The 143,730-nt window shown below is 47.7% G+C and overlaps 5 protein-coding genes and 1 pseudogene across 5 annotated transcripts; 4 read left to right on the top strand and 2 right to left on the bottom strand.

Moving 5' to 3' along the window:
• Positions 1–15,228: 15,228 nt before the first annotated feature.
• LOC149325245 (uncharacterized) lies at positions 15,229–16,345 on the top strand. The gene has a single exon (XM_089563572.1). The coding sequence runs from the start codon at positions 15,461–15,463 to the stop codon at positions 16,343–16,345; it is 885 nt and encodes a 294-aa protein (XP_089419698.1). The 5' UTR covers positions 15,229–15,460.
• Positions 16,346–44,687: 28,342 nt separating this feature from the next.
• On the top strand, positions 44,688–52,740 carry LOC149325244 (solute carrier family 41 member 1-like). Its single transcript, XM_089564212.1, has 3 exons — positions 44,688–44,717; positions 46,537–46,602; positions 51,979–52,740. The coding sequence occupies exons 1-3, from the start codon at positions 44,688–44,690 to the stop codon at positions 52,192–52,194; spliced, it is 312 nt and encodes a 103-aa protein (XP_089420338.1). The 3' UTR covers positions 52,195–52,740.
• A 9,507-nt stretch (positions 52,741–62,247) lies between these two features.
• LOC149325243 (uncharacterized) lies at positions 62,248–64,856 on the bottom strand (annotated as a pseudogene).
• Positions 64,857–66,698: 1,842 nt separating this feature from the next.
• Positions 66,699–69,492, bottom strand: LOC149325242 (uncharacterized). Its single transcript, XM_089564211.1, has 2 exons — positions 68,673–69,492; positions 66,699–66,862 (listed from the first exon to the last, which is right to left on the bottom strand). Exons 1-2 carry the CDS (start codon positions 69,490–69,492, stop codon positions 66,699–66,701), a joined length of 984 nt encoding a protein of 327 aa, XP_089420337.1.
• Positions 69,493–72,836: 3,344 nt separating this feature from the next.
• LOC149325241 (uncharacterized) lies at positions 72,837–80,193 on the top strand. Its single transcript, XM_089564210.1, has 2 exons — positions 72,837–74,986; positions 80,157–80,193. The coding sequence occupies exons 1-2, from the start codon at positions 72,906–72,908 to the stop codon at positions 80,191–80,193; spliced, it is 2,118 nt and encodes a 705-aa protein (XP_089420336.1). The 5' UTR covers positions 72,837–72,905.
• A 980-nt stretch (positions 80,194–81,173) lies between these two features.
• Positions 81,174–127,598, top strand: LOC149325240 (histone-lysine N-methyltransferase PRDM9-like). The gene is made up of 10 exons (XM_089564209.1): positions 81,174–81,303; positions 91,085–91,162; positions 91,739–91,870; positions 101,541–101,642; positions 103,531–103,632; positions 109,574–109,650; positions 112,587–112,739; positions 113,329–113,331; positions 119,612–119,801; positions 127,210–127,598. Exons 1-10 carry the CDS (start codon positions 81,174–81,176, stop codon positions 127,596–127,598), a joined length of 1,356 nt encoding a protein of 451 aa, XP_089420335.1.
• Positions 127,599–143,730: the final 16,132 nt, after the last annotated feature.

The raw sequence follows: 143,730 nt of genomic DNA, 5'->3' as shown, positions 1-143,730 counted from the left end.
TGAAAGCATTGGACTCGACAGCACGGACGCCATTTACATTAATGAGCACCTCTGCCCAACTCTGAAGCGGCTTCTTGGACAGGCAATCAAACGTAAAAAGGAGCAACGCTGGAAGTCTGTTTGGACGCAAAACGGGAAGATTTTCGCTCGCCAAAGTGACTCATCACAAAGTATTCAGATCATCAGTGAGAAAGACCTTGTTAAGATAGTCTCGCCGCCGACCCCCGACAGTTCAGCCCACTAGGCTTACATCTTTGCCTTCCCTGAAATGAATTACCTCGAGCTTGTTTTTCCCCACAGTGTTCGATCTCCTCTCCCATCAGAAAACTCAGTATTTCATTTCAATGCGCGCTCCGCTATAAACAAAGAAGATGATATTGTCGATCTACTGAGCAAGTTTTCATTTAAATATAACGTTATAATGATTACCGAAACTTGGTACTATGATGGCGGCGATAGGGTTCACCTTGATGGTTACAAAAGCTTCGTCATTAATCGTGATGGCCGCCGTGGAGGAGGCGTAGCCATCTATATTGATGATTCCTGGGATTATGAGCCTGTACCTGCGTACTGCCTGATTACGAATGACTATGAAATTTTAACACTTAAGCATAACCTTGAAATCTTCGCCGTTGTTTACCGTCCCCCCAATGGCAGGTATGGACAGTTTATTGATTTTTTTCAGAGCTTTTTGGAATATTCGTGCGCGAATAATTGTCAGCTAATTTGTGGCGGTGATTTTAATTTGAACATGCTAGACGCTAGCGCCAGTACCTATGATTTTGTGACAAGTTTCACTTCAACTGGTTTCACAAATTTGATCACGACGCCAACCCGTGTCACAGTGTCCACATCCTCTGCTCTTGATCTGTTAATCACAAATATTGAAACAGCTGTGCACCTCGCTGGTACGGTCACTGCAGATATAAGTGACCATTGCCCTGTTTTCATGTTTTATCGTTCACCCAAAATGTCGAAGAAAAAGCGCCCCGACGCTTTTACTTTCCAACACATTTCAGACGAAGCACTTAAATCTTTCGAGCAAGACATTAGAGCACAAGACTGGTCATTTATACTTGGGAAGCGAAATTCGAATGATGCATACACAGGTTTCATTGAAACGTTTATAAAAATATATTGTGCGCACTTTCCCTTCAGAACATTTCACCAATCAAAAAAGATAAAGAAGCCATGGGTGACTCCTGTTCATTTAGCAATGATAAGAAAGAAAAACAATCTGTATCATGCATTTTTAACTGCGCGCACACTGAATGCGTTCAAAGAATTCAAAGCTGCTCGAAATAAGCTAAACAGTGAACTTCGGCGTGCAAAGACTGCCTACTTTGAGCACCTGTTTCTTGACGTAACAAAGAAAAAACCAGAAGCCGCCTGGAAAGCGATCAACAGAGTCTTAGGCCGTCAGACTAAAAATTCCGCGCCTGATAAGATAATATTCAATAGCCGTGAACTTTCTGGCCAAGAACTGACTGATCACTTCAGTAAAGAATTTGTCGATAGCATAACGCCAGATGACAGTCTGCTCTCTGCAGCACCTTTAGTCAATAGCCCAGTTAATAGTTTTGTTTGTCACCCAGTTACCGAGGAAGAAGTATCTAGAACATTTATGCAACTTAAGAATAGCAAAGCTCTTGACATTAATAATTTACAAATAAAACCCATAAAGCATGTTTTGCAGTTAATTGTTCCTGTTCTCACGTACATTTTTAATTTGATCATTAAGGATGGTGAGTTTCCTATGGAAATGAAAAAATCAAGGGTAACAGTCATACACAAAGGTGGCGACCGAAATGATGTTAAGAATTACAGGCCAATATCAGTAATACCGGTGTTTTCGAAAGGGCTAGAAAAAATACTGTCATCTAGATTAACACATTTTTTTGATAAGATGAAGCTTTTTTCTGACGCGCAGTATGGATTTAGAAAGGGGAGATCTACTGAAAATGCTTTGTTAACATTGAAAGAAAAAATCCTGGAAAACGTAGAAGATAAGCTTTTCACCCTCGGCCTATTCATCGACTTTTCTAAAGCGTTTGACTCCCTCAGCCATGACATTCTTTTACACAAATTACATCTACACGGAGTACGAGGAACACCCCTTAACCTCATCGGATCTTATTTACGCAACAGAAGCCAGTCTGTGCATGTTAGTAATAAGCAGTCCTCTTTTCTACCCATTAAAGCCGGAGTGCCACAGGGCAGTATTTTAGGACCCTTTCTCTTTAATGTATACATTAATGACATTGTAACCATTGATTCAAAAGCTCAATTTATTATTTATGCCGATGACAGTAACATACTGTTATCTGGCCCTGATGAAAATAAACTTGTAATATGGTGTAATGACCTGCTCGAAAAATTGGTTTTCTGGTCACAGTCTAATGGACTAAAGATTAATCCGAGAAAAACAAAAGTAATTATTTTTCGGCCACGAAACAAAATGGTGAATCTACAACAAGTTGTTCAGTGCGAAGGGGAAGAAATTGCTATTGTTAAGGAACATAAAATTCTAGGAGTCACCTTTTCAGAAACATTAACGTGGGATTCACACATTGACAACATGTGCACAAAACTTTCTAGAACAGCCGGCGCCTTATCGCGATGCCGTTCTTTTCTCCCAGTTCATATTAAACTTCAAATATACCACGCCTTGTTCTCGTCATATATTAATTATTGCAATTTAGTATGGCTAACAACTACTAAAGGGAACATTAAAAAGATCCACATGTTACAAAAAAAGATTGTGCGCAACATAGCTAACATTGACTACTTTTCTTCTACTCAACAGTATTTCCGTCAGTACAATATCATCCCGATACAAAATATGTATGAATTTCGCATGTTGCGCTCATTTTATGTTTCATCACGCCCTTTCAGACAATTTATTTCTACAATCGCATCCCTTCAACATAACAGCAATAATGCATTTACACGTAGCACTGATTTGTGGCAAATTCCCCGTTTCCGCACCAATTACAAACTACAGTCCCTTAAGCACAACCTCCCGTTAATTTTAAATAAACACTCGCAATTTACGAAACCCAGCCTTAACCAGTTGCGACAGTACTTTTTATCCGTATAGATGTTCTGGTGAATAACTGTTTTCCATTGTCCCAAATATCTTTCTTTATATTTTTGTTCCACATCATACAATCATTGTAACCACATTATATAACTGTTTGTTATTTTCTTGTGCTCTGTTTTTCTCTCTTGTGTTCGACTGATGTTATTTATTTTGATTTTGAATGTGTTGAAATCATTCATATGTATGTTTTTTCCAGTTTTTACATTACTTCAAAACTGTACACACGTTTCTACTTGTTACCACATTTTACACGTCTTTCTGTGCTGTGTGTTTAAGTATTGATATTTTTTATGTTCCTTTATTTTGTGTTTTTCAATGTCTGTATAACTTGCCCTGCCTTGTATGCTGGGCCCTGGGCCTCGTCAAGCTGACAAAAGCAGCTTTTAGCCCAGGTGTCCCACCAGAATTTTTTTTCTGGAAATAAACTGAAACTGAAGTCCCCGTACGATGGACGACGAGGAGGACTGGCGGGAAACGTCGGGCGGTAAGCAGGTGACGAGTACGTAGCTCCGTTGCGAAAGTCTGGGTACCACTCACGGTCGTCGCGCTGACGCCGACGGCATACACGGGCAACATGTCCGCGAATTCCGCAGTAGTGACACCCCGGCCGACGTGCAGGCGGACTCCAAACAGGACACATTGCGGGGCTTGGAGACACAGAGACCGGAATTTGCTGGACGGGCTGTGGATGGGACGGATAAAAAGCAGCTGGAGGTGTCGCAGCAACCTGGGCAAGGGTACGCCCAAAACGCGGTACAGGTGATTCCGCAGCCGAGGGACGAGTGACCGAAGCGAGCTCGTCTTTGATGAGCTCACGCAAAGGCGAGGACGACGGGGCTGGGTGCGGGTGGTAGTCGGCTGGCGGTAAGGTGGAGTCGTGCAGTTCCTCCCGGATAATGGAGCGAATGAGGGAGCGTAAGTCCACGTCGGGTGAAATTGGGGTGTCCCAGGTGTCTTTTAAGCAAAAGGACTGAAGGTCGTCAAGACGATGGCAAGTTGTTCGGATGTCTTGGACTGTCGTTGGATTCTGAGCAGCAAGCGTATTGAAAGCAAATGACCCAAGCCCTTTCAGAAGATGACGTACCCGATCGTACTCTGACATAGCGCTCTTGACACGTCGACACAGGGCAAGCACGTCTTCAATGTAGGATGTGTAGGACGAACCGGGTAGCTGAACACGCGTATCTAGCTTTATTTTGTAGACAGCGGGGCTTGCACCAGATGTGCCAAAAATTTGTCGTATCTGTGCCGAGAAGTGAGCCCAGTCCGGGATGGCATCTTTGTGGTTGACGAACCAAGTCTTGGCCACGGCAGTGAGGTAGAACGACAGGTTGACAAGTTTCATCACTGAGTCCCAACGATTATAGGCGCTGACCTGGCTATATTGGTCGAGCCAGTCCTCGACATCGTCCCCACGAAGACCAGCAAAAATAGGAGGCTCGCGCTGGAGTGTGGTGATGGTCCAAGTGGGGTGTACAGAAGATTGGGAAGGACTGGATTGGGTCATCATTGCTAGCTCCAGACGGTTCGAATCGAGAGGAAGAAGAACGGGGGGCCCATCGGCAGTACAAGTGGTGTTGTCGCTGACGGTATCCATCGGTGCGGATGGTACGAGCAGGTGGCGACCGGAACGTAGCTGCACTCTGGCGGCGGAGAGGACGCAGGGATCGAGAGCACACTCCACCACTTGTTGGACGGGAGGCAGAGCGCAGGATGGAGCGACCTTTAATGGCACCCGCAAATATGGCGACCAACCCGACGAAGGAGAAGATGAGCGATGATGATGGATATGTACCGATGAAGACGAAGGTTGCATATCGTGCTTACAAAATAAATAAATAAATAAATAATACTCTCTTTCTGAGGAAATAAATGGACTGCACGGAAAAGGGTCATGTGGAGAGTTAATCGTGCCCAGCGCAAAACTGCTTTGAGAGGGCGATTTTCTTAATTTTCGGTGTACTCAAGTAAAATCGATACATATGATCTATCACTTTGGCATTTAAGGCCCAGTGTAGCAGATTTGGGGTAGAAGATCAAGATTTCCGCTTCAGTATACTGCAGTAGCTTTTTACAGTTGCAATATATCGTAACATCAGGCATCGCAAACTTAGTTCGCTCTCAAATTAGAGAAAGCAGTGGAAGTGTTCTAATGAATACAAGAGCTGGATAAAAGCTTGCCTTTAGTAGTCGTCGAGCGACGGCCAAAATCACAAAAATTCCATTACAGGAAATGTAATTGGGAAAATGGAGAGGTTGTTTAAACCGGAACATGCCAATCTACCAGGATATGGAAAATTTGAAATAGAAAGAAGCCACGGCACAAAAACTAGTCCTTGCCCGGATAGAATAATTGGGGTTAGAGTCGAATCTACTTGAGAGGTACATTGCAAATGGTAGAAAAAGTTATGATGCCGATTAATTTTTTGATGCCATAAAAGAAGTGCACAGTCAAAACGCAATCAACAAAAAATTAACCATGCCAAAGTCAATTAACTCCACCCGGCGCCAATCACTGCACGCTTATCTCCAGGTCCCTGAGGAAATTACAGCATTCCAATGATTTCGTCCTTGTCTAAGCGGTGGCGGACATTTTAAGGACGCGAAAGAAAGCACCACCGCCTGCTGTCTTATAGACAAGTTGCATATGAGGGCAATAGTATTGGAGACAGCAGTTCACAAATGAACTCTTAACTTTCATCCACCCTCACTCAAGGTGACCTTACATTTAACCGATGTTCTAGATTTGGACTTCCATGCTTACTCATTCCAGATGCTTTTCAACAGCGGTAGTGGTATGCCGCGCTTAGATCAGGTGGCCGACATTATAGCATGCATCATCCCAGTTCATTCTTCCCCATCTAAGCCCACTCTTACCAGCATATGCCATGGATGCCTTGATTAGATTAGTAGTTCGAGTGGGCTCTGATGTCCCTCGCTTTAGCGGCTAATCGATCATCTCGATGATATGTTTACATCATTTCCATTCTTCGAATATTGATGGAGGCGAAATTCAAGAGGCTTGTTTACTGTGCGATGTCAGTGCGCGTTAAAGAACCCCAGGTGGGCGAAACTTCCGGCGCCCTTCACTACGGCGTCGATAATAGCCTGAGTCGCTTTTGTACGGTAAACCAGTATAAAGAAAGCCAAACCATTCTGATAATTACCAGTTAAGATAGCTGCGACTTTTAGCCTGTCTACCCTTTTTCGAGCTTTGATACTTTAGCACCTCATGACCTCGTCGTTCTTGTAATGAAATAGTTTGCCAGGATTTCATTTCCTTCTGTGAACGCCACCCACTTCTTTTGTGCATAGCGGAATGAATTTGAGGTCAGCAAATTAGGAAGCTCATGTCGCAAAAGTTCTGCGCCGCTCCTTGGTGCGGGAGCAAAAAATATCCACAAACACCCCCAGACAAGCAACCTAAAAGTCAGATAGGCCGCCTTGATCGCACAAAAGTGTGGCGCATAGATGTTAGACACATGACGGTGACCGCGTCGCCCACTGTACACGGTTAAATTCATGACACTTCGCAGGAGGCTGCTTGGCAAGGGCAACCTGGGTCACAAGGGATACCTTACGGCAGCGCCTGCCACCGCAGGTCAGTGGCGCACCGATTAACCGCTGCACCATAGCGCCAGGAGTTGTACGAGGACATCTAGAGCTTCTGAAAGTAAAGCAAAGATTGACTAAACCCATTAAACGTCAGCATCATACAGTTAATGTGTAGCGTAAGTGCGCTCTGAAAATTTGGAAGAATAATAATAATCTCTTAACCATACCAATATTCGGCCTTCCCATATGATCGTCTTATATGTACTTGACAGGAATCACCGTCTGCATAAGCAGCATTATTTGGACGCCGTCCTATTACATGTCGTCGCACACTGAGCCTAGTTATCGCACCGAGTAGTGCAAACTGAGGAGCTCCTGAAAAAGGTACCCACCTTCTAACTCTAGTTTTAAAGGACTGCTTTTTTTGCGCGAGCATTCTGTTTACTTATGTCGCCTTGAAGTATTTACGCCATGAGTAGTAAATATCAGGCCAAATTTCGTGTTTTCTTTATCTAACACCAAGCCAACTTGCAGGTATATTTAGCTGTAAACATGTGCTAAAGCAACCATGACATATCAGAGTTGCTAAGAGCAGCTCGAAGCGAATGGCAGGCAGCATACTCAAGAGAGTGCTGCCGTTGTCTGTGGAAGCCCAGGTTGGCCACCGGCTGACGAAATGCGCCAGCTGTGTACAGCGCCCATATTTAGGGAGCTGGAGGGCAGGGCGCAGGTTTCTCTTGAGACGTGCATTGGCCGCGTATGAAATCTGATGGCTTAGCATTCAACTGCTACGTCACTCGGATATCCGTCTGATAGGAAACTGTTGGCTTCGTATGTAAATTCCGAAAGAATTACGCATAATAAACGACGTCCCAATGCACGTTCTCAGGCTCAGGTGTATAAGGTTACGCTTTCAGCAATTAGAGAATCCCTGAGAACCACGGCAACTATTTTTCAACAGTGAAGTTTTGGAAGAGATGCCTTCCTCGCAATTTTTCAACAAGGCAAGATTGGTAAATAAAATTCCTGGCATAAAAGTGTGGCTCTCCATGGTCATATTGATACAGCTTAGAAGTGGACGGTGAAGCGCTCCGCCATCTCGCTTGTGACGAGGAAGAGGAAGTGTTTCGCCTGCTTGCTGCTGACCGCTCGGCAGACTGGAACAGTTCTTGTGTATCTAACGGTGTGCCGTGTAATATTCGTGACAAATCTGGTGGAGGTGCGGGGTACGCTTCTAGACCCACGTAGGCTACCGACCAATACGGATCTCACCCCAGTTCACCAGCGCCGCGGCCGCCGCCTCCGTGGAGCGTACCCTGAATTTGGACTCCTTCCGGCTGCAACCAGGGCGTCGCAACCCCGGCCTTCGGAGGCACCAGCTGCCATGGCAACTGAGACCACGCTCCCGGCGCACATCCTCTGTCATGAGCCACGAACACCACCGTCGTTTCATGGCGACGTGTTCGAGGACGCCGAGGATTGGCTCGAGATCTTCGAACGGGTTGCCCGTTACAACGGCTGGAGTGACAACCGTAAGCTCCACAATGTCTATTTTGCACTTGAAGAGTCGGCTCGGACATGGTTCGAAAACCATGAAGCTTCGTTCACGTCCTGGGAAGCTTTTTGCCGCAATCTTAAAGCCACTTTTCCGAATGCAGACCGTCAAGAGCGAGCAGAAGCTGCGTTACACTCGCGCAACCAGCGCCACAACGAGAGTGTACGCGTGCACTGCGAGGACATGACTCGCCTTTTTAAGCGCGCGGATCCCAACATGACAGAATACAAGAAGCTTCGCCACCTCATGCGGGGTGTCAAGCAAGAGCTCTTCGCAGGACTCGTGCGCAGCCCACCAAGCACTGTGGCAGAGTTCCTCACCGAGGCGGCAACTATGGAGAAGACGCTGGAACAGCGAGCCCACGAATACAATCGCGACGTCAACACCTTCGGGCCTGATCCCATCTCCATGTCTCCCGGTATCGACGCGGCCTTTCTACGCGAGCTGGTCCGATCTGTCGTCAGATAGGAACTGCAGGCCTTCCGTACGCCGTCCGAGACGCCATCTTTCACGCCACTGAGCGAAGTCATCCGGGACGAGGTGCGCCTGGCAGCACAACAGCACCAGATTTCCGAGGTTCCTCGCCAGCCTGATGCAAGGCCCACGTATGCGTCCGTCCTGCGCCAGGCCCCTGGGTACGACGTCACTTCCGCGACTCCAGCAGTGCTCTCGTCGAGCTCCCCTCGTGGTGACGCTCCGCCAGCCTATCAGCGACCGCGAAAGAGTGAAGTGTGGCGTGCCCCGGATCGTCGGCCCCTCTGCTATCACTGTGGTGAGGCGGGTCACCTCTACAGGGCGTGCCCATACCGCCACGTGGGCCTGCGTGGTTTCGCGCCGGACGACCCGTGCCCTCAGAACGGGGAACGACCGTAGGAGATAGCATTCCATCTGTCGTCGCGCCAGATCCACATCACGTCAGGCCACCAGGAGGCTCGATCACCGTCGCCGAGACGCTACCGTTCTCCAAGCCCCCGTCAAGCCGCAGGCTACTCCGGACGCCGTTCTCCCAGTCCACGCCGGCAAAACTGATTCCAGCGGCCTCTGGAGGCAAGGCCGCTGATGCCGGGACTTGTGAAGATCCTCCTGCGCCACTACCGCGCGACGATGTTTCTCCGGGAGCGAATAGCGACAGCATCCGACGCGCTACCTCCGATTTGTGCGTCAAAATTGACGGAACCGACGTGACCGCTTTGCTGGATACTGGTGCCGACTGTCCTGTCATGTGCCTGGCCCTTGCCTTACAACTGAAGAAAGCATTGACGGGGTGGTCGGGGCCTCGCATTCGCCCTGCTGGGGGTCACCTGATTATCCCCGCCGGCAGGTGCACAGCTCGTGTCGATATTCGTGGTTTTGTGCACGCCGGCGAATTTGTAGTCCTCCGTGAGTGTTCGAGGGACTTGATCCTCGGTCTCAACTTTCTCCACACGAACGGTGCTGTCATTGACCTGCACGAAGCACGGGTCACGTTCTCGACTAAACGGGCCGTGGCGCGCACTGACACAGACGACTCACGCTTCACTGCTCTGCGACTTGTTGACGACGACATAATGGTACCACCCCTATCCAGTGTGCTAGTTCTCGTAAGGAACGATTGATTCCACGACTACGAAGGTGTCGCTGATAGCCACGTACCCCTGCTGCTCGAGAAGGGAGTAGCCGTCGCTCGCGGGCTCGTCCAACTACAAGACGGTTGTGCTAGTGTGCTCCTTACAAATTTTGCCAACGAGTTGCAGCACCTCGCCAAGGGCACGGCTGTCGCCTTCCTGCATGACTTCGACGTGGTGCCTCAAGTGTGCGCCCTGGAGACAAGCCCTGATCAAGACCAGGCTCCACCATGTCCTGTCCTTCCGTCCGTCAGAATCAATCCGGATTTGGCGCCTGAGCTGAAGGCTCTCCTCTCGGCGCTTATAACCGACTTCGCGGATTGTTTTGCCACAAGCTCCAGGGTCGGTCGTACGCCTGTCGCAAAGCATATGCATCATCACCGACGAGACTACACCACCCGTATGCCAGCGCCCATACCGCGTTTCTTCGACGGAACGCGAAGCCATTAAAAGGCAAGTGGACGAAATGCTCGCCGACGATGTCATTCAACCGTCGACAAGCCCATGGGCATCACCGGTGGTCCTCGTGAAAAAGAAAGGCAACACCTTGAGATTTTGTGTTGATTACCGCAAACTGAACAACGTGACAAAAAAGGACGTTTACCCGCTCCCCAGGATTGATGATGCACTCGACAGACTACGTGATGCCAGGTTCTTTTCCTCTTTAGATCTCAAAAGCGGCTACCGGCAGATAGAGGTGGACGAGCGAGACCGCGAGAAAACTGCTTTTGTGACGCCTGATGGTCTATACGAATTTAAGGTGCTCCCGTTCGGACTGTGCTCAGCGCCGGCCACTTTCCAGCGCATGATGGACACTGTCTTATCTGGGCTCAAGTGGCAGACGTGCCTCGTATACCTGGACGATGTCGTCATTTTTTCGCCCACCTTCGAGCAACAGTTGGAGTGGCTGCGCACAGTGCTCCGGGCGCTCCAATGTGCGCAACTTACGATCAAGCCTGAGAAATGCTATTTCGGTTTTGAGGAGCTTCGTTTCCTCGGCCATGTTGTCAGCGCGCGCGGTGTTCTCCCAGATCCGACAAGACCGCTGCTGTCTCCAGTTTCCCGCGTCCCACTGACAAAAAGACTCTTCGACGTTTTTTGGGACTGTGCTCTTACTATCGACGATTCGTCCAAGATTTTTCCAAAATAGCTGAACCCTTAACAGCGCTGACCAGAGAAGACACAAACCTTCTTGTGGGGAAGCGACCAAGAGGATGCTTTCGTGGAGCTCCGACAACGCCTGCAACGTCCACCGATACTCTCCCATTTCGATGACGCCGCAGCAACCGACATACACACAGATGCTAGCAACGTAGGCCTTGGGGCGGTCCTGGTACAGTGGCAGGATGGCGCCGAACGAGTCATCGCTTACGCAAGCCGTACACTTTCGCGCTCGGAATGCAACTATTCAACGACTGAGAAAGAATGTCTTGCGGTAGTCTGGGCCATCAGTAAGTTCCGCCCATACCTATACGGAAGACCCTTTCGCGTTGTCAGCGATGACCACTCGTTATGGTGGCTGGCCAGCCTAAAAGATCCATCTGGGCGGTTGGCGAGGTGGAGCCTCCGTTTGCAGGAGTACGACGTAACGGTCGTGTACAAGTCGGGGCGGAAGCACCAAGCTGCGGATTGTTTATCACGCGCGCCAGTGCACCTGGCTTCCCCGGAATTCACTGAAGACTTCTCTTTCCTTGGTGCTGTTAGCGCAACCGATATGGCGCAGCTTCAAAGGGAGGACCCAGAGTTAGCGCCGCTCATCGCGTACCTGGAAGGCTGCGATGGTCCCCGCGTCCCTCGTGTTTTTCTTCGTGGGCTCAAATCTTTCACTCTGCAGAACGGCGTCCTCTACAAGCGCAACTTTGAGAGCAACACCGCAACATTTCTGCTCGTAGTCCCGTCCCAGTTGCGACCTGATATCTTGAGCGCTTGCCACGTACGACGAACCATATGCCGGCCACCTGGGGGTCAGTCGTACCTTAGCGAGGATTCGGCAGAGGTACTAGTGGCCCAGATTACTTCCATCAGTGCGGACATACGTCAAAACCTGTCGCGACTGCCAGCGCCGTAAGTCTCCTCCCTTAAAACCCGCAGGATTTCTTTATCCCATAGCGCCTCCGAAGACGCCTTTCCAACAAGTGGGAATGGAGCTACTCGGCCCTTTCCCGAAGTCATCCACTGGAAAACGTTGGATTGCTGTCGCGACGGATTATTTGACGCGGTACGCTGAGACAACGGCGCTTGCAAACGGAACTGCTGTCGAAGTAGCTACGTTTCTTGTACACAACATCGTTCTGCGTCATGGGGCTCCGGCGGTTATCATTACTGACCGTGGAGCTGCTTTCACGGTCCGCTTGTCTCAGGCAGTCCTAGATCTGACCCACACCAGCCATAGGCGTACAACAGCGTACCACCTACAGACAAATGGTTTGGTGGAGCGCCTTAACAGAATCCTGGCCGACATGCTCTCCATGTATGTGGATGTGGAGCATAAAACGTGGGACCAAATTCTCCCATACGTAACGTTCGCTTACAATACGGCCCTGCAGGAGACAACGCGGCTCACGCCCTTCCAGCTTGTCTTCGGTCGTCCAGTTGTTACTTCTTTGGATGCCATGTTGCCCGTCGACCCTCAGTGTGGCCTAGAGCCAGATCTTGACGTCGCCACTTTCGTTCAGCGGGCTGAAGAAGCACGTCAACTGGCCAGGCAGCGAATACACCGTCAACAGCACGTCGACGCTGACCGCTACAATCTCGGACGGCGATTTGTTACGTACGAACCAGGCGACCATGTGTGGGTTTGGACACCAGTCCGTCGCCGTGGGTTGTCTGAAAAATTACTGCGCCGATACTTCGGACCTTGCCGAGTTCTCCGCCGCATTAGCGACGTGACGTACGAAGTTTCACCGACAACCCCAGGCCGCCTATCGCGCAGACCACCACATCCGGATGTTGTGCACGTCGTTCCAATGAAGACGTACTACGACCGTCCTGCTGATTCTACTTTGAGTGCCACCGGTTCTGTGTCGTGATAGCTGTGTTTAACTTTCCGTGTCCAACCCATTTTCCCCTCTATGAAAGCGGCCCGCATCGAGGCGATGCTGCAGAGGAGGGAGCAATGATACAGCTTAGAAGTGGACGAAGAAGAAGTGCTCCGCCATCTCGCTTGTGACGAGGAAGAAGAAGTGTTTCGCCTGCTTGCTGGTGACCGCTCGGCAGACTGGAACAGTTCTTGTGTATCTAACGGTGTGCCGTGTAATATTCGTGGCAATATTTTCCCCCAATTGAAAAAGGTGACATGGAACGTCGATTTGGTGCGTACTGTCTAATATTTAATGTGCCATACTGATTATATTCGTGAATTTTTGTCTCAAATTTGTTAAGATAAAGGTAATAGAATATAAATGAAATCAACAAATTGTAGGTCGGCAGCAACATAATGCACGCGGCCTCGATCATGGTGCTAAATAAAGAATCGCCTTGCTGAACTCATCTCGAGAGTATTTTATCGCAATTACCGATACCCTCATCCTGAGGAAATAAATGGGCTGCACGGAAAAGGGCCATGTGGACAGTTATTCGTGCCCAGCGCAAAACTGCTTTGAGAGGGCGATCTTCTTAATTTTCGGTGTACTCAAGTAAAATCGATACATATGAGCTATCACTTTGGCATTTAAGGCACGGCGTAGCAGATTTGCGATAGAAGATCAAGATTTCCGCTTCAGTATACCGCAGTAGCTTTTTCCAGTTGCAATATATGGTAACATCAGGCATCGCAAACGTAGTTCGCTCTGAAATTAGACAAACCAGTGGAAGTGTTCTAATGAATACAAAAGCTTGATAAGAGCTTGCCTTTGGTAGTCGTCGAGCGACGGCCAAAATCACAAAAATTCCATTACAGGAAATGTAATTGGGAAAATGCACAGGTTGTTTAAACCGGAACATGCCGATCTACCAGGATATAGAAAATTTGAAATAGAAAGAAGCCACTGCACAAAAACTAGTCCTTGACCAGATAGAATAATTGGGGTTACAGTCGAATCTACTTGAGAGGTACATTCCAAATGGTAGGAAAAGTTATGATGACGATTAATTTTTTGATGCCATAAAAGAAGTGCACATCTAAACGTAATCAACAAAAAATTAACCATGCCAAAGTCAATTAACTCCACACGGCGCCGATCACTGCACCCTTACTTCCAGGTCGCTGAGGAAATTACAGCATTCCAATGATTTCGTCCTTGTCTAAGCGGTGGCGGACATTTTAGGGGCGAGAAAGAAAGCACCACTGCCTGCTGTCTTATAGACAAATTGCATATGAGGGCAATAGTATTGGAGAGAGCAGTTCACAAATGAACACTTAACTTTCATCCACCCTCACTCAAGGTGACCTTATATTTAACCGATGTTGTAGATTTGGACTTCCATGCTTACTCATTCCAGATGCTTTTCAACAGCGGTAGTGGTATGCCGCGCTTAGATCAAGTGGCCGACATTATAGCATGCATCATCCCAGTTCATTCTTCCCCATCTAAGCCCACTCTTACCAGCATATGCCATGGATGCCTTGATTAGATTAGTAGTTCGAGTGGCCTCTGATGTCCCTCGCTTCAGAGGCTAATCGATCATCTCGATGATATGTTTACATCATTTCCATTCTTAGAAATTTCATGGAGGCTAAATTCAAGAGGCTTGTTAACTGTGCGTTTAAAGAACCCCAGGTGGTCGAAACTTCCGGCGCCCTTCGCTACGGCGTCGATAATAGCCTGAGTCGCTTTGGTAAGGTAAACCAATAAAAACCATACCAAACCATTCTTATCATTACCAGTTCAGGTAGTTGCGACTTTTAAACGGTCAACCCTTTTTCGAGCTTTCATACTTTAGCACCTCATGACCTCGTCGTTCTTGTAATGAAATAGTTTGCCAGGATTCTATTTCCTTCTGTGAACGCCACCCACTTCTTTTGTGCATAGCGCAATGGATTTGAGGTCAGGAAATTAGGAAGCTCATGTCGCAAAAGTACTGTGCCAGCTACTTGGTGCGGGAGCAAGAAATATCCACAAACACCCCTGACAGGCAACCTAAAAGTCAGATAGGCCGCCTCGATCGCAGAAAAGTGTGGCGCATAAATGTTAGACACATGACGCTGACCGCGTCGCCCACTGTACACGGTTAAATTCATGACACTTCGCAGGAGGCTGCTCGGCAAGGGCAACCTGGGTCACAAAGGCATACCTTACGGCAGCGCCTGCCACCGCAGGTCAGTAGCGCCCCGATTAACCGCTGCACCATAGTGCCAGGAGTTGTACGAGGACATCCAGAGCTGGGAGTGGGCATGTCAGCAGCAGACACGGCAACATGCTAAGCAATCCCTTTTGCTTTGCACTTCAGGTCTTTCTCGGAACCCTGCTAGCGCCGCGTGAGTGGTATCAAGCGACACGTGCGAACCATGTTCAAGGATTCGATGCCGTATCAGCAGTACTGCTTTCCGACGGAGTCATCACTGAACCAGACCAACCTTGGCTATCAGCTTCCACACCTTTGACGACATCGGGGACGTCATGTCACGTGGCTCATCCATCGACTATAAATCTACCACCGGAGCTTTTCTTCGCCAGTGGGCATGTCAGCAGCAGACACGGCAACATGCTAAGCAATCCCTTTTGCTTTGCACTTCAGGTTGGTAATCTCAAATATGAACATTGTTATCGAAGTGACGATCGTTTTTTAGTGCTGCTGCCCTGCCCACTGAGCGTTGAGTGCTTTCTGTCTTGTGTTATTACATTATCGAAAGATCTGTTGTCTTGTGGCGATATTGAAGCAAATCCTGGTCCAACTGAAAAAGAGATGCTATCGGAGTTACTAGCAGGCCAGGGTAAGATTACTTCAACAATGGAGGGCCTACAGGCATCACAGAACAAGATAGAAGACAAGCTTTCCTCTTTAACTGAGCGGATTGACGGTATTGAGAGACAGTTATCCGGCCTAAATGTCTTAGCCACGAAGGTGCAAGATATGGAATCTACCATATCAGAACTTCAGGGGCAGCTTACTTTAGTTAGAAACCAGATGGATGACCTAGAAAACAGAGGTAGAAGAAATAACCTTATCATTTACGGTATAGAGGAGGACAGCATTGAGTCTAACCATGAACTGGAAGAGAAAGTAACAAACGGCGTTTTTCAGGAAAAGCTGGGTTTAACGGTAAGTGGCGTCGAAAGATGCCATAGAATGGGTAAAAAGGAAGCAAGCAAGGTGCGACCTGTCATTTTAAAACTCCTCGATTTCCGTGAAAAAATGTCCATATTACAATCATGTCATAAGCTCAAAGACTCCGGCATATCAATAGCTGAGGATTATTCAAAACGAGTTCGAGAAATACGTAAACAATTATGGAAAAGCTGTAAAGAAGAGAGAGACGAAGGAGCCAAAGCAAAGTTATTATTCGATAAACTAAGCGTTGATAACGTCCTATTTGGTTGGGACGAAGCGAAAGGTTCTCGCTTCAGGCTTAAAAAGAAATCAAACTGACTTCTCACCAATAAACCTCGGACCCTGAAAATATTAAATGTTAATTGCAGGAGCGTTCTAAACAAGACTGCTGAGTTGGAGGCTCTTCTGCTTTTGCACGATCCAGAAATTGCGGTTTTGACTGAGACTTGGCTTAAAGACACAGTATTTGACAGTGAGTTTGTACCCATTGGCTACAGTTCGTACAGAAAAGACCGTGATGGTAGAGGTGGAGGCGTTAGCATACTCTTTAAGTCAACCTTGCGAATTTTCCCAATGTCTGATATACCCAATGTAGAGTGTATCTTTTGTAAAGCATACTATGGAAATGTTAGATATGTTATTGCAGCAATGTATAGGCCCCCTAGTTCTACCGTTTCCGTTCTAGACGATCTCAAACAATATTTGTACACGAATGTCAAACTTGGTGATCGTATTATATTGTCAGGTGATTTTAATTTACCTAATATAGACTGGTCGACGTTCTCACTTGAAAAACATGACGCTTTAGGTGAAGCAATGTTGGACATTTCTTTTTCCTTTGATTTATTGCAAATTGTGGAACAAAGCACAAGAATTCAGGGCAGTTCTCAGTCAGTCCTTGACCTATTTTTTGTCAGCGGATCAATAGGCACAGATACAAATTACGAAATAGTACCTGGAATTTCGGACCACGAAGCTGTCCTACTCACCATTGCTGATGCCGTCTTGGATAGCAAGCCTAAATATCCATCTTACCCAAACTTTTCTCGAGCCGATGATGTATCAATCATTGACATACTTTCGCTTAACTTCGATGCCTTTTCAGGTTGCACGGATGATGTGCATTCGCTTTGGTGCAGGTTTAAAAAATTAGTAAAAGAGTGCATTGACCGTTTTGTCCCGCTGATAACTAAAAAGAAAAACGGCAGGAACCCCTGGATCTCCCGTGAGACGTTACGACTCCAAAGGCAATTGAAGCGTCTTAAGAAAAGATTAAAAATCCATGCTGCACAGGCGGTCAAAAAAAAGATTGACGAAATTTCCTCCCGCCTTAAAAATCACGTATATGCCGATAAACAACGCTACTATGGTGAATCACTGCCCAGTTTCATAACTACAGCTCCAGAAAAGTTTTGGCGTTCTATTTCTCCGACTTCCAAGGAATGTGATGTATTTCATGTTGATGGTAAAGATGTGTGCGATGGCAAGGAAATAGCAAATGCATTTAATAAACATTTTAAGTCCGTCTTTACTAAAGATAATGGCGTAATGCCGTCTTTCGAATTACCTACGTCACCTATACCCGATGTTAAAATAAGTGATACTAAAGATAATGGCGTAATGCCGTCTTTCGAATTACCTACGTCACCTATACCCGATGTTAAAATAAGTGATACTAAAGATAATGGCGTAATGCCGTCTTTCGAATTACCTACGTCACCTATACCCGATGTTAAAATAAGTGATACTAAAGATAATGGCGTAATGCCGTCTTTCGAATTACCTACGTCACCTATACCCGATGTTAAAATAAGTGATACTAAAGATAATGGCGTAATGCCGTCTTTCGAATTACCTACGTCACCTATACCCGATGTTAAAATAAGTGATACTAAAGATAATGGCGTAATGCCGTCTTTCGAATTACCTACGTCACCTATACCCGATGTTAAAATAAGTGATACTAAAGATAATGGCGTAATGCCGTCTTTCGAATTACCTACGTCACCTATACCCGATGTTAAAATAAGTGATACTAAAGATAATGGCGTAATGCCGTCTTTCGAATTACCTACGTCACCTATACCCGATGTTAAAATAAGTGATACTAAAGATAATGGCGTAATGCCGTCTTTCGAATTACCTACGTCACCTATACCCGATGTTAAAATAAGTGATACTAAAGATAATGGCGTAATGCCGTCTTTCGAATTACCTACGTCACCTATACCCGATGTTAAAATAAGTGATACTAAAGATAATGGCGTAATGCCGTCTTTCGAATTACCTACGTCACCTATACCCGATGTTAAAATAAGTGATACTAAAGATAATGGCGTAATGCCGTCTTTCGAATTACCTACGTCACCTATACCCGATGTTAAAATAAGTGAAACAGGAATACTAAACACGCTTTTAAATTTGGACATTAAAAAGTCTTGCGGTCCGGACAACATTCCAAACACATTTTTAAAGCGGTATGCTGAATGGACCTCAAAATACCTGCACGTTCTGTTCACGAGATCATTGTGCGAGGGACAAGTGCCGAGCGACTGGAGGACTGCCAGAGTTAAGCCACTACATAAGGCAGGAAAAAAGCAGTGCATTCAAAATTACCGCCCAATTTCTTTAACATCTACGGTATGTAAACTTTTGGAACACATAATTCAAAATCATATCTCAGAATTCTTGGAGAAATATAATATACTTACGAAGCATCAACATGGTTTCCGAAAAGGCTACTCTACAAATACCCAATTGATTCTAACAGTGCATGACTTTGCTAAAGCAATTAACAATGGGAAACAAATAGACGCTGTTTTTATGGATTTTTCAAAGGCTTTCGACAAGGTGTCTCATAAAAAGTTACTTCACAAATTAGGCGCAATACTGAAAAATTCTCAACTAATTAACTGGCTTGCGGCTTATCTTGAGAACAGAGAACAATTTGTTGTTTTTAATGACCACCATTCAGAACGACTTTCAGTTGGCACTGGCGTCCCGCAGGGCTCGGTGCTTGGGCCTCTTTTGTTTCTTTTGTTTATTAATGATGTACTGCATGGTATTCCCGTTAAGGTTAAACTTTATGCTGACGACTGTGTATTGTACTCGGAAATAGAGAACGCCGCTGACCAGGAACTGCTGAACAATGCCTTAGGACAAGTTGTTGCCTGGTGCAAAGCTTGGCAAATGTCAATTAATTTTCAAAAAACTGTTTTTATGACCATTACACGCAAGAAGCACAAGCTTAAATATCCATATGCTACTAACGACATATTTCTCTCCGAAGTAACACACTACAAGTATCTAGGACTCTGGATCACTAATGATCTCACTTGGACTAAGCACCTTGAATATGTAGTAGCTAATGCTAACCGCAAATTATTCTTCTTGAGGAGGGCTTTGAGACTTTCCACCCCTTCTGTCCGTCTGCTCGCATACAAAAGTGTAATTCTGCCGATACTAGACTATGCATGTGTAATTTGGGACCCTTTCACCAAGGCTAACATCACCAAGATGGAAATGGTGCAAAGAAAAGCAGTTCGCTTCATATATAATAGCTTTGGACGTACATCAGTAACCGAACTACTAATGAAAGCAAACCTGCCACCATTAACGCAAAGAAACCGTGTATCACGACTAAAATTCCTCTTTCAACTTATTAACGGTCATTATAAAACCGACCTCACGGGAATAATTAGTTTTTCATCTGGGTATTCTACAAGGCAGAGACACAGTCGCACAATAACCGCCTTTAGCACCCATAATAACTGTTTTAAGTATTCTTTCTTTCCCCGAACAGTAACTGAATGGAATCTACTAACCAATGATCAAATTTCAAAATCATCACTGTCGGCATTTGTTTTAGGTATTGTTTAGAAACGTGTTGTATTTAACTGTTTATACGCTCCATGGATCTAATTTGTATTATATGCTTTGTCTGTGTTATTGTTTTCATTATGTATTTATTGTATCCCACCCTGCTAAAATCCCCAGAGGGGATTGCAGTATTGATAAATAAAATAGATAAATAAATAATGAAAGTAAATCTGGGATTGACTAAACCCATTAAACGTCAGCATCATACACTTAAGGTGTAGCGTAAGTGCGCTCTGAAAATTTGTAAGAATAATAATAATCTCTTAACCATACCAATCTTCGGCCTTCCCATATGATCGTCTTATATATACTTGACAGGAATCACCGTCAGCATAAGCAACACTATTTGGCCGCCGTCCTATTACATGTCGTCGCACACCGAGGCTAGTGATCGCACCGAGTAGTGCAAACTGTGGGGCTCCTGAAAAAGTACCCACATTCTAACTCTAGTTTCAAAGAACTGCATTTTTTGCGTGAGCATTCTATTTACTTATGTCGCGTTGAAGTATTTACGCCATGAGTAGTAAATATCAGGCTAAATTTTGTCTTTTCTTTATCTAATACCAAGCCAACTTGCACGTATATTTAGCTGTAAACATGTGCTAAAGCAACCATGACATACCAGACTTGTTAAGTGCAGCTCGAAGCGAATGGCAGGCAGCATACTCAAAAGAGTGCAGCCGTTGTCTGTGGAAGCCTAGGTTGGCCACCGGCTGAGGAAATGCGCCAGCTGTGTACAGCTCCCATTTTAGGCAGCTGGAGGGCAGGGCACAGGGGTCTCTTGAGACGTGCAGTGGCCGCGTATGAAATCTGATGGCTTAGCATTCAACTGCTACGTCACTCGGATATCCGTCTGATAGGAATATATTGGCTTCGTATGTAAATTCCGAAAGAATTACGCATAATAAACGACGTCCCAATGCATGTTCTCAGTGTGAGGTGTATAAGGTTACGCTTTCAGCAATCAGAGAATCCCTGAGAACCACGGCCTTTATTTTTCAACAGTGAAGTTTTGGAAGAGATGCCTTCCTCGCAATATTTCAACATGGCAAGATCGGTAAATAAAATTCCTCGCATAAAAGTGCGGTCCTCCATGTTTATATTTTACCCCAAATGAAAAAGGTGACATGGAACGTCGATTTGGTGCGTACTGTCTGATAATTAATGTGCCATACTGAATATATTCCTGAATTTTTTGTCTCGAATTTGTTAAGATAAAGATAATAGAATATGAATGAAATCATCATATTGTAGGTGGGCAGCAACATGATGCACGCGCCTTCGATCATGATGCTAAATAAAGAATCGCCTTGCTGAACTCATCTCGAGAGTATTTTGTCGCAATTACCGAGTGGGCTAGGCTGCAGCGGCACCGGCATCATGTTTAATCGCTGCTTGCTCTTCATGCAGTTCATCGCTTGTTTTGCTGACTACGGCCCTTGCGGAATCGTCTCGTCTGGCTTGGCTTCTTCGCTTCTGGATGGGCACGTGGATACCACCGTGTGCTTACCCTTGGACTTGGCAGCTGATACCCTGTGTGATGGCTTCGGGTTTCCCGCTTTCTTCAAATATCTGCAAGCCAGATATCTCGCCAACTTCTCGTTAGATCAGCCAATCTCGCTGCACTGCTGGTCTATGACGTCACCTGCCAAGGACATAAAGGCCATGTGCGCGGATCGACTCTTCAGTGGGCTAGGCTGCAGCGGCACCGGCATCATGTTTAATCGCTGCTTGCTCTTCATGCAGGTATGCGACTATTCTGACGCTGAATGCGTCCAGTCTGATGATCGATACTTGCTGCTGTACCCTTGCCCAAGTACTCTTGTGTCCTGCTGGGTACACGCGTGTTATTGCGCAAGTCATCTCCTCCTGTGTGGTGACGTGGAACTCAATCCTGGTCCCTCATCAAAGTCAGCGAACTCCAGTAAATGCAGTACATCTGGTACCAGACCGTTAACCCGATTTGTGAGTGGTTCCAGTCTCACTCTCGGGGAGGCTGATGATGCGAATTCTTCCGCTGTGAATCTTGACAGGGAAATCTCTTCAAATCCTTCGGTGTCTGACATGTTTTCTAGAATACTAGCAGGGCAGAATCAGTTGGCCCGTGACATCGCGGACATTAAGCGATCTTTTGCTTGTCGCTTTGATGCTTTGGAGTGATGTGTGGCTGCATTAGAGTCTTTACCCACGCCCTAAAATCCCAATCTAATTTCTGATTTACACGCTGAAATTAACTCTTTAAATTCTAAAGTAACACAGCTGGTGCAAAAAAATGATGACCTTGAAAATCGCTCTCGAAGAAATAACATTATAATACAAGGCGTTACAGAAGACCCGAACGAAACCGCTGACACATTGTTGGCTAGCATCTCATCTGTATTTACTGATAAATTGAAAATTGGCTGTCCCAGTATTGAGCGCTTCCACAGGCTCGGTGCAGCTCGCAGAGGTTATACTCGTCCAGTTATCCTAAATGTTTCTAGCTTCAACGACAGAAGTGTGGTTTTTAAAAACGTCTCTAAACTCAAGGGCTCTGCCTTCTTCATTACAGAAGATTTTTCTGCAAGGGTTACGTCCATTCGGAAAAAAATATTGGACGCATCAGTGTCTTTTCGTGACAACGGTTCTATCGTGAGGTTAAGTTTCGATCATGCCTTCATTGACAAGGTTCGTTACAATTGGGATGAAAGTTCTAACTCATTGGTAAAAGCATACAACGATCCTGCTTGTTCTGCGCCAGTGTCCTTGACTGCCGCATCATGGACTCCGTGACTTAGCTCTGGCCGTCCTGATAAGCTAGTTGTTCTAAATATTAACGCTCGCAGCATTGTTAAAAAATTTCCAGACTTTCTGTCCCTTATTTCTGTTCACTCCCCCCATACTATTGGCATAACGGAGACTTGGCTGCATAGTGGAATTTACGACTGCGAATTCACTCCACCAGGGTTTGTTACCGTGCGCTTAGACAGAAGTTGCAGTACTGGTGGCGGTATGGCATTGCTTATCAGATCGGATTTACGATTCTCAGTTTTGCCTTCTCCCCCTGATACAGGATCCTTGTGGTGCAAAGTTTATCTAAACAATTATAGTAATCTAATCAGTGTTATTTATCGTCCACCTGGTTCTTCCATTGATGTCCTTCACGCTGTCGCAAATTTCATGACCAAGATCAACATTACTTCATAGAGATTTATCTCTTTCGGAGACTACAACACTCCGGCATCCACTGGCCATCGTTGTCTGCATTTGGTCGTGACATTACAATTTGTAAAGAACTAATAAACATTTCCTTATTGCTTGGACTATCTCAGGTTGTTTCTAGCGCTACTAGGCTGAATTCCATCCTCGACTTAGTTTTTCTAAGCTCTACTTTGGCCCAAAATGACTTCTCTTGTGAAGTAACTGATGGGCTCTCAGACCATAAAGGAGTGTTAGTTTCACTCTCTTGTCCAGTATTCAAATCACCCTATTTGTTTACTACTTTTCCTGACTTCACTCGTGCTGACGACAATTCCATTATTTATGTTTTAGCTGATCCTTTCGGTATATTCTCTGCTTTCTCAGCAAGCCACGACGTAAATTTTCTTGCTAATTACTTTGAATGTCTTGTCAAGGAATGCGTCCAACGCTTTGTTCCTATTAACACTAAGAAAAGAAATACTAATGTCCCTTGGATGACTCGAGACGTTTTGCATTTATCTCGTCGCGTTCGTAGGCTAAGGCGTTCTAGAAGAAGCAACGATCCCATAACCTTAGGCAGATTTTACAAGGCAAAAAACGAGCAGACCCTTAAGTTTCGCATGGCCAAGTATTTTTTTTTCGTGTCCACCTGCGCGATCTGTTAAGAGCTAGCCCCCGAAAATTTTGGTCATCCATCTTACCTCGCGATACTTCATCCACTTCGTTCAGATTAGATATTGACGTCATCAGTGAGCCGGCAGTAATATCGGATGCTTTCAACAAATATTTTCACTCGGTGTTCGTTCCGGATAACAACGTCAATCCGCCACTCACTAATATAATTTCTTCTCCAGCAATCAGTGATGTTGTCGTAAACACGGGTGGCATCCTAAATCTTGTATTAAACCTCGACGTTAAGAAATGTACCGGCCCAGACGGAATACACAATGCGTTCCTGGTTCGTTACTCCATGTGGTCTTCGAAATATCTGACCATCACATTCAACAAGTCCTTTTTTTATTTATTTATTTCTCCTTCGGGCAACATACAGGTATTGCCCACGAGGCAAGACAAAAGGAGATGCTAAACCTCCTGACTGGGTCTTGTCCTCGCCTGGGTACAGCAGCAGGAGCGGTATTGCATTGTACAACAACAAAAGGCTGTCTTTGCCATCGCTTACAAAACAGACGCATCATAAACAGTTCTTGTAAATATATACAGATAATAAAATAATAATACACACTAAATCATATACAAAAATGGTACAGTAAAGCAATACATTACGGTTGTTCGAACCGATACAGCATTCCCTGCTGAAAAAAAAAGCTCTACGACGCAACAACCCCACAGACCATCCACCACAGAACACCACACAATCTGCACGACACACCACTCCATCCGCACGACATATCATACGAATTGTATGGCATATCATACAGACCGCACGATATGCCACACAGACCGCACGACATCCTACTATGAACAATCTATGAGGCCACCGCACCACAGAACTCCCCCTCAGCAGGGTTACATCAAACGGAACCAGAAGTAAGCATTTTGTTAGGACACAACGTTAGACAAAAAGAAAGACGAACAGATGCGTTTAAAACCCCTGTGCGTGGAACTATTTTTAGCTGCATCTATTACAAACGGATGAGAATTACACATCAACATGATCTGATGCTCAATTGATTGTGTTCCGTAGTTAGTACGAGGCCTATTTACCACAACAGAAGTTTGACGCAAGCTGTAACCAGTAGATCTGTTTAGGTACGTGTTAAAAAAATTAATGTAATTTGTTTTTATTTCGTTATAAATAAACACACATATTTTGAGTTCATACATGATTTTCACAGGGATCATTCGAGACTGTGTATTTGCCGAGCAACTATTTGTGTTGTTTCCTGCAGGTAAAAGTAACCGAGCTGCACGCGACTGCAGGGCTGATATTTTTTCCAAGTCAGTTTTGTTACAAGTACCCCATATAAGAAGACAATAACTGATGCGAGAATGGATAAGAGAGAAATACAACTGTCTTTTCAGCGAGCAAGGTATAAGATCTCGAAGCCGGGAAAGCATACCAATAGCTCTCGCTATCTTGACACGGGTGTGGTCTATGTGGTCGCTCCAGCCTAGGTTGGGATGGAATTTAACTCCTAGAAAGGAATGGGAGCTGACACGTTCAAGGCAGCAAGAGCCGTAGCGAAGCTTAAAATCGTAATCTATTGGTTTGTTTTTTGCACAAAAAAGCATAAATTTAGTTTTTTTCTCGTTGAGTTCAAGACTATTTAAGTTTAGCCATACACTAAGATTTAATAGCCACGTGTTAGCAGTGTTTTCAAGTTCATTAAGATTTGTTCCAGAGAAGAATACATTCGTATCATCTGCATATAATACTATGTCATCAGTTTGAGGAATGTTAACTATATCGTTTATATAGATCAAGAAGAGCAAAGGGCCTAATATAGATCCTTGCGGTACACCATATTTTACAGTCCTTGGGTTTGATTTGTAGCCATACGAACTGAAAACGCGACTCAAGGTAACTGCGCATGAGCTGAAGTGCTATGCCCCTAATTCCACATATTTCCAGTTTTCTTAGCAAAATATGATGTTTGATGGAATCGAAGGCTTTGCGAAAATCTAGAAATATTCCAACGGTGTACAGCTTATCCTCAATATTTTTAATTATTTTATTTTTTATTTGTACGAGAGCCATTTCAGTTGATCTTCCTTTCTGGAACCCGTACTGCTTTGTTGATATGATGTTTTTTGCAACAAAAAAGTTGTTGAGGCGTTTGTGTATGACACGTTCAATCACTTTCGAAAAAAGAGGCAAAACTGAAATCGGCCTATAGTTGTTCAGGTCACTGTATTTTCCTCCCTTGTGAATGACGACGACACGAGCTATCTTCATTTTCTCAGGAAAGATTCCCGAAGCGAGTATGCGGTTGCAGATGTAAGCGAGCGGTTTTGAGATTAAGTGGGCAGTTTCTTTTATAGGTGCGGCTTTAATGTCGTCGTGGCCAGCTGCCGATCGGTTATCGAACGAGTTTATTATAAGGTTTATCTCATCCTCAGAAGTGGGCGTTAAAAATGCACTTTCAAGCAGCGCCTGCCCTATATATCTCTCCAGAATGCTGTGAGGCAATGAAAGAGATGAAAAGTTTCCAGCACCTGCGTTAGCTAGATGATCATTGATAAGGTTAACTAAGTTTTGCTCCGAATAAGTGGCTCCATTTATAACTAATTCAAATGGTATACCAGAAACGTGCGTGGCGTTTAGTTCATTGAATTGTTTCCATGTTTTTCGGGGGTTATCTGCGCACTTTTCGAACTTATGTTGATAGAATCTACACTTGGCTTTCTTTAAGTCAGAGCTAAGTTTGTTTCTGAACCGCTTGAATTCTTGCAGCTTTGCAATATCACGCGTCCGCAGAAACTGTTCGAACAGCTTATCCTTGTGTTTTATGCGCTTAAAAAGGTCATTCGTAATCCATTCTTTTCTTGCTTTCTTGTGCCGAACAATTGTTGTGAGGGGGAATGCAACATCGTAACAAATTTGTAATTCGGACATAAAAATATCGTAGGATACAGATGGATCGGGTTCCTTATATACGTTCGCCCAGTTCAAGTTTTCAACAAGTGAATGAAAGGTCTTTTTTCTGCCGTCATTGATGATACGGATAGTATTATTTGTGCATTGTGTACGTGTGGCGATCGGTAATGCTACAAAAATTGGTAGATGATCGCTCAGTCCTGAACAAAATACACCGGAGCAACTAGCAGACTTAGAAAAATCTGTGAAACATAAGTCGATCAGAGTACTTGTATTCGATGTGACTCTCGTAGGCTGTTCAATGACGTTCTCACAACCATTTTGAAGCATAATTTCAAGAAGTTGAACTTTAGCAGGGTTATTAGAGTTAAGATCGATATTAAAGTCCCCTATGATCACTACATGCCTCTTCCGGGAATTGACAAAATCCATGAGTGATTCAATGTAGTTTAAAAAAATTGACAGCGTGCCCTGGGGCGGTCGGTAGACGCATACGATGGCAATGTTTTTGCACATGATGGCAACAGTTTCAAGGTCGTCACACATGCAGGTAAAGTCGTCTATGGTATCATAGTGAAAACAGTCGCGGATAAATAGGGACACACCTCCACCCCGTTTTTGCACACGATAAACAGAAACGTGACTGTACCCGGAAAAATTCGTAACATCAGTGACACTTGAGAACCATGTTTCTGAAAAAGCCAAGAAATCAAAGGAACACTGTAGTTGTGAGAGGTATGTACTAACGTCATCTTGTTTGTTCCTCAGACTCTGTGTATTTAAATGAAAAAAAGAAAGCCCCTTTTCACGAAAACACTTGTTACTTTTCACCAGATCATTGAACGAAGTTGTCGTGTGGTACGCCATCTTGATTTTTTGAAATCAAAATAGCCGTCGTCACTGACCTAAAGAATTTTGCTCAGGTCATTTTCGGTTGCAATCCTGATAGCACTTGCTTTTGCTTGTTTTCTTACAAACACTTTACCCTCAGAAGTCCACACGAATTTGTAGTCATTTTCCTTTGCCCTTATCTTCGCCAGCCACAGCAATCGCCTGTTCATTGCTGTCAAGTTTTCATAGAAGCTGATGTTGGTCAACTTTTCTTGGGCGCACTTGCGTGCTTCAAACCATTTGCGCCTGAGGGCTCGGTTGGAAAACCTTACAATCACCACAGGCCTTCTGTCCTTTTTGGGGGGCAAACGATGCACATGTTCAACGTTGCTATCGGATAAATCAGGGAGCTCCAATTTTCGGGCAATCTTGTTAATTTCAGCCATGAGGTCTTCATTTTCACTCAGCTCAAGCCCATGGATTTCAATGTTCTGGTGGCGGCTATACTGTTCGAGTTCATTTAATTCTTGTTTTAGTGTTTGGACAGTACTTTCACCGCTTCCACTCTCAACAGCCTCCACTCGACGCCGCAAGTCGCCTATTTCTTTGTCCTGTCGTTGTAGGTTCACTTTTATGTCATCATAAGTGTCAGACAGAAGCTGTACTGACTTCTCGATGTTCAACACAGTTTCCTGCATGTTCATTAGCTTGTCTAATTTGGTCTCCAGTACGAGCATGCCAGACAATTTTCTGTTTATTTCCGCTAGTTCTGCTTGGAAATTTTCCAAGACATTCGCTGAATCGGTCTGTCCAGCTGCTTGCTTGCAAGCTGGGCATTTCAGCGCTTTCCTAGTGGTTTCTTTCATCATCCTGAACGATCGTTCGGTCACGCCGCTGCATTTTCCAATGTGGAAATTACAAGTGCAGTCGACGCACGTCATGAACGTGTCACCATCGGCAAAATTTGCGTTGCAAGAGGAGCATGCGTCCTTCATGGTAAACAAGAGCAGAAACCAGCATTCAATAGGCAATAACAGAAAAATGCAAAACAGCTAGATCAGCAGCAGGGGCGGTCGCGAAAAAAAGAAGTGCTTAATAAATTGTCTACTACCAACCTGCAAGAATTCGATGACAGGTTTAGGCAGAGAACATGGAACTGCGCCACCGCCACTGCTGCTGCATCGCTGAATGAAGACGGGGGTCGCTTGTCGCCGCTTTTATAGGAAGGTCCCGGCGCTTGGGTCCCCACGTGACGGCCAGAGTTGATATCAGCAGTGTGCTGATATGATCATCTGCTACCGTTCCTTCTTCTTGGAATTTAGCCAAAGTGCTCCCTCTATTTAAATCCGGTGATAGACAGTGATTGTCGAACTACAGACTGATTTAATTGAACAGGATAGTTAAGCGGGCGAGTTGGTGATACATTATGTAAAAAAACAGCGCGAACAAACGGGGACAAGACGAAGAATACACAGGAACAAGCGCTGACATTATGTAAAAAAACAGCGCGAACAAACGGGGACAAGACGAAGAAAACACAGGAACAAGCGCTGACATTATGTAAAAAAACAGCGCGAACAAACGGGGACAAGACGAAGAACAGCGCTTGTTCCTGTGTATTCTTCGTCTTGTCCCCGTTTGTTCGCGCTGTTTTTTTACATGATTTAATTGACATCACAGTCATGCAAAATGTTGGAACACGTCATTCATAAACACATCATGCTTTTTCTTGAATCCAATAATTTGCTATCTAACATTCAGCATCGGTTTAGGCGCGGTTTTAGTACGGTAACACAATTAACAGAATTCGCTCATGATATATTACATAACCTCGATGTCGGTAACCAAGTTGATGCCATTTTTATAGACTTCTCAAAAGCATTCGATACTGTTCTACATTCCAAGCTTCTTGCGAAACTAAATGCTATACTAAACAATCCTCAGTTGGTTGATTGGATTTCTAGCTTTCTCTCATCTCGTTCCCAGTTCGTATCCTATAATTCTTCTCATTCTGCTGCTGTTGATGTAACGTCAGGAGTGCCTCAAAGCTCCGTCCTTTGACCACTACTCTTTTTAATACATATAAATGACTTGCCACATAACATTTATTCTAACATTCGTCTTTACGCTGATGACTGCGTTTTATACCAAGTAATTAATGGCCCTAATGATCATCGTCACCTCCAAGAGTCATTTGCTATGTTTTGTAGTTGGCGTAGTACCTGGCAAATGAGAATTAATTTCGACAAAACTGTCCTCGTCTTTTTGTAACAAATCTCCTGTTTCCCATTTTAGTTGCTCTTTCAATGGCCGTGTGGTAGATAGGGTCTCTCAGTACAAATATATTGGTGTCCTATTCACGCTTAACATGTCTTGGTCTAAAAACATTGATTACATATGTAATAAAGCACTAAAAAAACTAGGTTATCTACGACCCACGCTACCCAATTCACCAAAAGACAGAAAGCTACTGCTGTATAAATCTCTAACCCGCCCTGTTCTTGATTACGCAGCTGTAGTGTGGAACCCGTACAAGCAATTCAAAATTAACATGTTAGAAACAGTCCAGAAGAAAGCTGTGCGTTTTATATGTCATCGTTATGATCGCGATTTCTCACCCTCTTCTACACTTCACTCATTGAATTTAACCATGCTGTCTGCCCGTCGCCACACTGAATCATTAAAATTCTTACATCGTATCGTCAATTCCTCAGTAAGGCTCTCAGCTAACCACAACATTAACTTTACACCGTTATGATCTACAAGAAGTCATCACCAGCTTAATTTGATACCGTATTTTGCAAATGCTAATTTGTTCAAATTCAGTTTTTTTCCCCGTTCAATAGAAGCCTGGATTTCTCTACCTGGGTCCATTCGGTCTTGTCCATTTCAAAACTTTGTAACTGCCGTTGAAGACGCATAATAGCTGTGTATTCTTACCCTGTCGTTAACAATTCCTTTCTTGTTTGATATTTCGTTCGTGATTCTAACTTTTTGTAGTGCTCACTTTGTACATTTTGCTGCATTTTGTTACCTTGCATTTTGTGTTTTTTCCCACTCCTGCCATAGCGCATATAATTGTGGTGCAGTATGTATAAATAAATAAATAAATAAATAAATAAATAAATAAATAAATAAATAAATAAATAAATAGTAGTAGTATTAGTAGTAGTATTAGTAGTAGAAGACGTTTATTCGGCCAAAATTTACAGGCCGAGCATATCGACCGCCTGGGCGACCAGAAGTCGCTGTTCTTCCTCCCCTTCAGCGCCAAGCCAGTCGAGCCAGGTGGTGATGGATAAAGAACGTGGGGGGTAGGAACCCGACTGCTGAGCAGCCGGGCAATAGAAGAGGCAATGGGCAAGGTCCCCATAGATACAGGGGCAGTTGGGACAGGAAGGGTCCGATCGATAGCGATAGAGAAAGAGGCGAGACGGGGTGATGATTGCATTCATTTGAACGTGCCAAAGAACGCGAGCCTCCGGCACTGTGAGTGATGGATGAGGGGGAGGGTAAAGGCGTTTGTCGAGGCGGAGCTCGAGGTAGACCTCTTTTATGGTGCGGCGAAGGGTGAGTCTCCCACCGTCCTCCGAGGGCTTGGGCCAGGGGATCAACGGTGCCCGGAAAAGTGTGTCACGGGCGAGCTGATGAGCCAGCTCATTGCCGTCAATCCCTGAATGCCCAGGGACCCAGCGGAGGAAAACGATGGAAGGCTGCAAAGCGGAGACCGCTCGTTCCATCTCCTGTTGAAGAGAAGGGGTTAGGGTGCGTTTCTGTATGTGGTGTATAGCGGCTTGTGAGTCTGAATAGACTGTGTACTCTTGAAGAGAGGGAAGGAGGGCAAATGACTGGAGGGCATGCGCAATGGCGAGGACCTCGAGGGACAATGCATCCGGAGGGCGTAGAAACGGCCCGCTGGTGTGAGTTTCAGAAGCGGGGAGGTGGGGGTGGTACAGGCCGTAGCCGCAGGAACCTCGAGGAGCCACGAAGGAGGCATCCGTGTAAGCTACACCCTGGGTATCAAAGAGAGGGGAATGGTGCTGTGCGGCCGCATGATGACGGCCGGCGTGCAGAACGGGGGACATGTTGGACGGAAGGGGGAGGATCCGAAGATTGGGAGCCGGGGTGGGAATAGGAGAGGTAAACGGGGCGCAGGGAATGGGCGAGATACCCGCTTGAGTCAGTAACCACTGACCCTGACGGGTAAGGGAAAGCCGGGCAATCTGCGAGTCATGATGGAGAGAGAGCAGAGAACGGAGAGGATGAAAGAGGCCTGTTGCAAAGATCTTTGCAGTAGAGGTAGTGATAGGGAGGTTGAGAGCTGCCTTGTAGAGGCCCACAAGGGCAGTCTCAAGAGCGTTAAGTTGAGTCTGATTGAAGGAAACGTAGGGTGCAAAGTACAAGACCTTGTTGAGGGCCAGCGCGTGGGCAACTCGGCACGCATGAGCCTCGTGGAGACCTGAGCGCCGAGTGACCACGCGCCGCAGGAGGTGAGTTACGGAGTGGCAGGTGGTGACAGCACGGTGAAGGGCTGGCACGTTCTTCGCTGCATGCAAAGGAAAGCCAAGAACTTTGCACTGCGTGACGACAGGAATGGGAGAGCCAGAAAGGTGGAGAGAGACGAATTGGTTGTGTGAGCGCTGGTATGAGGAATGGTTGAGGAGAAGGAGCTCGGATTTTTCAGGAGCAGGAGAGAGGCCAGCAGTGGTGAGAAAGGAGTCGATGAGATCTAGGTCACGTTGCAGGGTGTCCTGTACGTGACCGGGAGAGCCAGACGAACACCAGAGAGTGATGTCATCGGCGTAAAATATATGATGCAGGTCTGGAATTTCAGCTAGCTGGGAGGCGAGAGGGGCCATAGCAAGATTGAAAAGGGTAGGAGAGAGAACAGCGCCTTGAGGAGTGTCTCGGGTGAGGTTGGGGGGGTCGGACAGATAGGTGTCGACTCGAAAGCGAGCGACACGTTTAGAGAGGAATGAGCGGATATAACAGTACATGCGGGAGCCACAGTCTAGGGAGGAGAGTTGGGAAAGGATGTGGTCGTGGCAAACACCGTCGAAGGCCTTGCGAACATCTACGGTCACAAGTGCGTGAATTTGAGTGGGGGTAGGTGACAGAAACGTGTGCTGGAGAACTAGAAACATGTCCTGTGCACAGACGTGGCGTCGGAAGCCGATGAGAGAATGAGGGAAGAACTCCCTCGTCTCGAGAAAATTAGAGAGGCGAGTCAGGGCCATTCGCTCAAAGGTCTTACCAACACATGATGTCAGGGAGATTGGGCGGAGGTTAGAGAGAGAGGGAGGCTTGCCCGGCTTTGGAATCATAGAAATGAGGGAGGAGGTCCAGGAGCTGGGCAGGCAGCTGCTGTCCCATGCATCATTGTAGGTTTTAAGGAGGAATTCTTTGGCGCAGTCAGGAAGGTTGCGAAGTGTGGTGTATGTAATGGCATCCTCACCGGTAGCCGAGCGTGTAGCATTAGCAGCCAGAGCCGATTCGAGCTCCCGGAGAGTGAAGGATTGGTCCAGATCGGGGTTAGGTCCACCGCAGTACACCGGGTAGGAGGGTGCCAGAGGGGGCGGGAGATAGAGAGAGGCGAGCTGATCAAAAACATCGGAGGGAGTTCTTTGAGTGAGGGCTTTAGCTAGAGTGGGAGCAAGGGCAGGCTTAGTGCCAAGGAGGGATTTGAACAGAGACCATGTGGATCGCGAGTGCAATGCAGAGTCAAGACGGTCACAAAGAGCACTCCAACGAGAGTGCTCGAGTGAGGCGCAGTGGGCGACGATCTCGGCCCGCAGAGCAGTGATCCGGGAAGAAAGTTGGGCATTGTGGGGTTGGCAGCGGAAGGAGCGTTGAAGACGTTTACGGCGACGCCATAAACGGAGTAGGTGAGGATCTGGGTCTGGGACTGGGTGACAAGAGCGAACGCGACGGCTACTGGACGTGAGCGCTGCAGTGATGCGCGACGTCCAGTCGTCGTAGGATTGAAAGGAGTCAGAGGAGAGATTAGCGCGGAAGGCGTGCCAGTCAGTATGAGTGACCGGATGGCTTGGAGGGATGTGGGAAAGAGAGGTGGAAATGTGGACAAGATAGTGGTCACTGAGAAGAGTTTCGGCTGTCACTTGCCAGTGAAATGAAAGTGAACCCCGAGAGAAAGTGAGATCGGGTGTCGTGGGACGCTGTGAGGCAGTGCCCGCTCGAGTAGGGGAGCCAGGAGTATTGAGAAGGGTGAGGTGGCGTTCCTGGGAAAGACAGTGGAGGAGGCGGCCGGGTTTGAGGGTTTGAGGGTAGCCCCAGAGTGTGTGAGGGGCATTAAAGTCACCACCAAAGAGGAGATGGGAGTTAGAAGGAAGAGAGTGAAGGAACTTGCCCAGGGCGGAAAATAAAGAGGAGGTAACAGGGGGGTTGTAGAAAGACAAAAGGGCGAGTGAGACGCGGGAAGAAGGGTGGTAATAGACCACACCAACTAAATATTTAAGAAGGACGGAGGGGATATCAAGTGGCTCCGCGAGCACCTCGCTACGTACATAAATAGACGCAAGTGGTGTGGCCGTAGCGGCATGGTAGGCGCGGTAGCCTGGGACAGTGCGGGCCGTCCGGGTCTCCTGGAGAAGGAGAAAATGGGGCAGGGAGGTGCGGGCGAGTAGATACTGGTGGAGGGGGGTCTTATTATGGCACAGATTTCGGCAGTTCCACTACACAATCTCAAGGTCCTCGCCAAAAGCCATTATGATAGTGTAGAGGTAGAACTTCGTGAGGGTACGCGTTCCTTCTTTTTGGCCGGGGGCAGTGACTCATGCAGGGATTGGAGCGTAGAAGTGAAGGATTCTAATTGTTTGGATTGTGCTTGGAGGGTGGTAAGAATCTGCAGAACCGATGTCTCTAGCTGAACCAAGCGAATGTGGTGTGCCTGTGTGGTGGTTACGAGAAGATCAGCCAAAGGGGCGACCTGGGCGGTGGAGGAGGGAGTGGTGAGTGTGGCAAGGTGCTCATTTAGCTTGGTAAGCTGGGAGGTAAGAGAGGAGGTGGTTGTCTGGAGGGTTTGGGTCAAGGCGTGGATCTGTTGTTGTAGGTCGTGGGAAATTCGCTGTTGCTCTCGCTGCTGGCGTTCCAGCATAGCGAGCCGGAGGTCGAAGGAGCGGCTCTCGTCAGTCAGGGATGGAGAGGGTGGTGCAGTGGAAGAGACGCTGGAAAGGGACGCTGGAACCGAGGAGCCTTTAACTTTGGCGGCGTAGGAGCCTGGTGGTGACGTGACCGGAGCTGACGGAGGTTCATGATTAGAGGAGGAGGAGGGGGTGGGTTGCGTGGCCCGGCGCAAAGCTAGGCGTCGTAGGTACGCAGCTTTGGCACGCTCGCGTTGTTTACCGAGGAGAAAGGGGCAAGTGGGGTCGAGGGAGGAGTGGGTGTTTACCTGGCAATGAACGCACCAGGGCTGGGCACATACATGAGCGGAAGGGTCGGCGGGTAGAGGAGCAGCACAGCGACGGCACTTTGCCGGAACGCTGTGCTGTGGACACTGGTGGGCGCGGTGCCCAAGAGCGAGACAACGGGTGCAGGTGGGAGGCTTAGGCTTATGGCGACGGCACCGGAAGGCAACGCGTTTGAAATACACAAAGTGGGGGATTACGGTTCCAGCGAAAGTTATGAGCACCGACTGAGTGGTGCCCATCATACGAGCAGCAAGAATATCGGTTTTGAATGATTCGATATCATGCATGAGGTCATCAGGGGTGAAGTGGCCACCGACGTTATGGATGACGCCGAGGCATGATATGGGAGGATTAGGGGCATATGTTTTAATGGTGATAGGCTTACCGTGAAGCTGAAAATGCGTGATAGAAAGCAGGAGGTGGGCGGTGAGAGGGGAATGAGTTTTTAAAAAGACGAGGCTTTGGGCTGGCTTGGCCTGAAGGGTAATCTCCGCACTGCTCTCGGAGGACAGTTGTGCAGCGGAGACGACTGCGGCGAGGACGTCGTAGAGCGGTATCTTGGGGTTGACGGTGCCAGGGGGAAGCTGGATGCCAACTGTGATGAGCTCGGTGCGGGGCCGGGTGGCGGAGGCAGGCTTACGGCAGGCACCGATGGTGGTCCAGCCGACCTCAGGGGCCGGAATGAGATGGCCGTCGACCGGGGACGCCGTAAGGTCCATGTCTGCTGTGTCGTCAGCCTGAGCCGCAATCTGCGACGCAGGTACCAAGGTGCTGGACTTGCTGTCAGCGGGAAGTGTGGTCCGAGTAGGTGCGGCGGCACTGGCGGCGGCGACGAACGCAGTCGACTGCGATGCGTCTGTGGGCCCGAAGCTCTTGGCTTCCCTTAATGCGTGGAGTTGGCCAGCAGTGGACGCCGCGGCGGTGACGAACGCTGCCGGCTGCGTTGCGGCTGTTGATTCGGAGCTCCCAGCGTCGGTGAACGCGACGGGAATGGGCGCGGTGGTGTGGCCGGTGTTGAACGCAGCCGGTTGAGACATGGCTGTAAGCGTGGTTGGAGTAGGCCCCGCGGCGGCCGCGTCGGAAGAAGTTGACACCGGCGAGGTATGGGTGGGTCTCGGCTTCAGGGGCTTGTTGAGACGCTGCATGCCAGAGGTGCAGGCGCGGCGCGTTAGGGTTAGTGAGGCGCCGCGCCGCAGCAGATTTTTGGAGGCGCTTGGAGCGCCAGCTCGACAGCGGGCCGTGATGCGAATGGTGTCCTCGTGGTGCGGATGTCTTCCTGACGCGATGGGGTGTAAATCCAGGGGCGGGCAAGGCCCTGGACCAGGCCAGGGGCAGGTGAAAAACGGAGCACGATAGTCAGCCAGCTAACCAGGGCGGCGCCACCTAGCGGAAGTTCATAAATAAATAAATAATACTCTAATTTTGAGGAAATAAATGGGCTCCACGGAAAAAGGTCATGTGGAGATTTATTCGTGCCTAGCGCAAAACTGCTTTGAGAGGGCGATTTTCTTAATTTTCGGTGTACTCAAGTAAAATCGATACATATGATCTATCACTTTGGCATTTAAGGCCCAGTGTAGCAGATGTGGGGTAGAAGATCAAGAATTCCGCTTCAGTATACCCCAGTAACTTTTTCCAGTTGCAATATATCGTAACATCAGGCATCGCAAACTTAGTTCGCTCTCAAATTAGACAAAGCAGTGGAAGTGTTCTAATGAATACAAGAGCTTGATAAGAGCTTGCCTTTGGTAGTCGTCGAGCGACGGCCAAAATCACAAAAATTCCATTACAGGAAATGTAATTGGGAAAATGGAGAGGTTGTTTAAACCCGAACATGCCAATCTACCAGGATATGGAAAATTTGAAATAGAAAGAAGCCACGGCACAAAAACTACTCCTTGCCCAGATAGAATAATTGGGGTTAGAGTCGAATCTACTTGAGAGGTACATTGCAAATGGTAGTAAAAATTATGAAGCCTATTAATTTTTTGATGCCATAAAAGAAGTGCACAGTCTAAACGTAATAAACAAAAAATTAACCATACCAAAGTCATTTAACTCCACACGGCGCCGATCACTGCACGCTTATCTCCAGGTCGCGGAGGAAAATACAGCATTCCAATAATTACGTCCTTGTCTAAGCGGTGGCGGACATTTTAAGGGCGAGAAAGAAAGCACCACCGCCTGCTGTCTTATAGACAAATTGCATATGAGGGCAATAGTATTGGAGAGAGCAGTTCACAAATGAACACTTAACTTTCATCCACCCTCACTCAAGGTGGCCTTACATTTAATCGATGTTCTAGATTTGGACTTCCATGCTTACTCATTCTAAACGCTTTTCAACAGCGGTAGTGGTATGCCGCGCTTAGGTCGAGTGGCCGACATTATAGCATGCATCATCCCAGTTCATTCTTCCCCATCTAAGCCCACTCTTACCAGCACATGCCATGGATGCCTTGATTAGATTAGTAGTTCGAGTGGGCTCTGATGTCCCTCGCTTTAGCGGCTAATCGATCATCTCGATGATATGTCTACATCATTTCCATTCTTCGAATATTGATGGAGGCGAAATTCAAGAGGCTTGTTTACTGTGCGATGTCAGTGCGCGTTAAAGAACCCCAGGTGGCAGAAACATCCGGCGCCCTTCACTACGGCGTCGATAATAGCCTGAGTCGCTTTGGTACGGTAAACCAATATAAAGAAAGCCAAACCATTCTTATAATTACCAGTTAAGATAGCTGCGACTTTTAACCTGTCTACCCTTTTTCGAGCTTTCATACTTTAGCACCTCATGACATCGTCGTTCTTGTAATAAAATAGTTTGCCAGGATTCTATTTCCTTCTTTGAACCCCACCCAATTCTTTTGTGCATAGCGCAATGAATTTGAGGTCAGCAAATTAGAAAGCTCATGTCGCAAAAGTACTGTGCCAGCTCCTTGGTGCGGGAGCAAAAAATATCCACGAACACCGCCAGACAAGCAACCTAAAAGTCAGATAGGCCGCCTTGATCGCACAAAAGTGCGGCGCATAAATGTTAGACACATGACGGTGACCGCGTCGGCCACTGTACACGGTTAAATTGATGACACTTCGCAGGAGGCTGCTTGGCAAGGGCACCCTGGGTCACAAAGGCATACCTTACGGCAGCGACTGCCACCGCAGATCAGTGGCGCACCGATTAACAGCTGCACCAGAGCGCCAGGTGTACGAGGACATCCAGAGCTTATGAAAGTAAAGCAGAGATTGACTAAACCCACTAAACGTCAGCATCATACACTTAAGGTGTAGCGTAAGTGCGGTCTAAAAATTTGTAAGAATAATAATAATCTCTTAACCATACCAATCTTCGCCCTTCCCATATGATCGTCTTATATATAGTTGACAGGAATCACCGTCTGCATAAGCAGCATTATTTGGCCGCCGTCCTATTACATGTCGTCGCACACTGAGCCTAGTTATCGCACCGAGTAGTGCAAACGGAGGGGCTCCTGAAAAAGGTACCCACATTCTAACTCTAGTTTCAAAGGACTGCATTTTTTGCGCGAGCATTCTATTTACTTATGTCGCGTTGAAGTATTTACGCCATGAGTAGTAAATATCAGGTGATACGTACGCCATGAGTAGTAAATATCAGGTGATACGTCTCGCCTTCGTCGTGGGGAAGACAACGACATGGCAGCAGCGAAACGCCGACAAACCCCGAGACGCGCGTTGGGTGAGCGCCTGGATTGCCACGGAAGCCGCGTCCGTGTGCCCGGTTGAGCGAGCGTTTCCCGTACACCGAGTGTGAACGCGCGTTCGAAACGCGCGCGAACGCCGCTCATGGACATTCCGGCGTCTGCGCTACGTGAATGGCATCGTTCCCCTGTCCCAGCGCGTGACGACGGCGTGATCTCTCGGGAGTGAGTGAGTGCGTGTGTGTCTGTGATTGGTGCCAGTGAGAACTTCCTTCCCCTGCAGGCCCGGCCCCCATCTAGGGACCCTAGGGAAGGGAACTCTTAAAAAACCCCGGCAGCGGCACGGCCGAAGAGCTCTTTGTCTTTGAATGATCTCCTGATGAGCTGTCGTGATGCAGCGTTCCTGCAGCTCACTTGTAAATATGTAAATTCCTGTATAAAGTCCTCTTTCATTGTCTTTTTCCAGCAGCCTCGTCTCAGACGTCCCTCTATTCTCTCTCCCGCACACGACCATGCTACCTCGTCTGTAACAAACTGGTGGCAGCGGTGGGATGCTGCTACGTCGTCTTAACAAACTGGTGGCAGCGGTGGTTTGGTTTGGTTTATGGGGTTTAACGTCCCAAAGGGACTAAGGCTATGAGAGACGCCGTAGTGGAGGGCTCCGGAAATTTTGACCACCTGGGGCTCTTTAACGTGCACTGACATCGCACAGTACACGGGCCTCGAATTTCTCCTCCAAAGAAACTCAACCGCCGCGGCCGGGATCGAACCCGCGTCTTTCAGGCCAGTAGCCGAGCACCATAGCCACTTAGCCACCGCGGCGGCTGGTGGCAGCGGTGGGATGCTGCTACGCCGTCCGTAACAAACTGGTTGGCAGCGGTGGGACGCGAAACATCGGACGCCAGGGGAGAGTTGCGGACAATGGGACGCGAAACATCGGACGCCAGCGGAGAGTTGCGGACAACGGGACGCTGAGCAGCAGAACGCCGAGCCGGGGGCAGTGCAACGAGCCCTGTGTGTTGACTGGTTGCCTGCAGCGGACCGACTGCGCTGGATTCTTGGCTGCGAGGTTTGGTGAGTGCGGGACTTTCTTCTGCTGAGTTTTGCCAGGCTTTTGTTAGTGTCAGTAACAGAGCTGGTAATTGGGTTGTCGTTGCTGCTGGGTTAGTTGCAGCAAGGCAATAGTGGGCAGTAGAGAAGGCAGCACTCGGAGCAGCCATGGATTTGAAGACGCTGCGCAAACCAAAGTTACTGGAGCTTGCGAAAGATTTTGGTCTGGAGGTATCAGACAAACTCAGAAAACCAGAACTGCTGAAGGCTATTCTTGCGTTAGAGGCTGAAGATGACGAGCTTGCGGAATGCCTTGAGACCATTGAGGAGAGGGAATTGGCAAAAAGAGAACAAGAGGAACTTGAACGTGAAGAAAAACGAGAGAAAGAGGAACTTGAACGTAAAGAAACACAAGATAAAGAGGAACTTGAACGTAAAGAAAAACAAGAGAAAGAGGAACTTGAACTTAAAGAAATACAAGAGAAAGAGGAACGAGAGCGTCTATACGCTTTGGAAATGAAGCGTCTCGACATAGAGACGGAACGCGAAAGAAAGCTGCGTGAACAGGAATACGAAAGAGAGATGCGGGAACTCACGCGTGAACTTAACGCGATCAGAGGAATGATTGTGCGATCTCGTTTAAGTGTTCTTAGAAAAGGCGAAAATTTCAGAGCTTTTCTAGAAAATTTTGAAAGAATTTGCATGGAGGAGCAGCTAGACGAGGATTATTGGCCAATTGTGTTGATGGGATTCCTCCCATGTGAACCTTGTAATGTCTGGGGGAGGTTGTCTGACGAGGATGCCCACAACTATGCGATAACCAAAAGTGCGCTCCTCCGATACTTTCGAATTCCCGCGGAGGCAGATTTGGAAGGCCACATTGAGGGTGGTAAGCTACACCGCGATAGTATCAGGGACAGAGTTAGAAGCTCCGCTCAGCCACCGGATGACACGAGTGCTGTTGAGAAGTGGCGGGATAGGACAGGTTTGGTCCAGGAAAGAAAGGCCACTTCGGCAGCGAGGACCGATGAGTTCGGTCGAAAAGCTAGCGAAGAGTGCAGATCCACAAGCCGTGAGGGCTCGGGCGATAATGTAGGCACTCCTAGAAATAAGGAAAGGGGCAATGCGTTGGTTTTGAGCCCAGAGAAGCATGCACTTTGCGGGAAGTAGGCTGATTGCTGCTATCGAGAAAGTAGTACCCAGGACAATAACGCTACGTTAGCCGAACAGCGTCGCATAGTTCAAGTTCCGGGCAAGAGCGTTAGGGTAGGATCGATTAGCAAGCCTCAGGAGAGCAAGTTGTTATGCCCAGCAGAAAGTAAAGGGCAGTCGGCACACTTACGTGCTGCCGCACGCACTGACGCATCGAAAGAGGGAGCCGATAGTTCGAATTCTAGTAGAAAAGGCGGCTCGCTGCTGAGTCAAAAAGCTGATGAGAAGGCTGAGTGCCCCGCGAGAAAGGGAGACGCGCAGGACAGAACAGCTAGGAAAGTTTCCGGAAGGCGACCGCGCGCAAGGAGAGCCATGCGAAAGGGCAGTCTGGACAGAAAGGACAAAGGACGGGCCCAAAGCATCGTAAGGGTGAAGGCCGGTCAACCATGTAATGCTCCAAGACTGTCATCGCGGCACGCCAGATGCGATAAGCGCCGTACAAAGGCCAGGCTGGCTAGGCGTGTACAGACAGTGCGAAAGCCACCTGACCCATTGTGGCGACGCTGCGGTAGCAGAACGCGTGAAACTTGGAGCCGCTCACAGAGAAGAACGCCCTGCTACCTCACGAGGGAACGCAGCAGAGCGCGCTCCAGTCAAAAAAATCTCTGCCTCTCCCGTAAACGAGAGTAGAGTAAGCATGAAATGTTTACGGGCCTAATGTCATCTCGGTGGACACCCGAACCGCACCGTACAGCAAGGGAGGAACGCCACCACCCGTTCAGCGCAATGCCTTGCCATTTGAACGCAAGGTTTTTTGAGGAAAGGAAATGGCGCAGTAATTCTCTGCCATCTCGGTGCACACCCGAACCGCACCGTAAAGGAAGGGAGGAACGCCACCACCCGTTCGGCGCGATGCCTTGCCCTTTGAACGCAGCGCTTCTCCCCCGGATCATGTATGACAACGAAATGTAACGTGGCATTTATGTGCTTTTTGCACGCGTTATTAGAAATCGGAAATTATAATTCCGTGCATTATCAAACCCACAGCTCCACTGATATCTTGATAAACATTGAGAAGGCACTGGCAGCAGTTATTTTTTGTCTCATTTGGAGACCAACCGGCGCTTGCATGCCGGTCGCGTAGGAGGCCTTAGAGAGTCTCGTTAAATCTCGTTAAGTCTCGTACGGTACCCGGATGTTCTCGTTTCAGAGCCCGGATGACTGGAATTCAGTGCCCGGATGAGTGGATTTCAGTGCCCGGATGACTGGAATTCAGTGCCCGGATGAGTGGATTTCAGTGCCCGGATGAGTGGATTTCAGTGCCCGGATGACTGGAATTCAGTGCCCGGATGAGTGGATTTCAGTGCCCGGATGACTGGAATTCAGTGCCCGGATGACTGGAATTCAGTGCCCGGATGAGTGGATTTCAGTGCCCGGATGATGGCTCTCGGTCTCGGCGTGACGTCACCACACTGCCGACAACGGGAGCTAAAAGCATTTCATGCTTAAAAAGGAGCGAAGTGTACTCATGAATCGAGAGAGTACACGCAGGCGTTTCTTTCATGCGCGACCGTCAACCCCTCTCATTCTAATGTTCAGACGCGTCTCAGGTGTTGTAGACGCGCGGCCGGGGTGCGGAACAAATCAATGTCGCGTGGCGTCTGAGGCTCGAAGGTGCCGAAGCGCAGTTAAGCCCTTCGATTTTTGTGAATTGTCGGCTGCTAAAGCCACTGTTGGTGAGCGACCGCGCAGGGCGCGGTTGAAGAATAGCGACCCCTTTGAGCCGCGGCGCGGCTCGTTAGCAGCGGATTCCGAGGATGTCTCTGCTGTTTGCTTTTTCTTTTTTGAGCGATTCCTGCAAACAAAAAGTTTTGCAAAAAAAAAAAAAGTTTGGGCAGGAATAGGTTTCGGACGCGTTATTAGCATTGGAAGCGTTTCTTTTGACAAAGATTGTTTCGAAAAATGCACTAGTGGTGCCCATGTGTAGCAGCGTCCGTTAAAACGCCAAGTGCTAGCCAGACGGGCCATTTAGGCCACTAGCATAAGCGCCTGGAATTGCTTGATTTTTCTTTTGGAATTTAGGAAATTAAGGTGACTTTGGCTTCGATGTTGAGCGAATCTTTGCGGGGATATGCAAGGTGACGGCAGTATGCTGCTATGCAGAATGAAATGTTGTGGTCATTACGAATCGGAATACATCACAAAAAGGGGAGTCTCAAAGGTAATGCCGATAGCTTAAATTGAGGTCCCTAGCGCAAGAGTCAGCATCGTAGTTGCAGTTTGCTGGTGTTGCTTTTATTCCTGAAGTAGGATTTTGAACCAATTGGTTTTGTTTATTGTTTTAAATTGAGATGTGCTTTGTGGTGTTATGTGCCGATCTGTGGGAGTTTTCTTAGTGCTGCTGAACTACTCCCAGTAATTAATTGGCTTTGTAAGAGGGAAAGAGCCTGGCATCGCTTAGTGGGGATTGTGTCGTGCTTGCTGACTGAGCGGTTGGGTTTTCAGCGTGGTTCTAACGCTAGCGGAGCACGAGTCACTTTGCAGTGCCCTTTGGGAACCTGCACATGCGAAGGAAGACTTCGGGGTGCGCTGAGCTCCAGAACCGCCGAGAGACAACTGACTCCGGTTGAGACCAGCCTCAAGCGACATCCCTCCGGACAGCGGATGCTGTCCCCTGTCCATCGGGATCTCCTTCCCCCGGCGGGGCAGTCTGTTACGTCTCGCCTTCGTCATGGGGAAGACAAGGACATGGCAGCAGCGAAACGCCGACAAACCCCGAGACGCGCGTTGGGTGAGCGCCTGGATTGCCACGGAAGCCGCGTCCGTCTGCCCGGTTGAGCGAGCGTTTCCCGTACACCGAGTGTGAACGCGCGTTCGAAATGCGCGCGAACGCCGCTCATGGACATTCCGGCGTCTGCGCTACGTGGATGGCATCGTTCCCCTCTCCCAGCGCGTGACGACGGCGTGATCTCTCGGGAGTGAGTGAGTGCGTGTGTGTCTGTGATTGGTGCCAGTGAGAACTTCCTTCCCCTGCAGGCCCGGCCCCCATCTAGGGACCCTAGGGAAGGGAACTCTTAAAAAACCCCGGCAGCGGCACGGCCGAAGAGCTCTTTGTCTTTGAATGATCTCCTGATGAGCTGTCGTGACGCAGCGTTCCTGCAGCTCACTTGTAAATATGTAAATTCCTGTATAAAGTCCACTTTCATTGTCTTTTTCCAGCAGCCTCGTCTCAGACGTCCCTCAATTCTCTCTCCCGCACACGACCATGCATGCTACCTCGTCTGTAACAAACTGGTGGCAGCGGTGGGATCCTGCTACCTCGTCTTTAACACAGGCCAAATTTTGTCTTTTCTTTATCTAACACCAAGATAACTTGCACGTATATTTAGCTGTAAACATGTGCTAAAGCAACCATGACATATCAGAGTTGTTAAGAGCAGCTCGAAGCCAATGGCAGGCAGCATGCTCAAAAGAGTTCTGCCGTTGTCTGTGGCAGCCCAGGTTGGCCACCGGCTGACGAAATGCGCCAGCTGTGTACCGCTCCCATTTTAGGGAGCTGGAGGGCAGGGCACAGGTGTCTCTTGAGACGTGCAGTGGCCGCGTATGAAATCTGATGGCTTAACATTCAACTGCTAAGTCACTCGGGTATCTGTATGATAGGAAACTATTGGCTTCGTATGTAAATTCCGAAAGAATTACGCATAATAAAAGACGTCCCAATGCACGTTCTCAGGCTGAGGTGTATAAGGTTACGCTTTCAGCAATTAGAGAATCCCTGAGAACCACGGCAATTATTTTTCATCAGTGAAGTTTTGGAAGACATGCCTTTTCAACAAGGCAAGATTGGTAAATAAAATTCCTCGCATAAAAGTGCGGCTCTTCATGGTCATATTTTACCCCAAATGAAAAAGGTGACATGGGACATCGATTTGGTGCGTACTGTCTGATAATTAATGTGCCATACTGAATATATTCGTGAATTTTTTGTCTCAAATTTGTTAAGATAAAGGTAATACAATATAAATGAGATCAACATATTGTAGGTGGGCAGCAACATGATGCACGCGGCCTCGATCATAGTGCTAACTAAAGAATCGCCTTGCTGAACTCATCTCGAGAGTATTTTATCACAATTACCGATACTCTCATTCTGAGGAAATAAATGGGCTGCACGGAAAAAGGTCATGTGGAGAGTTATTCGTGCCCAGTGCAAAACTGCTTTGAGAGGGAGATTTTCTTAAATTTCGGTGTACTAAAAAAAATCGATACATATGAGCTATCACTTTGGCATTTAAGGCACAGTGTAGCAGATTTGGGGTAGAAGATCAAGATTTCCGCTTCAGTATACCGCGGTAGCTTTTTCCAGTTGCAATATATGGTAACATCAGGCATCGCAAACGTAGTTCGCTCTGAAATTAGACAAAGCAGTGGAAGTGTTCTAATGAATACAAGAGCTTGATAAGAGCTTGCCTTCGGTAGCCGTCTAGCGACGGCCAAAATCACAAATATGGAACATTTGAAACACAAAGAAGCCACTGCACAAAAACTAGTCCTTGCCCAGATAGAATAATTGGGGTTACAGTCGGATCTACTTGAGAGGTACGTTGCAAATGGTAGGAAAAGTTGTGATGCCGATTAATTTTTTGATGCCGTAAAAGTAGTGCACATCCTAAACGTAATCAACAAAAAATTAACCATGCCAAAGTCAATTAACTGCACCCGGCGCCGATCACTCCACGCTTATCTCCAGGTCCCTGAGGAAATTACAGCATTCCAATATTTTCGTCCTTGTCTAAGCGGTGGCGGACATTTTAAGGACGCGAAAGAAAGCACCACCGCCTGCTGTCTCATAGACAAATTGCATATGAGGGCAATAGTATTGGAGAGAGCAGTTCACAAATCAACACTTAACTTTCATCCACCCTCACTCAAGGTGACCTTACATTTAACCGATGTTCTAGATTTGGACTTCCATGCTTACTCATTCCAGATACTTTTCAACAGCGGTAGTGCTATGCCGCGCTTAGATCAGGTGGCCGACATTATAGCATGCATCATCCCATTTCATTCTTCCCGATCTAAGCCCACTCTTACCAGGATATGCCATGGATGCCTTGATTAGATTAGTAGTTCGAGTGGCCTCTGATGTCTCTCGCTTTAGCGGCTAATCGACCATCTCGATGATATGTTTTGATCATTTCTATTCTTCGAATTTTGATGGAGGCGAAATTCAAGAGGCTTGTTTACTGTGCGATGTCAGTGCGGGTTAAAGACCCCCAGGTGGTCGAAACTTCCGGCGCCCTTCACTACGGCGTCGATAATAGCCTGAGTCGCTTTGGTACGGTAAACCAATATAAACAAAACCAAACCATTCTAATAATTACCAGTTCAGATAGCTGCGACTTTTAACCTGTCTACCCTTTTTCGAGCTTTCATACTTTAGCACCTCATGACCTCGTCGTTTTGTAATGAAATAGTTTGCCAGGATTCTATTTCCTTCTGTGAACCCCACCCACTTCTTTTGTGCATAGCGCAATGAATTTGAGGTCAGCAAATTAGGAAGCTCATGTCGCAAAAGTATAATGTGCCAGCTCCTTGTTGCGGGAACTAAAAATATCCACAAACACCCCCAGGCAAGCAACCTAAAAGTTAGATAGGCCGCCTTGATCGCACAAAAGTGTAGCGCATGTTAGACACATGACGGTGACCGCGTCGCCCACTGTACACGGTTAAGTTCATGACACTTCGCAGGAGGCTGCTCGGCAAGATCAACCTGGGTCACAAAGGCATACCTTATGGCAGTGCCTGCCACCGCAGGTGAGTGGCGCACCGATTAACCGCTGCACCTTAGCTCCAGGACTTGTACGAGGACATCCAGAGATTATGAAGTAAAGCAGAGATTGAGTAAACCCATTAAACGTCAGCATCATACACTTAAGATGTGGCTGAAGAGCGCTCTGAAAATTTGTATGCATAATAATATTCTCATAACCATACCAATCTTCGGCCCTCTAATGTGATCGTCTTATATATACTTGACAGGAATCACCGTCTGCATGAGCAGCAACATTTGGCCGCCGTCCTAATACATGTCGTCGCACGCTGAGCCTAATTGTCGCACCCAGTAGTGCAAACTGAGGGGCTCCTGAAAAAGGTACCCAAATTCTAACTCTAGTTTCAGACTCCATTTTTTGCGTGAGCATTCTATTTACTTATGTCGCGTTGAAGTATTTACGCCATGTGTAGTAAATATCAGGCCAAATTTTGTCTTCTTTATCTAACACCAGGCCAACATGCACGTATATTTAGCTGTAAACATGTGCAAAAGCAACAATGACATATCAGAGTTGTTAAGAGCAGCTCGAAGCGAATGGCAGGCAGCATACTCAAAAGAGTGCTGCCGTTGTCTGTGGAAGCCCAGGTTGGCCACCGACTGACGAAATGCGCCACCATATTTAGGGAGCTGGAGGGCAGGGCACAGGTGTCTCTTGAGGCGTGCAGTGGCCGCGTATGAAATCTGATGGCTTAGCATTCAACTGCTAGATCAGTCGGATATCCGTCTGATAGGAAACTATTGGCTTCGTATGTAAATTTCGAAAGAATTACGCATAATAAACGATGTCCCAATGCACGTTCTCAGGCTGAGGTGTATAAGGTTACGCTTTCAGCAATTAGAGAATCCCTCAGAACCACGGCAATTATTTTTCAACAGCGAAGTTTTGGAAGAGATGCCTTCCCTCCAATTTTTCAACAAGGCAAGATTGGTAAATAAAATTTCTCGCATAAACGTGCGGCTCTCCATGGTCATATTTTACCCCAATTGAAAAAGGTGACATGGAACGTCGATTTGGTGCGTGCTGTCTGATAATTAATGTGTCATACTGAATATATTCCTGAATTTTTTGTCTCAAATTTGTTAAGATAAAGGTAATAGAATATAAACGAAATAAACATATTGTAGGTGGGCAGCAACATGATGCACGCGGCCTCGATCATGATGCTAAATAAAGAATCGCCTTGCTGAGCTCATCTCGAGAGTATTTTATCGCAATTACCGATACTCTCATCCTGAGGAAATAAATGAGCTGCACGGAAAAGGGTCACGTGGGGAGTTATTCGTGCCCAGCGCAAAACTGCTTTGAGAGGGCGTTCTTCTTAATTTTCGGTGTACTCAAGTAAAATCGATACATATGAGCTATCACTTCGGCAATTAAGGCACAGTGTAGCAGATTTGGGGTAGAAGACTAAGATTTCCGCTTCAGTATACCGCAGTAGCTTTTCCCAGTTGCAATATATGGTAACATCAGGCATCGCAAACGTAGTTCGCTCTGAAACTAGACAAAGCACAGGAAGTGTTGTAATGAATACAAGAGCTTGATAACAGCTTGCCTTTGGTAGTCGTCGAGCGACGGCAAAAATTACAAAAATTTCATTACAGGAAATGTCATTGGGAAAATGGAGAGATTGTACCCTCATTGAGGAATTGTACCCTCATTGAGGAGACAAGGGCAGTGATAAAGAGTGGATTATTAGATATGACGAAAGCTAATAGTCGTTGAATGAGTAGACACGTAAGCGACTTTTACTTTTTGTTTGTGGTGTTTATGAATAGAAAATTAGCATTTTCATCATTTTTGCTTGAAAGATAAGTTTTAAAAATTAGAACAATGAGAACGTGGGACTTACGGTATTACAGATGGCTTTACGTCTGCCATTATAGTCGAGGGTCGAGCGTGTAAATACTCGCAAGGTTGAATTACATCTAACAAAAATACACTCGAAAGCAAAACATTGGACAGCCTCTTCCAGAATGAGTTGTTAGAGCGTCATTGTAGCAATAAAAACCAAAAAATGCGACAATGGTGGCATTCCATCCATCCGTCCTTCCTTCCGTCCGTCCGTCCGTCCGTCCGTCCGTCCGTCCGTCCGTCCGTCCGTCCGTCCGTCCGTCCGTCCGTCCGTCCGTCCGTCCGTCCGTCCGTCCGTCCGTCCGTCCGTCCATCCATCCATCCATCCATCCATCCATCCATCCATCCATCCATCCGTCCATCCATCCATCCATCCGTCCGTCCGTCCGTCCGTCCATCCACGCTTAAGAAGCCTTTTTGACGAGCTAGTTGGTACATATTCATATTTGACAGGCTGTGCGCTAAAAAGACGTTCACTAGAAAAAGGATACAGACGGCAGGAAAGAAAGCACTTCTTTCCTGTCATCTCTATTCTTTTTCCTGTGAATGTCTTTTTAGCGCACAGCCTTTCATATATCCATCCGTCCGTCCGACCGTATGCAACCTGTGTACATTGATCGTGCTTACCCAACGGTGGCATACGGATCTCATTTCTTCACGCTCAGAGCGACCATCGCAGGCTGCGAATCTTTCAGCGAATGGGTCATGCAGCTAGCCACGCTGAGAACCCTTGAACAGTGGTGCCGGTCGTTGACATACAGTGAAAGAGTGCCTGTAGTGAAATGAATGGGTGGCGGCTGTCCCGAAGTTTACGCTGCTGTAGAGCGATAGAACGAATTCATTCGCATCGATTGCACGCACACGAAGGAAAAGGGGGAATCCAAATGTCGGCACAGAGCTGAATGACCGCTTTTGTGTAAGTTGGTGCCACTGCGCTTGGCAAACTTTCGGCACAGCGGATGCGGTTCCCCCTAAGGCAAAACGCTTGTGACAAATGCAATGAGCGTTGAAGGCGACAAATGCCCTTTTTGAGGAAGTACGTTATTCCATTCAGAAGCCAACAATGAGAGCTTAAAATTCGAGCGTGTCTTCGCTGCCTAAAAATGTTATGTCCAGTGGCTAAATGCTTTAATGATTAATTTGCCGCGCATTGGACGTAGCCGGCGTGATCTGTTCTCGCATTGAAACCAGGAATGCGCGCCTTTGTATAAGTTGGTGCCACGGCGTTCGATAAAACATCGCCATAGCAGATACGGTTGAGCAGAAGCAGGAGCCCTTGTGGCTTCTTTAGTGAGCTTTGAAGGCGGCTGATGTCCTTTGCGAACGGACGTTTTGCCATTAGGAAGCCTGGAACTAGAGCCTGAAATTCGAGTGTGTCTTGGCAGCCTAACAATGTTCCATTCACCAGGTAAATCCTTTGATCTGCGATCAACTTGCAGCGCATTGAACATAGCGGGCGTGACATTTCGCATTCAAACCAGGCTATTTTTGTTGAAGTACGCCCTATCTAATGATGTGGGGCATTAAAGTGACTAGAAAAACGCACACAAAAATATAGCTTCGAAACCAGTGTCTGACATTATTTTGGTGGCACTATCGAAATGCTTAGCTTTTAAAATCTCAACGCAAACAATTTTAAGGCGGAAGCCTTTAATGTCTCATCGTTGTAAGCAGGAGCTGTCGACAGAAATGTCACGCTTTTCAGTTGGTCGAAACGGTCGTGACGTCACAGTGCGCGAATTTCAAACGGGACCAATTATACTTTGGCTACTAACCATGCAACCAATTGAAGGGATCGTATACTGATGCTTCAAGTAAGTTTGACTGAGTTCAATTAATTACTTACTTAACCAATTAATCTAATTAACCTTTCTAGTCAGACCACATAAATAAAACCGAGTAAGAAATTGGCCGAGCTTGGGAATCGAACCCCGGTCTCCGGAGTGCGAGTCGAGCACGCTACCACTCCGCCATGCCAGCTCGATGGTTTGGAATGAACAAAGGTGCGTCTACTGCATACGGTGTCTTCGTTCACTCCGATCTTCCTCCCTTCCCGTTACGGCGAGGTTTAGGTGTCCACCGAGATATGAGAGACAGATACATTTACTTTCCTCAAAAACCAATATACCGACGAGCAAGGCGTATTTGTCCGCGTTTCAGATTGGTCCAAATTGTCGTGACGTCACCGTGCGCGAATCTGACGGGTGTTCACCGAAATATGTGAGACAGTTAATGCGTAATTTCCTTTCCTCAAATACAATTTTCATTTTCTTCATTACGGCTCCCCTTTATCTTCTTTCACTCCCACTTCCTCCCTTCCTCTACGGTACGGTTCAGGTGTCCACCGAGATGACAGAGAATTACTGCGCCATTTCCTTTCCTCAAAAAGCGTTGCGTTCAAAGGGCAAGGCATCGCGCCGAACGGGTGGTGGCGTTAGGTGGACTACCTGGCAGCGCTACAACGCGCTATCGCGTTGCACTCCTAAAGGCGGAGCTTAAGCGTCATTAATTAGCAGTTAATTAGTATTCAGGCATTAATCAGTAATTAACAATTAGTGATTTGGCATCACTTAGTAATTAGTACTCAATTATATGTGACGCCACCAGTGCCACAAACAGCGAAGGTAGTGGGGAAAACGCTTCCGCCTCTACCCTCTTTAGACAGTCAAAGTGCCCCCTGAATTTTCAGCGAAGCGCCAGGATCACCGCGAATCAGCCGACCTTTGAAGGAGGGAAGGGATGGAAGTGTTTCAGCTATCTGTGAAAAGTGGGATGTGCATGGTAGTTTAATGGTATTTCTATTTAACGATAACTATAGATAGCTCATGCCGCAGTTTTTGTAACGACGAGTGTTTCGTTTCACACAAGAACACTTAAACTTTATTAAATAAGTTAGCGTTCCTGCCCATGAAATTGATTTCTCAACATTTCACACTAATCGCACTGAATAACGAGCATGTTTACATCAATGCCAGAACAATTTGCAGAGCAGAACAAAGTCTCTCCCATATTCCTCCAATTAACCCTGACCTGTCCCGCCAGCGGCCATCTTATCCCCGCAAACTGCCGAACCTCATTCGCCACTTAACTTTCTGCCGCCCTTTGTTACGTTTGCCTTCTCTTGGAATCCAATGCGTTACCCCTAACGGTCATCGGTTATCATGACTTCGTATTACATGGTAGCTTTGTTTGGGCTAGTTGGTAACAGTTCTTCGAAAACATAGCCCATCAAGGACACGGACGACACAGAACTGGACGGGACAAGCGGGACAGCGCCTGTCTCGCCAAGTTCGGTGTCGTCCGTGTCCTTTTGGCGCTATTTTTCCTAAGAATTTGTATTACATGTCCAGCCCATGCCCATTTCTTGATTTCAGCTGTGATATGAATTTGCATTTGTACCATGACCCACTTTGCTCTCCCCGTGTTAGATGTATTGCCGCTGCTGCTCTTAACTCAACTACCGTTTTTGAGGGAAGCAAAGCTCTTATTGTTTCTTTCCCCGCAGCTGACCGTGCTGCTGTACTTTGCCCGCTGCGGCGCCTACTGGATGTGGCGGCGCAAGATTGACCCGGACAACGCCCTCATCCCGCTGCTCACGGGCTTTGGAGACCTGTGCGGCACGGGCCTGCTGCTGCTCGCCTTCCTCTTCCTGCAGAGCGTCGGGGACCCCAGCGTCGCCGGCTTTGTGAACCACCACGCTGCCAACGGCACCGCCACCTGAGGGGACAGCGCTGACAGCTGCAACGTCGCACACGCACTGGAACTCGCGGCGCGCCGACATCCCTTCACGGCCGCTGCGACGGTGCACCCGCTCGGACAAAGGCTCGCACCGAACATTCGACCTGCGATTCGAAGAAAACCGACCTGCGAAGAAGAAAACGGAACCTGCGAGTCTACTGTATTCGTCATAACAGTCCTTGTGGCTGCCTTTTGTACCTTTTGCCGTAACGGGACCTCTGGGTTAGCGTCCATGTGGGCTGCTAGAGAAACCTTCCGGAGTCTGTTCACTCGCACGCGTGCGCTCGGCCCGGTGCACCTGTTCCGTCCGCGTCCCCTGGGCTGCTCACCAGCCCTGTCCACTGGAGTGGACTTGGAAGCGCGAGGATCGGACCTCTGGCAGGTTTCGGTGTGGACGTGCAGATCCGCAAGCAGTCCCACGTCGACGTGCTGTGAACCTCACGACAGATCGACGGTCTTTTATCGACATTTGACAATGCAAGCATCTGCTTGAACGGACTTGTAAATAAATCTTGTATTTACTTGCCAACGTTTCTAACGAATGTTTTATTTGTTCGAATTTATTAAAAATTCTGAAACAAAAATTACGGAGGGAACTTCAAACTACTTACATGCTGTGGATGCGAAAGCTTGCGCGCGGGGTGTTCGGCTGCTGCGATGGCGGACTACTCTAATGCAGCGGCCAGAGAAACTGATCCGTTCGCGCCGGCCTGGGTTCGAAACCCTGTTCAGAAGAAATTTTATGTTAAGGCGAAAGCCTTTAATGCCTCATACTGTCGTGTCCAAGACTTGTTAGCAAATGTGTCCGTGTTTCGGCGTCACTACTTAAAAAAGAACTGTGTCGAGGCTGGGAATCGAACCGGGGCCTCTGGCATTTGAAGTGACGAAGCGTGGAAGGCTGGCTCGGGGTTTGAGCATGAATAAGGGCGCATCTAGTGAATGCATGGGTTTCGTAAATAAAATAAAAAATAAGAGAAAAAAATTTAAAATAAGAAAATAAACAAAACTAACAAATAAAAAACATAAAAATAAAAATAACAGTGCGCCAGGAAACGCTTTCGCCCTGCAGCACTATAGAGAGCCAAAGTGCCCCCTGAATTTTTTTACTTGCTTTTCCGGTGATGTAGGCACTGCCGGTGACGTCATGAGGTCACGTAGATTTTGGGTGCGTGTCTCGCGTACGGAGCGCCTGTTCTGACTGATGAGCCTCATGACGCTTTCGCATTAAAAAGGCACGCTCACACTTTGAAACATTTGCAGGGTTGCCACTGTCAGGTCACCAGCAAAGCTAATTCCAACTCACTTCCCGTAATTAGGCACCTTCTAATAGCCTCGCAGTTGGACCTTGGCAGGTCCCTGCCAGATATGGTGAGTTGGGACACCATGGACGCGAGTATTTACGGACGCTGTCTTCACATGTGCGCAAGTGGACCCGTGCACTCACATGTCCACTCATATGTGGACGTTACGGTTCGGTTCACCGGCGTCTATTCGTGCGTTTCGTCTGACCGTGTCCGGGGAAAAGGGAATCCTATAGTCGTTGAATTGACGCCGAGTGCACTCATCTTCGAGGCCCCTCGCCAGAGGGAACACGCCCCTTTGGCCCCAGCCCCTAGTAGAAAGCACACTTGGGCCATCAACCGGCAGAAACCGGTGGTCGCCTTTTCCTGTCGTCAGTCTTTCTTGTTTTCCTCACGTCTTCTGTCTTATTAGTTCGTCGTTTTTCATTTTCGCAAGAACTCCCCTTTCCTGGCTTAACAAAACTTGGTTTGGATTAGTTTGAAGGTTTAAGCGTTTCAAGGCTGCCAATGTGACTCAGGCTATGAGGGACGCCGTAGTGGTTACAGCCACGGGGGCTGTAATCAACCTTGGGTTCTTCTTATCTGGATATCGGGGTGTCGTACTTCAGCGGACGGGACTTGCTATCAGGTTTTTTCCTTCCTTAAAGAGCAACTCCGACGATTTTTCGATGCTCACAGATGTCAATGAAATTTGTATCAGAAATTTTTCTTGGTGTCAAGATTGCTTCTGCCAAACAGCACAACTGAGAGCGTTTGTTTTGGTTTTTTCAGAGAGTTATTTTAAAGATACCGATACCCTCCTCCCCAGGCACTCGCGACTTGCTCTGCCCAACAAGAGTTTTTTTACGGTCAACTCTGTGCTCCATGACGTCACAGGCTGGCGAGTAGCTGAAGCAGATGAAGGTGACACTGCAGCGGCCGTACTCGTCATAGCTTGATATCGAGAGGACTGGAGTCAGCGCAGTTCCGAGGAATACATGTGGTTTCGCCTGGAACTGGGCTGGGGGACGGCTGCGCTGATCGGAACAGCCTGTCAAAGCGCAGACGGGCGTCAGCTTGCTTGCGAGCAGCATCATGGCTTCGTCATCTTGTAGATTTATGTCGCACTTAGTGCACTGAGGTCCTTGGAGAAATGAGTGGTATAGCTGATGCTTTGTTGTGGGACCTACGAATCACTCAGCGTTATTTACCAGTTATTTACCACAACATTCCCAACGACAAAGGTACGCGACGAATGGATTCATGCTGTCCGGCGCCTCAACTGGCCCTCGAATTCGCGCACGCGTGTGTGTTCAGACCATTTCGCGTAGGACTGCTGCCAAGACAAGGCTGCTTCTGATGGAGGAGTTTGGTCTCGCGAGTAGCGGGCGATGGTTGACGCTTCACCCGTACGCGACGCCTGCTAAACCGGCGGTATGCCTAGGGGCCGCAACGAAAAGGAAGCGAGCAGAGGTAAGTAGAAAATAAAGCGTCTTCGTTTAGTTAATTAAACCCGACTTCCTAAAGTTACAGGAGGAAGCGAACCATAGCCAAAATTATTTATGCTAATTGAGGCGGTTGAGTACATAGGTATATCGATGCAAAAAAAAAAGGGAATGTCGACTAGCAGTAAAGTTCAATCGGTTTATGTCCACCACCTCGCAGTCAAGGTGCAACAATGGGAACAACCGGTGGTGACAGATGCAAGCGATCCTGGGCAGCAGATTGTGTACAGCGCCGTTCTGTCGACAGCACAGCCTTTAGTCTCTTAGCGACGGCTGCCATGTCCTCATGTGCACCTCTAAAGGCGGAGTAGGATTGACTAATCTATAGGAGGTATTCACTTGACCTCATCCGCAAGGGGCGCTAGCGGCCGGCGCGGCATTCGCCATGTTGGTGGTCGCGCGCGCGGCCGCCGCAGCCAGCTACAGCGTTAAAATAGCTGGTGATGTGTGAAATGTGAGTGAATTTCGCGTCTGGCCACAGATAATTACTGTCCCACCCGTAACACTGTGTTACTGAGTGGGTGTTCCGTGAATTGCGCGAAGCAGAAAAGAGCGGCCACGCTCAAAAGGTTCCACTTTGTGAAAAGGTCGACCCGTAGGAAAGCGGAGGCGCCGGCGCGGTGTGAGATGTACAGGACTGCTGCCGTGCGCTGAATTCACCGGTATCGAGGCCCACCTTGTGCACGGCTTAAGTTTGCTGGCAGGCCAAGGAATTAAAGCATACAAACCTATGAGAGGGTGCAATTACTTGGAAAACGGGTGAGTCCAAGAGCCGTGCTGAGGGTGCCGACATCCTAGGTGACGACGGCCGAAGCGCCGTTTTTGGAGAGGTGAGTAATTCGAAGGGTCTGTTCACTTAGCTGTAGCTTAACTTGTCATCTCTATCTGCTGAAATTGACGTGTTACTACTGAATCTAACGAATGGCTGCACACTGCGTTGCTGCGAAAACGCGAGACGTCTTGTGCCTACGAAGCAGCGCTACGTATACAGCTACAGTCAAAACTGCAACACATTCTCGCTGGGTATACCGTTCGTGCTGCGAGCGCATGACAGTATTTGTTTGACCGTTCTGTCGTGTAAATAAGGAAGTTACGCCTTGCCTTTCTGCTGAAAGACCGTCTTAGAAGGGTCAGCAGTTCGCGGACTACAGGCGCTTGAATTATCAGTTTCTGCGGCGGAAGTTTTGGGATTTCGGTAATTAATCGTGCTGTTTATCCACGATGTGCCCTGCATGACTAGCTGACAGTTATCAACTGATATTAAAAGCTGCAAGTCATGTACATTCTTGCGTGAAGTGCAGCCAGCCAGTTTTGCTGCCGGGTTGCTGCAGGTGGCTCGGTTATATCACGGCACAGAATTCTGCTGCAAACTTCATGCAAAATAAGCGTTCCACAAAGATAAGTGGTCGCTGCCGCATTCAACAACGTGCAAATATGTTACGGATCACTACCAGGTCAGGCCGGGTACCTCACGGCGCACCGCGACACTGAGCGAGACGGCGTGAAACGACCGCAAACATGGTGCGTTTGCCGCGACGACGCTCGCGCCGCCTGGTAGCGCGGCCTCAGTGAATACCTCCTATACGTTGGACCATTCTATAGTCCGAAATTGATGTGAGTGAGTGCTTACCCTTCACAGTCGTGTCGAAGCGCGACACCCTGCGTTCGCTCAGCATCGCCACGGTCGCGGCGGGTCGTCGGCAAATAAGGCGAATCGCCACTGCCACTGCCTGATGTCATTGAGGAAGAATAACTTGTTTTCGATGCTTCCTCCAGCATGATGCTCTCGCAGCGGTTCGCTTTTCGCGCAGCGTGACATGGCAGCAGCAGGTCCATGCGGCTCGCTTGCCATTCTGTTCGTCGTCACTGACGTCACGTAAAACAGCCGTCCGGGCACCGCGCGTTTCAATTTAGATTCAAGATTTTGGTGCGAAAAGCTTCACTACGAGGGTCGGAGCCGAGCTTCGCGTGAGCCGGTGCACAGATTTGCCAGTTCTGCGCATGCGCGAAACCGAGTGACGTCACACGCGGCACAGGTGGCCGCAGCTGTCGCCTGACCGTTCGTCGCATCCGCGCGCTACTGCGCATGGGCGACACCGATACCGCTGCGCGCGCTACTTCTATTCGCCACCGTTTGACCTTTCGATGCAGCCGCGCGATACTGGGCTATAAATGGGCTTGTCAGATGATGATGATGAAAACGTTTATTAAAGGCACAATGCCTTAGTTGAAGGGAAGGCTGATCGGGTCCCTAGTCCGGGACGCCGTTGGTGAAAGCCGCTGCCCGTGCTCTGGCGACGATGGCTCGTTGTTCCTCGAGGTCCGAGCTGGACAGGGCCGCCTCCCAGCCCTCCCGCGTTGGCTGATTTATGATCTCAATGCTGTCATTTTTCTGACAAGCCCATACCATGTGGTACAAGTTTGCCTTCTGGCCACAAAATTTGCACTGTGCCGAAAAGGACTCGGGCTCAATGGCGTGAAGCGTAGCTGGGTTATTGAAAGACAAAGTTTGTAGCCTGCGAAGGTGACATTCCTCTGATTTACTGAGACCCTTAGCGGGCCTCGGGAGTGTCTGCCTTTCAAGGCGCAAATGTTGCAATATTTCTGAATATGTCGTTAGCGGAGAGGGGGAGCCAGAATCAGGAAGGGAGGACGTAGAAGGATGCCGGGGAAGAAAAGCTCGGGCCGAAGCGTGTGCGCGCTCGTTTCCTTCAACTCCCTGGTGACCTGGTACCCATATTAATTCCTTCCGTTCAGATGAAGTCCTACATTGACTAAGAATTTTGCAGGCTAGCGGCGTGATTCTGCCACGCATATAGTTTCTATAAGCCGCCTGGGAATCTGTAACTATGTATTTAGATTCGGAGTGCGTTGCAGCTAGGGCTATCGCTACTTCCTCCATAGCCTTTGTATCCCCGTTACGAACTGAAAGCCCGTCCACGACTTGCATTTGGTGCATCACTGAGATTGTTAATATTCCTTGTACAGGACCCGCAGCGTCCACGAAGAAGGCTCCTTCTTTTGTTGAATAGCACTCGTTCATCTTCTTGCTCCTCGCCACTCGTCTAGCATGATGATGCTCCGGGTGCATGTTTTTGGGAAGCGGAAGCGTAAGGAATTTGCTCTTCCACTCTTTAGGTATATCTTGTCTCCCAGCCACTTGCTGCGGAAAGCTAATGTTTAAATCTTCTAAGACCCTGCGGCCGGTCGTAGTTGTGGCCAGTCGCACTACCTGGCTTGTAAGATGGGCGCTAATCAATTCATCAGCCGTGTTGTGTACCCCTAGTTTTAGTAGACGCTCCGTAGATGCTTTCATGGGTAGGCCGAGTGCCTTCTTATAAGCCGTTCGAATGATAACGTCCAGGTGGTTTAGATCGGTCTTCCTCAAACGAAGGTACGGGGCCACGTACACTATCCTGCAGATGACAAAGGCCTGTGTTAGTCTAAGGGTATCCTGTTCTTGCATGCCGTTTTTCTTGCTTGTGATCCGAGATATCATACGGATGACTTATTCGCACACCGTTCGGAGCTTGGTGATCGCAGCTGCGTTCACACCCTTGTTGTTAATGAGCAGCCCCAAAATCCGTATTGTTTCCACCTCGGGAATAGGTGTATCATGGACCGAGATTTCCAGCGATGCAGTATCCCCCTTCCCTCGCAGGACGAGGAGCTCCGACTTGTCCGGGGAACAGCACAGTCCGCATTCTTCAGCATACTTTTCAACCGTACTGGCAGCCTCTTGGAGGGCCTAATCCATCTGTCCCATATTTCCCTCCGTTGTCCATATGGTTATGTCATCATCATCATCATCATCATCATTTATTTACCCTTAAGGGCCCTTGGCTTAGGGCATTACATAAGGGGGGGGAAGGTCGTTTCATAATCAGTGGTCAGTGAAATCAACAAGAAATACAAAGTACAGGGTACATGGTCAACATTAACATTATCAAAATATTAACATGAGAAAAACACAGCAGCTCAAGAACAACTTGAGATAAGAAAAAAAAACAAAAAAAAACAAAAAAACACATGCACACACTCAAAAACACGACAAAATAACTCAGCCCTTGAAATGTGATGATAATAACTGCCTGAATTTAATGGGTTCTGTTTCAATAACTATGAAATCGGGTAAGTCATTCCACAGTGTAATGGAGCTAGGTAAAAAAGATTTATTAAATGAGTTTGTGGAGCCGTGAATGCGCTGCAGACTTAAAGAGTTAAAAAGTCGTCGTGAGGTGCGAAGCGGCGGGTACAATACAGTTTCTTAGCTGTGGGAAGGTGTAGTACAATTTGTGAAACAAACACAGCTGTGAAATGCTACGCCGGAGTGCCAGGGGTTGCAGATCAAGGGATGCCTTGATGAGAGTTACACTGTGTTGTCTGCCGTACTGCGATGTGATAAAACGGGCCGCGCGATTTTGGATGGCTTCAAGCTGATCGATTAGATATTTTTGATGGGGATTCCAGATCGCCGAGGCATATTCGAGTTTGGAACGAATGAATGTTACGTAGGCGAGCTGTCGGACAGAATGGGGTGAAAAAGCAAGGGATCGTCTGATAAACCCAAGCATTTTGGAAGCGTCTGTACAAATTTTTGCAATGTGCTCACACCAGGTTAGTTTGTTGTTTATGATGATTCCAAGATACCGGTATGATTCTGTTTCGGAGAGTGGTGTGGAACTTAATGAATACTGATAGCTGAGGTTATTTCGCTTTCTCGATACATGCATGAATTTGCATTTCGAAATGTTCAGTTGCATGAGCCATAATGTACACCAGGTTTCTATGAGGTTTAAGTCGCGTTGAAGCAGAGTCTGATCATCGGGAGTAGATATGCGGCGGTAGAGGACACAATCGTCTGCGAAGAGGCGGATACGAGATTATACGGCATTGGGAAGATCATTTATAAATATGAGAAAAAGAAGTGGTCCTAGCACCGATTTCTGAGGGACGCCAGAGAGGACTGTGGTATTTGACGATCTATGGTTGCCTATTACTGTATATTGTGAGCGGTCGCGGAGAAAGCAGTCGATCCATGACAGGATTAAAGGGTCGATGTGGAGGCAGGAGAGTTTTGTCATTAAACGCCGGTGTGGAACGCGATCGAAGGCTTTGGAGAAATCCAGGTAAATGACGTCGGTTTGAAAAGAAGAATCTAAGTTTAAGTGAAGGTCTGTAGTGAATTCGAAGAGCTGGGACTCGCAAGAATGGCCTGACCTAAAACCGTGCTGTTTTTCATAAAAGAAAGCGTTATTGTCGAGGTGTGATGCGATCTGCGAATATAATATGTGCTCCAGTAGCTTGCATGGAATGGATGTTAATGAAATTGGACGGTAATTAGAAGGGTCGGATCGGTTGCCTGCCTTAAATACTGGAGTTACTTTACTAGTTTTCCAGTCATTTTCCAGTCCGCGTATAGGGCGTGGCGGATTCCCCTTATGGCATTAAGTTGTTCCGGCAGGTACATGAGGGCAACGTTGAAGAGCAGTGGAGAAAGGACTGCTCCCTGAGGCGTCCCCCTAGTGCCCATGGGTATCGCCTCGGACCTCGTGTCGCCAATCCTGATGTGCGCTTGCCTATCTTGCAAGAAAGCCTTGATGTAATCAAAGGTACGCTTTCCGCAGTGAGTACCCTGTAGATTGTCCAGAATCTTGGAATGCTTCACGTTGTCGAAAGCCCCCTTCAGATCTAATGCCAGTATGGCCCTACTGTTTCGTTTGCGCGGGGGATCGATAACCTCCATCTTCAGCTGCAGTAACACGTCCTGGGTTGACAAGTGTGTCCTAAACCCAAACATTGTGTGAGGTATAATATTGTGGTCTTCTATATACGTAGAAAGTCGCATGTGTACCGCCTTCTCCATCAGTTTCCCGGCGCACGACGTAAGCGAGATGGGCCTGAGGTTATTGATGTTCACCTCCTTTCCAGGCTTGGGAATAAAGATGACATCAGCCGTCTTCCATGCCTTGGGTAACTGTCGACTTTTCCAGCATTCGTTGATGTACTGCGTGAGATGTTCAAGCGCTTGCTGATTGAGATTGACAAGCAATCCCACCGTCACCCTGTCGTTCCCTGGCCCCGTGCCCCGCCTCATGGCCATAAGCGCCGCCTGTATTTCCTCGACTTCGAACTCTCTGTCCAGGTCCGGATTGTCCATACCCTCATAATCCCGTACTGGCTCGTGGTCTTTCACTGTACAGAGGTACTTGCTCACGAGGGCTGCAACTAGCTGCTGGTCCGTGCCCGCGAAGCCGTGTAGGGCTCTCTTGAGATTACGTTGCTGATCCCCGCGAGACTTAGAGGGCTCTATCAAACATCTAAGAAGACTCCACGTCGCCTTGGTGCTAAGGGTGCCTTTCATGGAGTCGCATTTGGCCAACCAGTTGTTTTTGGCCAGGGATCGTGCATACTCTTCTGCTTGCAAGCTTAATTTCGCGATCTTGATCTTGAGCTTGCGGTTATGTTTTTGCCTTTTCCACCGCCGTGTGAGACTTCTTCTGGCCTCCCATAGATGTAGTAGGTGGTTGTCAATAGCCGGGACTTCTGATGTCTGAAGCGTACGTGTGAAGCGGTCCCTGACTCTAAGCAGCGACACAGCCCACTCCTCGTACTTTTCAATGGGCGCGTTGAGCGTAGAGTCTTCCGCCTGTCGGAACAACGACCATTCCGTGAGCCGTGCATTCCCTCTCGGTCAGCGATGCTTATTGTAGTCGAGGCAGATCTTGAGAATGCAGTGGTCACTCCCTAAGGTCTCCTACGTGTTGTGCCAATCATAGTGTATCGCTCCTTTAACCAACGAGAGATCTGGACATGTATCTCTCGAGACACTGTTGCCAATCCTCGTGGGATGCTGCGGGTCAGTAAGAATCGTCAGTGCTAGGTCCGATATGGCCGCAGCGAGTCTCCTGCCCTTAATATCCTCCTTACTATATCCCCACAAGAAGCTATACGCGTTAAAATCCCCCACAATGATGAGAGGTGCACTTTTTTCCAATTGCGCGGCCTTTTGGAAAATCTCATCGAAAGACGCACCCCTGTTCTTCTGTCGACTATATATGTTCAACAGCCGCCGCGGTGGCTCAGTGGCTATGGTGCTCGGCTGCTGGCCCGAAAGACGCGGGTTCGATCCCGGCCGCGGCGGCTGAATTTCTTTGGAGGAGAAATTCGAGGCCCGTGTACTGTGCGATGTCAGTGCACGTTAAAGAACCCCAGGTGGTCGAAATTTCCGGAGCCCTCCACTACGGCGTCTCTCATAGCCTTAGTCGCTTTGGGACGTTAAACCCCATAAACCAACCAACCAACCTATATATGTTCAACACATACGCACTTCTGCTAGTGCGTACGTTCGGTAAAAGCTGAATAAATGTATGTTCCACCTCAGTGACTAAATCCAGCTCAATTGTCACAGCCGTGCAATCCTTATGCACCAGAATGCAAGTGGATGAGCTGTTTTGATGCGTGCTGTATGGTCTAAGTTTGGCTTCCGTATTCACGTCCTGCAGTGCAATAATATCTGGTAATTTATCCAACGAATCTACGTATTTCTGTAGCGAATCCCTCTTCTTTCTGAACCCCCGGCAGTTCCACTGCAAAATCTGCAATTTAGGAGGGCGGGCCATGTTGAACACTAAAGGAAATCGCGCTTGGTGCGTCCGCCCCGGGGTTGGGCGAATCATCAGCTGCAAGCTGCCTATTAGTCACGCGGCCAGTTAATTTTGGAACCTTCGTCCGCGTACACTCCGCAAGCTCCTGAAGTTTCCGATCGATTCTGATTTCAAAGGCTTGCAGCTTAATCAGACGGGGCTCTAAGATGCCCTGTAAGACCCGCTCTACCGCTGCCTGAATGCCCCTCTCAATAGCTGCCTGAACGTTTTTTTCAATAATAATTTGTAGAGTTCCTTCCAGGCTCGCCTGTATATTTCGCGTTATGCGAGCTTCCAAACGCGGAAGGTCGTTCAGCAAACATCGCTCCACAATAGCCTCAATCCTGGCTTCTTTCTCTCTGACACCGGCCCCCTTATCGGTCTCCGTTGCCACTACGTTACTGTTTCTCTCCCCTTCCTCCTTTTTCTCACCCTGGGGGACAGGAGTTAGTGCCTGCTGAGTAGGAGGGAGGGAAGCATCCTCCTCCATTGCAGATACCCCAGGCGTTTCTGGCATATTTTCTCCCCCTGCCGATGTTCCCAGTTCATGACTTTTATACTTCGCTAGTTCCTCTTTCAATCTGCTATTTTCCTCAAGTTTCTCAACAGCCAACGTGGGAGGCGGGGAAGCGGCAACTTGTGCCCAGCTCACCTTGCTGCCCGCGGTCTCCTCCGATCCGGCTTTTCCCGATTTCTTGTCACCTGGACGACCGCTTCCTTCAGGCCCCTGCCGGGACGCCCCCGTTGCGGTCCTCGCTGCGGGACCCGGCGACGGAGTCCCCATTCGCTTCTTCTGTGATTGTTACCCAGGCCCTGAATTCTTCGGTTCCTCTCTGGATTTACGCTGGTTGCCGGATTTTCTTCCGCCAGGATTCCGCCCGGCTCCGGCACCATTCCTGTATTTCCAGGTGCAGTCCGCGGAGTTCGTGAGATGTCCGCCTCCACAGACTAGGCATCGGGGCTGGCACTCGTGCCCCTCTTCTTGGATGATAGTCCCACAGGCCCGGCAGAGCTTATCTCGTGGATTAGGGCAAACGTCCGCTCTATGTCCCACTGTTCCGCAGCGGGTGCAAGCTGGTGTGGTCTTCCGGTAGAGACGGACGGGCACAGCCTCTCCCCAGTAAAACACGTTGAACGGCACTTTACGGCCCTCGAATGTAATCACCGCCGCGTTCGACTCTCCTAATTTCCTCACACCCACCACGGGAGTGCCTGGCGAGTAAATAGCTTGAGCAATATCTGCTTCGGACACTTTGGAAGCCACTTGAATTACTCCACGGCACGTATTTTCGGGCATCTTGAGGTAGACCTGCACCGTTTGTAATTGGCCGCCAATCCGTAGACTGTCCACCGCGAGGACTTGCCGAATAAGCGCTGCGTCTCGGATTCCAACCGTGACTATGTTCTGATCCCACGCTGGCCAAATTGCAAGCGCTTGTGATTTGCGTTCGATGCCGGCCGCAGCATATGTAGCTTCTCCTATCTGATGGGTACCCTTGTAATTTGACAAGTTCAGCGTTCCCTTGGCTTTCAGGACGACAACAGAGTCCTCAGTGCCGAACTTGGGCACCACCTCTGGTCTCCAACGCCTCGGTTGAAGCGGTTTGCTTGGCGCCGAAGTGGGGTCGAGGCAGTCAGCAGCGTCTCAACCGCGCAAGCGTTCCTGGCGTTCCGAGCTCACGCGCTTCGCGGACGCTCGCTCTTGATCTTCTAATTTCTTCCGAATAGCATATTCGGTGGCTTCATCGAAGACTGGTTTCTTCGCAGCCTGTAGCTCCACTACTTGCATGCTTTCCGGGTCGTAGCCCCGTGCAAGACTCATGGTGGCCGCGCCTAGTGCCGCGTCAGCGGCCCGGCGTCGTCGCCAAGCCTTAGGCTTAGCAGCGGCGCCAATATGATCGACAGACACAACCCCGTAAAATCGCCAAAGGCAGGCCCACCTGGATGAAAATGGTGTCTACGGGTGCCTGGTAACCTGCTGGACACACCTCAACTAGTGTTGAGCAATGCAGATCGATGGTTTGGCAGTAGGACATCCGTTTCGCGGAGCCGACGTGAACCGCGTCCACTCTCCTTGGCGGCTCGCAGCGCCCTCGGGCTTGTCAGAGAATAAGCGCTCGCACTCACCATGGAAGGAGAAGCACCCAGACGTGGCTGTAGAATATATACCGATCCAGAAGTGCTAGCTTGGGAGTTGACCGAAAAGCAGCGAAGAAATGAAAAACGCCGAGCTAAACGTATGGCCGAAACGCCAGAAGGCCGGGCGGAATGCCTCTCAAACCACGCGTAACTGAAGCTTTTCGCTCCTATATCCAGACTTAACCAGAGCTGAGCCACTGCCAAATTTTTTGTTTATTTTTATATATTGTGTGCATACTGTAAAAAATGAAGTGCGTGCTATGATGAGAAAGCCTCCAGAAATACAAATCAATGATTAACTGAGAACGGGAAGAAAAAAATGAGGGGGCACTTTGTCTAAAGTGCGTAGAGGCGGAAGCGCTTTCCGCACCACTTTTACTGCCTCTGTGGCACTGGTGACGTCGCCACTGGATGACATCACACATATGCGAGTACTAATTACTGAGTAATGACAAACTACCAATCAATGGCTAATTACTAATTAATGACTAAATACTAAACTGCTAATTAACGACGCTTAAGCTTCGCCTTTAAGAGTGGAACGCGACAGGGTGTTGTAGCGCAGCCAGGGAGTCCACGAAACGCCACCACCCGTTCGGCGCGATGCGTTGCCCATTGAGCGCAACGCGTTTAAAGGAAAGAAAATGGAGCAGTAATTCTCTGTCAGCCGCCGCGGTGGCTCAGCAGTTATGGTGCTCGGCTGCTGACCCGAAAGGCGCGGGTTCGATCCCGGCCGCGGTGGCTGGAATTTCTTTGGAGGAGAAATTCTAGAGGCCCGTGTACTGTGCGATGTCAGTGCACGTTAAAGAACCCCAGGTGGTCGAAATTTCCGGAGCCCTTCACTACGGCGTCTCTCATAGCCTCAGTCGCTTTGGGACGTTAAACCCCATAAACCAAACCAAACCAATTCTCTGTCATCTCGGTGGACACCTGAACCGCACCGTACAGGGAAGGAGGAAGTGGGAGTGAAAGAAGAAAAAGAAAGAGGGGCAGTAATGAAGGAAATAAAAGTTGTATTTGAGGAAAGGAGATTACGCAGTAACTGTCTCGCATATCTCTGTGCACACCCGTCATCCGTTTGCAGAGGAAGGGAGGAAGTCGGAGTGACAGACGAGGGTCCGTAATGAAAATGAAAATTGTATTTGATTGGTTTGGTTTATGGGGTTTAACGTCCCTAAGCGACTAAGGCTATGAGAGACGCCGTAGTAGAGGGCTCCGGAAATTTCGACCAACTGGGGTTCTTTAACGTGCACTGACATCGCACAGTACACGGGCCTCTGGAATTTCTCCTCCAAAGATATTAAACCGCCGCGGCCGGGATCGAACCCGCGTCTTTCGGGTCAGCAGCCGAGCACCATAACCACTGAGCCACCGCGGCGGCAGAATTCTATTTGAGGAAAGGAAATTACTCACTAACTGTCTCGCACTCGTTCCTCGCGCATGCGCAGTTGGGGCTCTCCGGGGCTCCGCGAAATCGCTCACAACAAGCGTAGTGTTGCTTCCGCAACAAAATCGCTCGGATAGTCTACGAGGACTCTCGAAATAGCCCCTGCGCCGCCGAAGAGAAGGCGAACGGGCTGCAGGGAATCTGCTACCTCGATTGGCAGTTGTGCGTCTCCGTTGTGATTGCGATTTTAGAGGAAAGGAAAGGCGCACATATCGGTGGACACCTGAACCACGCTGAGAGGAAAGCGAGGAAGCTTGTAGTAAAGAGAGGAGACAGAAAGCGAGGCCGTAACCAGCTGTATAGCCTTCATAATATGAGGAGCCGGGCTGCGTTATCTAACAAAGAAGGATAACGTCTCTGCTGGTATGAAGACAGCGTGTTGTCGCTCGTAGCGATCCAACAATTTCCCAACCGTGCTGTAGAGAACAAAAACTACAGCTCGTCAGTTTCACATCAAGCAAAAGCAGACATCAGACGTAATCGTGAAGTGGGTATATTTTCAAGTATGCTCGCCCTGCAGACGCCATATGGCTCAGTGCAGGTCGATTGCAATGTGGCACTTTTAATATCCGCAGTCGGCACCAGGACCTCATTTCTTGGCATAAGCGGTTGGTGGAGCTGCTTGCTTCCGAGCCTGTAAAAAAGTAAGCGAGCATCAATCTAATGTGGTTCGACTGCTGTATAGCGCCCGTAAGTAGGGGTGCGTGGATAGTACTTCTTCCAAATCAAATCGAATGCCGGTACTGTAGCTTTGCTTCCGGATGGAATACGAATAGTTTAGTTAAAAAGGAATGGACTACGAATCGAATAGTGAGAGAACCAAATGAAATACAAATCGAATATTTTTACGAACATTCGTTGTTTGTGCGAATATTCGATGAGCAATCGTGAGAAACAGCGAAGTGCTGCTTTCGTGGTCATGGCTTCATCTGTTAAAACATGCAGCGATGATCTCCATTTGGGGAGTCGCAACACAGACAGTCAGTTAACTTTATTATTGTCAAGTTATGCGCATAGGAAAAGTCCTCTTTGGTGTTGATAATGGAAGATAATAAACTAGCGTCACATCTCAGTGCATGAAAAGGGTGAGAGCCACGCATGAGGCATGGCCTCCGAGGTCAGGCATAAAGGCCGGGTTTGCTAAAGGCCTGCCTGGGCCCTGCCGCGTCGTCTAATCTCTGAGGCCATGCATGAGGGTTATGAACACCACCGCGCGAATGGGCCCCACCGCGGCGCAGAAACCTCCATCCCGTGCTTGCTGATCGCGGCAACATGGTAACGCGGCGTGTATGGTCCCTGTTGTTAGAACACAATGCGGTAAGCCTCATTTTAACTTCGCGCCAGTTATTTGCAAAGCATTCGATAACTTGAGAACGTATTTGATTCGCTCGAATAATAGAATGGGGGGGGGGGGGTATTTGAGTGGGCATTCTAAATTTCTGAATAATCACTTACCCTACTGTCAGACATTTTCGTATACGCTTATGCACATGCACGAAAGAAACCTCATTTAGACGGCGGAACCAACAGTACTACGTGAACGCGATGTTGACGGTGCGCAATTATTGTTACGCGCGCTATCTCTCTGTGTGGTTCGAAATAGCCCTCAATCTCTCTGGTTCCGTTTTACTACCGTTCTATATATATATATGTTTTGACTCTCTCTGATGGGTTAATGTATATTTTCTCATTATATCCTGTCAGTGATTGTATATGGCACTGTCGTATGCTTGTGATGCACCCCCCCCCCCCCCCTTATGTAATGCCCCACCACCAGGGGACTTTAAGGGTTAATAAATGATGATGAACGCTTATGTTTGGTGTACGTTGCCATCTTTTGGGGTCATGCTGATTTGACATTCCCCCCTCCCCAAAGATAACATTGTACGTTCTACAGTGCTTCGAGTCTTCATTTGAGCAGACACTTCTTTTTCTCCTAGTGCAAACATGCAGAAAATTCGTTGCCAGAATCACAAGGAAAAAATTAATAGGAGGAACCCTGTCGACCGGGGCGCTGCGGTACCGTGAACGTTTCAAGCGTTATTGAAGGCCGATTAGAGGCAAATTCAAATGACGCCGTTGTGCTACGATGTTGTGAAAAATAACTCAAATTTAACCTTAACCATTATAAGAAGTTCATTCTAACCAAAAATATTGGCGTCGAAAAAGCACGGCGTCATAAAATTCACGCCGCGCCTTATTCGGGATGAGACATGTCTTATTATATTCACATCACTGTATTAAGATGTAAACATCTTACATTCGCAATCTGCCCCTCCATTTCATACGCATTTCTCCCGTAGGGAGTAGCAGGCCAGGGTTATGTTTTCGCTGGCCGACCTCTTCGTCTTTCCTCTCATTGACTTCACTTTCTCTCATTCGCTTCGCCAGAGCTGGAGTTACAGGAATGAAAAACTAAACCGCTGTTTTTCTTACGTGACGACTTCGGTCAATGCGCTTGCTTGGTCTTCGCCGAGTCGAACGACGGTTCGGCTTCTTATGAGGAAGGCGCCTCCTACGGTGTATGGGCTTCATAGGTCGGGTGATGACCGTACCCTCATTTTCCGAGGTCCCAATTCCAACCAATTCACCAGTGTACTTCTTATAGATATCCGAAGTCTGATCGCGGTCGTCTTCCTCATTGTCGACTTTACGATACTGCAGGCTAGCCGTCGTAACGTCATTATCATCCAGAGTCGTGGTAATGCGCTTACTTTTAGTCGGCTTCCCAGTTCTGGCCGTTATTTTCGTCAATTGCTTCTTGGTGCTCTTCTGCTTACTCGCGCCTGCTGATGGCTTCAGGCCTCTGAACTTGGCAAAATGTTTACCTGCGTCTCCGCTGTCCACCTCTTCGATGTTACTGTCGTGCAGTTCATCCTGAACTAATGCGGTTGCCCAGATAGCGAGAGTGACGAACACGCACAAGACCAACACAAAGACCAATAGCGGCATACAGTCAAGACCCTCGGAAGGCAGTCCCTCAGCAGGGGACGAGCGGGGAGACGCTCGCCCTGCGTCACCGGTGGCCACTGATGTCGGCAAGGGCACTACAGGGCACGGCGAGGCCAACGCCAAGTGGGGGCAGGAATGATGGGCTTGGAACGGCGCATGTCCGGCTGGGATGAGCTCAGCAGTGGAAGACAGGCAGTACTCGGTCAGTGCGGGCGGCTCCGTGTAGTAGCGATGCCCACGGGCAGTGTTGAAAAAGCTGTCGGAGAAAACCGCCTCGTTCCGACCGCGGCGGACATTTCCGTAGTTGTTCATAGCCTGAAGTGCACAGAAGGACGCCGAAGGTTGGTTGGTTGGCCTCAAGAAGAACGGCACATACCCACTACGGGGGAGTGGCCAAGACACAGGCGGTGAACTGTTGGAATGATTAGGAGCTTTAGAGGAAAAGGAGTATGAATAGGGTATAGGCTGACAGATTGGACGACGCAATCTCCCAGCTAACAGGACGCAGATGGCCGTGTTTCTTTTTCTTTGTAAATGGGTACCGCGCCAACAACGCCATCTTGCAGATGTTTTCCTAGACGGCGGTATAATTTCAGTACATTTGATATTTTAACGGTAAATAGTCGAGACATATCATAATGAAGGCAAGGATATACAATAGCGTATTGTCAACAGTTATCGTGAAATACTGTCAATGCACTTGCCGTTTACCGGACCCAACACATATAAGAAACAAAGAGGAAGAATCGCCTTTATCGCGCAAATCGGGACAGAAACAGAGAGAGAGAACTTAATAAGCTTTTTAAATGTAAGTCAAGTCAGGTTGGCGGACTGCTTAGTTAGTAATCCGGTGATTTCCATTGATTTCTGGACCTGTCCTCTGATATGACGCTCGTCCTCCAGACCATTGCTTGTCAGGGCTGCCTTCCACTCCTCGTACGATGTCTGTGGAACTGTTAGGTCGGGTGATTTTCTTCCGCAACTCCATGAAATGCCGCTGTTTTGGCCGCTGAATCTGTATTATGAAGCTGAAATCAGCGGCTGAACCAGCGTAGGGTGCAATACTGCCCAATGCAAAGAAAAAACACTAGTTTTTTCTCCCCCTTATTCCTGTGTTGCTGGGTGAAGCATCTTTCCTCCCTGCTCCTCCGGCCAGAAGGAGCGACAAGGCCCCGCATTCTTCCACGAAGGCAGCTCCACGGCCTCGCCGTCGCCAAACTCAACTCAGCTCGACACGTCTTTGCATGCAGGACAGAAAAAAGCAAGAGTCGCATCTGGTTATTGTATTTCCTTACTTCTTACAAGTTCTGAACATTCTCCGTTTTTTCGTGCGGCTTCCACTCCCCTCTTCTGTTTTATCTTATCCATATATATTTCTTTATGTTTTTCTCTTGCATCTACTTATTTCTGTACTCTCTATCCGTTTCTCGCACACCTGTTGTGTGTCCAAACCCTACAAGAGTGGAACTACCTGCGAAGACAAATCACTGTTGAAAAGATCGTTCCCCCAGTCGAAACATCGAGTGAAATACATGTATGTTTCCTTCAACGAAGCACATACTTCGCTATATGCGCGCGCGAACGCACGCACGCACGCACGCGCACGCACACACACACACACACACACACACACACAAACACACACACACACACGTACACGTACAAGCACACGCACACGCACGCACGCACGCACGCACACGCACACACACACACACGCACACGCACGCACGCGCACACACACGCACGCACGCACACACGCGCACACGCACGCACGCACACACACACACAAACACGCACACACGCACACAAACACGCACACACACACACACACACACACACACAGATGTATACAAGCACACAAACACACACACAAACACACACAGGTAAAGAAGCAAAAGTACGTGCCACGCGCTCACACATAATCCCTGGCAGCAAAGCGGCCACCCCGTCCGCAGTTCAGATGGTAGAGACTTCATCAGTGACGTGTGAACGACCTCTTCTGAGCGTAGGCGTCGATCGGCACTAGAGCAGGAAGGGGAAAAACGGTAATTGACGGGAGATATTGGTTGTAATACTCAGCAAAGCGGAAAGTTGGGCAAGTTGGATAACGTTCATGATGTAAAAAATAGCGCACAGGGAACACACGGGACGGAAAGTAAACGACGCAGACCTTGTAATACCTTGTAAGGCCCAATGAAGCCATCGATAAACTTCTCGTAGAAGACAGGGGCGCGGGCAGGTGTAAACAAAGAACTTCATCACCGAGTTCAAAGGAGACAGCACGGTGGTGCTGGTCGTAACGGCGTTTCCGTTCTTGCTAGGCGACTTCAGTGTTGATGCGCGCAAGGTGAAGACAATGGGCCATACGAGAAGCAAACTGTTCGCCCTGTGACTTGGACGGAGAGACGGAAGTGGTGAAGAAGGTAGCGTCGAGCATAAAGGAAGATTGCCGGCTGTAGACCAGGAAGAAAGGGCTGTAGCCAGTGATACACTGAATGGCGGAATTGTATGCATCGAAGACGAAGGCCAAAATGTAGTACTAGATCCTGTGGTCGGGAGTGAGGTATAAAGATGATGTCGGACAATACGAGGGGACAATGCTCGATGAGGCCAGTGGTTTCAAGATGACAGCTGTTGTTGGGCTCGACGCGCCGTCTGCAGCGACGACAGTGGCGCCAGCGGGACTGGGCTACGTGAATAATGGCCGGTTTCAGCACGCTGAGTGTGTGTGTGTATTTGTGTACGCGTTTGCTTCCGGTGTCCCGTTCTGGGAATTGTTTTGGTCGCGCACACGTGCGCCCGCCGGTGGCTCCTTACCCTCTCCTTCGAGGTCGAGAAACGGCCGTCGCCCCCTCCTTCACGGCCGAGAGACACTGCTGGCTAACCTTTGCGGCAGCCTGTGTCGGCAGCTGCGGCGGGGGGAAAGCGTGGCGGCGCAACCAGGGGACGGAGGCCCCTAAATCGGCTGTCGGCGGAAACGCGTCTGTTTGGATTCTCAAGTTCACTCAAAACCGACAGCGGACCGACAACGAAAGGGAGTCCATCACGGTGCGAACGGCTCCGACTTGACAGCGAGAATGTGTATATCACCTTAGTTGCCGCCAAAGGACTCCTAATTCCACGGAACGATGGGTGAACAAAATACACAAATCGACCATCTGTGCGTGGGAGGACCGGCGAGAGTGTGAATGTCCCGCCTTTTTGTCACGGTGGGAGGGTCGGCGAGAGGGTGATGTTCCGCCCTTTTGTGGGCGGGTTTCGTCAAGAAATGTGATTGGCGATGTTCGAACAACCAAGTTTCCCCAGATGGGTACCTGGGGAAATGAAAATGTATAAAACGTGGCTTCAGTGTGCTTCTAGAGGAGAGACTCCTGATAACCTGCTATGTAAATAAAATCGTCTATCTTGTCTGGCAGTAACCGGCTGCATCTTATTCCGCACGTTGCTGGAGAGAAGAACAACTTCGGAGACCGTCCCGAGGTACGAACTACAGTGCACTAACATATCTGGCGCAGTCGACAGGATCTCCAGCGATGGGCAAATGAGAGCAGCAGCGGTGGACGGCGGACGAGACTGGTGGCGTGGACGGCGGACCCGAGAACGTCACTGAGGAGCCAGCGGCCTACCAAAGGCAGTCCCTCCAGATCTGTGGAAGAAGAGAGCACCGCGGAGCGACTCTTCAGAAGTCAGGCGAGTGCCTCTTGGTTTCCTGTCGGGCGCAGTTGATGACAATGCCATATAACTTGCGAGACAGGGAGGTTAACACCACAGATGCGGAGTCGGACGGGGTTGAAAGCTTGCAGGAGTTGGCGGTGACCAGTGACGCGGTGGGGGATCTGAGTAGCGCCATGGAGGAAACAGCGTCGGAGCAGCAGATGAAAATGCTGGAGCTTCGATTTAAAATTGCTGAAGCCGAAAAAGAAAAGCAACGATTAATTCTGGAGAGCCAGAAGTTGCGAGCCCAAGAGCGGGCTGAGTCCCACGAAGAATGTAACAGCGGAGCGCTAGCTGTGGATAGGTCAGAGGAGGATAGGCGCCTAAAATATGCATCCTTATTGAAAGGAGTACTAGCACCGATGCCGAGTCGGGAATTCCTAGTGCCCGGGTGGTTTGAGGATGTGGAGGCGACTCTTGATTCATATGACGTCCCGTCTGAGTGGCGGGCCGGGCTTGTCTTGCCGCAGTTGAGTGAAAGAGCACGCGGATTGCTTTCTACGTTGACAGCCGAAGAAAGAAAGGACTATAAAAAAATGAAGCAAAGTATTCTAGATGGATTGAGGTTGTCAGCAGCAGAATATAGAAGGATGTTTGAGAGGTCGGCAAAAGCAGCAGATGAGAAATGGGGCCAATTCGCAATCCGGCTGGGAAACTATTTTGAATACTATACAAAAACCTCGAAGGCTACCACTTTTGCAGAATTAAAGCAGTTAATGGTCACAGACAGGTTGAAGGAGTGCTTAGCAGCTGAGGCACGAGCCCATATTGTTGTCAATGAGAATCAGAGGTTCCTTTCTCCGGGCGAAGTGGCCAAGCTGGCGGAGAGTTTCGACGAAAGCGTGAGATGCAAACCAGGGTCAGCAGCTCATTTGGGAGGCTATCGAAAGAGGCCGAGTGGGGACCAGAAGGAGCGGGCCGGTGCAACACCTCATCAATGGGAGAATTCTACTTTAAGAGGAATGAAAGGACGGTGCTTTGAATGCAAGTCACCAAATCACTTCGCTAGAGATTGCCCTCTCAAAAGGACAGGGGATAAGGCAGGCAGACGAGGCCAAGAAAAACCAGGAGACCGCGCCGTGGTGGCTAAAGTGAATGCTCATTTGGAAGAAATAGCTCCCGCGAATGAGGTTGGCATGCAGGAAACAGAGAGGGTAGGTAGGAATTGCCTCGAAACAGTAACATTGAGAAGTTCGGAACAAAGCATTAATGCTGTGATTGATTCCGGGACTGAAATGACTGTTATCAGGCGAGCTCTAGTGCCGAAGTATGAGGCAGCTGGTTCCACAATAAAACTGAGGGGAGCTTTCGGCGACGAAGTAAGAGCTGAGCTTGCATATGTGCCTCTCAGAGCAACAGAAGGTGCACCGTTTGTCTCGTTCGACAAGGCACAACCAGCTTTGCTATGTGCGCTGACCGACAAACTGTTGGCCGGAATAGACGCGCTCATAACTCCCGCAGACTACAGACAACTCCTTGAAGAAAGGGCAGTTGTAAACGAAGTTGTTTCAGAGGCAGAGACCGAAGGCGGTGAAAAGGAGACGACAGAGCATAAAACTCAGCAGACGGGTGCGTCCTTGGCGGTTACGGGAACAGACGAAGAAGCCGAGAAAAGGCAGAGCGCTCGGCAAGTTTTCCGTGAGGCTCAGGAAAATGACTCGTCGCTGCAGGAGGCTTGGAAGCAGGCTAGAGCTGGCACACATGGAATGATAATCCAGGATGAGTTACTCTATCACCAGGAGCACGTAGTGGGACGGATGTGCACACAGTTGGTGCTGCCATCGCATAAACGACAGGAAGCACTAGTGAGGGCACACGATTCGCCTTGGGCAGGACATTTGGGAGAGCGAAAGACTTTGCAGCGCATAAAAATGTCATTTTATTGGCCGACCATGGGCCGGGAGGTCAAGGAGCATTGTCAGTCCTGCCACCAGTGCCAAATCAGGGCCCCTATGAAAACACAGGACCGCGTACCCATAACGGCATTGGCCAGGCCTAGTGCACCATTCCAGGTGGTATACATGGATTGTATCGGTCCACTGGATCCACCATCAGCAAGGGGACATCGCTACGCACTATGTGTAGTTGATTTGCATACTAGATGGCCTGAGGTTGTTTCTTTGAGGTCGTTAACAGCTAAGGCTACCTGTGACGCGCTCACCCAGATATTTTCCAGAATGGGAGTGCCAGAGACCATATGCTCAGATCAGGGCACAAATTTTACATCAAATTTAACGCAAATTATGCTGCAGAAAATGGGAGCGACTCCCAGATTTTCCACTCCCGATCATCCACAAAGTAATGGACTGGTAGAGCGGTGGAACGGCACTTTTAAAAGGATGCTGTTTCACATTATAAGCGAGCATGGACGTGAGTGGGATCGAATGGTGCCATTCCTGCTTTGGGCTTATAGAGAGGTGCCACATGCCATCACGGGTAAATCACCGTTCGAGCTTATGTATGGTAGGATGCCTGTAGGACCTCTGGCTATACTGCAAAAGACGTGGTCAGGAGACTGGGTTGTTCCCGACTCATTGGCAGTGCCAGCAGCAGACTATCTCGAGAAATTGAGAAATGATCTCGAGGAAGCCAGTAGGGAAGCGGCAAAAAGTAGCGAGCTCACGCAGCAAGCTTATGTGGGGAGGTACAACTTGAGGACCACCGACAAACAATTTTCTCCAGGTGACCAGGTTCTTTGGCTGGAGAAAGAAGGCGATGGGAAGTTAATGGCACACTGGAAAGGTCCAGTAACAGTTGTGGAAAAGGTGCGGCCATATAGCTATACGATTGAGCTAAGTGATGGCAAGCGCCGATCAGTGCATGCAAATAAGCTTAGGCCTACTTAAGGGAAATAAATAGCGCACAAGAGAAGACGGGACAAGCGAGGAGACACAGACTTTTTTATTTCACACAGACTTTTTTATTTATTTCCCTTAAGTATGTCATACCAACATGCCCAAGCCTCGTCTCTTCTATTTATTTCCCTTAAGTATGTCATACCAACATGCCCAAGCCTCGTCTCTTCTGAAGCTTAGGCCATACAACGCGAGGGTCAACACTGTAGGCATAGTATTTGAAGGCGACACGGAGTTTGGAGAACTTCCCGCGTGGTCAGATACAACGACAGCAGTTGAGCAGCTGGAACGGGTAACTCTCAGCCATTTAGATCTGCTGCAGCAAAGGCAGGTAAAGGAACTAATCGGGAAGCACTGTGAGGTGTTCAGTGATAAACCTGGCCGCTGCAACTGGGGAGTGCACAAAATCAAGCTAAAAGATGGGGCGCAGCTGAAGCGTGCGTACCCTTACAAGGTGCCCATGGCACTAAGAAAGGAAGTTGACCGACAGGTGGCAGAGCTAAGGTCGTGGGGTTTGATATATCCGATAGAAAGCTCCCATGCACATCCCGTGGTGTGTGTTGCTAAGAAAGATGGCAGTGTCAGGTTATGCTGTGACTATCGCAAGCTGAATGAAGCAACGGAGCCTGATGCGTTTCCTATGAACCTGCCAGGTGACCTAATTTACGAGGTAGCGCAGGCGAAGTACATAACCCTGCTCGATATGCTAAGAGGATATTGGCAGATTCCGTTGGACGAAAAAGCCCAGGAGTACACAGCATTTGTCACCTCGTCTGGACAGTACGCTTGGAAGGTTATGCCGTTTGGACTGAGAAATGCGGCAAGCACCTACCAAAGAATAATCAATCAGATCCTTGTACCACACCGTGAATATGCGTGCGCATATATAGATGACATGTGCGTCTTCTCGCAGACATGGGAAGAGCACCTCGAACACCTCGGAAGGGTACTGGCTTCGCTAGCTGCCGCAGGGCTCACAGTTAATGTCACTAAGTGCCATTTCGCGCAAAAGGAAGTGCGGTTTCTGGGTCATATCGTGGGGTCAGGAAAACACGGCGCAGATCCAGAAAAGCTTAGAGCCATTCAAGAAATTCCTGTACCACAAACAAAAAGGCAGCTGCGTAGCTTTTTGGGGCTAGCAAATTATTACCGGGATTACGTTCCGGAGTATTCAAAGGTGGTGCTACCACTGACGAACCTGACTGGAAAGCGCGTGCCTCAGAAGATACCGTGGGAGGAGGATGCCGAGGGTGCTTTTATAAAGGTAAAGGAGTGTTTGACAAAGGCCGCAGCGTTGAGCACACCCGATCTGAACAAAGAGTTCATTCTGGCCACTGATGCTTCAGATTATGCCGTCGGAGCATGTCTAGCACAGTTGGATGACGAAGGAAAAGAGCAACCCATTTCATTCCTGAGCAAGAAATTAGGCCCGGCCCAGTCACGATGGGCTACAATCGAGAAAGAAGCCTACGCCATCATTTGGGCGCTGGGAAAGCTTGACACGTGGCTGTTCGGTGCACGAATCAGGGTAATTACCGACCACAATTCCTTGAAATTTCTTACTCTGACCACGCCACTAAGCGCGAAGCTGATAAGGTGGGCGCTGGCTCTCCAGAAGTACAACATTGTAGTGGAGTACAAAAAGGGGTCTCTAAACGCAAATGCCGACGCTATGTCGCGTATGGTCGCCAATGACGAAAGCGAGTAAGATACCGTCGTCCGTTTTCGCGGCCTCGGTTTGCGAGAGGTATGGCATTGTTGGGTGCTGCGTTGGCAGGGGACCGAGGGGTACTTGTTGACAGATGAAGTGGGAGCAATGCGTCGAGCTCCTGCGATTGTTGTGCCGCACAGTTTTGTGGGGAGGTGTTGGGCTCGACGCGCCGTCTGCAGCGACGACAGTGGCGCCAGCGGGACTGGGCTACGTGAATAATGGCCGGTTTCAGCACGCTGAGTGTGTGTGTGTATTTGTGTACGCGTTTGCTTCCGGTGTCCCGTTCTGGGAATTGCTTTGGTCGCGCACACGTGCGCCCGCCGGTGGCTCCTTACCCTCTCCTTCGAGGTCGAGAAACGGCCGTCGCCCCCTCCTTCACGGCCGAGAGACACTGCTGGCTAACCTTTGCGGCAGCCTGTGTCGGCAGCTGCGGCGGGGGGAAAGCGTGGCGGCGCAACCAGGGGACGGAGGCCCCTAAATCGGCTGTCGGCGGAAACGCGTCTGTTTGGATTCTCAAGTTCACTCAAAACCGACAGCGGACCGACAACGAAAGGGAGTCCATCACGGTGCGAACGGCTCCGACTTGACAGCGAGAATGTGTATATCACCTTAGTTGCCGCCAAAGGACTCCTAATTCCACGGAACGATGGGTGAACAAAATACACAAATCGACCATCTGTGCGTGGGAGGACCGGCGAGAGTGTGAATGTCCCGCCTTTTTGTCACGGTGGGAGGGTCGGCGAGAGGGTGATGTTCCGCCCTTTTGTGGGCGGGTTTCGTCAAGATTGGCGATGTTCGAACAACCAAGTTTCCCCAGATGGGTACCTGGGGAAATGAAAATGTATAAAACGTGGCTTCAGTGTGCTTCTAGAGGAGAGACTCCTGATAACCTGCTATGTAAATAAAATCGTCTATCTTGTCTGGCAGTAACCGGCTGCATCTTATTCCGCACGTTGCTGGAGAGAAGAACAACTTCGGAGACCGTCCCGAGGTACGAACTACAGTGCACTAACATATCTGCTGTAGGATGTCTTGTGGATGGTGCTGGCTGCGCGAAGTACCTCCTCAAGTACTTGCGAAAGAAACGTCTTTCCACGGTCGCTACCCGGAATACGGGGAGCACCATGGGTCAAGATCATCACGCGGAGAAAGAAGTCGGCAACTTCAGAAGAGGCACCGGATCGTAGATCGGCTGTTTCAGCGTACCGTTTGAAATGGTCAATGGCGGTAACAACCTAACGGGAGCCGGCTAGCGTGGTGGGTAGAGGGCCAAACAAGTCGCTGACGATAGCGCCCAAATTCACAGATGGGCAGGGAAGAGGTTTCAGGGGGCCAGCAGGGGGAGACTGACCGCTTACGATGCTGGCAACAGGAACAGGATGGTATGTACTTGGCCACGCTTGTAGAAAAGCCGGGCCAGAAGTAGCGGCCGTTGATGCTGTCGTACATTTTGTGGTGACCTAAATGACCGGCAGTGGCGTCGTCGTGGGAAACCTCTAAAACTCGATGACGAAGGGACCGAGGAACAATGAGAGCCCACCGGTGACCCGTATAGTGGTAAGTGTAGCGGTAAAGTATTCCTGTAATCGGAACTGGCGGAGCTAACGTCGCAAGCGACTGTTGGGTTCCGCTGATTGACCGCGGAGACGAGCAATGATTGTGCGGTAGTAGGGATCAGCCTGCGGCAGGGACGGGAAAAATAAGTGTGGGTATCCACCGGAGCCACAGCGATGCGTGCAGCATCCAGGTGATCAGCGGAACGCAGACGTGAAGGACAGAGTTTGGATGAGGTCGCAGGTGGAAGTGCGGGAGCAGAAGACAACGGGCAGCGAGAGTGGGCGTCAGCATCGAGCTGTTTTCTGCCGGATTTTTAGGTGATGGTAAACGTGTACTCTTTAATGCGGAGCACGCAGCGACCCCTTGGCGACCGGGTAGGTTCTTTAACGTTGACAGCCGGCCCAGTTCTTGGTGATCTGTAATTATGGTAAAATGGCAACCATACATGTAAGGGCGAAATTTTTGGGGAGACCAAACAAAAGCGAGCCATTCTTGTTCTTTTATTGAGTAGTTACGCTCGGCTGCAGTTAGGGAACGGCTGGCGTACGCCACAACTTGCTCTTCAGACGTAGCGGAGCGTTGCAAGAGGACTGCGCCGATCCCTTGTCCACAGGCGTCAGTAGGAAGAATAGTGAGCACTTCCTCATCAAAGTGGTGAAGCATGGGAGGGGAAGTCAATGCCTGCTTGAGGGCATGGAAGGCCTCTTCACATTCAGTGGACCACACATAAAGGACTTCAGAAGTCAAGAGTTTGTGTAATGGGGCTGAAATAGAAACAAAGTTCCGTATAAAAAGCGGAAGTACGACGCCAGACCAAGGAAGCTGCGGAGTTCTTTCTGGCGTTGCGGCCGAGGAAACTATACTACAACCGCAATTTTTTCGCGATCAGGCTGGATTCCCGCCTTGCTAACGACATGACCTAGAACTTTGATGGTCTTGTTGGCAAAATTACACTTCTTGGTATTAAGCTGAAGAATGGCACGATAACAATTAAGCATTTCATCAAGCTTCTGGTACGCTCAACTTCATGAGGCACTGCGGAAATGGCGGCTAGTTTTTTGAGCAGAACTTTTTGCACCATCCTCCTGCCGCACCTGCTCGGTGGAACTTCCAAGACGGTTACTTTTTTCTTGTTTCAGCACGACAGAAGACCAGTACATAGAGCTCGAGGCCTAGCCTCTCTACAGAACGACCTTCCCATTTAGACGCTAGATTTAGACGCTAGACGTGAACCCAAAGCAAAACATCTTGGGTCTATTAAGACGCGTTCGGAGGCATGGCACCTCAGAAACTGCAGCGTTGACAACTTATGGGCGGTAATCAGTGGTGAGTGGGAAACACTGCGAGCACGCATTGACTTCGTTTTGACACTTTACGAATCAATGTCTCACCGTGAAACTGCTGTCATTGACGCCGGCGCAAATTTTGTAAAGTACTATCCTCGCGATCTGTGATTCGTGGTGAGCAAGCATGGGGACCAGTATGTTCTTTGATTACTTTTGACAAAAATAAATTGTTTGTTAGATACTTGTTTATTCTTTCAACCTTCTTCATTACGCAAATGAAGCTAGCATGAAAGGGCAGAGCTTTTCTATTTCACAAGGCCCGCCACCTCGAACCATACAGCTTTTACTTTATTTTATTCGATACTGGTGTATCAAAATTGTGTAAGAATTAAAGTAAGCAGCAGACTGCTGCTATCGCAAGGAAGTTGACGGAATGGAGTATTTAACCCTTGTACATGTAGGAGTTTAATCTAAACTGGACTGCATCACATGCAGCGCCTTACGCGTCAACTGCGCCTTTCGCGCATTACTATTACGCTTGCAATATCGTGGTGCAGCGAGTCCCATTTGCCTCGTCGTATCTCGGCCGCGCACTGAAGAAAAATTCGTTATTCGCTTTCCCAGATTCCTGAATGTTTATTGATGAACATTCTGAGGTGTGTCTAGATGAATATTTCTCCTGCGTGGATCTGTACCAAACTCTGACCAGTCCCCAACAGTGCGTGCGTGTCACTGCTTGAGACGCAACAGCGACAACATCTGGTCGTTTAGCAACACAGGAAGAAGAGGTTGGAGAAGGAAGAAGTGGAGTGGTGGCGGTGGGCGTGTGGGTTCATTGGTTTCAACGTTTTCTTACTTTCGTGTTTCAACATGACCACCGACAACGAACAAGATGACCTGCGCCCCTACTTTACGGACGATGAGTGGACCAAGATGCCCGACTGCATGAAGCAGCGCTACGTGAATATAAAGCGGAACTACGACACGATGGTCACACTTGGTGAGTGCAATCATTAATGTCTTTCTAACGAAGTTTCCCTGTCGGCGTTATCGCGTCCAGGGAGTGTTAGTTTCGCAGCGTCACTGTGTTCTCAAAATATACATGAGATTGGACAGCTGGATAAGCAGCGTTGAAAGAGTTCACGTACAGAGGGAAAACACATGTCTAGAACGACCGAACTGTGTGTTCCGCAGCTCCTAAAGCCGCAGCGACGAGGGCAGCAAAATATGACGATGAAATCCTATGAGTTTAAACAGACAATTTTTAACCAAATGTTATCGCTAGATATCGCGCGTCCAGCCTGAAACACGCCCAGAACGTGTTCTAGGCAAATGGGTTGCCCTCTGTGCGTGCATGAAATATAAAAAAAATGTTCACATCGTTGGAATCAATAGGCAAGAGAAAAGTATGCACCGGTAGGTCCGCATTCACTGTAGTGCGCTTGCTCTCAAGGCGCAGGTTCCTGGCCTATGGGTAGATTACCAGGAATTTGGGAAAGCACCCAGCTAGTGCCGCTAAGCCTAGAGGTCTATCACGCTCTGTTCCGGAGCCACTCGGCCATGCTCTTTCTTTCTTAGGCCACGGATGATGGCAACGCACTATTTCCAAACGTTCAAAAGCATGGGCCAAACGCATACTGCACACAGAGTTCACGATGAAGTGCAGGAAGACAGGAGGGTATGCGGACAGTGAGTTACCTCCGGCTGCAAGGAGCGATGAGTAATTCCTGACGTAGAGGCAGGGTTGCCGAATCGCAAGAAATTTCCCATATGGTGGGAAAATTGGAACTGCAAATGAAATGCAAAGGAAAGAAAGCCTGTGGGAAAATGTGGGAAACTTTTCAGATCCCGGTAAAACTGTTTTCTTCGATGCTGCGCTCATACAAATCAACGCTGCATGAGCTAAGATCTCCGAAAAGGTGCGGTCAGTCGTCATTCTTGGCTCCATAGCATTAGCTGTAGTTTAATGGCTAGAATATATGTGGCATGAAAATTTATGCCGGTGTATTTTTGTCAGCTGAGAGCTCGCGCTTGATGGCCGTGTGCCTCGATGACATGCTGTTTCCGGCCTCACAAAGCAGGAACTTTGAATTCATACCGGTGTTCCTTGACATAAGCAAGGTGAAAGTCTACTCCTTAACTAGTCGCACGCAGTCACCTTATCTAAACGAACTTTTTGCTCTGATTGCTGGTGTGAAGGCTAAGAAGAGAAACGGGACGGGCACGCATTTCGTTGTTGCAATCGCGATTCTGCGCATGGCACTCCGAAAACGCTGGCTCGAGCGGAGAGCAGTTAACTTTACTGTAACAAAAAAAGCACATGCAGTTCTCCGTAAGTGACACTAAACTAGCTGGAAAAACTTCTTGTTTGCGCAACGTGCATCAGACTAAAATCAGCGTGATAAACGTTTCTTTCCTGCTGCTTCAATGAAAAATTTCTAGTTTTTGTCTATTTACGGTCAAAACAGAGGTCTCAATGGCGCGAAATCGCCAAAGGCAATAAATCTCTTGCGATAATTTCGTTCATTTTGTGGTATTAACAGCTACAATAAAGACGAAATCTCGAAAAACTTCTTTTAGGGGTCACCTTGAATGAATACCATTTGAACATGTGCAAGGCAAAGTTTTGGCTTCAGGTAATGATGGCTGTTCAACTTTATAGGGTTGAGTATGTGGGTATGGGGTGGCAGCGGCTGGAACAGGACTGGGTTAATTGGAGAGATATGGAAGAGGCCTTTTCTCTGCAGTGGGTGTAGTCAGGCTGATGATGTTTATGATGATGAGGGCTTCAGAGACATATGAGCTGTGAATTTATTTATTCTAAATGTATTGACCGTTTAGAGTCAGTTAAAAAAAGCAATACGATTCATCTTCGGCCGGTACGATCGCATCTTTTCACATTCTTCACATGGGCACACTTCGTCTTTGCAAATGTTAGAACATAGGCGCGCACGTGAACGCATCATTATGCTGCACAAGATCGCTCTCACGTGATCACATCATTCAGGCACCCTTCTCATTTGTGTCCTCAAGCGAACGTGCAACTCAACGGAACCACCCATTAAACATTGTTCCTTTCAAACCGCATTTAGACTACTTTAAATTTTCTTTTTTCCCTCTAACTCTTGACCTTTGGAATCGATTGCACGGCTCATTTAGCTCGGTGCCAATTGAAGAGTTCGTTGTTCAGTTGCCTACCAATCTGACCTGTTGATATGTTTTTAATACTTGTGTATTATCTATTTCTATCTACCCATGTTACTTGTCTTTACTAATGTGTGTACCCACTCCTTCTATGTCTCTCCGCTGAGACAGCAGTATCTGTAAATAAATAAATAAATAAATAAATAAAGATTATTTCCCGTAATTGCCCTAAAATTACTTGTCCACAAAATACCTTGTTGGAAAAAAGGCGAAATTTTGTGTCGCGAAGGCGGAAAAAAAGCCAAGTGAGCAGTTGGCAACACTGCCTAGAGGGCACCAAGTGGGGAGTGCTTACGGGTTGCTGCTAATCATGGGGAGTAAAGGCCGTCGGATCCATCTAAGCGCTCGTTGGAGGAGCCATCGGCCTGGGCCAAACCTAAGGTGGGTGCGAACACCGAGTTGCGGATGCGTGGGCCCCAAGCCACCCGTGAATTACATGATCCTCAAGTACGGCCTCGGCCGCTCGTGAAAGACGCAAGGGGACGTATTCTACAAGCTGTCCATTTTACATCGTACATTTTGCCTACATTTGGTCATCTGCCATTGGTCTATGAGATATACCCAGTTCATTTTGTCCTCTGCCATTGATCTATGAGATCACCCAGTTCATTTTGTCCTCTGATATTGATCTATGAGGTATACCCAGTTAATTTTGTCCTGTGTCATTAGTCTGAGATAACCCAGTTAATTTTGTCCTCTGTAATTGGTCTATGAGATAACCCAGTTCATTTTGTCCTCTGTAATTGGTCTATGAGATAACCCAGTTCATTTTGTCCTCTGCCATTGGTCTATGGGCTACACCCAGTTCATTTTGTCCTCTGTCGTTTGTCTATGAGATATACCCAGTTCATTTTGTTCTCTGTCCTTGTTCTATGAGATATACCCAGTTCATTTTGTCCTCTGTCATTAGTCTATGAGATATACCCAGTTCATTTTGTCCTCTATCATTGTTCTATGAGATATACCCAGTTCATTTTGTCCTCTGTCATTAGTCTGTGAGATACACCCAGTTCATTTTGTCCTCTCTCATTGGTGTATGAGATATACCCAGTTCATTTTGTCCTCTGTCATTAGTCTATGAGATATACCCAGTTCATTTTGTCCTCTGTAATTGGTCTATGCAATATACCCAGTTCATTTTGTCCTCTGTAATTGGTCTATGAGATATACCCAGTTCATTTTGTCCACTCTCATTGGTCTATGAGATATACCCAGTTCATTTTGTCCTCTGTCATTGATCTATGAGAGATACCCAGTTCATTTTGTCCTCTGTCATTAGTCTGTGAGATATACCCAGTTCATTTTGTCATCTGTCATTGGTCTATGAGATATACCCAGTTCATTTTGTCCTCTGTCATTAGTCTATGAGATATACCCAGTTCATTTTGTCCTCTGTCGTTAGTCTATGAGATATACCCAGTTCATTTTGTCCTCTGTCATTAGTCTGTGAGATCTACCCAGTTCATTTTGTCCTCTCTCATTGGTGTATGAGATATACCCAGTTCATTTTGTCCTCTGTCAGTCTATGAGATATACCCAGTTCATTTTGTCCTCTGTAATTGGTCTATGAGATATACCCAGTTCATTTTGTCCTCTGTAATTGGTCTATGAGATATACCCAGTTCATTTTGTCCTCTGTAATTGGTGTATGAGATATACCCAGTTCATTTTGTCCTCTCTCATTGGTCTATGAGATATACCCAGTTCATTTTGTCCTCTGTCATTAGTCTATGAGATATATCCAGTTCATTTTGTCCTCTGTCATTGTTCTATGAGATATACCCAGTTCATTTTGTCCTCTGTCATTAGTCTGTGAGATTTACCCAGTTCATTTTGTCCTCTCTCGTTGGTGTATGAGATAGACCCAGTTCATTTTGTCCTCTGTCATTAGTCTATGAGATATACCCAGTTCATTTTGTCCTCTGTAATGGTCTATGAGATATACCCAGTTCATTTTGTCCTCTGTAATTGGTCTATGAGATATACCCAGTTCATTTTGTCCTCTCTCATTGGTCTATGAGATATACCCAGTTAATTTTGTCCTCTGTCATTGTTCTATGAGATATACCCAGTTCATTTTGTCCTCTGTCATTAGTCTCTGAGATATACCCAGTTCATTTTGTCCTCTGTCGTTAGTCTGTGAGATATACCCAGTTCATTTTGTCCTCTCTCCTTGTTCTATGAGATATACCCAGTTCATTTTGTCCTCTGTCATTAGTCTGTGAGATCTACCCAGTTCATTTTGTCCTCTCTCATTGGTGTATGAGATATACCCAGTTCTTTTTGTCCTCTGTCATTAGTCTATGAGATATACCCAGTTCATTTTGTCCTCTGTAATTGGTCTATGAGATATACCCAGTTCATTTTGTCCTCTGTAATTGGTGTATGAGATATACCCAGTTCATTTTGTCCTCTGTAATTGGTCTATGAGATATACCCAGTTTATTTTGTACTCTGTCATTGGTCTATGGGCTACACCCAGTTCATTTAGTCCTGTCATTAGTCTATGAGCTACATCCAGTTCATTTTGTCCTCTATCATTAGTCTATGAGATATACCCAGTTCATTTTGTCCTCTGTCATTGGTCTATGAGATATACCCAGTTCATTTTGTCCTCTGTCATTAGTCTATGAGATATACCCAGTTCATTTTGTCCTCTGTAATTGGTCTATGAGATAACCCAGTTCATCTTGTCCTCTGTCATTAGTCTATGAGATATACCCAGTTCATTTTGTCCTCTCTCATTGGTCTATGAGATATACCCAGTTCATTTTGTCCTCTGTCATTGGTCTATGAGATATACCAAGTTCATTTTGTCCTCTATCATTAGTCTATGAGATATACGCAGTTCATTTTGTCCTCTGTAATTGGTCTATGAGATATACCCAGTTCATTTTGTCCTCTGTCATTAGTCTATGAAATATACCCAGTTCATTTTGTCCTCTGTCATTAGTCTATGAGATATACCCAGTTTATTTTGTACTCTGTCGTTGGTCTATGAGATATACTCAGTTCATTTTGGCCTCTGTCGTTGGTTTGTGAGATATACCCAGTTCATTTTGTCCTCTGTCGTTAGTCTATGAGATATAACCAGTTCATTTTGTCCTCTGTAATTGGTCTTTGAGATAACCCAGTTCATTTTGTCTTCTGTCATTGATCTATGGGCTACACCCAGTTCATTTTGTCCTCTGTCATTAGTCTATGAGATAACCCAGTTCATTTTGTCCTCTGTCATTAGTCTATGAGATATACTCAGTTCATTTTGTCCTCTGTCATTAGTCTATGAGCTACAACCAGTTCATTTTGTCCTCTGTCATTAGTCTATGAGATATACCCAGTTCATTTTGTCCTCTGTAATTGGTCTACGAGATATACCCAGTTCATTTTCTCCTCTGTCATTGGTCTATGAGATATACCCAGTTCATTGTGTTCTCTGTCATTGGTCTATGAGATATACCCAGTTCATTTTGTCCTCTGTCATTGGTCTATGAGATATACCCAGTTCATTTTGTTCTCTGTCATTGGTCTATGAGATATACCCAGTTCATTTGGTCCTCTGTCATTGGCCTATCAGATATGCGCGCGGCTTTCATGCGTCTGGAGCAATTGACTTGGCCATTGGGTGGCTGGCGATCAGACCTTACCATTGGCTGAAATTGGATGCACTATGCCGCCAATGGTGAGGTCCGGCTGCCAACCACCCAACTGCCGGGTCGCTTCCCACGGAGGCTTGAAAGCCGCGGGCATATCTGGAAGACCAATGACAGATGATCAAATAGACGCGAAATGGACGATGGGAAATGGACATTTGTTGATTACGGCACCAGGATATTCAAGCTCGGGCTGGCGAGGCAGAAGGGAACTGCGAGAAACGCATAAATTAAATCAGCTATGATGAACTAAACAAGCGCCCTAAAACCGTCACGCCAGCTAATACTGTCAGCTAACTGTCCGCTAATAGAGGCTCGGTACCAAATTTACGATATCGCTCTTTAATACAAATTTTGTAGTTAATATTTTTATACCATTTTGGAGCTTACGTACACGTAAAACATGAGCGGCGACTATAGTTTCTAAATCATAGTGTTCTACGTGCTTTAAACCTGATACCTGATTACTAATTTCCGTAGATCGACTGCACCAACAGCATACAGGGTCTGTTCTGAAAGTAGTAGGACTGGTTTTTTTCCTGGGCGGACGGTCGGACGAGAGGTGGTCTGCGCGTGCAGGATCGTTGAAGGGGGATATTGGGAATGCTGGGGAAAATCGGCAGTCGGCTCTCGGCCGTTCAAGAGAGGAGGTCGCTTGTACTGTGAACTCCTGTCGAAACGTCTCGTCACGCAGAATCATCGAGCGTGTACTGGATCAGCGATACGCGATCAAATTTTGAGTAAATCTTAGTAAAACGGGCAGAGAGACCCACAACATGATTAAGGAGGCCTACGGTGACGCTTCCATGGGTAGATCAGGTGTTTTTTGAGTGGCACAAGCTGTTCCGAGAAGGTAAGGAAAGAGTGGAGGAAGGCGACCGCTCCAGACGCCCTTCGAACAGCAAGACCAACGAAAATGTGTAGCGAGTGAAACATTTACTTCTGTTAGTGATGACCGAAAATGGAAAGGGGGAGCGAGTAAGAACACTCCACGCACACACAATTTTTGGGAGTAAAAACGAATATATTGTGGTTACAATTCAAGGTCGCGCACTTCAAAAGGGTTCACACTGTCTTACACGCACGTCCACTCAGATCGCTCGCGCACCACGCACTCTCGTTGCGCTTCCTGCCGCCGACGCTGATGAGTCGACGCGCCGCATTCGCGAAAACACTAACATATCAGAAGTGGGATTAAAGCCAACAAGAACCGGAGAAGACTGCCAGTGCGAATTCAGTGACTTGGGCGTGTGCGCAGAGCGAATCATGAGCGATACACCTGGAGAAGGAGCGGACACCAGCGACGCCCAGGATGGCGCTAGGGCGAGCGAGAGCGTTACTGTGACGGAGCTGCTGAGCGCAATGCGTGAAAAGGACAGGCTTCTGAGAAGCCTATTGGAGCGACTCGTCATTCCATCAGGAACTCCGAGCGCGGCAACACCCAGCTATCATGTGATCCCTGACCTGAGTAAGAACATCGCGGACTTCGATAGAGGTGGAGACGCTGCATCGGCTAAGGAGTGGCTCGAAAACATCCAAATGACGGCGACCTTACATCGCTGGCCCGAAGAGTTGCGGTTAGAAACGGCCAAATGCCACCTCGTTGGACCTGCCAAGGATTGGCTGCGTTCGCGCGTCGAGGTGACCACGTCTTGGGAAAGTTTCTCATACCACTTCCGCCGCACCTTCTGTGGCCAGAGCTGAGCGGCAGAAAGGTGGAGGAAGATGCAGGAGTGCGTGGTGCGCGAGCAATCTGAGCGGACGTGCGTGTAAGACCGTGCGAACCCTTTTGAAGTGCGTGAACTTAAATTGTAACCACAATATATCCGTTTTTATTCCCCAAAAATTGTTGGTGCGTGGAGTGTTCTTACTCGCTCCCCCTTCCCTTTTTCGGTCATCGCTAACACTTCACAGTGATCGTACAACGAGTATCAGAATGATTGCTGATGACTTGAGCATTCCTCAAACCCAAGTTTTTGAGAGCGTGACAGAAAACTTATCCATGAGGAAAGCATGCGCAAAGTTGGTGCCGGGAGTGTTGTCAGAGGAGGAAAAGGCCAACCGGTAGGATCTTCTTCATCATGTGAATGAGGACCCCGATTTTGTGCCCAGCACAAGGCGGCAACGCTGCCTCAGCCCCCCTATAGCCTCGACTTGGCCCCGCCAGACTTTTTTCTATTCCCGAGAATAAAACCGACGTTCAAGGGGAGCATCACGGATCGGTAGAGGTGGTTCAACAGGCCGTGACGAGGGAGCTAAACAGCATTCTGGTCCAGGCGTTCCTGGAGGCGTACGAAAACTGTAAAACTCATTGGCAGCAGCGTGTAGGTGCGGAAGGGTGCTACCTTGATAAAATTGTAATCATTTGTACTATTCTCTTGAATAAATTTTGCTTAAAAAATGAGTCCTACTACTTTCAGAACAGACCGTTTATCTCACAGCCATGCATCTAACTGAGAACGCTTGCCGAAACTAGTGGTATCTCCGAAATTTATTCTCGCGCATGTCTTCACCACAACAGGCACTATTTGCCTGGTTACCGAGAGCAGCGTCAGAGGTCTGCACTGAACGTTGTTACACATTTTTTTCTCTCTCCTGGCGACGGGGCAGGACGAACATCAAGCACGTGCAGCCGCCGCGGTGGCTCAGTGGTTACGGTGCTCGCCTGCTGACCCGAAAGACGCGGGTTCGGTCCCGGCCGTGGCGGCCGAGTTTCTATGGGGGCGAAATTCTAGAGGCCCGTGTGCTGTGGGATGTCAGGGCACGTTAAAGAACCCCAGGTGGTCGAAATCTCCGGAGCCCCCCACTACGGCGTCCCTAATAGCCTGAGTCGCTTTGGGACGTTAAACCCCATAAACCAAACCATTAAGCCCGTGCAGACAGGGTAGTGAATTCCAGTCCTCCGAAAACATAGACAACACACTCGATGGACAGGGTTTTCATACAGACTTGGATATTTCTAAACTCAATGTAGAATTCTGTATAGTGTGTATATAAATACTGGACATATAAAATTCTGTGTGTCAAGTCTGTGTATAAAATGGAGTGCGCCAGAGGTCAGCTTGCTCCATTTTACTCCTTTAAAGGAGTAAAAATGGAGCAATCTATCCTTTAGCGCACTCCCCTCTATAAAAGGTACTGCGCTAGGGGATAGATTACTCCCTCCTTGCTCCCATACAGGCGTATTCGCGTTTTGGGTGTCTAGACAGCGCCTGTCCTCGTGTGCCTTTCCTTTCGTCCCTGTCAAAAGTAGCGCTGTTCTTTTTTGAAATGGAGCGTATAGTGGCCGCAGGTGCGCAACACGAACACCGGCCAAAAGAGAACGATGAGCATTTCAGAGAAAGTCGACTACCTTTACTCAAGACTGCTGTACAGGCATACTTTCCGGCGCAACCAATTTTTTTATTTTAACACGACGAACACCCTTACGTAGTGCCTTCGGAGCAACATCGTACGATAAGAGTGCATTAGGTGTTTTGTCGCCTTGTTAAACAATCTGAAAGAGGGGTGTTTTGAATCCTTTAGTAAAATCGAAATGACAGTGAGTTTTAATCTCTCAAGCTAATTAACAAAGTGCAATTGTGAGTGCACAATAAATCTCCTCACTATTAGCCTACCTCAGGCGTTGGACAAGCGGCTATTGTGTTTTGCTACCGAGTATGACACAGCTCTTTCTGTCCCCATCTCTACAGTGTAGAGACGGCGGTGAAATGCGACATGTATTCGTACTGAAATTCCCATCCTTCTTTACCCGTGCCTCGAAATAGATCGCGTTCTCGCCAGAGCGTAATCGCTTACTGTTGTTATGCAGCTCTAGTACAAAAAAAAAATTGCTATCGGCTAAACAGATGTTGCACTGCCAGAAATATGCACTTCCCTACAGTAAAAATAAATCTTGTCACTCATGTAGGCTTCCCTATCTTTTAGGTCTTCGTCCTGCAGTCCCAGATTTTATGAAGTGTGAATCGGCGGCATGGAACGCTCCAGCGAAGGGTGACAGCAACTGTAAGTTAGGAACCTCTTAATTTTCAGTAGCTACCCAGTCAGACTGTTATCCTGTTCAGTCTTTTCCCATTGGCGCTGTGAATTTCAGCAGCTGTATTTCGTAGATGGAACTGAACAAGAATGAAAGCGCTTGTCCTGTCTACCTCGTTTCTTCTGTGTCGTGTCTTTTGCGCAAAAAACCCACAATGAAGTGAGGTTGAATCACTTGACAGATCAATGTTATATATCAAGGATTCACGACGCAAAACGTTGAGATCCGATATATGTGAGCAATAAAATCGCTTTGGAATTCCATTTTCCTTGCACTAGCTTAATATTTTAACATTCTGAAGTAGTGTGCTCACCGCTACAAGCATGAATAAATTTTAAATGATAGTAACGTAGCCTCTTAACAAGTTTTGGCGCTATTTTTCTGATTGCGGCATGGTTGTAATATTTTTCTTGGCGCCGAAATAAATACTTCTAAAATCCGGGTTACACGGCTAAAACTGGTAAAGGCCGAACTGTCCGGAAACCTGGAAAGACAAGCGTAACAGCCAGCCAAGATTTCCTCTATTGCCTCGTTACTGCTCTCAGGTGAATCAACCACCAGCAGTTCCCAGCCTGCAGCCACCAACCGACTGAACGCTGAGGGAACAGAGCCGGAGACACCAACAGAAGCGTCCGCCCTGATGGAGACGACTGGGAGCAAATCACAGCAGGAGGACAGTAAGCCGTTTCATTGAGGTAGAAGAAAGGCCACGGATACCTAAAAACCCCAGATGAAACGAATTTAGATTGGTAAAACGATTTGACGCAACATCCTAATCACTTGGTGGGTACAGCCGAAATAACAAGACGCAGACACAGAAAGGAACACGTAGAACGTAGACGAAGCTGTCTGTCTGTGTCTGTGTCTGCGTCTTGGTATTTCGGCTGTACCCACCAAGAATTATGAACCAACTAGCTCAGTTTTCTACTCTTTTAACGTTCATCCTAATCACATCAGTGTAGTGGCACTAGCATGGTATTTGCAATATATGTGAATACTGCCCGCTTCGGTGCTTTTTTTTTGCCAGTATACGAGTATATGCAGTATGCAGCTGCAGTAGTAAAAGAAAATATATGATATTTCAGTTTTTCGTTTTTAACTTTTTAGGGCACTAACATTTGAGCCATAGGTTGGTGGGCTGCCAATATCAAACCTTTTGCACAATAGCAACCAATGTCTATCATCGTATTATGCAACAATTTATTCCAACAGCTAAATTATTGAGCAACTGCCTTCTGCGCTGTGTTAGGGTATCGGCAATTATATCTTTTTTTGTTACAACATGAGGCAACAATTTCAAGAATGCCTTTTCACAACAACCTAATGCATAAATACTTCGCACGCGATTTTCCAGCAATGACTGCTTGATCTCGCCGAAGCATGGAGTCCAGGAAGCTCTGAGTGAACGTCTAGCACAAGGTCCCCAGTCTTTCACCAGCTTGTCGACTTTATGCTAGGCGCTGCTGGCTGTTTTGTTGCTCAGACGACGCGCGACGCCTATCCAAATATGTTCAATTGATTGATTGTAAAACATTTTATTCGCCGGGAAGAGCTTGGCAAGAGGTCGCGTTAAGTGGTCGAGAGTATATAGCCCTCGACGACTTTGTCGGCCCACTCCACCGCCAAAACTTGCGTTCTGGGGTCAGAGCTAGCCAGCACGGTCTCCCACCGCTCGAGAGAAGGAGCTGTAACTAGATCACCCGGAGGTGGCTCTATTTTGCAGTCCCACAGGATGTGATCGTAGGTAGCACGTTGGCCACAGTGTTTGTAGTTTGGGTTGTAAAGATCTGGATAAATGTGCGCGAGGAGTGATGGGGTGCGTATCGATCTCGTCTGTAGACGACGCCACGTAACCTCTTGTTCTTTAGTAAGTCTTTTGTCTGGAGGGGGGAAAATTCTCCTCTATAATTTAAATGATTGGTGAGATCATGATATGTGATCATTGAGTCCTTCGTGAAATTCAGGGAGCCAGACTCATCCACTGCCCGGTCGACGAAACCTCGGGCTTTATTGTGGGCTGCCTCGTTCCCCGGATTCCCCGAATGGGCTGGGACCCATATCAATTCGGAATAATTTGGTGAGAATTTGGTTGCGTTAAGGATTCTAAGGGAGGTGTTTGTAATTCGCCCTTTAGCGAAATTATTGATACCCATTTTGGAATCGCTGAGGATGATGCTCCCTTGGGTATGTGCTAGGGCGAGGGCTATAGCTGCCTCTTCTGCCGTTTCAGAGGATTTCGTTTTGATTGTCGCCGAGACGATGTGGTCACCATTCTCGTTCACAACCACAATTGCAAAGGCATTGGTATTTTTGTATTCTGCCGCATCTACATAAAGTGTTGCAGCGCACTGTCTACATTTCTTAGGTAAGGCTTTGGCTCGTGCTTGTCTTCTACCCTCATGGTGTAAGGGGTGCATGTTTTTGGGGAGTGGTTTGATTAGTAGGGCCGTCCTATAGTCGCGGGGTAAGTCTACTTTAGCATCGTTATTCGTAGGTTGAAAGTTAATTCCGAGCCTGGTAAGAATACTCCTGACAGTTCTGGAATTGGCTAATCGCGCTGTTTGAGCCATTAAATGGGCTTCTTTCAGTTCATTGTAGGTGTTATGTATTCCTAACCTCATAAGCCTTTCGATTGAGGCATTTAGTGGGAGTCCTAACGCAGCCTTATAGGCTGCGTTAGGACGTTGCCGTATCATGCTATCCAATTTGTCCTTTTCTGCTTTCGAAAATTTGAGATAAGGGGTGGCATAGAGTATCCTGCTTAGCGCAAAGGCCTGCACTAGGCGGCATAAATCTCTTTCCCTCACCCCTTGTCTGCGGTTAGCTATGCAGCGGATTAATCGCGCCGTCGCTTCTACCGTGCGTTTTAGCTTAGTGAGTGTGTCAGTATTCTTTCCATTTGTTTGTAAATACAACCCCAGTATTCTCATGGTCTGTACCTCTTTGACAGATCGTCCATTAACATAGACGTTTATTTTCGGGGGGATGTCGTGGTACGCCTACCTCTTTGTTTACGACGGATCACGAAGAGTTCTGATTTTTGCTCAGAACAAGTGAGGCCGGATTCCCATGCGCATGCCTCAATGATGTCCACTGCTGCTTGGAGTGTGTCTTCTATGTAGCCTTCGCATCCTTTGGTTACCCAAAGTGTGATGTCATCTGCATAGAACGTGTGATGTAGGTCTGGTATTTGTGCCAGTTTGGGGGGAATTTTGATGAGGGAGAGGTTAAAAAGGAAAGGGGACAGGACGGAGCCCTGTGGCGTTCCTTTACTTCCTAGTGTGATTGGGGCAGACTCTATTGTTCCGACCGTTATCACTGCAGTTCTGTTAGCGAGGAAGGATCGGATGTAGTTGTACGTCCTTTCTCCGGGGTTCATTTCTGACAAGTTTGTCAAAATGGCTTTGTGGGTGACGTTGTCGAAAGCTTTAACAAGGTCTAAACCCAATATTGCTTTCGTTCCTGTTCCCTCGTCAGCTTCAATTATGTCCTTGTTAAGCTGCAAGTGTATGTCATGGGTAGATAGTTGGGCCCTGAATCCTAACATTGTTTCAGGTAGGAGGTTCATGTCCTCCGCATAGTTTTGGAGCCTATTGAGGATGACATGCTCCATGAGTTTGCCTAGGCATGATGTTAATGAAATTGGGCGTAGATTCTCAGTGCTGAGTTTCTTACCCGCTTTAAGAATAAAAGTGATTTTCGCGTGTTTCCACTCTGGTGGTATGTTGCCTGCATGCCAGTATTTGTTCATAAGGTCTGTAACCGCCGCGATCGACGTTGCGTCTAAGTTCCTGAGAGTCTTATTTGTTACTTTGTCTGGTCCTGCCGCAGATGTTGTCCGCAGTTTTCCAATTGCGTACCAGACCTCTGCGTCTGTGATGTCTGCGTCTAAATTTGGATTAGGAGTCCCCCGGTAGTCTGGTTGTGTGGTACCATCATCCGTGTTTAGATAACGTTCTGCTAGCTCTTTGATTAAGTCTTCAGTTGTACCCTCATATTTATGTATGAGTCTGTACAGTTCACTTTGTTGCACGGGACGTGTTTGTTCTGGGTCGTCGAGCAGGTGTCTTAGAAGATGCCATGTCTTCTTATTTCCGAGCTGTCCATTGACGCTTTCACATATTTGGTTCCATTGTTGTGTTTGGAGAGTAAGTGTATGTTCCTCGATTCGCCTCTCGATTTCAGCGATCTTTTTGCGTAGTCGCTTGTTGTGTTTTTGCTTCTTCCAGCGTTTTTGGAGGCCTTTTTGTGCCTGCCACAGGTGTAACAGCTTTGAGTCTGCAATCTGCTCCTCCTTCTCAACTGGCACCACAACGCTAGTGGAGCTGACATCCTCATTCAGGGAGATAACCCAGTCGCTAAGGTTAGAGATCTCCTTTGGAGCTGTTTTGTCGCGAAGTTGCCTGAACTTGTCCCAATCCGTGGTTCGTATTTCTTTTGCTTTGTTTTTAAGTTTTGTCGTGGGGAAGGTGATGCTAAGGATGAAGTGATCACTACCAAGGTTTTGCCCGGTGTTGACCCACTTTGCGTCCTTGACGTTTTTAGAGAGGGATAAGTCTGGAGATGTGTCTACACATACACTGTTACCCATGCGTGTGTGGTCGCTCGGGTTGTTTAGCGTTGTGAGCCCTAGTGACTGTATGATTTGCCAGAGCAGGTTCCCTTTCGGAGTTGCTTTGGAATATCCCCATGCTGGGTGTTGAGCGTTGAAGTCTCCCACAATTATTAGTTGAGCCCCAGCAGCCAGCTTTACTGTGTTTATCAACAAGTGTGGGATTCCATTGCCTTTGTTTCTGGGCGGGTTGTATACATTAAGGATGAAGAGATTTGAGTCTCCTTTTTGCCTTGGTACTATTTCAAGTAGGGTGTAATCTTCTTCCGAATCATTTATAAAATGTTGAATTGCGGTGATATTTCTATGCACCAGAGTGGCTGTGAAGGAGCCGGCTGCGTTACTAGTATCATAATGAGGTGGCAGATATGCTTTATAGCCTGGCAGTGTAGCCCTGCCGCTAGCTTCTTGCAATGCAATCACGTCTGGGGTTGGAACAGACGGTGCTTGTTGGATGTGGAGCTGCAAGTGGGCCCGCTTGCGGCGGAAGCCTCTGCCGTTTATTTATTTATTTATTTACAGGTACCTTACAGGCCTCCAGGGAGGCATTGAGTAAGGGGGGAGCAATATATATGTGCAACAGTAGCTAGAAGAAACCAAAAATGCGTAGAAACAAACACTGTTACATTCTAAAAGCTGATTACAAATTATCACGACAGTACAAAATACATGCAGAAAAACATTAAATAAAAAATAGAATATAAATACGACATAATAGTAACGGAAAAAAAAAGAACATGAGCAAATACACAGGAAGGCGAATGGGCTGATAAACAGGGTGTGACAAAAAAAAAACAAAAAAAAACAGGCATGACTCGGGCAAAGAAAACGTGCTAGGTGTTATCTATATAATGTTTGACCAGATGATTATGAAACGTGCCGTGGTTGCGATGCGATGCAATGCAGTTTGGAAGATCGTTCCATAGACATATAGCACGTGGGAGCGGAGAAAAGTTAAAGGCGTGAGTACTGCCATAAATGCGCGTGTAGTTGAGGTTATTGTGCGATCTGGTTGATGAATAAGAGGGTCGTTGCAGGTGCGATAAAGGTGACTGAGTGGCATGGATTAATTTGTGAAACAGAGATAAAAGGGCTATGTCTCGACGAGTTCTTAATGGAAGGAGAGAAAGTTCCAGCTTCATTTGGGTAACGCTTGATTGAAAACTATAATTTCGTGAAATAAATCGACTAGCCCTATTTTGGATTGCTTCTAGCATGTCAATTAAGTACTTTTGGTGAGGAGACCAGATGGAAGACGCATACTCGAGCTGAGATCTAACAAAAGTTATATAGGCTTGTTTACGCACATTAGCAGTAGTGTTTTGTAAGTTGCGGCGCAGGAAACCTAATGATTGTGAAGCATTGGCAGCAATGGTGGTTATGTGAGCAGTCCAAGAAAGGTTCGGTGAGAAGTGAACGCCTAAGTATTTGTATCGAGTAGCCCGACCTAATATGTTGTTATTAATGTGGTAAGGGAAGTAAGAGTTTGCCGATTTTCGAGAAAAAGAGATTATTTTACACTTGGAAACATTTAGGGTCATTAGCCATGTTGTACACCAATCATGAATTAAATCCAGGTCACTTTGAAGTGAAATGTGGTCGTCAGTACTCTTTATGGATCGGTATACAATACAATCGTCAGCAAATATTCGTATGCGGGATGAAATGTTGCACGGCAGGTCATTTATGTAAATTAAGAAAAGTAAGGGACCAAGGACGCTCCCTTGTGGCACACCTGACGTAACATCAGAAAGAGGAGATAAGTGATTATTAATGACTGTGAACTGTTGCCGATTCGAAAGAAAATTACGGAGCCATGACAAAGTTAGGGCATCTAGTTTGAGCGCCGAAAGCTTAGATATTAAGCGACAGTGAGCGACACGATCAAATGCTTTTGCGAAATCGAGGAATGCACAATCAGATTGTAAGTTGTTGTTCATGTTCGAATGAAGGTCAGTAGTGAATTCGAATAACTGTGATTCACATGAAAAGCCTTTCCTAAAGCCATGCTGATTGGGGAAAAAGAAATGAACAGATTCCAAGTGACCGTAAATATGAGAATATATTGCCAAATTTCAAATTTTTGGCTTGGTGCCATGTTGGGTTATAGATGGTTGTGGCGTCGTGGACAGATCCAAGATGGGGGATGGGCGGGCCTCGATAGTTGTAAGCCTATCCATTATTTGCTGCATGCAGGTGGCTATTTGGGATACCTGTCCCTCTAGTGTTGCAAAGCGAATATCTATCTCTGCAAATTTGGTAGTAACGAGGCCTTGGAAGGTTGCTTGTTCTGTTGATATAGCGCTAGTTCTCTCTGACAGAGTATTGATGTCTGCCCTGAGTTTGGTAGGCGCTTTCGACGGCTGCGGGGTGTCGGCTTCAGAAGCCTCGGCCTTTCTTTTGGATTCCTCGCCTTCTTTTGTAGGAAGCGGTCTTTTAGTTGCTATTCTGGCGTCTGGGTCCGTCGCGTTATGGGCCGAAGACTGGGACGCGGTGGAGAGAGTGTGGCAAATAGCGTCTGTTTCCATCGCATTATTGGTCGAAGCCTGGGACGCGGTGGGTGGCATTCTAGCCGCAGTGGCATTCTGTACCTGATGCGCTTGTAACAGGCGTTTAATGTCAGCCAACTCTTTTTTAAGGCTGGCAATTTCTCTGTCTCGGGATTGTAGTTGGATCTGAAACTCCTTCTCTCGAGCGTCAATAGATTGGGAGGCCTCTGCTGGCCAGCTCACCTTTTTATTGGAGCGGCTATCGCTGCGTCCGCGGCTCGAGCTTCTCTTGTCGTTCCCTGCAGGGTTCCCCAGGGGCGGGAAGGAGCTGGAGTTGTTCCGGCTGTGGCTTCCTCCTTTTGCGGTAGCACCGTGTTCCTTCTTCCTGGGCCTAGACTGGTGTCCGTGCAGTGATGAGACGTTGTCCCCTTGCTTGGGTGCCTGGTTGCCATGGGGCGTTCCTTGTTTGTTCTTGTTGATCAGCCGGAATTTGCAGTTCCGGCTGCCTGTGTTGTGGCCCCCGTTGCAGACGATGCATACGGGTTGGCAGGTTGGCTGTTCTCCCTCAGGTGGAGGCGAGTGATTTTCTCCGCAGCGGCGGCAAAGGTTCGTTGTAGGTTTGTAGCAGACATCGGCCCGGTGTCCTACCCTCCTGCAGTTGTAGCATACTTCATGTTGCTCCCTGAAGGGGTGGACCCGAAAGACGCCGCACTGATAGATTACTTGGCTGGGTAGTTTCTTTCCAAAAAAAGGTGATTTGTATTTTCTGGATTGCCCGATCCTTCGGGCATCCACAACTTCTATTCCTTCGTTTCTATTTCCGAAGCCTTGGCGAACCGCTTCGGGCGAGTCTTCCGCGTAGGCGTTGTAAATGACCCCTTTTACCGAGTCTTCGGGCGCCGCCACGTACGACGTTACGTTGTAGGTTTGACCTTGGAGGTTCAGTTTTTCAATCTTGGCGTATGCAGTCGCCCGTTGACGATCGGGCGTGCATAGCGTGAAGGTGTTGTTGGCCGTATTGACTCTGATAATGTCTTCATTCTTCACCGTATCATACGGCAGCCTGGCCACCTCGCAGGCGCAGAAGAGTAGTAGTCCAGGCGCAAAGTCCCTCAGATTCCAACCTTGTGGTCGGCAGACGATTTTGTAGTCATCGGTCGGTAAGAGCGGGAGAAGGGCTTTCTTGCTGAGTGCAAGTAGTTTTTTCCCCTTCTTTCGCGATGGAAAATTGGAATTAGACTTGCCTTGGCAGTGCCCCTGCGCAGGCTCGTCGTCGATTGATGCGGGCCCTTTATTCTTCAGGCCTCGTTGTCGGTCGCGGTACCGAAGAATGGTTTCCCATTTTCCGTCCTCGAGCTCCGACGCTGATATTTTCTCGCCTTCCACGGCGTACTCCATCTGTGCGGGTCCCTGGGCGCTCAGCTCCCGGCGGAGAGGTGGCGAGCTAGGTCGAGCTCGATGGCTAGGCCGGCAGTCAGCCGGCAATATGCCTAGGAGTCCGTAGATTGGCAAAATCCGGCTTCAGCAGGCACTGGACAATGGCCCGGATGTCGTCCAAAATATTCGAGCCCGAAGGCTGACTCTTTCTGCCGAAAAGTGGCTTCGAGGCGGGAGCCCATGCGAGACACGTCAGCACAGCTCCGTCCTCTTCCTCTTCTCCTATGGTTACTACTATGTTCAATTGAAACAATCTCGGTAGGATGGCTTGGTCACTCCCTAACGTCCGCCGTCTTCTTCTTCATTCAATCATTCACATGCGTAGAAAAATTCTTCAGGTCGTAATTCTTTTCAAACATATATTGAAATCCCATATTTTTGCATGTATACGGTGTCATAACGTTTTCAAGAAAGCCGTTAACCACTTCTTCACCCACGGTACATTGAATACACCAAGGAGGCAAACTTCCTGAGCGGAGAACCAGCCGTGTGCCATTACGTTCACACATTTATTTATTTATTTTATTTATTTCAATACCCTAAGGCCAAATACGGGCATTACATAGGGGGGGGGGGGATTCATCAAAGAATACTTAACAAATATGCAACACGGAATATAAACGGCTGAAAAAAGAAATAAATAAGTTAAGAAGCCAGGTACAACTTACTAAGAGAAAGGAAAAAAAATAGGCTATGTAAAAGTACTTGAAAAAATGCACATGCAGCAAACGCCACTTAACAAAACAACAAAAATCCCACCTTCTCAAGTTACAAAACATTGCATCTAACATTTTGTAGAACGTTACGGCCCGACACGCACACACTGAAGCAAACGAAAAAAAAAAAGTGAACCACACAACGATAAAATAAGAACAAACATCATGTTTGGCTGACGTGTTAAACTGACAACGAGGCCCACATAAATTGCGTTTCGGGAATCCCATCATTCCTGCACGACAAGAACATCAATTTATCTAATTAAATCACCCTCTCTCATTCGTGACACGCCGGGTGTTCCTTCCTCTGCATCATCCTGGAAACCCGGTTCTTTTCACAGATGTGCAGTGTTTTCAGCTGGGTTCTTGTTCTTTAGATCAGCACATTGCACTTGATGTCTCACAGACCCTGGAGTTACTATAGAGCCTGATAACAAGGTCCAATCGTCTGAAATGACAAGAATCAGTCTAGAGAATTTTAGGCGCGCGCGAATAAGGTCTTCTTCAACAACTTGGTTGGTCGCTCCGGCATGTCTCCTGCGAAGTTCGAGAAACCAAACCTTTGAACCTACATCTCTTCAAAACCTGTGAAAGAATGGAGTGCGCTACTATGAATCTTTTGCTGTTTCATTACAAAGTTACTGCAGCAGATAACAGGTATTTAGGTAGTCATGGTGGTTTTATGCTAACTTCACACTCCGCCCATTGCTTATAAACTTATGTAACTGCAGAATATGGCACCTGAAATTGACAGCGAGTTAATAATAATTGAGAACAGATCGAAAATGGACGCCATGAGAAGCGCCCATGGAGGACAAAAATGGAAAACTAACTGAAGGCATACAGTTACGCCCCAAAAAACTAAAGACGGGAGAAGAGGGCAAGGCATTATTGCATTATATTATATTCAGAAATAGCAAATATGTCTTTTGTATCCGCGATATTTTGAATTTATGGAAAAAAATATTTTAAATGCATCTTTTTTCTTCACTACTGTATATCACGAAGTCATTTATGTTGTCTTTTCTCGCGGAATTTGAGACCCCGATATCTCCCCCTAAACTACGAAACCTTTCATTCTGCCACTCATTAGGTACTCCAAGCAGCTCGTCGATTCAGCGCCGCTACCCCAAGCGCGCTCGTAAGCAAGTTATTTGTACGCAAACAGACGGGGCTTGTGACGACAAGAACTCCGGTGAGTCACGAGCAGTTGCATTCAACGTTTATATCACAGGCTAATGCAGAGGGAGTTGCTTCCTTCCTCGAACTTCCACTGAAAAGAGTAAAATATTTTCGAGCGAAAAATTTTGTGCGTGCCTTTAGCGCGCTAGGCAGCGCAGGTTTACTGGCCACCTGCCATGTAGCATGAGCATGTGCCAATCTTAAAGGCTTTTTGAGATGCAGTGCAACTTTTTACCATAATTTATTCATTTATTTATTTAGGGCACTCTAAGTCATATTTCGGATCTTGCAGCAGAGGGCAAACGAAGTGGAGAAAAATTAAACATACTAGAATGGGGAACATGCGCACCGCAGTACAGTGGATCGTGGCAAGCAGGAATAAGAACACAAAAATAACATTAGTGAGAACGATCACGACGCGCATCAGTCAGCACTTCGAAAGAGAAAACTGGTGTGCTTATGCGAAAGTAAACGCGCCAATCTAAAGGTATCGAAAGGGTGAACGCTTTCGGTGAATCACTGAAATCATCATCATAGCAACATTTTTGGGGATGTTTGGTTTTGATTATGCCTTCTTTAAGAACAGTGCAGATGTCGATGACCCATGAGGGAGGCTATTGCCTACTCGAAATGGCAGAAGAAAAAAATATTAGAATTCGTATGCGCCGCATCGAGTTAGAAACAGCCTCATGCAGTTTTCATCATTTAAACGCGTAGAACGATGTCATGTTGGCCTAACATATTCATTTACGTAAGTCTTGATTCAGCCGTTGTAAAGAAGGACAACAAATTTCATGGAAGCGACGGGTTGCTGACATGTCAAGGTAACGGATAGGTGCTTACGCTCGTAGGAAAGTGTATTTTTGAACGTTTCCTAGTTTTTTGCGCAGATATAGTTGTTGAGCGTTCCAAACAATGTTGAAGTACTCAAGGTTTGGTTTCAAGAGCACGTCATGAGCTGCTAACTATGTCTGAAAAGGCGCTGATGGAAGTTTCCTGAGAATAAATCCAAATTGTTCGAACGTCTCTGCACGCGTGTTATCTATATGAAGGTCCCGGCTTAAGGATGGGAAAATGTGACACCCGAATATGTGATCGTTGCTAGCCGCAGTACGTTGTAGCCTCAGAAACTGCAGGAATAGTCAGGGGGCATTTTTTTCTAATTCGAGCAGTATTCAGGCTGCTTTGTAGCATCTTAGGCCTTACTGTCACGCTTGACTACTGGGCTTTTTCGCTTGTCGTAGGCGAAGGGATAATGAAGGAGCACTTTCCAATTAACAGTATTCTTGCTGGGAATTCTAGTCTTTGATTGGTTTACAGAGTGCCTACAGGTTCAATGAAAATTTTGGTCCTCCAATGCTTCTCCGCTCTTCACTCATATGCCAGAACAGCCTTATAAACTTTGGTAATCGTTAGACGTATCCCCAACAAATCGACTTTGTTCCAATGCAATGGTCTTCTCTTTTGACGTTGCAAACCGACCTTTGCCTTCTCTTTTAGTGCATACAATGCCACTTTAAATGCAACTCAAGGAATTAAACAAATTTTAACGCTTAAATTAAATGGTGGTTATTGAGATAGCTGAGAGAGTTATTGACTTGTCCTTTTGTGCTGGGGAAGGCTTAGTCATTATTTTATATCGCGGCTCTCAGTGTTCTGTTAGACTTTCACTAATGCATGCTACACAATAAAGGCCTTCTTTTGCTGTCAGCAGTTGGTTTTCGTTTCATTGTTGGAGCTTTTACTTTTTAAGCCATAAAATGCCTTGTTTTATTGAATTCCTCATTGCTTCCCTTCCTCTTCTTGCAACCACAAACGTTGAAACATATTAATGGCCCTAGCTTTTTATCATAAACTCTTCACGGAGATTGGTTGGGCACCTTGTCATCTATGCTATGCAGACTCCGAATCCAGCTCGTCACCGGGTGGTTTTAAGCCTATGGGCCGAAAGAGAAAGGCTACAGGAGGTAACTCCAACCACGTTTCTGGCGTGCGGCCTGCAGGTAAGTAGGCACCATGGAACTCTTCTTCATCCCGAGGAGCCCCGGTAATAGTGGGCGTGAACCACAAAGCGGTTCGCGCTGGCGCTGCCTCACATGCTCTGCCGTTTCTTTACCGTGTGCCGAGTCCACGTATACCGCACACGAATCGCGCATATGCAAATTCACATACCCGTACGAAAATGGTTTACAGATTCCTAATAGACTTTATTACCTTCCTATATATATTTCATTTTGTCTATTGGTAGTTTATAGACTGTCTAAAGAAAAATATCTACTTAAAATGTGTGGCCATATACTGCGTACGGACAGTCTATAGAATTCGTATTGCCTATAGACTAGTCTATAGGATTTGCCAACAAAAAGTCTATAGACTTCACAGGCAAAAGTGTGTGGACAATCTACAGATTAAAGAAATTTTTGGAAGGGTATGTCGCCCTGATGCTAAAGCTACAACCCCGACATCCATACCATCCTTATGAGTGTCGTCAGCCTAACCACGTCCAGTGCAGGAGAAAGGCCTCTCTTGCTGGCATTCATTAAGCCCATCTAACTGCGACAGCTACGGCAACGCTGTGCCGTCAAACTTCCTAGTCTACTCCTTGCCGCCAGCCCCACTAGCGAAAAATGGATATGCTAAAAATGCATTTCGAACATACTGTATTAATTTCATACCTATTTCACATTTTTGTCACTGTGCTTAAACTGCAGTACGAATGCTTTTTAAGTGTAATAGAAATAATTTTTTGAACGCTCTTACAAATACGTCAGAAATACACTTTTTTCCGCGAAGTATATTTATAATACATTAAAATTGTACTAAAATATACATTAAATACGTTAGATTAACTTAAAAACAGACTGAAATGTACATTTAATAAACCGAAAATATATTCACTTCGGCTTAAAAAGGTGCGCAAGGCGGCTTCACCGGATGAAACGGGTTAATGTTGTCAACAGCAGAACTAATGACTAACCAGGCTATAATCGATAAGGATCCCACCCCTGAGAAGACGCGTAGTTACGATCAATCAAGATGGTATATATGTCATTGCAAGGTCACGTGTCGGAATTGGAACTAGTGTCTCCACACAGCAGACGCCGACAGAAAGTGATGTCAGCAAACAAGAACTGCCCCGACAAATGCGATTCTTGGCTTGTCTGATACATACCCACCCTGAGACGACGCAGTATCTTGCCCGGTGAGGCGTTTTTTGCGCAAAGACTGTGGGCCTCCAAATTGTCGCACAAGTGCCGTACTGGCCGCGTTCGAATCTGGCGGTGATCTAGAACCGAACTGCTAGTTGTAACCTGCGTCAGGCATAGGTCAGAAGTCAACCAACTGTCAACAAAAAATACACGGGGGTTTAAGTAGGCCTTGCCAGTCGGGGTCCTTTTCGCTGGCATGTTCGGTCCCGGAAGTACCCAAGGTGCCTTTGCCGGTATTGTTCCCTAGATTGTTCCACGGTAGCTTGAATCTTGATGAAAATATATTTACGCGGACTGCCCATTTGTTAGGATTGAAGTATGGTTCGGTCTAATTAATTGTGTATTTACGAAAGTACACTTCAAATACATTGCCAACGCGCAAATCCCATTTCCCGAAATGCGATTTCGAGCACTAGACTGTTCTACGACAGCTATAACTGTGCTGCAAATAGGTTTAAAAAGACTGCCTTTTTGCTAGAACTGAAGCCTACTTCGGACGAATTAATTTCATATTTACGAAAGTGCACATTTAATAAATTGGCAAGATGCTAAGACCGCATACATACTTTTTTACGTATTGGAAACTTACTCGAAGTATGCTTTAGGATATTTTTGGCAAATTTTAAGAATATATTTCGAATACAAAGCATGGAATTGCAGGAACCTATTTCCCACAGATTTTTAGTGTATTCATGAATACAAAATGTGTTAAAATATGATATAAACATCCCACCGTATATTCCAAACGTATTAGTTTTCGCTAAGGGTCGCTACGTTTACGTTCTCTCCGCTGAATAATGACTGTCGTATTTATTTATTTACATTACCCCTCAGGGCCACTGGAATTACAGAGGAGGAGTGGTAAATGTGTTATAACTGAGAGAAAATACAGTCGGTTACATGATTGTTAAACAGCACCTGATTATACAATGTGAACTAGTGCTACGCGGAACTGATCATAATTTTCAGGGCCAGCAACTTCTCTGGGAAGGTGGTTCCAGTCACGTGAGGTTCGCGGCAGGAATGACTGCGAGAAGCATTTCGTGTTGCATTACACAATTCCGACTTTGTGATTATGATAAATGCGGCGGGATGCATAAATTGGCTGGGGATGAGGTGATCACGAAGAGCGGAATGATGGTACAACTTGCAGAACATGGCGACAAGAAACTTTTCTACGCAACGTCAGCGATGGGAGGCAGAGATTATATACTTCACAGCGGTTATTACTCCCTGCGCGGTTGTAGATAGCAAGGATAAAACGTACGGAGTTATTCTTCATCATCTCAAGATCATTAATGAAGTTGTCATGAGTAGGGCCCCATACTGGTGTTGCATACTGGAGTATGGATGGTATTAGTGTTTGATAAAACAATAGTTTCAAATTAGAAGGAACACTAAAAAAGTTGCGACGTAAGTAGCCTAGCATGCGATTAGCATTTTTAATCATGTTCTCGGAATGAAGAGATCAGCTAAGATTAGAAGTAATGTGAACGCCAAGTTATTTGGATCACGTGACTGATTGTAACGAAATGTTATTCATGTACTAGTGAGGTGGGGCGGAAGTTTTTCTAGATACGTACATGCATGACTTTGCATTTTTAAGGTATTACCTGCATTAACCATTCTTTGCACCGATTCCCTATTGTGCTGAGGCCTCATTGAAGCAATGTAATGTCTTTAGCGTCGGTAATTTCTCTAAAAATACGTAGTCATCAGCGAATAGGTCAATACGAGAATTAACAAGAGAGGGGAGAACAGAAAAATGATAGCCGTAACGTTAAGAGACTGGAAGCGGGCAGAATGTGTGAGGGAACAAACGCGTGTTAATGATATCCTGGTCGAAATCAAGAGGAAGAAGTGGGCTTGGGCAGGGCATGCAATGCGAAGGCAAGGTAACCGCTGGTACTCAAGGGTAACGGAGTGGATTCCAAGAGAAGGAAAGTGTAGCATGGAGGGGCAGCAAGTTATGCAGGCGGATACGATTAAGAAGTTTGCGGGGATACGGTGGCCATAACTGGCAAAGGACATAGTTAACTGGAGTTACATGGGAGAAATCTTTGCCCTGCAGTGTGCGTAGTCAGGCTGATGATGATGATGATGATGATGATGTCCTTTGCGCGTTTTCTCATAAACGTTGTAGGACATAAGAGGTTCCCTGAAAAATGCTTTTATATAGGTGTGAGCAGAAGGTTTTCCCCTCCTCTCATACTAGTCATGCCCGCCGTTCTTCTACTGTCTTTGTTTTGTACAGTGTGGGGCTAACAGTCTTCAGGGTTTATTGTTGGTGAAGCTAAAAGGGCCCGTCTGCATTATTCAAAGTCCGGTATTCTTGCAACTCTGTTTCACATTACGCCATTGGTGTTCCTGTGCTGCTGCAATAGCCTCTGTAGTATCATGCGCTGTAGGAAGGGCGTGTTCCTGCAAATATTTGGTATGATTCTTTCGTTATGCACCTCGTTCTTCGCCCCATGACTGCTCCGGAACTGTCATTATCACCTGCGGCATGTTGTACCACACCCGAGATTGTTGTCGGTGCATTAGGCATCCCATTGCAAACGCACACAGTCCTCTTTGAAGAACATGGACGACAACTCTATCCAATTATTGTTCTAAATAAAAACTGCTTTTCTGGCTTTTGCTGGTTATGTTAATGTTTGTCTGGCTGCAAGAGACGCATTTCTCGGCGAGGAACTTGGATTGCAAAATTTTCTGACCACTCGATCCAAACCTGTTGCGTTCTCACCGAATTGGACGGGTTGCCACTGTCTTGAATTGAGTATAAGTGTTGCCTACTCCCTGGGATCTGTGCCCAAAATCACTGTCGATATATCCGTTTTACATGCGAAATAGGTCGATGATGGCGGCACCTTTATATACTGTTTTATTTATTTTTTTAGTTTCTAAAAGCTCCGCTTTGGGTGAGAGCGTCTATTCGTATTAGACATGGTACCTTATCAATACAGGTCCACTTCCGCACAGGTCCACTCTGTTCCTTTTAAAGTGAGTGCGAGAAGAGGGTTGGGAATGCTTATCATACGACAGTCTGGCGTGCTTGCTCCTGTCGCCGCGGCAAATCGGTTGATTGGTTGGTTGGTTTATTGGGGTTTAAAGTCCCAAAGCGACTCAGGCTATGAGGGACGTCGTAGTGGAGGGCTCCGGAAATTTCGACCACCTGGGGTTCTTTAACGTGCACTGACATCGCACAGTACACTTGGCTTCTAGAATGTCGCCTTCATCGAAGTTCCGCTGCCGCGGCCGGGATCGAACCCGCGTCTTTCGGGTCAGCAGCCGAACACGGTAACCACTCAGCCACCGCAGCTGGGTCTAATTGGACTGAGTTCAGCACCAGCCTGATATTCGTCCACGACCATGGCCGCTGTCGCCACATCATCACGGCGTTCTTATTGAGCTAACAAGTCCATAATTCTTGGAAGTCAATTTTGAGTATCGGAATATTGTGAGGTACTCTTATGAAAATATTCAATTCAATTCAATTCAATTCAATTCAATAAACCCATAAAGGCCCTCAATCGAGGGTATTACATTGGGGGGAGCAATGACACACAACGCAAAAAAAAAACTAAATAAAAATGAGCAAGCGCCAAGGTGCAATACATAAGTACAGAAAGCACATGTAGAAAACAAAACAAGAAATAAACAAAAACCTGTAGTATACATCGTAATTTACACGAAAAAAGTACAGATAGTGTTTTAGAGGCATAACGACCGCAGGAACAAAACAAAAAAAAAACAAAGAACCTGAATGCAGCATGTGGTACAATCAATTAGTAAAGCTAAACAGAAATTTGGGTTAGAAGGTCCTAAAACTTATTAAGATCCCGTTCAGAAGCGATGTGTGATGGTAGATTATTCCGGTCGACTATAGTACGTGGTATGAAAGAGTTAGCAAAAGAATTGTGGCATGATATGCGTTTAACTTTCAGCGGGTGGTCCCGACGTGGAAAAAAAGATTCAGGTGATTGAAAAAAATCGTCATGGAGCAAAACATGATGGTAAAGTTTATGGAAAAGGGTCAAGCGTGATAGTTTGCGGCGATGTGATAACGTATCAAGTTCGGCGCGAGCCTTTAGTGCGGTGACGCTAGTATGACAAGAATAATCAGAAAAGATGAATCTAACGGCACGGTTTTGCAAAGATTCCAAGTCATCTATAAGGTATGCTTGATCCGGGTCCCAGATGGCCGACGCATATTCGATTTTAGGCCGTATTAAGGTAACGTATGCTAGTTTTTTTAGGTGAAAAGGCGCTTGTTTAAGGTTACGTTTTAGAAGACCCAGAGAGCGGCTAGCAGCTGCAAGAATATGGCTAAGATGGTAATTCCATGTTAAATTAGACTGAAGGTGTAGTCCCAATTACTTGTAGGAAGGTAATGGTCCGTTCCTCCGATGCGTAGTGAAGCCTTTTTTCATCGCTCTCATCGAGTAGTTAAGGATGCCATTGAAGACCAATGGGGAACGTTTCTGACGATAGAATGAGTGTTAATATCAGAAAAAAAAATGTAAGCCTTCCGAGGTGAGATCTGCGAATATATCGACTGTTAAAGTGAAAACGTACGACATATGAACAAATTGCGTTTCTCAAATATTTCCTTTTCAAAACTGCACTTCTCCAACATTTCTTGGTATGAAGTATTCACATTTCTTTTTTTTTCTCTGCACTCTGTGACGGCTGTGTATAGGTAAAAAGAAAAAAAAAATGTGCATAATTTCAGTTAACGCTTGGTGCCTGCGAGACCAACCCAGTAAGTGCCCCGCCCACGGACCGTCCGGCTATGATAAAGATACAACAGTAAGTGGTGCATACAAAATTTCAATTTCAATGCTTCTCCAGCCTATTCTCATCGTGGGCAGTTATCGCGGAAGAATGCTTATTAAGCAGAGCGGTGTTCCGTAGCATTCAGCCTTGTGAAGTATGCTCTCAGACACAGTTTATTGAGCCTAGGACTAGCAGGATGACGGCGACTATACCTCATCTAGTCCGTTGCTTCATACTACAGGTTCAGCCTCTGTTTTATAGGTTTATTATTTTTGTTAACGGGGAACAACAAGTAATTCCATCTGATAAACATAATCTAAATGATTAATACGTTTAAAATATATCAAATTTTTAAATAGTTCACGCTGAAGAGAGGGCAGGAAGGGGAGCTTCTTGACCTTACAAACAAAGTGAACAAGGGAGAGGGGATCCTCAGGGCGTATAGGCATTGTTTTGACGAAGGTCTTTTCGACAACGGAAGTCCTCTCGTCAAAACGTTGGCTGCGTACCCTGAGGCTCTTCTCTCATTTCTTCGCTTTGTTTTCAATGTAGCTGTCAGATGGCGTTGAAACTGAGGCTTTAATGGCTTTTGAAAATAAAATGTTCAGCAGTAAACAAGTCATTTTTGTGTGTAGGTTACGCGACCAGCGAGCGCAGAGTGAGCGGATAATTCTCATCAACGATCCTCTATTACTTAACTAATATCAGCAATTAACTTTTAGTGTCACTCGCTGGGGTGCACATTTACGTTGAAATCTCAGTGTCGATCGCACCCTTAGATTGTTCGGTATAGCAGCATTCTCCTAGCACGCTTGTGTCTCGAAATATTTCCCTCCCAATCACAATTCATTTTCCAGATTTATGAACGCTGGATGGGGGCTTTCGGTATTTTACGCATCGGTTTCTTTTGCGAACAAAGCAGAGCAGCAGGAGAAACCGATAACCATTTGATTTTCATTTTCTGCTGGTGTAACCGAAGAAACGCATCATGGAGGAGCTGTGGAGTTTCGCCCCCTATCAACTCTCTTGCACGTCCAATTACGCGAAGTTGGAGATTTGAATGGGAATACAATAGTCACAGGAGAGTGCGGCGAGAATTCTACAAATCGGGGTTAACTAAGAATACGTCCCCCTTCATTTTGGAGGTGTCAACATGTATATGAATTGCAGTGGCTTATAAGGTTTGCTCCGGCAAAAAAAGCCGCGGTCTGTGTGTGTGAAGCTCGTAAATGGAAGACGCATTTTTGCCTGTTGTGTGTGTGTGCGAGTGTGTGCGTGTGTGTGCGTTTGTGTGTGTGCGAAGCCTTCAACGTCGACCCTGGACGTTGGTGACTTCATACACACACAGGCAAAAATGCATCCTCCAGTTACGGGCACCCACCACCGCCTTGAGGCTGCGCCAACCGCACACCTCCACCCTCCCGATGTCTTCACCCACCAGAAGATGATGTAGTGACACAAACTGCGAAGGCGAAATCCAATTCAATGACGCGATGCGAAGGAGGTCAATGCGAAAACGAATATACATCCAATATCACTCACAGAGATTCGTCGCATCAGGTGTATTGATGCGTGTCTATTAAGGCGAAAGCCTTTAAAGGCTCATACTGTCGTCCATTAACAAAGTGTGTCGCACGCGTTTGGCTCGGGAACTAAAAGATAGAAGAAAACCAATGGTTTCTTCAGATAGACGAGAAAAAATGAACCTAGAAGCCAAGTTTGATGGCTGTAGATTAATTATCTAATTATAGGCAAAATTTAGAAATTGCGTCGAAATAGCGTGGAAGTCAATATAGCCATGTGAACGGTGTGACGTCACATCCTCCGGAAGTCGTCTGGCATAGTGGAAATTGTCACAGAATGGTCGGAAAAATGACGGATTTCTGCCAAATTAGATGCAAAAATGTATTATTAAGTGTAATTCACGCTTAAGATCCCCGAAAGATGCATAATTTTGGTATCGATATATCCACGGGAACGGTGTGACATCACATCCTCTGGAAGTCATCCCGGCATAGTGATAATTGTCACAGAATGGGCGAAAAAACGTCCAATTTGTGTCAAATTAGAAGGAAAATGTGTAATTAAGCGTAATTAACACTCAAGATCCTCGAAAGACAGTTTTGGTATCGATACAGCCACGTACTGGAACGGTGTGACGTCACATGCACCGGAAGTCGTCATGGCATAGCGTGCTCAGCTTTCGCCTCTCAACACTTTAGTTGCCGAAGTGTCCTCGCAATTTTTTCTTGTTTTTTTGCTGCGTTAGCACAAGCGGTTCCACTCAGCTGCTTAGCCGTTGACTGGCGGTTGTATACATGCTGTGCGCTCACCGAGTTGCGGGCAACCTGCCCTAAGTCGCCCACCTGCCCACCAGATTCTGAGCAAAGTGGCCACCGTGGCAGGTGGCAGTTCCGCGCATCGCTTAACCGCCTCACCTCTGCGCCAGGAGTGGTATGAGGACCCTCAGGGGGATCTAGGAATGTGCACTCAACAAAGACAAATTCGGCATATATGGGCATTAATCCATGAACTCTATCGCGACATTCCGTTAAGGCGGAGCCCTTAGTAGTCAAATTTAACAGAACAACAACTAGTGCTAGCCCACCTATGTCGCATTTGGCCTAATTAAGCTAAATCTCGGGATTTTTTTTGCATTTTTGAATACCTTATTAGGAAGAGATGAATTAAGATTCAATTATCGTTTTTTTGTTTGAGCCAGCCTGATTACATAACATACCTGCAAAAACAGCTTTCGGGCACCGCTGATCGCTTGCCTTCAAAAAACCTGAAAACATTTTTTAACACCTCGTATGAAATAATTGTCTGAAATCTTCAAGCCTACTTGAAGTTCATTCTGCCTGCAGCTAATGCGGGAATACAGTGTAGTCAGCACCTCTATGAGACAGTTATTTACTTGAAATGGCGTAATATACGCCTAGCTTCGTTGAATGCCCTTTTCTTTGCAGCTCTCAGTGGAGAGCTTGGAGCGAGCTAAGGAGAGTCTGCCGGATGGTCTGGTGATCTTCCGCTCCAGGCTGAGAGGGGCCCAGCTCGGAGTATTCACGCTTGCGTCACTCAACGAGGGAGTGTGCTTCGGCCCCTACAAATCCTCGAATGTGGTGGGTGGCGACACAAGTCGACGCATCCTCGAGGCATAACAATTAATTCCGTATATCGCGTACAAATAAAAGGCCTGTGCGCTGTGATTGTGATGCCATAAAAGTAACCTGGAGCTTCTACAGCGTTGGGTTGGTCACGCTACTAGTACTGCCCCAAGATATAGACGTAAACGCGAACAAACTTTCATCAACATATCTTTCCTCTGGTATACTGCGGTACTCGCATTTCTGTTCACGAATATTTAGAAAAGATATTGATTTCGAAGAAAACAATAACACACAGGATGCTACAAAACCACAAAATATCTTGCAAAGAAAACAGGAGAACGTTTCATAAAGCAAATTTCTTATTTGAGGCACCTTGCTTGTAAAAAAATTCAGGGGGGACTTTGTTGACCTAAAGTGCAGTGAGGCGAAAGCCTTAAGCGTGGTGTTGCTGCTAGTGTCATTTATGTGTGCTTAAGATTATTTGTGACTCTTAAATGCTGGAAGCACTGGAGGGCGTTTGGGAGGCATCCGACTGATTCGACGCCTTTCTGCAAACACTCTCCAGCGTCCTGGACAAGGAGAACTACGCATGCGTTGGCAGGAAGTAGCTATTTACATGGCTACAGCACTCCATGTAAATAGTCACATATGTTGTAATGCACTGTATTCCCACGCCCACGCCTTTGAAGGCAATAAAGAAAAAAAAAAGTTGGCAGGAAGTAGCGTAGCCATTGGCACGCTCGGCTACAAAACGGAAGGATGCTGGTTGAATCCCATCGTGCACAACATTTTTTTTTTCTGGTCTGACTAGAAAAATCGTGACACCTCTGCTGACAACCTTCTGCTAAAACATTTTGTCGACAACGATGACGCATTTCTGCCTAGAAAGATTCGCCGTGGACTGCCTTGGTTTGGAGACGTGCACATCAGTGGTGCTGTTTCCTAACAACGTATTTCATTTTCCAATTGTCTCGTCCTCGTTAATTGGTGACTGCTCCTAGTGACGTACCCTGATGGAGAACACGTCACGCTGCTCGTCAAAGAAACGCGGCCATGTTGTTACTTGCACAAATACCTCCCGCGCCCATGTCACACTGGCCGACCAGCGCTGACGCCGATGAGTGACGGGGTATGAAGACGCGTTTTAAGGCGAAAGCCTTTAATGCCTCATTGTTGTCGACACAAGGCTGTCAACAGAAGCTTGTCACCAGAGGTGTCACGCTTTTGACGAGTGTCCACCGAGATATGTGAGACAGGTACTGCCTACTTTCCTTTCCTCAAGCACAATTTTCATTTTCTTCATTACTGCCCCTCTTTCTTCTTTCACTGCCACTTCCCCCCTTCCTGTACGGTGCGGTTCATCTGTCCACCGAGATGACAGAGAATCACTGCCCCGTTTCCTTTCCTCAAAGAGCGTCGCGTTCAAACGGCAAGGCATCGCGCCGAACAGGTGGTGGTATTCCGTGGACTCCCTGGCAGCGCTACAGCAAGCTGTCGCGTTCCACTCCGAAAGGCGAAGGTTAGAAGTCATTAATTAGTAGTTAATTAGTATCCAGTGGTTAATCAGTAATTAGCCATTAATTAGTGATTTGTTCATACTTAGTAATTAATACTTTGTTATGTGTGACGTCATCCAGTGGTGACGTCACCAGTGCCACAGAGGCAGTCAAAGTGGTGCGGAAAACGCTTTCGTCTCTACGCACTTTAGACAGTCAAAGTGGCCCCTGAGCTTTTTTACAGGTCTGATGAGTTCTAACGTCTTTAAACTATAGTCTCGACACAGAATCTGGGCGGTGATTGCGAGGCGAATAGTCGCAGCCCACGCAGCAATGCCGAATATTTCAAATAGATGTTTTCACTCTCGTCCTGTGTAGGACTGCCGTTTGCCAATACGTTTTCAGTATTGGGCCACTTAGCTGTGCTGCTTGGGAGCGTGGTTCGTGTGACGCGGCCGGACTGGGTGCGGTGACAGGAGGCCGGCTGGCGGCGCGTCCAGACCGGCCGTGTTTGTGATTGGCTGTCCCCACCTGCAGTCACTTTCCTTTCAACCGACGTCACGGCCAAATGAAATAGGTCGTCTGCAAATAAGACCCTATGTGTCTCATACTTCGATAAAACGGGGAGACTCTGAATATGCTAGGAAATTTTCAACTTTGAGCAAAATGTCTTGTCATCCAGTACAGCCAAAAATTGGCCAAATTTGTCTGAGCAGAATTATTTTAACTGTTAGGGTGAAATAAAAACTACGAAGAATGTTTACAGCATTGGAATCAGTGCGAAAGCACAAATTTGGGCTACGTTGAAGATGACGAATAGCGGGCAGCGCCGCGAGACGGAGCGCTCGCGTTAGGCCTGCTAGCAAAAGACAAGGGAACAGACAACGGACGATTTTGCTCGGGGTTGGTACCCACTAGATTAGTGAAAACAGTTTTGGACTGTATCCTTTTATGCAGTCATAGAAAGGACAACTGTTTATGTGGTGCTTCTATTACTCAAAACAATAGAAAGATTCGGTTCTGGACCTGATTCTGGATTTACAGTAGATGCATTTAAACGCGCCTTTTATGCACTGAAGGGCAATGCCGTTAGCGCTCTTCGACATGGTTGTAAGCTTTAAGCTCCGCAACTGATTCGCTGTACTTTCGCTTCTAGCAGATTTCTTCAGTGCACAGCTCATTGCACTGAGTAACACAAGAAAGGATCCAAAGCGCTTTGCATCCTTATAGCGTTTAACTTGCCCTAATTGTTACTATCAGAACATGACTAATCGTTTCAGCATATATTTAAACATACTGACTGCGCCGGCGTATGGCCTAACGTGGACTCTGTAATGTTAAAAGGTTCAAACATCTAGCAAGGTACACCTAACAGGGAGAGGATCGTGTCACGTGTGTCTCAAGATTAGAGTTTTCATCTTTTCCGACAAATGGTGAAGAGCGTGTGGCCTCTAGAAAATCTATAATTCGCGCCGCTTCAACGACGCTCGCGGGATTTATCATCGGCCGCCCAAATTCTCGAACGCGTTTGTATACTGGCATGAGCGCCGCGGAGCGACGGCCGCTGGGTCGAGGCGATGCTAGGGTGGTCATATCCGCTATCGTCTGCCGCCACAAACACACCGTGTAGCATGGCCTCAGACCCAGAGGACACCGCTGCGCGGCGCTCATGCCAGTATACAAGCAACGCGTTCGAGAATTCGTGTGAAGTTGGCTGGCGGTGGTACTATGCCGGGCCTTGCAAATAAAAGCAATGTTGCCTGTTTTCTGACAGAGGCACGGTAGAGTTTTTTAATGCCGTTCCACCCGGTTGGACTAGCGCAACTGAGGCCACTGAGTTTCGCCTTGGGCTGTTTTCCGACAAATCTCGTGTTTCCTCTCATGAACTGCTTAAATCTGATCGCGGAATTTCAGTTTGATGCCTCGCTGAAAATTTTTCTCCAGCCATATGTCGTAATATTTAATTCTTGTTGCGGTTCATTGGGTCGGGACACAATTGTGGAGATTCAGGTTGGGTAGCAAACCGACCAATCATAGGCACAGCCTGTCTGGATGTGGCGCCGTCGCCTCTGGATCAGACGTGTCACAGAGGCCATGCTCTGGGTCTCGCAGTCCGCGCATGCACGGTTTTAGGGCGACAGCCTTTAATGGCTCATACTGTCGTTCGTTAACAAAGCGTGGCACACGCGTTTAACTCGGGAGCCAGAAAAGATAGGAGGCAATCAATGGCTGCTTCACATCGAGGAGCAAAAAACGAACCTAGAAGCCAAGTTTGATGACTGTAGGGTAAATAGTTCATTAATTATAGGCAAAAATGTCAAAATTGCGTCCAAATAGCGTGGACGCCGATATAGGCACGGGAACAGTCGGTCGTCACATCCACCGGAAGTCGTCACGGCGTAGTGAAAATTGTCACACAACGGTCGGCAAAACATAGGATTTGTGTCGAATTAGATAGGAAAATCTAAGCTAATACGAGACCTTACCATTCTGTGGTCGCTGCAACGTTTCCTTGAAGAGGGAACGGAGGAAACTGGTGAATCGAAAGGCTATTAACGAGTTAGCATTAAGAGGGCAGGTAGAGGAATTCAGAATGTCGCTGCAAAACAGATTTTCCGCTTTAACTGAAGAAGACGACCTTAGTATTGAAACAATGAATGATAATCTTACAGCTATCGTTACAGAGTGCGCCGCAGAAGTAGGTGGTAGGATGGTTCGACAGGATACCAACAAGCTATCTCAGGAGACTAAAGATCTGATTAAGAAACGTCAAAGCATCAGGACGTCTAACTCCACAGACATGATAGAACTAGCAGAGCTATCTAAGTTAATAAATAAGCGCAAGGTAGCCGACATAAGAAAGTTTAACATGGAGAAAATCGAGCATGCTCTAAGGAATGGAGGTAGCCTAAAATCAGTGAGGAGAAAACTGGGCATAGGTAAAAACCAGATGTATGCGCTAAAAGACAAACAGGGCAATATCATCAGCAATATGGATAAGATAGTTGAATTAGCCGAAGAGTTCTACACAAATCTATACAGTGGCGAATGTAATCATCAAGTTACTGAGGGAGGCAGTCGAGCACAGCAATAGGACATCCCGCCAGTAACGAAGGAGGAAGTAAAGAAAGCCTTAGGAGCAATGCAAAGAGGGAAAGCAGCTGGTGGGGATCAGGTAACAGCAGATTTGCTGAAGGACGGAGGAGAGATTGTGCTACAAAAACTAGCCACCCTGTATACGCAATGCCTTGTGACCTCGAGAGTACCAGAAGCTTGGAAGAACGCTAACATTATCTTAATTCATAAGAAAGGAGACGTCAAGGTCTTGAAGAATTACAGACCGATCAGCTTACTGTCCGTTGCCTACAAGGTATTTACTAAGGTAATCGCTAATAGAATCAGGACAACCTTGGACTTTAGTCAACCAAATGATCAGGCAGGCTTTCGTAAAGGATACTCGACAATAGACCACATTCACACTATCAATCAGGTGATAGAGAAATGCGCAGAATATAACCAACCCCTACATATAGCCTTCATTGATTACGAGAAAGCATTCGACTCAGTGGAAACCTCAGCTGTCATGCAGGCATTGCGGAATCAGGGTGTGAAGAGTGCTATGTGAAAATATTGGAAGATATTTATAACGATTGCACAGCTACTATAGTTCTCCATAAAGTCAGCAATAAAATTCCAATACGGAAAGGTGTCAGGCAGGGAGACACGATCTCGCCAATGCTCTTCACTGCCTGCTTACAGGAGGTATTCCGGGGACTGGAATGGGAAGAGTTGGGGATAAGAGTTAATGGAGAATACCTGAGTAATTTGCGATTCGCTGATGACATTGCCTTGCTAAGCCACTCAGGACAAGAACTGCAAAGCATGATCAGTCAGCTAGACAGGCAGAGTAGAACGGTGGGGCTAAGAATTAACATGCAGAAAACCAAAGTAATGTTCAATAGCCTTGCAAGGGAACAGCAGTTCGCAATTGGTAGCGAAGTGCTAGAAGTAGTAAGAGAATATGTCTACTTAGGGCAGGTAGTGACCGCAGATCCTTATCATGAGAGGGAAATAACTAGAAGAATAAGAATAGGGTGGAGCGCGTATGGCAGGTTCTCTCAGGTCATGAATGGTAGCTTACCAATATCCATGAAGAGAAAAGTATATAACAGCTGTATCCTACCGGTACTCACCTATGGGGCAGAAACGTGGAGGCTAACAAAGAGGGTTCAGCTTAAGTTAAGAACAACGCAGCGAGCTATGGAAAGGAAAATGATAGGTGTAACGTTAAGAGATCGGAGGAGGGCGGAGTGGGTGAGGGAACAAACGCGGGTTAATGACATCCTAGTTGAAATCAAGAGGAAGAAGTGGGCTTGGACAGGGCATGTAATGCGAAGGCAAGATAACCGCTGGTCCTTGAGGGTAACGGAGTGGATTCCAAGAGAAAGCAAACGTAGCAGGGGACGGCAGAAAGTTAGGTGGGCGGATGAGATTAAGAAGTTTTCGGGGATACAGTGGCGGCAACTAGCAAAGGACAGGGTTAATTGGAGAGACATGGGAGAGGCCTTTGCCCTGCAGTGGGTGTAGTCAGGCTGATGATGAGATAGGAAAATGTGTGATTAAGCGTAATTAACACTTAATATCAGCGAAATATGTATAATTTGCGTATCGATATAGCCACGGGAACGGTGTGACATCACATCCACCGGAAGTCGTCACGACCTAGTGTCCACGGCTCACGCCTCTCAACACTTTAGCTGCCAAAGTGTCCTCGTAATTTAGTATAGAGTTCGCAGATCGAAATAAATTGCGACTCATGAATATCTCCATCCACGAAAGGGAGAACCAGAAGGGGACATGGAAGAGCGCCCGATTGGGGAGACTAAAAATAAAATTGACCATACTCACACATTTTTTTTTTTCAAGAGCCAGAGGTGGCGTCGAAGAAACTTGACAGGTATCTGAAATGTGTCGTCGTTCTCTGTCATTCCTCGGCTTCGGCGTCGGCCCGCCAGTGTGGCATGGGCGTCGGGAAAGTTTGCACGAGTCAGTGGCATCATGTGTTTCTACCCCCTGTGAGCACTGTGACGTCACCCCAGAGCCAGCGTCACCGGAGAGCAATGAGCGATAGCAAAGACCAAATAAAGTTAAAACGAGATAAAATGGCACAAAATACAGCCCGTGAATAGTGCACTGCAGTGACGTGGTCCGAGAAAAACTAAAATTTGAAAGCCCCCAGTACAACCTTTCAAAAAAATAAAAGAAAAGCGCCATTGTTGTGGAACCTTGTGGAGAAGACAGGAGTTGCCCTTGATCTATGCCATGTGTCCTGTAATGGCGCGTTCGTGTCGTTGTTGAAGCATTCATTTGGCAAAACTTCACATCCAGGAGCAGCGGAGCAGGGGCGAATTGCCGTCTGCTGACAGCGGCACACAGCGCGCCTTCTGGATGCGCTACGTGAACTGCGCTCCTACCGAGGACCGTGCGAACCTTGTTCCCCTCAACAAAGATGGAGCCGCTTATTACAGCATGTGCAAGACAGTGGGACCTGTCGAAGAACTGCTGGTGTGGTGCAACGGTAAGTAGCCGACGCTTTGAAAGCACCACTGTTGGATAATTTAAATAACTGGGTATTCACACGTTTCCTAGATACGAAATCTGTTGTTCCAACAATGCCCTGCATGTCCTCTTATTCCGGGAAGGATAAGCGCCACAGAAGGAAGTGTCTCCAGTCAAACGGCTAATTTTTGTCCTGACTGCCACGAAGCGCCTAAAGCCCCGAAATCCTTCCACATTCAATACGCGTGAGAAAAATTAGCAGAGTTACGTCATTTATATGACGTATTTGCAAGGACGCTTTCCAACCAATCAGAGGTACCACTTCGAAAGAGAGCTTCTGGGAAAAAAATGCCAGAAATTTACAACAGGTAGTCAAAGTCAACAAACAGATCAGTGGTCACGGCTGCAAAAGTGCAAGTTCGGGCCCACCTCCCACTGAAAGGCAAATTGTGCAGATGCTCTTCCCGGCATCGCACATGGTTGCGTCTCGTAACCACCCACGTTTACGACTGAAGCAGGCTTCGTGGGAGGCAAAGCAACTACGTGAGTTATCGAGGGAAGTCACAAACTGCAGAACAAACTGCTCATCGCGTTAACGCTTGTGTACGTCTTCAACAATTTACAAGAGCGTGTGGCCTTGGGTGCATTGTGTGCTGTCGTGAAGTGTATGAGAAAGCTTTCGAGGGTTCCTCAAAAAGGTGAGAGCAGTAGTGCTCTGACATGCCGTAGTCAACGCCACCTCTCAATTAAAATCACATGCACATTGCTCATTAAACGACGCGCTGTGCAGTCGGTTGTTGCATGTCTGTTGACTAACTACGCAGGAAGATATTCGATCACAGACGACCATTGCGATTGACTCTGCAGCGGGACGTTGCGATTTCTACGTTCTAAAACTGCTGTTTGCGCTTTGTGAGCGGAAAATAATCAGGGTACGTTTTGGAATGCACGCAAAATCCTGAACACACATCAGCTCTTATAACGCTTGTCTAGCTGAAGCGTGTACGCCATTCATACCAATTTAGCTGCATATCATCATCACCATGATCAGCCTGGTTGAAGCCATTGCAGGGCATAGGCGTGCCCCATGTCTCTCCATTAACCCTGTCCTTCGCCAGCTGTGGCCACCGTATCACCGCAAACTTCTTAATCTCATCCGCCCACCTAACTTTCTGCCGCCCCCTGCCACGCTTGCCTTCTCTAGGAATGCACTCCGTTACCCTTAAGGACCAGCGGTTATCTTGACCTCTCATTGCATGCTCTGCCCAAGCTCATTCATTTTTCTTGATTTCGACTAGGATGTCATTAAGCCGTATTTGTTCCATCACCCACTCCGCCCACTTTCGATCTCTTAAACGTTACACCCCTCATTTTCCATTCCATAGCTCGCTGCGTTGTCCTCAATTTCATTCGAACCCTTTTCGTTAGCCCCAACGTTTCTAACGAAAATAGTTACGAAGGAAACCAGTGAAAGGCGCTGAAATCCTGTCTTGCCTGCCAGCAATTCATGTACTGCATATCTGATGATCTACGCTGGGACAAAAATTGAGAACTGGTTTTGAGAAAACTGGAGGCGCAGGAAATGTCTCACTTTTAGAAGGACACCTCAGCCGCACCGTGAAGAAATGGGAAACGGGGAGAGTGGAAGAAGAAAGAGAGAAAGAGGTGCCGTAGTGGAAGGCTCTGGAATAATTTTGACCACTTGGGGATCTTTAACCTGCACTGACATCGCACAGCGCACGGGCGCCTTTTGCGTTTCTCCTGCGTCGATCGATCTGGGGGTACTCCGTCTCAGTAACCACGCAACTGATGTTTAATTCCAATGGCAGATCGGGATCAAGTTTTTCTGCTCAGTTTGGATCAGTCGTATTCCCATGGCGAAATGGGAGCGCGAGTTGTATGTTCCAATGGCAGATCGGGATGAGGCGTAAATCCCGGATCGCTCCGTGGAGCAGTGATACTTGATCCGCCGAAATCGGCGGATTTGACCGGAACCTCGCGTGACGTTTTTTTTTTTCCGCCGCGTCTGCTTCCGGTCGCGACCGGCAGCAGCCGCTTCGTTTCTGTCATCGCTACATGGTGAGTCGGGCGAGCCGGGACAGCCGGGCACTTTCCAGTCAACAGTGGACGGCAATGATCTTGCTTCGAGCCGCGCGGCACTAATTTCGCTTCATTGAAGTGACAGTTCCGACTCGGGCACTAAAAGCTCAGAGTCCAGCAGTGAAGATTCGTCTGAAATGGACAGCGAGTGTGAAGCTGCCGGCCAGTATATGCCTGCCGCCGGCGTCAGAAAAATGCGCTAATATTCTTTGTTCGCGTTCATAACAAGCACTGAAGTAGAGGAATGTAAAAAATGAATCATATTTGAGGATCGTTGGCCAATACCGAGTTGCTGGTAGAAGTGATAACTGTGATACAAGCAAATTTCTTCCTGATGCCCAGTACGGCTGGCCTGCTGTCTGCTAGCTCCGCTGCTGGAGGCGTCGCAGAAATCTACCATGCCTTTATTTTATTATGAGACGAGGAACACAATAAAACGGTGACGCGAGTAGCACCTTTACTACAGCGCTGGCCAGTTCCGAAGCGCCCTCAGCTGCGGCATCGATGAAAAACATTTAGGCTTAGCGACGACTACGGCAGCCAGGGAGAAACGTTGTCCGGGGGGCATCGCAGTTCGTCGCTCGGCGTGTTCGCGGGCGGCGTCGTTGCCGAAAGCTCGACTCTCTCGCTGATTGGTTCAGCGGCTTGCGTCTCGCAGTCGCAAGGCTGGAAAATCGAGCAGCGAGCGACTTGCCTGCGCTAGCTCACTTTACCTGCGCGTCGTCCGCCACTTCTTTCGTGAACGGTAGGGACAGGCTCACTGGCTCTCCGAAGACCGCCGTCGCATACTCGCGTGTTCACGGAGAGTAGATCATCCTGTACATACGCTTCGGTTTTTGGTTTTACATTCCGGCCTTCGTACTACCTCCTTTTTGTTCGCCGAGACGGCGTCTGTCAACGCGGAGATCGCGCCTCGCGCAACTCCTGTTGCACTCGAACACGAAGCTAGCAGGGCGTCCGCTCCGGCGGCGCGCCTAGTTCCCGCGGCTCACTGCTGCGGCGCTGGCGTCGCGCTCCCGAGGGAGCACTGGCATTCCAATCGCAAAATGGGAGGTGGCGAAACTACGCGGTCCGACGCGATCCGACGGAGCGGTCTCGATCTGCCATTGGAATTCAGCATGAGCCACCGCGAAGGTTCCAGAGGTGACGGTGCATGCATGTGGTATTTCCCAGGTATTTGAGCATGCCTCTAAGCATACCCGCCTTTCCACGGTGCAGCAAGCATAGACAATGACGCGCTCGCATTGCACTTCACAACATGATCATGTGCACGTATGCGCGTTTTTGAATGAGCGTATACCAAAATAAAAACACATTTTGCAGATCACAACTCCCGCAGCCTGCGCAAAGCTGCGGAATCGACGGCTGAAGTGCAAACGAAACCGCTTCACCGATCGCCTTAGTAATCCCGATGAAGCGTGAAGGACGTTGAGAGCTTGCGGCTCTGAACCTGCTGCGTAAAATCGCCTTGCGCACCCTGCGTGCGCAGAATGGGAGGCGAAAGCTACAGCGCTGGTTTTTGTGCCTAGCCTTGCTCTCTGTCTTCTGTCTCGCGCTGTTTTTGTTATGATACTCTTCGCATCCTTGAGCATGCTCGCCGCGCTGTTCTTCTCTTATTTCAGCAGTACTTGCCCATCGACGGCGAAATTCTCGAGGAAGCTTATAGATACGTAACCATCCCCTGCTGCACGAATCCGCAAGTAATGCACCATGTGTTCTTAGACAAGCCTAAGACTGAAGCTGCTGTTCAACTCTCTTTATTGTTGTGAGGGAAAAGCTGGATGTACTTGCAACGTTGAAATGTGCCATTGAAAGTATCGAGAAATCTGTTCAGATAATGTTAATTTAGCACGATGAAATACAGACACACGCACTATAGGATGAAGAAATAGGTTAACTGAAGCAACGATCTAGAAAAAAAAATCGAAAGGCAAGAAAGAACATTTGTTATAACTGAGATAATGAAGGAAGTTGACCAGCTGGAATCACAGAGCAGGAAACTGAACATTGAGTTCCATGACATCCCGGTATCGTAAAAAGAACACCTACTATCAAAAGGCAAATAAGGTAGCGAAAGAGATTACGGTTCCGGAGTTGACCGACAATGACTTTGTCGCCATTACAGGTCACCAGCCGTTGAGGATAAGGTTCCTGAAATTATAAATTTTTGACGATAGTAGAGAAAGGAGGCGTTGTTCAAGCACAGAAAAGGACTAAGCATGTTGAACGCGCAATGTTACGTTCTTGAAAATCTGACAGAAAAAATTCCAGCATAGTTTGTTAATGCAAAAAAAAAATGGGCACAGGAAAATGAATTTAAGTGCGTGTGGCATCGAAGCGGGAAGATCGGTGTTCGCCAGGAAGTCTGTGAAGATGCTATCAACGTCCCCTCCCCTTGGAAAAGTGTTCCTGATGGTGGAGGTTCAGCCTTTGGTCTCGTACACCGACGCCGGGATTTTGTGAAATGGCCGTACTACGCGCTGTCGCAGCAAAAGAAGCAAAACGAAGCATATATTTAGGGGCGCACTTATGCTCCGCCTTTAAGGGTGCGACGCGACAGCGTTGGCGAGTCTCGGCAGCGGCTCCTTTTGCTCCCGCTGACAGTTTCGATATTATGTGAAAGTGCGCGGGATATTTGATGCACGGTTTCCTTTTGTGCTTCAGAGCAGTTTCAGCAGTACCAGGTGGCTATACTGACAAGGGAGTGAACTGCTGACGCAGTAATACTAGATCCATACCCGGGCACACGCCGATAAAAATTTATGCAACACCTACGAGCTTCCACCCCCACCCACCTTGCACCTCCAGCTTAACGCGGCCGCCAGCCGCCAATGCGCACGCGCAGATAGGCGCATGCGCACTAGCGGCCGCGGTAAGCGATCACAGCATACTATACACTTTGCTAAAGCAATCAATTACATTATATATCTTATTTCACAGTTGCAGTATTATTAATTTTCATTTTACACAATATATTTTATTTCACAATTGCAGTTTTATTAGTTGTTATTTTAATTAGTTATATTTTCTTACAGTTACGGTTTTCTTGTTTCTACTTATGTTATTTTATTGTTTTGTTACGAAATGTTCTATTTCTGTAGTGGAGACCTACGGAAGCCTTCCCTTTGTACGTGTACCTGTACAGTACACGGGCGTTTTCGCACCCATTTCTCCAACCTGGGTGCACTCTCCGAGGCCGGGTTACTAGCCCGTGCACCTGCCAACGCAGTCGCATAACGCCTTAGCCACTGCGCCACCTCGGAGAGTGAATACCTGTGGTGTGAGGGCCCCTTATACGTGTGTAATGTGCAGCGATAAGCTCCTTTAGCTCTTTGGAAGGCATGGCAGGCAGGCGTGGCACCATATAGGTAGCCAAAGAGTGGGGGTGCGTACATAGGGGCTCAGATACATCCTCTACCCCTAATTTTCATGCTATTGCTCTGCCTAGCGAATCAAAAGGCGCCCGTGTACTGTGCGATGTCAGAGCACGTTAAATATCACCAGGTGGTCGAAATTATTCCCGAGGCCTGCACTATGCCACCTATTTCTCTCTCTCTTCTTTCGCTCCTACCTTCCTCCTTTCCTTACAGCGCGGTTCAGGTCTCCGCCGAGATATGTGAGACAGATACTGCGCCATTTCCTTTCCGGAGAAACCCATCAATAGCAACCCCTTACCCTCGGTCATTTTGCCAGATTACCTTGGCCTCACTAAAAAAAAAGAAGAAATTTAGGGGACACTTAAGGGTTAATGCCCATATATGCAGATTTGTTTATTCTCTGTTTAACATCCATAGATCGCTGGGAGTCCGCATACCACTTGCGGCGCTGTGATTCGGCGGTTAATCGATGCACCACTGCTCCTGCGATGGCAGGTGCTGCCACCTGGTGGGGCTTGTACGACCCAGGTTGCTCTACCCGAGCAACCTCTTACGACAAGTCACAACCACCAGCCACGGTGTGAATTTGCTCGCAATTCCGGTTGGCAGGTTGTGATGACGTCTTACCCCCCTGCCTGCTAGGTTGCTTCTCTGGGGATTTCTTTTATTTTTTGTTCACATTCAACAACCCCTTCGCCCACGGCGACGCCGGATTTCCTGCTGGACGAGCCCCTTAACGTCGTAGCGCTAACACAGGGACAATAGAGGAACATGCAGTGGAAGAAAATTGAGCGGAAACTTAAGGTTCGCCCTGAGGATGTGACGCGATAGCGCAATGGGCTAATTCCCATGTGTGCAGAAGGTCATTCTCTACTTTACATTAATAAATCCCTGGGAGTCCTCGTACCCCTCCTGGCGCAGTGATGCAACGGTTAAGAGATGCGCCGCTGCTCTGCCATGGCAGGTGCTCGCAGCGGTGGGCCTCTGCGGACGATCACTAATTTATCTGCCACTTGCCACGGTGGTGCCACAGATGGCAGTGTCATGCGTTTCTACCTTGACAGGAACAATGTGAGAGAAATGATAGTGATGGGAAGGCTTTGCACTACACAAACTGCCCCGTAGATCGTGTTTCTTGAGTCCTGTAAGAAAGGCCGAAGTAGCGTTCCTATTCCTTGCTTTAAACTGTATGGAAGTCATGAAGGGAACAGCGTTAAGCATAAACCTGCGAAATGTGTTCTTGACACAACAGCAACGTGGCTGACCCATAGGATCAACTTTTGCCTGGCAAACGGTGGGTTTCCTCAGAAAATGCAGATTGCAAAGGTGACAGCTGTCCGGAGGAAAGATGATGAGAATGAGTTCGCAAACTATCGGGCGTTGTCAGTATTGTCTGTTTTCTCGAAATGGCTTGAGAAAACAAGTTTTGTGCGAGTGAACAATTTCTGTAATTAGCGTAACCTAATCACATCTTCACAATTTGGATTTCGGAAACATCGGAACACACTCCAATTGTACTATTAAAAATGCTCGTACACTTTCAGGTTGACCATTGGTAAAAGACTGGTAAAAGAAAACAGGGAAGCTCACTATCCTAATCTCAGGCTCTGCTTCGTGTTTTTGCTTTTCTCTAAGTGACAGCGTAGATACTGAGGTAACGCAGATGAAGTCGGTGGCAGCAGAAAATGATTTAATGATTTGCAGGGTTCCTTTGAAATCAAGGCGGAAAGCTGGGCTAGTCGGTATGTCATCATTAATTAAAAGAGTAGCGAATAAAACTAGGACAAAGACATAGGAGGAGACAAGACGAACGCTTTGAAGTTTTGTTCAAAGCGATGGCCATTCGCGTACCGCCAGGGAAATTCGAGATCATTGCGAGATGACTTATTTCCCTCCAGGGGCCTATTTCGAGGACTTGGTTAACGATCCCAGCGACTCGTTCTTGACCAGGCAGTTCGACCGTATCCCAGCCCGAAAAGACCGAGACCCAACAGAAGCCCTCCTTCGCCTGCCCGGTCTGTTCCCGAGAGTTCCCCAAGTCTTCGAGCGTCAAGAAGCACATGGTGGCCCACACCAGGGAAATGCCGCACCAGTGCGCCGAGTGCGGCGAGCGCTTTGGGGCGATGAACGCCCTGAAGCATCACCGGAGGATGCACTCCTCCGAAATGTCGTACAAGTGCCCCACGTGCGGAGAGGGCTTCGGCCACTCGGCGAACCTCAGGAATCACCTGTGGATCCACAGGGACTCGAAGCCCTACGCGTGCGCTGTGTGCGGAAGCGAATACTCCACGCTCCTCTACGCGAAGAGACACGAATATCGTAAGCACGGAAAGCTGTAGGCGCTGGTGTCAGTGCAGCGGTGCAAAGGTCCGTTGGGCGAGCCTACTCTCCACTTAAAGCAGACATATAACGACGGAGCGTAATTATCGGAATGATAGAAATTGACATAATCTACCAACGATTTTTCAGCCAGTTGAGCGAAAGATCAATTTTGATTAGATATCCCTCAACCAGCGGTTACAGTTTTGCTGAAGAAACCAAATACGAATTAATGAACGAACGAAACCTACGTTGTTAAGTAGTGAATCAACAAGTCAATAAATAAATTCTAGTTTTGCATGCTCTTGCACCAGGACTCCAGTTCCTCTGATGGACATCACTCAAGGTGCCTTGCACATACTATAAAAAGGAAACGGATCAAATTTCGTTACTGAAGAGGAAAAACTGACATCTCGGCGATATTTTTATTTCTTCCAACTTTTCTTTTGTTCACTCAAAAGATACAGTTCACCCGAAGTCCTGATTGCCGATTAGCGTGGAAAATATGGTCCTTTAAATTCGGAGCAATCCTGTATACTGCGTTGTTGATAGAAATATCTATTGGCACAAGACTGACCATTAATACTGCTCTTCACTTAACTTTTGCACTGACCGAGTGCTGTGGACAAAGTATTACAGGAGGCACAGAAATTCGCGAAACAAGATGTCCTTCACGATAAGCCAGTGTCCTTCTAACCATCCTTTACTGCACAGTGGATATGCTCGCAGAAATGTCTTGTCTTCCTTCTAAAATCATAGAAATGTAGAGAGAGGGCATTTTCAGGACTAAAATTCATCCTTCCTTGTTACCCAACGCGGATGAAAACAGTGATACTTAAAGATGCAATCCTTCTTCTGGAGAGTAACAGTGGAAGTATTAACTTACACAACAAAAAATTGGAAGTAGCCACATTCTCAGATCATGCGTACTGAAAGATAAACCACTCAACATCCTGCTCTAGACTGAGGATAATTTAAATGGAAGATATACAACTGCTGTCACCTCGGCGCACCATTTTTAAAGTGCAATATCGACAGCAGTTCATCAAGTCTGTGTCCTTACAAAGTGCGACTTAGGAATCACAAAAATTAAAAAAATCAGGTGAGCCATTACTGCCGTCATGTGTTAAATCCCTGCAACCGGAGAGTTGATGGATAACTGAACTGAGATCGATATTCAAAAAACATGCTACGCAAGGTGTCCAACTTGAAGAGAAGACAGGAGTTTAATTGATAAAGATCAAGCGCTTAGCCGGATGTAATTAAGCAGGTCTCGTCTCATTCCCACGAAATAAAGAATTAATTTTTTTTTCCGTCGTGCGAGGCCTTCTCTGACGATTGGGTGGCATGGCTGGTCCAGGCCCCCAATGGAGACTGCAGCAGCTCTTGCCTGGTCCAGCAGGCGTCACTAGTCTTATAGGTTCTAGCTAAGCAAAACCTCCTCCCACTCTCCTGTGATGTTTTTTTTTATATACATATATTGGCGACTGCTGTGTTCCGTTGGCTGCCTCGCAAAGTGTGATCTATTGTGGCCAACTCCCTGCAGAGCATACAGACAGCCATAAAGGCTTCCGGGTGAATTTTGCTTAGGTTCTGTAAATTAGGTTGTTTGTCGGAGCCACCTTGAAGCGGTTGCCCTTTTTTTGTGAGCTGGATGTGAGGTGGGGGTGAGTCCTTCCTCCACCCTCGACGTTGTCACAAGATACTACTATATCTCGAAGCCGCCGGTCAGGGTTCTAGCAGGTTCTCTGTAGCTCGGTTAGTGTATGCTCGAGCAACAATATCCGCCGCGCAGTTCCGAGCCAAACCGGCGTGTCCTGGTGTCCATGTAGCTTGGTGCTCGCCGATGTTGGCTGTGAGGCCTTGACATAAGATTTGCAGTGAAAGACTGGATAAGGAAGTCAGCCCTACATGTATATAACTCTCGCGTTAGTGTGAAAAATTGGATTCGAGGATAGGCGAAGTTAGTAGTAGACACTCACAAAAAAATACAAAAAACCATTAACCAAACCAAACCTAATCCTCTGCGACGTCATTGATTGTAAAACATTTTATTCGCCGGAAAGGGCTTGGTAAGAGGTCGGGTTAAGTGGTCGAGAGTCCGCAGCCCTCGACGACTTTGTCAGCCTACTCCACCGCCAAAACTTGCGTTCTGGGGTTAGAGCTAGCCAGCACGGTCTCCCACCGCTCGAGAGAAGGAGCAGTAACTAGATCACCCGGAGGTGGCTCTATTATGCGAAGCATATTAACGTAGGTTTCGGGCCTTCGCGCGACGCCCGGCGGTGTCCACCATTGCCCTTCAAGTGACTTTCAAGTAGGTCACGTGACATGAAGTCACGTGATGACGTCACACCGGCTGCAGATGGGGCCTCATATCGCGCCGTCGGTCGCCTCCCGGCGGTGGCCACCATTGGCCTTGAAGTGAGATCACATCATGTGACGTCACGTGATGACGTCACACCGGCTGCAGATGGGGCCTCATATGGCGCCGTCGGACGTCGCCCGGCGGAGGCCTCCACGCTTCGGTTTGCGCCGTCGCGCGCGATGCGGCGGTGGCGCCACCATCGCTGCATCACGTGATATGTGACGTCACGCCAGGGATGAGGCGGCGCGCGCCCGCCGTCGCGTCAGTCTCTGTGCCCGCAACCGCGCCAGCGTCTTTGCGCCGGGCGTGTATGCAGTCAAGATGCCTCCAAACGCTAAGGACATGCTTCGCATCCACTGGGCATAACCTTGATAAGCCTCCAATTTTTTTGCAGTCCCACAGGATGTGTTCGTAGGTGGCTCGTTGGCCACAGTGTTTACAATTTGGGTTGTAAAGATAAATGTGCGCGAGGAGTGATGGGGTGCGTATCGATCTCACGACGCCACGTAACCTCTTGTTCTTTAGTGAGGCTTTTGTGCGGAGGGGGAAAATTCTCCTCTCTAGTTTAAAATGATTGGTGAGATCATGATATGTGATCATGGAGTCCTCCGTGAAATTTAGGGAGCCAGACTCATCCACTGCCCGGTCGTCGAAACCTCGGTCTTTATTGCGGGCTGCCTCGTTCCCCGGATTCCCCGAATGGGCTGGGACCCATATCAATTCGGAATAATTTGGTGAGAATTTGGTTGCGTTAAGGATTCTAAGGGAGGTGTTTGTAATTCACCCTTTTGCGAAATTATTGATACCCATTTTGGAATCGCTGATGATGATGCTCTCTTGGGTATGCGCTAGGGCGAGGGCTATAGCCGCCTCTTCTGCCGTTTCAGAGGATTTCGTTTTGACTGTTGCCGAGACGATGTGGTCACCATTCTCGTTCACAGCCACAATTGCAACGGCATTGGTATGTTTGTATTCTGTCGCATCTACATACAGTGTTCCAGCGCACTGTCTGTATTTATTATGTAAGGCTTTGGCTCTTGCTTGTCCTCTACCCTCATGGTGCAAGGGGTGCATGTTTTTGGGAGTGGTTTGATTAGTAGGGCCGTCCTATAGTCGCGGGGTGTCTACTTTAGCATCTTTACTCGTAGGTTGAAAGTTAATTCCGAGCCTGGTAAGAATACTCCTGCCAGTTCTGGAATTGGCTAATCTCGCTGTTTGAGCCATTGAATGGCCTTCTTTCAGTTCATTGTAGGTGTTGTGTAGTATTCCTAACCTCATAAGCCTTTCGGTTGAGGCATTTAGTGGGAGTCCTAACGCAGCCTTATAGGCCTGCCGTATCATGCTATCCAATTTGTCTATTTCTGCTTTCGCAAATTTGAGATAAGGGGTGGCATAGAGTATCCTGCTTAGCTCAAATGCCTGCACTAGTCGGCATAAATCTCTGTCCCTCACCCCTTGTCTGCGATTAGCTATGCGGCGGATTAATCGCACCGTCGCTTCTACCGTGTGTTTTAGCTTAGTGAGTGTGCTTGTAAATACAACCCCAGTATTCTCATCGTTTGTACCTCTTTGACAGATCGCCCACTAACATAGACGTTTATGTGCGGGGGAGAAGTCGTGGTTCGCCTACCTCTTTGTTTACGACGGATCACGAAGAGTTCAGATTTTTGCTCAGAACAAGTGAGGCCGGATTCCCATGTGCATGCCTCAATGATGTCCACTGCTGCTTGGAGTGTGTCTTCTATGTAGCCTTCGCATCCTTTGGTTACCCAAAGTGTGATGTCATCTGCCTAGAACGTGTGATGTAGGTCTGGTATTTGTGCCAGTTTGGGGGGAATTTTGATGAGGGAGAGGTTAAAAAGGAAAGGGGACAGGACGGAACCCTGTGGCGTTCCTTTACTTCCAGTGTGATTGGGGCAGACTGTATTGTTCCGACCGTTATCTTTACTGTTCTGTTAGTGAGGCAGGATCGGATGTAGTTGTACGTCCTTTCTGCGGGGTTGATTTCTGACAAGTTTGTCAAAATGGCTTAGTGGGTGACGTTGTCGAAAGCTTCAATAAGGTCTATACCCAACATTGCTTTCGTTCCTGTTCCCTCGTCAGCTTCAATTATGTCCTTGTTCAGCTGCAAGAGTATCTGCGAAGTCAATTACCAAAAAATTTTTTGATTTGAATTGCAGCGACCCGCTTGACCACAGCTGCCCACGTGCCGAAGAAGAGTTGATACAAGCACTTTTTATGTAGGACACTGGGACACAGGCCTCGGGTGAAGCCGGCGCTCCGTCCGCCGCTAGGCAGACGCAAGTGCAGTAAATGTGGCGGCAGTCAAACGGTCGTTGTCATCGTTGTCCTGACAACAAATGGCACATACTCTTACCGGGGAATCGTCCCAGGATCACGTAACACAAAAAGGCTATAGCCATGTGTACATTTTCATGCCCAAACAAAAAACAAAATAGGAAGGTGACAACACCCGTGGGAGGGCAATGCGAAGGGGCCGTGATGCGAATAAGGAATGGACTGTAAAAATAAACATAGCACTGATAATAGAGTTTAGCAGGGCAGTCGATGAGATTCCAGTGAAAGATTTTGAACAGCGGTGCAAACAATCCTGTAGCCGTGTCCAAGTACTATGGCAACAAGTGGAAGCAAGAGAGCTTTACTCAAACGAAGGCCAAGCTGCTGCAAGGGCTCTACCAAGAGCCTTGTTGCCAAAGAGGAGAAAGGGCGGCAAAACTACTATCGCCAAACCTGACATGTGCAGATGGGAATTCAGCGTGGGGGGCACAACAGCGCAGCATCGACAGAGATATAGATACATAGGAAAATTTTATTGATCTTCAAGTGCGTGTGGTTGGGATCTCTATTCCTGGATCCTGTTCGGTCTCTTAGCCGCTCGGGTCTGCTCCATCAGCTGCTTCTGGTAACTTAGGTCGGAGCCGGACAGCTTATCGTCTGTAACTGGTTGTGTTATTTTCGACTGTGTGTTATATAGCAGCCGCTGTCTAGAGGTGAATAGCTGATTGGTTCGTTTATAATCGGATCCGTGAGGTGTTCGGGTAAGCAGAGCTCGTGCAGCGACGTCCGAGCCTTCGTTTCCTGTGGCCGATTGATGGGCAGGGGTCCATAGTACGGTTGTTCGATCTTTCTTGAATATCAGTTGTTTCAGTGTTATGTTTCCATTTTCACCAATTCTTCCCTACACGAAACATCGGCATGCTCTTTCAAAGCACGATATAAAGACTGGATGAAGACGCATGGCGGTCGCTAAGGCTACGGCAGCTTCTTCTGGGTCATCTGAGGCGCCACTCTTAACAGAGGCGCAGTTAACGACATGTGCCCAACTGTCCACCACAGCAACCACCATTTCAGAATCAACAGTACATGTCCTGTCGGTGAATTGTGCGTTCGGGTTTTGTCCGCAACCCGCATTCACTGCGATGGCTTTCACTTCCTCGCTGACCTTTAGTACTCAGGATGTATATTTTTGAGAATTGGTCTGAGAGTGAACCTACTAATATGCCGTAGTATGTCTGCCTTGCCATTTGTGGGGGCCACAATAGGAGATACCTAGCCTCTTTAGTACACACTCCCTGCTTTGGTACCTGCTAGCCTGTTCCCCTGAGGTATATAAGCTCTTCTAGGGAGTTGTGTATTCCTAATCCTTAACGAGCGCAAAAAAGACGAAGACGGCAGAAAAGAAAGTAAGAGACAAGCGCTCTCCTTCTTTCGTCTCATGTCTGTAATTGGTAACCGCGCCTATCCTCTGGCGACTTCCTCCATGACCTACGATAGATACTTGATAGTGCACGTGTTGTTCCTGTCCTTTTCTATCCGTTTTCTTTCCTTCCGGTACTTCAAGTTTCAAAGTTTATTTCCCATCTAACACTACAGATGGAGGAATCGTAGAAAAAAGCTGCCCTTGGGCAGCTTGACGAGTCTACAATCCTAGTTATTGACAGAGAGGCACCACAAGAGTTTATACAATTTTAAAAAACAAGCACATCAAGGAAGCAGCAGAGAATACACGAAACAGCAATATTGTTACGGGGAAATACTATTTACATTTATTTACAAGCGGTAGGATAATAGTTCCTAGCGGCGAGCATCAGGAAGCACCAACGCCAGCAGGAAGCACCAACAACCTCTTCTTCTTCGTGCGGCCCTTTCACGCGGGAGGCCACTTCGACTTCCACTTCCTCTTCGTCGTAGCATGACCCCCGGCGGCATGAGCGCCGTCCCGGCGTTAGGCCGGTGATAGAGGAGCGGCGTGGTAGGGCTTGAGGCGCATAACGTGAACAATGTCGGTGGGTGGTGTACATGAAGAGGAGGCAGGTGTATGAGGAGCAACTTCATACGTGACATCGGTGACCTGACGCACAACACGATAAGGACCATGGTAGGGAGACAAAAGTTTTTCAGAGAGACCGACGCGACGGGAAGGGGACCACAGAAGAACGAGCGACCCCGGTTCGTAGGTGACATGACGATGGCGATTATCGTACAATGACTTCTGCGCTTGTTGGGACGCTTGGAGCCGAGTTCGGGCGATTTGGCGAGCGTCTTCAGCTTGAGCAATGGCGTCCCGGGCGAAGGCGGTGACGGGACGGTCAGCGGATGGCACGAGTGTGTCCAATGGCAGGACGGCGTGTCTGCCGTATAAGAGATAGAACGGAGAGTAACCAGTTGTGTCATGCCTGGAGGTGTTGAAAGCGAACGTCACATAGGGCAAGGCGAGATCCCAGTCTTTGTGGTCGGGGGAGACGTACATAGACAACATGTCTGTTAATGTTCGATTCAAACGCTCGGTTAGCCCGTTTGTCTGTGGGTGGTATGCTGTGGCAATCTTATGCTTGGTAGAACACGAACGCAGGATGTCGTCGACAACTCTGGACAGGAAATAGCGTCCGCGGCCTGTGAGTAATTGACGAGGGGCACCATGTTGTAGAATAAGACTGTGCAAAAGAAAGTCAGCGACATCGGTCGCGCAGCTCGTAGGCAGCGCACGGGTGATCGCATACCGAGTGGCATAGTCCGTGGCTACTGCGATCCACCTATTTCCGGAATCCGAGGTCGGGAATGGTCCGAGGAGATCGAGCCCTACACGGTGGAACGGCTCCACAGGCACGTCTATAGGATGCAGAAGACCAGGAGGTGGTGCCGAAGGCTTCTTTCTGCGCTGACAAAGGTCGCAATTGGTGACGTAATGCCGGACTGTACGGTATAATCCAGGCCAAAAGAAACGGCGCCGTATGCGGTCGTAAGTTCGTGCCACACCAAGGTGGCCAGCTGCAGGCAGGTCATGGAGTTCTGCAATTATAGAACACCGCAGCTGCTGGGGAATGACTAGGAGGAGTGAGGGCCCGTCAGGACGGAAGTTGCGGCGATAGAGAATGTCATTTTTAGTAACGAAGAGCTGCAGGGAGCGCTTCAAGCTTCCAGAGCTGAGGCCCTCGATGATGGTTTGCAAATATGGGTCTTTGCGCTGCTCCTCGGCGATGTTGTGTAGATCAGAAATGCCAAACAGGGAAGGGATATCGTCAGTGTCACTGAGAGCAGGTGGCTCGACAGGGTACCGAGACAGGCAATCAGCGTCTTGATGGAGACGTCCAGACTTGTACACGACAGTGTACGAATATTCCTGAAGGCGTAGCGCCCAGCGGCCAAGACGCCCAGAAGGGTCTTTCAGCGAGGACAGCCAGCATAGGGCGTGGTGGTCCGTGACAACAGAAAAAACACGCCCGAACAAGTATGGCCGGAATTTAGCTACAGCCCAAACCAGAGCGAGGCACTCACGTTCCGTAATGGAGTAATTTCGCTCGGCAGGTGAAAGCAGGCGGCTAGCATACGCAACCACGTGGTGTGGGCCCCGGGAGCGTTGAGCCAGCACGGCTCCGATCCCGTAGCCACAGGCGTCCGTGCGGAGTTCAGTAGGGGCCGCGGGATCAAAATGTGCCAGAATCGGGGATGATGTCAGCAGGCGGACAAGCGTGGAAAACGCATTTTGTTGATCAGAGCCCCAGGTAAAGTCTGTGTCCGTCTTCAGGAGGTCAGTGAGGGGACGAGCGATAAGGGCAAAATCTTGAATAAAACGGCGTAAGTAGGAGCACAGCCCAAGAAAACTGCGCACGTCTTTCTGAGAATTTGGGCGAGGGAACTGTTGCACCGCTGCAATTTTAGCTGGATCAGGACGTACACCGGAGGCATCGACGAGATGTCCCAGAATGGTGAGTTGCCGGCGGCCGAATTGGCATTTGGACGAGTTGAGCTGGAGCCCAGCCGTACGAAAGACAGTCAGGATACTCCTGAGACGTTCAAGGTGCGAGGCATATGTGGGCGAGAAGACAACAACATCGTCAAGGTAGCACAGACACGTAGTCCACTTAAATCCGCGAAGGAGTGAGTCCATCATCCGTTCGAAAGTAGCTGGTGCATTACAAAGTCCGAACGGCATCACTTTGAACTGGTATAAACCGTCAGGTGTGACGAAAGCTGTCTTTTCGCGGTCTTGCTCGTCAACGGCAATTTGCCAATAACCGGAACGAAGGTCAATGGAAGAAAAGTATTGAGATCCGTGGAGACAGTCGAGAGCGTCATCGATCCTAGGGAGTGGGTAGACGTCTCTTCTTGTGATGCGGTTCAGGTGGCGGTAGTCGACGCAGAAACGCCAACTGCCGTCTTTCTTTTTAACAAGGACGACGGGAGAGGCCCAAGGACTGGACGACGGTTCGAGTATGTCCTTAGCGAGCATCTTTTCGATTTCCTGTTGTATCACTTGGCGTTATAGACCTTATGCAAAATTGCTGCCATCTATCGGAGAAAAGAAGAACCAGCGGAAAACCGCCATGTTGGAGGATGACTGAAGCTCGTTGCGCCTCTGCTCTCTGGATTTACGCGTGCCCTGCGTTAGCTTCCTTACTGCGGTGCTGGCTCTAAAATCTTATTTCCTGTCACTTGAGCCTGTAAACATGACTGAATGGTGAGTCGACCTGTTTCTGCTGCCCAAGTTTCCAAGTGACTTCGCAGATGCTTACTACGCGACCAAAACACTTTCCGAACGCCACCGGGTACGAAGCTACAAGTTTTTCACGGAGTCCTACGTCAGTTTGCCGACGATGAACACCAAGAAATGTACGAAGCAAGTGTAATTTTCGTTTACGGCTAAAAATGTGCGCATTTCGGTCTAGTTTGAGTCAGTTTTTATTTGGTTGGATACTTTTTGCGAACGGGCGTGCCGCTTGAAGTGCTGCTGTTGTGGTAGCGTTTTCTGTGTGTTGCGTCGACACCGACAGCAAACGATAGTAAACTTCACGCTCATGTTGGCAGCGTCGAAAGAAGTGGCCTCTCAACATGCGACGCTTTTCATTTTCCTTGAAAAGTTCATACAGCATTTGTTTGTTTGCCCTAGTGTTCTAGTGCCCAGAGCCCCTAGTTTGCCCTATAGTGCCCTAGACAGAGAAAGAAAACGTCATTATTATTACCGGGCACATAGACCCCTAGGTCCCCGCACGACCCCACTACACAATTGTTTACCATTCTTGGACTATCGCCGTTAAAAACACGTAGCCCGTGAATGCAGCAGTGTCTATTGTTTTACCACGACGAGCAAGCAGTTGTGCACTGAGATTTTTGAAGGATTCTTCACTCGTTATGCATTCCCGCTGCTAGTTGGAACTATGGTACCGCTTGAGCGGCTTCCCTTACGGTCCTTTCTTTTTTTTTACACAACACACTGTTTCGTGGAAACCGGCCGGTTAAGTGAAATCGCTACATGCAAACAAGCCGTCGCTCCACAAAATAGGCACCTTTTCCTGGTCTAACAGAAACGATTGACTGACTTGCAGTGCACAAACGTTCCGTGTCACGGGCACTTGACACTTGCTGGTGTTTCCGTCGAAACAAATATTCGCACTAAAAACTAACGCGTGTAACGGCTGCGGGGGATAACGCTAGCAGCGACGGTTCTCACAAAGCGCGACCCGTACCACTGAACAGCTGATCACGATTACCCTCTTGCGAGGCCGATAATCGCATCACTTCAGGGGCAATCGCAGGAGAAAAACTACTTTTGTGTGATATTTTCTTCGTGCCTACAAAGATTATTTCTAATTTCATTTGCTACATGACGATAACGAAATGCATTTCGCGACGTCTCGACATGTAGCGACGGTACTGCAACATTTGTGTCGCGGATGTCGGGGATCGCAGACCCCAAATAGAAATGCGCTCAACTCAAGCGCTTTTGCCTTTTTTCCCTGGGCGCCTTTGCCTTTTTTCCCTGGGCGCCTTTGTGACCCTTCTGCTTACAGCAAGGCACTAAGCAATATGTGGGCATACTGAGGACGGTGAAACTCGAGCGCGCGCGACGAGCGTGCACCAGTACGTGCTGTGAATCCGGCGGCTGTCCTCCAACATGGCGGATCACGCGCGGCGACCGCTAGATGGCAGTGCATTTCGCATAAGGTCTATAAGGCCGGCGGTGCAGAGGAGTGGCGTCACCAGTGTTGATACGATGCTTCACAATAGTCGTACGAGCTAAAGGGCGGTCATTGAAGTCAAATATGTCCTGAAAAGATGGCAGAAGATGGGTAAGCGCCTCGGCTTAGTCGGCAAAGAGATCTGAAGCGATCATATTGGCAAAGTGGTCAGGTCTCGAAAGAGCTGTGATATGATCGTCCGGAGAGGACGATACACAATTTGTGACTGCAGAGATCACGTATTCATCGGTAGGGGACAGCGTGGCGAGGCACATGTCTTGAGGAAGCGTCTGGACGTGCGTACTGAAGTTGAGAACAGGTAACCACGCGCTGTTTGCCGAGACTGCGACAACCGTATGGGCAAGGGCAACATTCTTTGTGACGGGCAAATCAAGGACAGGGGTGATGATATACTGGCCGTTAGGAAGAGGCCCGCACCTCCACCAAGATGTTACGGGGAAATACTATTTACATTTATTTACAAGCGGTAGGATAATAGTTCCTAGCGGCGAGCATCAGGAAGCACCAACGCCAGCAGGAAGCACCAACAACCTCTTCTTCTTCGTGCGGCCCTTTCACGCGGGAGGCCACTTCGACTTCCACTTCCTCTTCGTCGTAGCAATATGTATACATAATGAAACTTAAACCATGTTATTTAAAAACAAATTATGTAGTTCACGACTTGAAAAAGAAAACAAAACGAGGTTAATGTGCATATACCTATTTAGAAGAGATGGAAGAGTGTACTGAAGGCATTCCCTACCATGATTTAGTCGAGGTGTTGGCACTGTCCATTCTTCGCCACGTCTTTTTGAATAGAGTGATTCTTTTTTCCTTAGTTCAGCTAAATTTTTAAGATTTGTTACATTTTTCCTGATTTCTGTTTTAAAAGTAACACTATTATAGCCTATATTACCATCATTTCTTGAAGTATTGAACGAGCCTACTTAAAGTGTCCTCATGCAGGTCGGTAACTGACCTATTAGCAATCCTGCCCAGCCCGGGCCTAGCGTTTCTCTTCTTTTGAATAGTTCCGCTCTAACCTCGTCTGGAGTGACCGGTATCCTGCTCGAGGTTAGCCTGGCCCCAATACTCGGTTTTCCCCTTGGAGGTCCCCTGTGAAATGCAATTCTCAGTGAGTGCTCGATCAGTTTTCATTGCCTTCAAAGGCGTGTATCGCGCGTGTCAGATTCTAATTCTGCTCACCTTTCTCTTATATGGATTTATCGGGGTTCTCAGGTTCTAGGCTCCCGCTAAGCTAAGCTTGCCTTTCAAATCGTCACATAAACAGAACCAATTTTTCTTAGCCTCTTGAGCACGCTTGCGCTTGCTTGGTTAATTTAGTTATAGGGCCTCTTAATTTCCTATTTATGCTGGCATCGTTACCGTCTTTTAATAAGGGAGCGTCTTGATTTCCAGGGATGCAGGAGTCGCTGACCACTCATCCTTTGCTAACGCCCTTGAAACGTTGCTATGCAAGCGATTTTTTTTTTTTTACGTTGCGGTCAAATATTGGTGCCCTAAGAGTGTTTTTTTACTAGTACGCTGTTGTCTGCAGAGCAGTTGCTATCTTACTATGGTAACATACGAGGTGCTACTCAATAGTTCAGGGAATTCGATCTTAATAAACAGATGATCGCCTTACCTTTTGTTAGGCTCTGCCTCCTCCGAAGTAGTCACCTTGAGCAAGTGTACATCGATGCCAGTACTTATCTCATGATTGTGCGGATCCGTGGAAGTTGCCATTTGTGAGTGCGTTGAGGAGATTCTGCGATTCCGACCGGGCCTCTTCAGTTGTGTTCAACCGACACCGTTCCAGCCTCAATTTCATTTTCCGGAAAAAGAAAATGTCCCAGGGTCAAGTACAAGTGAATGGGGCGGGTGCAGAAGCACTGTAATGTTTTTGGAAGTCAGGAACTATTGGACAACGGATGATGTGTACGCGGGCGTTCATATGTGGAGCAGTCAGTTGTTCTTCCACACTTCTGGTCCTTTGTTTACAAAATTCCTCGAAACTGCCGCTTATGGATCTCCTATATTATCACTGACACCGTTGATGTTGCGCCTGTGACCTGCAGGGGGTCGTCCGGAACGCACATCGCCGTCCACAGATGTTCGCCCATCTTTGAAGCGTTTGTACCGCACAAACTCTCTTTGAATGATGGAATTCGCTCTGAAATCTTTCTCTAGAATGCGATGGGTTTCTTCGGCAAGTTTGTTAAATTTGAAACTGAATTTCATGAGGATTCTTTGCTCCGTAAAATACTTAATTACGGATGATAATGAGCTAAATCACTCAAACATGTCCTTGCAAAGTCGAACACAACAAAATGTTCAGGGGGGAACTTTGTGGTCTAAAGTGCGGTGAGGCTAAAGCCTTAAGCGCAGTGGTGCTGCTTGTGCCACTGATGTGTGGAGTGGAACGCGACATCGTCTTGCGACGCTGCCAGGGAGTCCACAGAATGCCATCGCCCGTTCGGCTCTACGCCTTGCTCGTCGGTAAATTGGTTTTTGAGGAAAGGAAATGTATCTGTCTCGCATATCTCGGTGGACACCTGAACCTCGCCGTAACGGAAAGGGAGGAAGATGGGAGTGAACGAAGACATCGTATTCGATAGACGCGCCTTTGTTCATACCAAAACATCGAGCCGGCAAGGCGGAGTTGGTAGCATGCTCGTCTCGCACTCCGAAGACCGTGGTTCGTTTTCCCAACTCGACCAATTTCCTTCTCGGTTTTATTTATTTATCTGGTCTGAGTAGAAAGATTAATTAGGCTCATTGCTTAACTATTACTACTCAAACAGTCATTAATTAGCATGCAATTATCATAGAATGCTTTAAATAACGATCCGATGCCATTCGAATGTCATCGATTAAGTAATGAATGGCATATGCCCATATAAGGCAAGTATTCAAGACGCGGACACCTCTGCCGACACGGCTGACGACACGGCTGACGACACGGCTGCTAACGACAGTATGAAGCATTAAAGGCTTTCGCCTTGAAACAGTGCGCCCTCTGAGCTGCGCGGCTGTCAGGACACTGGTGCATACGGTGGTGGTGATCTCTTTTATTACTCCCAAAAACAGGGGACCAGTCCAAGGACCGGTTGCGCTGGCTTAGAGGAGGTCGGCGGGGATCCCCTGGGATGCCGCGGCCGCCACCGCGCGCTGGATAAGCCGGCGTTGGTCTGCTTACTCGGAAGTACGCAGGAGAGACTCCCACATCTCTGGGGTGTTTGAGTTCTTTGTGTTGTAATGTGTACAAGTCCACACCATGAGTATGAGAGTGGCCGGAGTTGAGCAGTGTTTGCACATGGGGTCTATCTGTTGCGGAAAGATCCTGCTGTATAAGAGGGGGTTTGGAAAACTGCCAGTTTGTAGTTTGCGCCATTGGACGGCCTCGCGTCTTCTTAGATCACGGTGTGCGTAAGAATAGACACATCTTTCGAGCCGATAGTGCTGGAGTATGTCCGTGTAGGTGGTGAGTAGAGAAGCGTGTGAGATATTAGTGTCAGAGGAAGCAGGGAGGCTGATCATACACTCTGCTCGCTTGGCAGCTGAGATCTCGGGCGAGAGTGTGCGCCTGGGCGTTTCCGCAGAGCGACTCGTGGGCTGGAGCCCAAAAAAGTAAGCGAGATTGGAAGAGGGTGCAGTAGAAAGGAGAATGTGTAACGCCTGGCAAGAGATACGGCCAGCATCGTAGTTGCGGATAGCCTGTTGAGAATCACTGATCACGATTTTGGTATTAGGATCGGCTAGCGCTAGCGCAATGGCAACCTCCTTTGCTGCGGTGATTGTTTCTGCATTGCGAATGCTGCAGGCTGTGTACCAGCTGCGGTGTACGGCAGACTACTTGCCACATGTAACGACGGAAAGGTGTAGTACACCAGTTCGCGCGCACCCAACTTTTTGGTAGCACCTCGTGTTTATTGTCAAATTGTTCTTTTTATTTACATGTGCTCTGGTTGCTGACTGCAGTGAAGTGTGGGTGTGCTATGTATAACAATGTATAACAATTTGAAAAATACCGTTTTGTCCCCCCCCCCCCCCTTGGTAATGTTCCCTTAGGGCCTTTAAGGTACGTAGATAAATAAATCAAAGTCCTAGTCCCTCGGAGTTTGCGCCTGTGTCTTTGCCTTGCTCTTCGATTCCTACTGAATTGGGTTTCAGTGACGAGTATATTCGATTTTCGTTGCTAATATGCCAATCAGCACTGTTATCATTGAATAACGTGAATGCCTCCTTTGCTATAGCTTGTGGGTATTGCGCTTCTTGGGCTACCCGAGTGCGCGCCCGCTTCTGCCGTTTCGCTCGTTAGAGAGACTCCCCGTGGGGTGTCCGCGAGCGGAATTTGGGCAGTCGTGCTGCTTGTCCTCCCTTGCAAGGGAAGCTCTTCCGAGAACCGCAGTAAATCACCGTCCCTTCCGTTGTTCCCACTTCGACCTCGCGTCCCCATTGGGTCACTCCGAGTGACAGCTGGGGGCGTTGTTTCGGCGAGAGGTCCCGAGCGGGAAATGAGCGGGGAGATCGCCACCGACTCGGGCAGCAGAAAGGTGCGTATAGTTTGGCTCCTGGGTGCTCCGGCCTTTGCCGGGGGCCCAAGAACGCGGGTGCTTTAACGTGCGCATCTAGCATGGGCGTCCGGAAGGGGAGGCAAGGGGGGGCGGTTGCCCCCCCTTGGAATTACGGATATTATTTATGCACTAGTAGAAAACAACTACATAGCTGCCGCCTCCCCCATAACCGGCCATCGGGTGCACCCCCCTGGAAAAAGTTCTGCGGACGCCCTTGGCATCTAGTATGTATGCTGGAGTCCAGGCCCGAACCTCTGGAGTCGTGTAGCCCGCCTGTGCGGCGCCGACGCGCTCCGGATTCGGGAAGGGCCTGATTTGGCTGGTTCTCCGTCATCGCCGGCCATTGCCGGTGACGACACGCGATGAGCCATCGATGTGCGACCTGCGTCGTCAAGATGTGCTCCGCGTATACCCTATCCTTCCTCGTGTTGCGCTGCGCGTGATTTAACCCCTTTGGTTGGCCGCGCGGCATGCGATCGCCCTTAGGTGTGCTGTCACGCGCGTATGTAGTCTTTGCTTTGCGCGCGCGGCTCCGCGGGCCAGCTTTCGGGTGCTGCGGCGGGGCTATGGGTTGCACCGAGGTCTGGGGATTAGTGCAGTGTTATGTAATGCAGCTTACTGTGTAATAAACACTTGTGCTCTCAAATAACTGCGCCTTCCTTCCTTCGGAGCGAGAGCGCAGGCGCGCACCAAACGCTGGCAGCGCCCTCAGCTTGCTCTGGCCCGAACCCGC

This window comes from Amblyomma mixtum, chromosome 10 (genome assembly GCF_055824585.1).
Source record: "Amblyomma mixtum isolate Tamu chromosome 10, ASM5582458v1, whole genome shotgun sequence".
Taxonomy (NCBI): Eukaryota; Metazoa; Arthropoda; class Arachnida; order Ixodida; family Ixodidae; genus Amblyomma; species Amblyomma mixtum.
Note: the sequence above shows the minus strand (reverse complement) of the source record. Positions and strands in the feature narration are given on the sequence as shown.

Bases quoted from the DNA above. Each gene is read 5' to 3' on its own strand.
- LOC149325245 (XM_089563572.1), top strand. From the start codon at position 15,461: ATGCTAAGCAATCCCTTTTGCTTTGCACTTCAGGTTGGTAATCTCAAA.
- LOC149325244 (XM_089564212.1), top strand. From the start codon at position 44,688: ATGAAAAAGGTGACATGGGACATCGATTTG. The intron at 44,718-46,536 runs GTGCGTACTGTC...GACACTTCGCAG, and splicing joins TGACATGGGACATCGATTTG to GAGGCTGCTCGGCAAGATCA. The intron at 46,603-51,978 runs GTGAGTGGCGCA...CTTTCCCCGCAG, and splicing joins GGCAGTGCCTGCCACCGCAG to CTGACCGTGCTGCTGTACTT.
- LOC149325242 (XM_089564211.1), bottom strand. From the start codon at position 69,492: ATGAACAACTACGGAAATGTCCGCCGCGGTCGGAACGAGGCGGTTTTC. The intron at 66,863-68,672 runs GTCGTCACGTAA...ACTTTTTTACAG, and splicing joins AAGCAAGCGCATTGACCGAA to GCTCGGAAGCAAGCAGCTCC.
- LOC149325241 (XM_089564210.1), top strand. From the start codon at position 72,906: ATGACAATGCCATATAACTTGCGAGACAGGGAGGTTAACACCACAGAT. The intron at 74,987-80,156 runs GCATACTAGATG...TTCTTGTTTCAG, and splicing joins GCACTATGTGTAGTTGATTT to CACGACAGAAGACCAGTACA.
- LOC149325240 (XM_089564209.1), top strand. From the start codon at position 81,174: ATGACCACCGACAACGAACAAGATGACCTGCGCCCCTACTTTACGGAC. The intron at 91,871-101,540 runs GTAAGCCGTTTC...GCCACTCATTAG, and splicing joins CAAATCACAGCAGGAGGACA to GTACTCCAAGCAGCTCGTCG. The intron at 101,643-103,530 runs GTGAGTCACGAG...TATGCTATGCAG, and splicing joins TTGTGACGACAAGAACTCCG to ACTCCGAATCCAGCTCGTCA.